General features: G+C 42.7%; 1 protein-coding gene and 1 non-coding gene across 2 annotated transcripts; both read right to left on the bottom strand.

Moving 5' to 3' along the window:
• Positions 1-46,966: 46,966 nt before the first annotated feature.
• OPRL1 (opioid related nociceptin receptor 1) lies at positions 46,967-113,089 on the bottom strand. Its single transcript, XM_070748773.1, has 3 exons — positions 112,869-113,089; positions 52,441-52,796; positions 46,967-47,490 (listed from the first exon to the last, which is right to left on the bottom strand). Exons 1-3 carry the CDS (start codon positions 113,087-113,089, stop codon positions 46,967-46,969), a joined length of 1,101 nt encoding a protein of 366 aa, XP_070604874.1.
• Positions 113,090-140,422: 27,333 nt separating this feature from the next.
• Positions 140,423-140,495, bottom strand: TRNAE-CUC (transfer RNA glutamic acid (anticodon CUC)). The gene has a single exon. It is a non-coding gene; the product is annotated as a tRNA-Glu (tRNA).
• Between the last annotated feature and the right edge of the window lie 3,684 nt (positions 140,496-144,179).

Here is a 144,179-nt window from a genome sequence, read left to right as displayed (position 1 = left end):
AAGAACACTCCCACAACCACCACCACCCCATTATGCCAGGCTTCACGTTACGAGCCCCAATTAAGTCAGAAAGGTAAATTCAAACACACATGCTGTTATAAAGTAAACAGAAACGTAGTTTATCCAAAATAAAGCTGTGCACACACCCTTTAAACTGAGCAAATTAGCTCACACAGAGAAAACTGTCCTTGAAAGCTGTGAGAGACAAAAAGAAACAGAGCAGATAAGAGCAGCTGTAAGAGGGTCACAGCCAAACCTCTTCGAGTGAGTCCACAAGATTTTATTTAGCTGTGAAATCCCAAAAAGTCTGTGAAAGTCCAGGAACAAAGCAAACATGACATATCCTTCTCCAAAAGGATAAACTACCACATGCGCTCTCTGCAACGCTGGTAATTTATTAGCAACCCCATTAGCCTAATTGCCTCAGGCACAGGTGTTCTCCCTTATCTCCAACGATACCTGTGCAGTTGGTCCCTTCTATCCATGAGCCTGTGCATTCTGGCATCTATTCACCGATCCTCCTCCTCCGAGTCCGATGACTCACTAATGGGGTCATTAACTAATGGGCTGGCTGCATCCATCTCTCTATCTGATTCTTCTTCTTCCCCAGCATCTGACCTTGGCAAGGAATCCTCACTGTCCGAAGCTGATGGCAGTAAGACAAGTCTCTGGGAACCTGAGGACTCTCCTAAGCCAACATCCAAATTCCCCGTTGCAGGAGCTGGCCCAGAGCCAACCACAACATCCCCCTTTTACACATGCTGCAGAATTCCCTATTATTCTCACCTGTGATCAAGACCTCCTCCTGCGTCTGTGCAACTGTTCTTGTCTCCCCCTAATCCTTTGCACATGCACATTGAGGATTGGATCATTAATCACCCCCTCCACATCTAATCCAGACAAGGCCCTAGCATTGCAGGGGCCTCCACCTCTATCTCTCCAGAACCTTCAGCTTCCATCTCTCCTTCTCCCTCACTGTCTGAATCCTCCAACAGCCACACAGGTCTCAAATGCTCGGACGGACCAGGCTCATCTGGCTCAAAATCCATAGAAACATAGAAGACTGACGGCAGAAAAAGACCTCATGGTCCATCTAGTCTGCCCTTATACTCTTTCCTGTATTTTTATCTTAGGGTGGATATATGTTTATCCCAGGCATGTTTAAATTCTGTTCCTGTGGATTTACCAATCACGTCTGCTGGAAGTTTGCTCCAAGCATCTACTAGTCTTTCAGTAAAATAATATTTTCTCATGTTGCTTTTGATCTTTCCCCCAACTAACTTCAGATTCTGTCCCCTTGTTCTTGTGTTCACTTTCCTATTGAAAACACTTCCCTCCTGGATCTTATTTAACCCTTTAACATATTTAAATGTTTTGATCATGTCCCCCCTTTTCCTTCTGTCCTCCAGACTATACAGATTGAGTCCATTAAGTCTTTCCTGATACGTTTTATGCTTGAGACCTTCCACCATTCTTGTAGCCCGTCTTTGTACCCTTCAATTTGATCAATATCTTTTTATAGGTGAGGTCTCCAGAACTGAACACAGTATTCCAAATGGGGTCTCACCAGTGGTCTATATAATGGGATCATAATCTCCCTCTTCCTGCTTGTTATACCTCTAGCTATGCAGCCAAGCATCCTACTTGCTTTCCCTACCACCTGACTGCACTGTTCACCCATTTTGAGACTGTTAGAAATCACTACCCCTAAATCCTTCTCTTCTGAAGTTTTCCATTACTAGAGGAGCTGGCTGTGATCCAACCACAACGCCATCCAAGAAGCTTCTTCACTTCTATTTTCAGTTCAGTTCTTCAGCTTTGAAACAAAAGGTGGACTCAGCCTTCCATCCTTCCGAGGTGGGTAAAATGAGGACCCGGATTGTGGGGGCAATAGCCTAGCTCTGTTAAAAAGTGCTATTGCTAACATGTTGTAAGCCGCCCTGAGTCTAAGGAGAAGGGCGGCATAAAAATAATAAATAAATAAATAAATAAATAAATAAATAAATAAATAAATAAATAAATAAATAAATAAATAAATAAATAAATAAATAAATAAATAAATAAATAAATAAATAAATAAATAAATAAATAAATAAATAAATAAATAAATAAATAAATAAATAAATAAATAAATAAATAAATAAATAAATAAATAAATAAATAAATAAATAAATAGCATTTCTTGAATGAGAAGGAAAATGTTTTTCAAAGGGGAAGAAAATCCAAAATAACTAATGATCTGATAGTCATTTTGAAAAATCCTTTCTTAGCAAGCATCTAGAAGCCAAGAGGAATCTACGTGCTAAGTTTCTTTACAGTTGTGGAAATTTTGTGATGAGTAAGTGGTATTTGGCTTTTATATATACTGTATGTTAAGGAGTAGGCAGAGTGACCCCTGAGTTATCAAGGATGCACACACAGAAAAGAAACATGGAGTTCCAGCAGATACTGTGGAGATATAAGTAACAGTTCATTCATTAAGAAACCCCACCCAGATACATTAAAGTGTATAAAATATTATTTACTTCAGCAAATATTGTAGTCAAGTTAAGCAGCTCAGTCATGCACATTTAAATAAGTCAATAACCCTCAATACATTAACAATACTACAAGTCTTATTTGTTTAGCTTACAAATACATAAACTATAATCGAACACACAGTTCTTACTACAGCAGTCACAATGAGTCAGCAATAGCAAACAGAGAAATAACAGAGAGAGAGAATCACGCTTCTGGCTCCCTCTTGTGGCAATCTGCAACACTAACTCTTAAAGCTACAGTGTTTCAATACATACAAACATTCATTGTTAGCTTGTTTATATACTGCTCAAAAAAAATAAAATAAAGGGAACACTCAAATAACACATCCTAGATCTCAATGAATGAAATATTCTCATTGAATACTTTGTTCTGTGCAAAGTTGAATGTGCACAACAACATGTGTAATTGATTGTCAGTGTTGCTTCCTAAGTGGACAGTAGATATATATATAACATTTGAAAATTAAGGGAGACTAGGATAGATCTATTTTGGCCTTATTTTGGCCTCATCAGCTAAGCCATACCCTCACTGGGACTTGAACCTGCAATCTTTGCCTTGTAAGGCAGAGAATTAACCTCTAGGCTACAGAATCCAATCCATTCAGCTCTGCACCAGGGAAGGGTTACATATTGATGGTCTTGGTATATTTGGGTTTCTTCCCGTGTAGGATTTGGAAATTTCTGGCGACGTTTCGACGAGGTCCCACTTGTCATCTTCAGGCTGGTGTTTCTGTCCTTGTTCTAGGGCAAACAAGGACAGAAACACCAGCCTGAAGATGACGAGTGGGACCTCGTCGAAACGTCGCCAGAAATTTCCAAATCCTACACGGGAAGAAACCCAAATATACCAAGACCATCATACCTGTACCTGTGAAAATCTATGAAAACACACACACACACACACACACACACACACACACACATATATATATATATATGTAGATTGTAGATTGTTCTGAGTTCGGGTTTTGCCCTGTGTAATATTTTGCATGTCTATGCGACGTTTCGGTGAAATCACATTCACCATCATCAGGCTGAAGTTTTAAGCTTCGTGTTGCTGTAAATATGGAATGTTTGTAACTGCCATTTCTTCCTTATATATAGCGTTGGGGGTGGAGATTTGGTTTGAATGTAGCAAATAGATTGGGTGACTATGTTTTAGTGATTTGATTGGTTCGTGGAATCACACTTACTTGAAAGATTGATATGGTGATTATTCTGATATGTTTTTTTGTTTAAGGCTGGTTTCCAAATCTCTGGTAGGCGGGACGTATCATCTCTTTTATTCATGCATAGGGGGCGTTTCTCAATCTCTATAGCTTCTCTAGTAATTCTTCTGTATAAATTTTCTGTTTTCCACCCAAAAACCCCAGCCATTGAGAGGATCCTAAAAAGAACTGAATTAGCCTTAATTAGAAATGAACTCCACAAAAAAAGATTCATACTTGATGAAATCAACAAAAGTCTACTCTCTCTTCACCTTAAACTCAGCAACCATATACACCCTATACTCTGGGATAAATTCAAACAAATATCAATCTGGAGAGCTGAAACAGAAACCCAATACAAGACAGACACACATAATAAAAAACTCCACAAACTAGAAATACAGCAGAAACCCAGCCCTCCACAACAACTTATGACAAAAACAGTACATAACATATCAGACAGGATACTCACCACTACAGAAACCAATATTCTTTCAAAAGGATTCAATTTTGCAATAACCCCCAAACGCATTCCAATTGAAAACATCATATGTGGAATTGAAACTACTCTAAATAAAATCAACCCAGATGAAGCCAACAAAATCAGACTTAAAGTCACTAATATTCTCTGCTCTAGTAAAGCACCTAGAAGCAACATACAAAAAGAGGAACGAGATGCACTTATCAATTTGAAGAAAGACAATGATATAATCATCCTCCCAGCAGATAAAGGAAATGCCACAGTAGTGATGAACACAGCAGACTACCAAGAAAAACTTTCCATCCTACTACAAAACCCTGCCTATAAACTTCTAAACACAGATCCTACCACCTACCTAGAAAAAACCACCAAATCCAAAATAAAGGCCTCTCCCATCAGTGAAGAAATCCAGCGAAGAATCATCCCCAGGGAAAAATCTTCCATATGTCCAAAACTCTATGGCCTTCCAAAAATACACAAAGAAGGAATACCTCTCAGGCCAATAGTTAGTTCCATAGGCTCCCCTCTACAAAATCTTGCCAAATTTTTAGCCAAATATCTTCAACCCTATACAGAGACTATCACCTCATATGTACAAAATTCATTCCACTTTATACAAATAATTAAGAAACAAAACCTACAACCTGGTGACCTACTTGTAAGTTTTGATGTCGTGTCCCTTTTCACACAAATACCTATTAAAGAAGCCTTAACAGCTATCCAAAACAAGCACAAGCCCCCCAAATATATCCTAGATCTAACCAACCACTGTCTGACTAATACATATTTCATCTATAATGAACAAAGATATAAACAGATAGAGGGAGCCCCCATGGGATCACCCCTCTCACCTGTCATCGCCAACCTCTATATGGAATATTTTGAAAATAATGCATTAGAGCAATCTAAACACAAACCTAAACTTTGGCTGAGATATGTTGATGATACTTTTGTAATCTGGCCACATGGAAGAGAAAAACTAGACAATTTCCTCACACATCTCAACAGCCTACACCCCAAAATACAATTTACTATGGAAACAGAAGTCAATGATCAACTTCCCTTTCTAGATGTACTAATCTATAAAAAACCCAATGGCACCCTAGGACACACCATCTACCAAAAGAAAACCCATACCAACCGTTATCTAAATGCACACTCACACCACCACCCCGCACAAATCACCTCAGTAGCCAAAACTCTCATCACCAGAACCAAACGCCTAGCTGACCAGCAGCACTTAAAAACTGAATTGAACAAACTCAAAGATGTATTAATTTCTAATGGATTCGAAAGGAAAACAATCACAACCCTAATCAAAAAAGAGACACCCCCCAAAAATCAAGATCAAGAACTGGACAATGGTACCACCCTTCTCCCTTACATCAAGGGCACCACTGACAAAATTAGTAAAATCCTGCACAAACATAATATTAAAACTTCATTTGTCACTAACCAAAAAATATCAAACATCCTAAGGAACCCAAAAGATAAAATCCGACTAGAACACCAAGGAATCTATGAAATCCCTTGCAAAACATGTGCAGCCACATACATTGGACAAACCAATCGAAGAGTGAGCCAACGCATTGCAGAACATGTGAATGCAGTTAAAAAAGAAGAAAAGACTTCCTCCCTTGTCCAGCACATTAAAAAAACAGGGCACGAAATTGACTTTGAAAAAACTAAATTACTTTCCAAAACAGAAAATTTATACAGAAGAATTACTAGAGAAGCTATAGAGATTGAGAAACGCCCCCTATGCATGAATAAAAGAGATGATACATCCCGCCTACCAGAGATTTGGAAACCAGCCTTAAACAAAAAAACATATCAGAATAATCACCATATCAATCTTTCAAGTAAGTGTGATTCCACCAACCAATCAAATCACTAAAACATAGTCACCCAATCTATTTGCTACATTCAAACCAAATCTCCACCCCAACACTATATATAAGGAAGAAATGGCAGTTACAAACATTCCATATTTACAGCAACACGAAGCTTAAAACTTCAGCCTGATGATGGTGAATGTGATTTCACCGAAACGTTGCATAGACATGCAAAATATTACACAGGGCAAAACCCGAACTCAGAACAATCTACATACATATACCCGTGAAAATCTATGAAAACAAATATATATATATACAATGTGTGTTCACAATGTGTGTTCTGAGTCTGGTTTCTATGGCAGCCATAGAAACCAGACTCAGAACACACATTGTAAAACAATCAAGTAGCCTACAAGTTCCAACTACTCAGGATATCACGCCTAATCTACAACCATTAACTAATCAGCATACCTCAGCTACATCAACGACCCCAATTGTTATCCCACTGACTCACCAGGAAGTTTCTACACAGCAGGCAATTGCTGAGCCATCAAACCACACCCAGCCACCAGTATTTATAGAAGGAATGCAGCTCAGGTCTCGCAGTGTTCGCCCTACAACAAGGACAGAAACACCAGCCTGAAGATGACGAGTAAGACCTCGTCGAAACGTCGCCAGAAATTTCCAAATCCTACACGGGAAGAAACCCGAATATACCAAGACCGTCATACCTGTACCCGTGAAAATCTACGAAAACACACATATATATACACACACACACACACACACAATATATATATATATCTATATGTGTGTGTGTATGTGTATGTATCACATGTTTTTGCTGATTTTTTTTTTTAATTAAGGGAAAAAAACCTATACATATATATTTCCCCTTTCTTGGTCACCAAAAAGGAACGGGGCTCATTTGCAATTGGAAGTGAATTCTCATGCAGTTGCCTTCTTTCTACGTTCCTCTTTGGAAATATGGACTGGAGACAGATGGATTTATGTCTCTCTCTCAAATACGTAAGTTGACCCTGTCCTCCATTTGCCTGGTGAATAACGGCCTAATATGGATCTGAAGGAATGTTTCTCTGGCCCTCCCCTCCTTCCCTCCCCCCCTCCTTTTTTTAACATGTTGGTAAAATAGACCTCTCTGTGAACAAATAAATCACATGTAAAATAGATATATTTGGCATCTGGAACACGGTGTTCTTGCTGCTTTGACCCAAATGCATCACTCCGAATGGATTTTTTTTTGTTAAAAAAAAGATGTATGGCGCCTGCTCTTCTTGTTTTCATTTTTAACCTGCCCTAAATAGAAACCTCCATTTTTTAATTTGGGGTAGACGTCAATACTACGTTGTGCTGCTATGACAGAGGCATCTATTTGGTCCTGCAGAATCATATATAGGTTCTCATCTATCGCCTTGACTTATGACTGCAGTCAAGCCCAGAAATTACTATTGGGAGTAATTGCAACAATTAACAGAATAATAGAAAAGTTGGAAGTCTTCTAATCCAACCCACAACTCAAGCAGCCACAACTTCTAGAAGCAAGCAGTTCCACTGGTTAATCGTTCTCAAAGTCAGGAAATTTTCCCTTAAGTTTTAGGTGGCTTCTCTCTTTGATTAGTTTCCATCTTATGCTTCTTGTTTTGCGTTTGGGTACTTTGGAGAAGAGGTTAGATGAGATGAACAGAGTTGGAAGGGACCTTGTTGGTCATCTAGTCTAACCCCCCACCAAGCAGGAGACTCGGAGTGGTGCAGTGGTTAGAGTGCAGCACTGCAGGCTGCTTCAGCTAACTGCTAGCTGTAGTTCAACAGTTCAAATCTCACCACCGGCTCAAGGTTGATTTAACCTTCCATCCTTCCAAGGTGGGTAAAATGAGGACCCAGATTGTTGAGGGCAATAGGCTGATTCGGTAAAGTACAGTAGTACCTCTAGATACGAGTTTAATTTGTTCCAGAACGGAGCTCGTATGTCGATCAACTCGTATCTGGAACAAATGGCTTTAGACTTTGTTTTTCCCCGCCGAGATAACCAGAAGCAAGGATTCTTGCGCCACCTAGTGGAAGCTCGGCTCGTATCCAGAATTTGAGCTTGGGTGTCAAACAGAAATTTCGCTCCCGTCGTGGCTCGTAACTTGGAATACTCGCATGTGGAGCAGCTCGTATCTAGAGGTACTACTGTACTTAGAGAGGGTTGTAAAAGCACTATGAAGTAGTATATAAGTCTAAATGTTATTGCTAAAACAACAACCAAGCTCAGAGAATACTATGGACTCACAGAAAGAGAAATCCAGATAAGCATGGATTGATACCAGACAAACAATCAAGCAAGCAGAAAGCTGTATTGTATTGTATTGTACTGTAACTGTACAAGAGCCGCGGTGGTGCAGTGGTTAGAATGCAGTACTGCAAGCTACTTCTGCTGGCTTCTGGCTGTCTGCAATTTGTCACTTCGAATCTCACTCAAGATTGACTCAGCCTTCCATCCTTCCCAGGTGGGTAAAACAAGGACCCAGATTGTTCGGAGCAAATATGCTGACTCTGTAAACCACTTAGAGAGGGCTATAAAAGCACTATGAAGTGGTATTTATTTATTTATTTATTTATTTATTTATTTATTTATTTATTTATTTATTTATTTATTTATTTATTTATTTACTTACTTACTTACTTACTTACTTACTTACTTACTTACTTATTTACTTACTTATTTACTTACTTACTTACTTACTTACTTACTTACTTACTGATTTGATTTGATTTGATTTGATTTGATTTGATTTGTATGCCGCCCTTCTCCAAAGACTCGGTGCAGCTAACAACAATGAAAAGACAATGAAAACAAATCTAATATTAAAAATAATCTTAAAAAACCCAATTTAAAGGACCACTTATACATACAAGCATACCATGTATAAATTCTATAAGCCTAGGGGGAAGGGAAATTTCAATTCCCCCATGCTTGATGACAGAGGTGGGTTTTAAAGAGCTTGCGAAAGGCAAGGAGGGTGGGGGCAACTCTGATATCTGGGGGGAGCTGGTTCCAGAGGGTCGTGGCCACCACAGAGAAAGCTCTTCTCCTGGGCCCTGGTATATAAGTCTAAATGCTATTGCTATTGTTATCCTACACCAGTGATAGCGAACCTTTTGGGCAACAAGTGCCCAAACTAGAACGAGTGTGCACAAACCCAAAGACCAGCTGGCTGGTTCATGCATGCCTGTTTCTCTGGCATTTGGGGGGCCTTTTTGGGCTGAAAACAGCCCCCCAAATGACCAAAAAGCAGCCCAATAAAGGCCTGAAAATTGCTCAGAAAACAGCCTGAAAAAGGCCCCGAAACAGCCTGAGTTTTGGCTGTTTTCAGGCTGTCTTCTGTGTCCCACCTAGTCCTTCTTTTCACTAAATTACACATCCCCAATTGCACAGGCATTAAATCAAGGATCCCCAAACTTGGCAGCTTTAAGACTTGTGGTCTTCAACTCCCAGAATTCTCCAGCCAGCTATTCTCCAAGCTATTCTTGGTGTTGAAGTCCACAAGTCTTAAAGCTGCCAAGTTAGAAGACCTTTGCATAAAATGAACACAGAGGTCATTACGTCAATCAATTTTGTCCCATGGGCATTTTTGCCAGAAAACAGAAATAAATGCTGGGGGGGGGATGGAATAAAAATTTGTTGTTACATCATCATGGAACACTGCAAAAAAACTGTAAGTCCCTTTTTGTCTGGTACAATTGTAACTTCAGCTGGTGTGTAAGCAACTGGTTCTTAAGCAGGCATTTTCTAATGGGAAAGACATCAACTCTACATTCTAGTTGTTCTGCCAGCATGTGCCACCCGCCCTTAATTACAGGTTAATTAATCCAAGCAGACACACACATACGATAGAATGCAAGTAAATGTTCTTTATCAACAAAAGAGAAGAAAAAACTTCTTTTTAAACTTCAAAGGGACTTCTTGTACAAACAAGGCACACTTTAAAGGCAATCCAAGAATGAAGTCTAGTAAAAATCCAATTACTAACCCGGTTCTCTGAACTACTCAAAATTTTCACTAATGGTTCTCCAGAAATAACAATAACAATAACAATAACAATAACAATAACAATAACAATAACAATAACAATAACAATAACAATAACAATAACAATAACAATAACAATAACAATAACAATAACAATAACAATAACAATAACAATAACAATAACAATAACAATAACAATAACAATAACAATAACAATAACAATAACAATAACAATAACAATAACAATAACAATAACAATAACAACAACAACAACAACAACAACAACAACAACAATAACAATAACAATATTATTATTATTTTATTAGATTTGTATGCCGCCCCTCTCCGGAGACTCAGAGCGGCTCACAACATTTCTCCAACACTTGGTGGCTTGCATTGGCTGCCGATCAGTTTCCAGTCACAATTCAAAGTGTTGGTTATGACCTATAAAGCCCTTCATGGCATCGGACCAGAATATCTCCGGGACCGCCTTCTGCCGCACGAATCCCAGCGACCGGTTAGGTCCCACAGAGTCGGCCTTCTCCGGGTCCCGTCAACTAAGCAATGTCGTTTGGCGGGACCCAGGGGAAGAGCCTTCTCTGTGGTGGCTCCAACCCTCTGGAACCAGCTCCTCCCCAGAGATTAGAATTGCCCCCACCCTCCTTGCCTTTCGGGAACTCCTTAAAACCCACCTCTGCCGTCAGGCATGGGGGAATTGAAACATCTCCCCCTTGCCCATGTAGTTTTTGTATATGATTCGACTGTGTGCTTGTTTTTTATATATTGGGGTTCTTTTGGATTTTTTAACTTTAAACTGTAATTTAGATTGCGAAATATTAGATTTGTTACTATGTTTTATTTACCATTGTTGTGAGCCGCCCCGAGTCTACAGAGAGGGGCAGCATATAAATCCAATAAATCTAATCTAATCTAATCATGGGCTTTCCTAAGTATGCCCATGTCACCCCAACACTACGCAGTCTGCCTTGGTTGCCGATCAGTTTCCGGTCACTATTCAAAGTGTTGGTTATGTCCTATAAAGCCCTTCATGGCACCAGACCAGGATATCTGCGAGACCACCTTCTGCCGCACGAATCCCAGTGGCCAGTTAGGTCCCACAAAGTTGGTCTTCTCCGGGCCCCGTCGACTAAACAATGTTGTTTGGCGGGACCCAGGGGAAGAGCCTTCTCTGTGGTGGCTCCAACCCTCTGGAATCAACTCCCCCCAGAGATTAGGACTGCCCCTACCCTCCTTGCCTTTCGTAAACTCCTTAAAACTCACCTCTGTCATTAGGCTTGGGGGAACTTAGACATCCCACCCTTTCCTATGTAGTTTTGTGCATGATATGACTGTGTGTATGTATTTTATCTATTGGTTTTTTTTTTCCTTTTTAGACTTTTTAATGTAAAACTGTTATTTTAGATTTTAGATTTGTTACCATGTATTGTTTTTTATCACTGTGTGAGCCGCCCCAAGTCTACGGAGAGGGGCGGCATACAAATCTAAATAATAATGATAATGATAATGATAATAATGATGATGATAATGATAATAATAATAATAATAATAATAATAATAATAATAATAATAATAATAATAATAATAATAGCTTTTCCATTGATTCCTATGGAAAACATTGTTTCGTCTTACAAACGTTTCAGTTTACAAACCTTGTCCCGGAACCAATTAAGTCCGTAAGATGAGGTATTACTGTATTATGTTTAATAATATAATAATAATAATAATTTATTAGATTTGTATGCTGCCCGTCTCTGCAGTTAAATCTTAACTTTCGGTATATATATTCTGTTATTATTATTGATGCTGTGAATTCAAGATTCCAGAAACCTCAAATATCAAATGCCAGTGAATATTTGAGTGAAAAAGCTTTCAGACTTCAGCTGTCTCAGGAAATTTGTTTGTTTGTGTTTCTATGCCACCCTACTCTGCAGACTCAGGGCGGCTTACAAAAATGGGAATAAAATACAATACGACCTAAGTGCCAAAGCCCACTGCAACAACAACGCCAAGAAGGCTTCAAGAGTAGTAAATCTAATCCTATGTAGCTTCTGCTTTGGAAATCTCACGCTACTTACCAGAGCATACAAAACTTTTGCCAGACCCATCCTCGAATACAGCTCATCTGTTTGGAACCCATATCGCATCTCAGACATTAACACCCTTGAAAATGTCCAAAGATACTTCACCAGAAGAGCCCTTCACTCCTCCACTCGACTAGACTTTCAATCCTGGGCCTAGAAAGCTTAGAACTAAGACGCCTTAAACAAGATCTAAGTATTGCCCACAAGATCATATGCTGCAATGTCCTGCCTGTCTACGACGACTTCAGCTTCAACCACAACAACACAAGAGCACACAACAGATTCAAGCTCAATATTAACCGCTCCAAACTTGACTGTAAAAAATATGACTTTAGTAATAGAGTAATAAGCGATGCACTTGGCTTTGTATACTATCTCCTTCAGAGTACAATGCCCCTTGCCTTTCCCGAAGAGAGCTTTACACAAACACACACACACACAAACACAAACACAAACACACTTTTCCTACAAAATGAAGCAACGAGTCATCATACGAAGTGCTCCTATCAAATCAATGCAGCTCTCTTCCCTGACGCAGCGCCCATTGCTACGCTACCAAACACCGGCAGTTCATTACACTCTTACTCATCCACTAGAGTTGATTGGAAAGGGAAATTGTGGTTTAATTATGTTTGTCAGTTTTGGCCCCGGCCAGATCGTTGTCCTTCACAGACCCTGCACGAAACTGTGGCTTTTGGTTTATGGTGGTTGCAAAGCTAGCAGAAAAGTTACTACATAGGGATTGATGGCTCTGTTCCGCCTGCAAGGTATTTATTTCCTCCCTTCCTCCCTCCCTCCCACCCACCCTCCCTCCCTCCTTCCTTCCTTCCTTCCTCCCTCCCTCCCTTCCTTCCTTCCTTCCTTCCTCCCTCCCTCCTTCCTCCCTCCCTCCCTCCTTCCTCCTTCCTTCCTCCTTCCTCCCTCCCTCCCTTCCTCCCACCCTCCCTCCCTCCCTCCTCCCTCCCTCCCTCCTCCCTCCTCCTTCCTTCCTTCCTTCCTCCCTCCTTCCTTCCTCTTTCCTTCCTTTCTCCCTCCTTCCTCCTTCCTTCCTCCCTTCCTCCTTCCTCCCTTCCTCCTTCCTCCTTTCCTTCCTTCCTCCTTCCTCCTTCCTCCCACCCTCCCTCCCTCCCTCCTCCCTCCCTCCTCCCTCCTTCTTCCTTCCTTCCTCCCTCCCTCCTTCCTTCCTTCCTCCCTCCTTCCTTCCTCTTTCCTTCCTTCCTTCCTCCCTCCTTCCTCCTTCCTCCTTCCTCCTTCCTTCCTTCCTCCTTCCTTCCTTCCTCCCTTCCTCCTTCCTCCTTTCCTTCCTTCCTCCTTCCTTCCTCCTTCCTCCCTCCCTTCCTTCCTCCCTTCCTCCTCCCTTCCTCCTCCCTTCCTTCCTTCCTTCTTCCCTCTCCCCTCTCCCCTCTCCCCTCTCCCCTCCCTCCTTCCTTCCTTCCTTCCTTCCTTCCTCCTTCCTTCCTCCCTCCCTCCCTCCTCCTTCCTTCCTTCCTTCCTTTCTTCTATGCAGCCCAACTCCCGAAGGACTCTGGGTGGCTTCCAATGAATAAGAACAGTACATTAAAAACCAGCATAAAAACAGTCCCAGGAACAGATAAATACAGCAAATAATTACTAGATTGTAGTAAGTGTCTTATCGTCAACTTATACAATTTGGCTGGAAGCCCGAAGCTCATCAAGAAAACCAAGAATGTGGTCCTCTTAAACGCAAGGTGGTACATTGCTCTACAGTAGTAACTCTGAGAGGGATCTTGGAGCCTTAGTGGACAACCATTTAAATCTGAGCCAGCCATGTGCAACAGCTGCCAAAAAAGCCAACACGGTTGCATTAATAGAGGGAGAGAATCAAGATCATGTGAAGTGTTAATGCCACTTTATAAGGCCTTGGTAAGGCCACACATGGAATACTGCATTCAGTTTTGGTCGCCACGATGCAAAAAGGATATTGAGACTCTAGAAAGAGTGCAGAGAAGAGCACCAAAGATAATTAGGGGACTGGAGGCTAAAACATATGAAGAACAGTTGCAGGAACTGGGTATGTCTAGATTAATGAAAAGAAGAACCAGGGGAGACATGATAGCAGTGTGCCAATATCTCAGGGGTTTCCACAAAGAAGAGGGAGTCAAGCTATTCTCCAAAGCACCTGAGGGCAGGACAAGAAGCAATGGGTGGAAACTAAATAAGGAGAGAAGTAACTTAGAACTAAGGAAAAAAATCCTGACAAAACAAATAATTAATTCGTGGAAAGAGCTTGCCTCCAGATGTTATGAATGCCCCAACACTGGAAGTTTTTAAGCAGAGGTTGGATAACCACCTGTCTGAAATAGTGTAGGGTTTCCTGTCTAAGCAGAGGGTTGGACTAGAAGACCTCCAAGGTCCCTTCCAACTCTGTTGTTGTTGTTGTTGTTGTTATTATTATGTCAGTACAACACAGCAAACAAGATCACTATGCTGGATTTCGTATTTCATCACCAGTCGGGCGCTTCCCAAGCACCTAGGACTTCATGATGTAGCGGCAAATTATGTTTGCCGATCCCAGTAAAGCCGCCTTTTGCAATTGACAGATGGAGATTTTGTCAATTCCAATGGTTTTCAAATGTCCACTGAGATCCTTTGGTACTGCGCCCAGCGTGCCAAGGACCACTGGGACCACTTTTACTGGCTTATGCCAGAGTCGTTGAAGGTCGATTTTTAGATCTTCGTATTTCACTAATTTCTCTAGCTGCTTGTCCTCAATTCTGCTGTCTCCTGGGATTGCGATGTCGATGATCCATACTTTCTTTTTCTCCACGATCACAATGCCTGATGTGTTATGCTTCAGAATTCGGTCAGTCTGATGTCGGAAGTCCCACAGTAGTTTTGCTTGCTCATTTTTGACCACTTTTTCAGGCTTATGATCCCACCAGTTCTTTGCCACTGGTAAATGGTAGTTCCGGCACAAGTTCCAGTGGATCATCTGTGCCACAGCATCATGTCTATGCTTGTAGTCAGTCTGTGTGATCTTTTTGCAGCAGCTGAGTATGTGATCGATTGTTTCATCTGTTTCTTTACAGAGTCTGCACTTTGGATCGTCTGTTGATTTTTCAATTCTGGCTTTGACAGCATTTGTTCTAATGGCCTGTTCTTGTGCCGCCAGTATTCATCCTTCTGTCTCCTTTTTGAGTGTTCCACTTGTATTATTATTATTATTATTATTATTATTATTATTATTATTATTATTATATCCCTCTCTCAATCGCTGCTACTGAGTGTGGTTTCATGTTTACTTTTAAACTAGACAGACCATTCTTATTTGGCTTTTTCAATCAAGCATCTTTTAGGTTTTAGCCTTCTCCCTAATTCAGCCCAAGGGTCTGACGTTTAACATCTTCTTCTGGGCTCATAGTAAACGTTGTGTAGCAGGACCCACTTGCCTGCCCATCCCTGAAAAACTCCGAACGTTCCCATTTGCAATGGTTCCAAAATGCATGTGGCTGCGTCATCAGTCCTCTGAGCTAGAGACCTATTGGGCTGAGCTCCAGCAGTCCAAAATTCCTCATTTATTGAGCATCTGTTGGATGTTATCAAGGCGTTCTGAAGGCTGCCTTGCTCCCAACAGTTTGCATTACAGAAAACTGAGCCGGTGAGAAAAACAAACGGATGCTTTGTTGCGGCTGCCTAGTCAGGGGTGCAGAAACACTGTTTTTTCCTTCCTGTCGTTCCAATGACAAATGTGGCTCACACAATTAGCAAGAAAACTAATTTGCCTCCACACTAGAAGGGAAGGCTAAGAAGAATTGATTTTTCAACTTTCAAGTCTCTGCAGTTTTCTTATTTATACATGTACATATACATATACATATACATATACATATACATATACATATACATATACATATACATATACATATACATATACATATACATATACATATACATATACATATACATATATATATATATATATATATATGTGTGTGTGTGTGTGTCAAATGGGTTTTTTTTAATCCTGTGATCCGCCCTGAGTCTTCAGAGAGGGGTGGCATACAAATCTAATAAATAATAATAATAACAACAACAACTATTATTATTATTATTATTATTATTATTATTATTATTATTATTATTATTATGTCAGTACAACACAGCAAACGAGATCACTATGCTGGATTTCGTATTTCATCACCAGTCGGGCGCTTCCCAAGCACCTAGGACTGTGTGATATAGTGGCGAATTATGTTTGCTGATCCCAGTAAAGCGGCCTTTTGCAATTGACAGATGGAGATTTTGTCAATTCCGATGGTTTTCAAATGTCCACTGAGATCCTTTGGCATTGCGCCCAGCGTGCCAAGTACCACTGAGACCACTTTCACGGGCTTATGCCAGAGTCGTTGCAGGCTCGATTTTTAGATCTTCGTATTTCACTAATTTCTCTAGCTGCTTCTCCTCAATTCTGCTTCCCTGGGATTGCGATGTCTGGAACCCATACCACATCTCAGACATCAACACCCTTGAAAATGTCCAAAGATATTTCACCAGAAGAGCCCTTCACTCCTCCACTTGAAGCAGAATATCCTACGAAAATAGACTAACAATCCTGGGCCTAGAAAGACTAGAACTACGGCGCCTAAAACACGATTTGAGTATTGCCCACAAGATCATATGCTGCAACGTCCTACCGGTCAATGACTACTTCAGCTTCAACTGCAACAACACAAGAGCACGCAACAGATTCAAACTTAATACGAACCGCTCCAAACTTGATTGTAAAAAATATGATTTCAACAATCGAGTTATCGAAGCGCAGAACTCATTACCGGACTCAATTGTGTCCCTAACCCCCAACAATTTTCCCTTAGACTCTCCACGATTGACCTCTCCAGGTTCCTAAGAGGCCAGTAAGGGGCGTACATAAGTGCACTGGTGTGCCTTTCGTCCCCTGTCCAATTGTCTTTCCTTTCTCTCACTTATCATATATATTCTCTTTCTTTCATATATCCTCTCCTCTAAGTTCACTTTACCCTTATATATATTACTACATGTCTATTTTTCTTCCTATGTATTTGTGTATTGGACAAATGAATAAATAAATGAATAAATGAATAAATAAATAAATCAACAAACAGAGAAGGCTCTTCCCCTAGGACCCACCAAGCGACATTGTCTAGTTGAATGGGGCCTGGAGAAGGGCCGACTCTGTGGGACCTAACCAGACGTTGGGACTCATAGGACGTAACCAACATTTTGAATTGGGTATCTGGAAACCAATTGGCAGCCAGTGCAGTCCGTGGAGTGCTGGAGAAACATGGTCCTCCAGCACTCCACGGACTGTCTCCCCTGGTCCTTCTTTTCATTAAACCAACCTGCAACTGTTTCCTCATATGTTTTAGCCTCCAGTCCCCCTCATCATCTTTGATTGATGATTGAAATCCTACAGATCAGATCTAAAGCCAGGGTTATCCAGAGGTTATGTAACGAAAGAAAAAGGCACCACTCATGTTTTATTTATTATTATTTTTAAATACTTTTTATTGGATATAAATATTAAAAATATATTTAGAACATTGATTAGACTTATACACACATAACATAACATAAATACATATAAACAGACATATAAACAAAGCAAAAAAGGGGGAAAAGAATGAGAAAAAAATGGAAAAAGAAAAAAACTCAACTTCTAAATCTCTTCTTTTTACAGTAAACTATACTGTTGTCATATTTCATATGGTTAAACTGTATTTCTTTTACAGTTTTTTTTACTTTCAATGTATTTCCTTATTAATATCAGTATTTCAATATCTACATTTTATATAATACAATCAACATGCAAACATTAAGATATTATTATTATCCATTCCCTGATTCTCTATCTCTATCAATATTTTTCTACAAATTTCTCCTGTTTACTCTACTCTCCTTGTTTCCTTTCTTTTCTCTATCCAGCTATAGAACATATTCCAACTTTCATGAAATTCTGTGTCTTCTTTGTTGTTCAATGTATATGTTAATTTGTCCAGTTCCGCACACTCTAATATTTTTTTAACAATAGTCCTATTGCTCAGTATTTTATTCTGTTTCCAATATTGTGCCATTACTATTCTTGTTGCTGTAAGAATGTGTTGAGTAAATATTTCTTCCCTAAGTCTTCATCAAATATTCCTAGTAGAAAGGTTTCTGGTTTCATATTAATCTTTTGTTTTATTATTTCTTCTAATCATTTATGTATTTTGATCCACAGTTTTTAAAGTTTAGGGCTTGACCATGTGGGCATCCCTCATGTTTTAAATAGTTGTGGGTTCAGTGATAGTCTGAAGATTTCAGTATCAAAGTTTCATTCAACTTTCATGATTTCTACATCTGGCCTAGTTTCTCTCTAATTTAAGAGATGAATCCTGAAGCGAGGTTGCCCCCTGCTGGGCAGAGCCTTCCCCGAAAATTTATTTTACCTCAGGGATGGCGAACCTTTTTTCCCTCGGGTGCCGAAAGAACATGAGTGTGCACTATTGCACATGCGCGAGTGCCCACACCCATAATTCAATGCCTGGGAAGGACAAAAACAGCTCCCCTCACCCTCTGGATGCCCTCTGGAGGCCAGAAATGGCTTGTTTCCTAATTTCTGGTGGGCCCAGTAGACTCGTGTTTCGCCCTCCCCAGGCTCCAAAGGCTTCCCTGGAGCTGGGGGAGTGTAAAAACGCCCTCCCCCATCCCCCCGGAGGCTCTCTGGAAGCCAAAAACGCCCTCCCCCATTCCCCCGGAGGCTCTCTGGAAGCCAAAAACGCCCTCCCCCACCCCCCGGAGGCTCTCTGGAAGCCAAAAATGCCCTCCCCCATCCCCCCCGGAGGCTCTCTGGAAGCCAAAAGCGCCCTCCCAGAGCCTCTGTGCAAGCCAAAAGTCAGCTGGCTGGCACACACATGCACATTGGAGCTGAGCTAAGGGAATGGCTCATGTGCCAGCAGATATGGCTCCGCGTGCCACCTGTGGCAGCCGTGCCATAGGTTTAACATCATTGCTCTACCTCAACCTGTTTTTCCCATTATAAAGCCGTAGTAAGAAGACCACACTTGGAATACTGCATTTAATTTTGGTTACCACATTTTTTAAAAGATGTTGAGACTTTGGGGAAAGGGGCAAGGAAGAAGAACCAAGATGGTTGGTGGACTGGAGACCAAAACATACAAAGAATTGTTGCAGGAATTTGGTATGGCTGCTCTAGAGAAAAGGAGGATTAGGGGCAGTGGAGGACTGCAAAACTTTTTACTACCATGCTGTGGGAATTACTTATTTTGTGGGTGTGGCTTGTCAGCCATGTGACCAGGTGGGAGTGGTTTGACGATCATGTGACTGGGGGTGGTTTAAAGCTTATGTGACTGGCTTAAAGGTGGCCAACTTGAGGTCACTCACGTCAAAGGTTAGGATGCCTGGCTCTCCTCGCCTCAAAGAGAGACAATTTTCTTATCTATTTACTATGATTGAACATCCAAAATATACTCTTTCATTCCATGTATATGTGCCATATATGTGCATACATATTACACACAGGCACACAAAAATATACATTATTTACTATATAAACTATATGTGTATATAAACTGTATGTACACACACAATGCACAGCTCTAAAAAAATAAAGCCAAGATGGTATCTGTGAGAGAAGACATTTTTAAAAACATGTATTACCCTTATTTGACCCCCTATGACAATCATTAAGTGTTGTACCTCTTGATTCTTGAAAAATATATTTTTCCTTCATGTACACTGAGAGCATATGGACCAAAGACAAATTGGTTATGTGGCCAATCACACTTGGCCAATAAATTATTCTATTCTATCCTATCCTATCCTATTCTATTCTATTCTATTCTATTCTATTCTATTTAAAACGAGTAGATGTCATTAATGCTGATGCTTCAAACATTGTAATAGCAACAAATGTCCACAAGGGGTCGCTCTGGTCCAACGTTTCAAAATTTCCTCTCTAGGGAGTTTTGTTTTTCGTTGATGATTTGGTTTAATCAGAGTTATTGTAAATTTGAGCCAAGCTCAGGAGCTAGTAACCCAGTGCTTCAAATAGCAGGGCGCGTCAGTGAGGTCCAGAGTGCCGCATGGGTAGGAACCCACTGATGATGCAAGTTTTGGCACTTTTTTTTACCATGTGGAAAAAGCTCTCAGCTGTGCTTTGGCCGAAGGGGGAAACAAATCGCCGAAAATTGCATCATCAGTGGGTGCCTATCGGTGTGGCGCTCTGGTCCACACTGATAGGAAGCCAACACTGGCCCGATCCCCGGGGGGCGGAGTGACGCCATGGAACATGCGTGGTCCCTCTCGATCGATTCCCCCGGACGGGGAGTGTTTTCCAGTTGCCCTCTGCTCCGAGCCTGGAAGAGGAGGCGTCCAGGCAGGGCCGGTCGGCTGCGTGGGTTCTTCTTCTCGGTGGGGATGGGGGCAGCCATGGATGGCATGGTGAACCTGCTGCTGGACAAAAAGGAGCATCCTCTACAGCTGGGCCAAAGCTTCGATCAATGGATGACCTTGAGAATCCAGAAGGAATTCACTCAAAATACAGAAAGACCTAGATAGATTATCACTGTGGGCCCAAACTAAGACAATGTTGTTCAACGTCGAGAAGAGCAAAGTCCTTCACCTAGGTTAAAAAGAAACCATAGACACGCATACAGTCTGGGAGAAACCCCACATAGCAGTGAAAGGGATATTGGAGTCTTGGTGGACAATCAACTAAATATGAGCCTACAATGTGCAGCAGCGGCTAAAAAGGCCAACACAATCTTAAACTGCATCAACAGGGGGAGCGCCATTTTTGCAATAAGCAGCGGCGTTTTCGGCCGATCTGGAGGCCGAAACAGAGGTGGGGAATCCCAATAGGGAATTCCATGGGCGGAGCTTTGACGTCACGAAGACGTCCTTCCTGGAGGCCACGTTCCGTCCAGGAAGGACGTCTTCGTGACGTAAAAGCTCCGCCCATGGAATTCCCTATTGTGATTCCCCACCTCCTTTCCTGCCTCCAGATCAGCCGAAAACGCCTCCGCTGATCGCAAAAATGGCGCTCCGCCCAGCGCCGCCGCCCCGTTGTAACCTTCTGAAACAGCCGGGCGCTTCTCGTCAGCCTCCGGAACCTGAATCTGAACCCGAACTTCCGGGTTCGGCATTCAGGAGAACGCTGAGAAGCCCCCCGGCTGTTTTAAAAGGTGACAGCCGGGCAGCAGCGCCCAGCAGAGTGCCTTTTTGCGATCTGCAGTGGGTTCGTAAGTCGGAAAAAGTTCGTATGAAGAGGCAAAAAATTTCCGAACCCCCGGTTTGTATCTCAAAATGTTCGTATCACGGGGGGTTCGTATCACGAGGTACCACTGTACTTGCTCAGGCGCGTCCCGTGAGAGATTGGGCTTCTGCACATGCTCAGGAGACCAAATCTCACCAGATTTGGGCTGGTTCCGCCGATATTGTTGCTTCCGCGCATGTGTGGAAGCAAAAAATAGTGAAAATTGATGAAATCTAGCGTGAGCAAGCAAGATTTCAGCAATTTTCGCCGGTATTTTTGCTCCTTGTTTGGGGGGGGGGAAAGCTGCTCATATCTGGATATGTATATGTTGACTGCTTAGCCTTGTTTATAAAAATAATGAAAGGCAGGATACAAATAAATAAAAATTTAAAATACATAGAAACATAGAAACATAGAAGACTGACGGCAGAAAAAGACCTCCTGGTCCATCTAGTCTGCCCTTATACTATTTTTTTGTATTTTATCTTAGGATGGATATATGTTTATCCCAGGCATGTTTAAATTCAGTTACTGTGGATTTATCTACCACGTCTGCTGGAAGTTTGTTCCAAGGATCTACTACTCTTTCAGTAAAATAATATTTTCTCATGTTGCTTTTGGTCTTTCCCCCAACTAACTTCAGATTGTGTCCCCTTGTTCTTGTGTTCACTTTCCTATTAAAAACACTTCCCTCCTGGACCTTATTTAACCCATATATTTAAATGTTTTGATCATGTCCCCCCTTTTCCTTCTGTCTTCCAGACTATGCAGATTGAGTTCATGAAGTCTTTCCTGATACGTTTTATGCTTAAGACCTTCCACCATTCTTGTAGCCCGTCTTTGGACCCGTTCAATTTTGTCAATATCTTTTTGTAGGTGATGTCTCCAGAACTGAACACAGTATTCCAAATGTGGTCTCACAAGCGCTCTATATAAGGGGATCACAATCTCCCTCTTCCTGCTTGTTATACCTCTAGCTATGCAGCCAAGCATCCTACTTGCTTTCCCTACCGCCTGACTGCACTGTTCACCCATTTTGAGACTGTCAGAAATCACTACCCCTAAATCCTTTTCTTCTGAAGTATTTGCTAACACAGAACTGCCAATACAATACTCAGATTGAGGATTCCTTTTTCCCAAGTGCATTATTTTACATTTGGAAACATTAAACTGCAGTTTCCATTGCTTTGACCATTTATCTAGTAAAGCTAAATCATTTACCATATTACAGACGCCTTTAGGAATATCAACCCTATTGATACAAATCAATAATGATTACTGCATTTTTTTAAAAAAAAATGCAGTATTTGATTGCTGAAGGCTTTATATTTAATGCATGAGGCATTAAATGAGGTATAAGGACTTTGTTTACAAAAATAATTAAAGGCAGGATACAAATAAACAAAAATTTAAGATACAAATCAATAGTGATGAATAGGTTTTTTTTTTTAAGAAATGCAATATTTGATTGCTGAAGGGTTTATATTTAATGCATGAGGCATTAAATGAGGTATAAGGATTTTGTTTATAAAAATAATTAAAGGCAGGTTACAAATAAATAAAAAATTTAAATACAAATCAATAGCGATTAATAGCTTTTAAAAAAATTGCAGTATTTGATTGCTGCAATGTCTCTTTTACCGGTTGTTGGAGGGTTTATATTTAATGCATGAGGCATTAAATGAGGTGCAAGGATTTTGCTTCTTTTGGAAAAGCAGCAGGCTGTCATTTGATTTTAAATTAAATAACACGGATGGAAAAGGGCAAAAAAAGAGAGAAAATTGTTCCCCTCCCCCTTCTGACCTGCAGGACAAGGAGGTGTTAATTTAAAAGGAAGTGTCAAACTGAATAAGAATTAATCCTGCAGAAATAAGCCTCTCTCTGACATTTGCCGGGTGTCACAGAAAAGCTGCAGAGAAAAGATCAAAGAAAGAAAGATAGGGGTTTCCTCCCCCCCCCCCTCCTTTCAGCACCATAATTTATCTCCCATTTTTGTAAAAAACCCAAAAAAACTAAAGAAGCTTGGGGGGAAAATTCCAGGCTGACAAACCACTGGTAAATCAGCATGCAGGATTTTGCAAAATGTTTCTGGCCTTTTTGAAATGTCTTGAGGAGGGGTCTGTGGAAAGCAAATTTATCAGGAAATGAGAGAGGGTGTTCTTATGGCCCCAGGATTTGAGGAAGTCACATAGCAGATGCTTTATTTCCCCCCACATTAAAGGAAATCTTTTATTTTAAAGGGCGCATTCACAAGACCCAGATGATTCCTAGGGCTCATTTCCCTCTGCCTCTCCCTCCCTCCCTTCCTCTTGTTCCTTCTTCCTTCCTTCCTACCCTCCTTCCTTCCTTCCTTCCCTTCTTCCTTCCCTTCTTCCTTCCCTCCCTCCTTCCTTCTCTCCTTCCTTTCCCCTTTCCTTCCCTCCTTCCTTCCCTCCCTCCTTCCTTCCCTTCCTCCTTCCTTCCCTCCCTCCTTCCTTCTCTCCTTCCTTTCCCCTTTCCTCCCTCCTTCCTTCTTTCCTTACCTCCTCCCTTCCTTCCTCCCTTTCTTCCTTCTGTATTCCTTCCCACCCTCTGTCATCTCATGACTTCCCTTCATTCCACACCCTTCCCTTCCCTTCTTCCTTCCCTTCTTCCTTCCCTCCCTCCTTCCCTCCCTCCTTCCTTCTCTCCTTCCTTTCCCCTTTCCTTCCCTCCTTCCTTCTTTCCTTCCCCTCCTCCCTTCCTTCCTCCCTTTCTTCCTTCTGTATTCCTTCCCACCCTCTGTCATCTCATGACTTCCCTTCATTCCACACCCTTTCCTTCCCTTCTTCCTTCCCTCCCTCCTTCCTTCTCTCCTTCCTTTCCCCTTTCCTTCCCTCCTTCCTTCCCTCCTTCCTTCCCTCCTTCCTTCCTTCTGTATTCCTTCTCACCATCTGTCATCCCGTGACTTCTCTTCATTCCACACCACCTCTCCTTCCTTCTCTCCTTCCTTTCCCCTTTCCTTCCCTCCTTCCTTCCTTCCCTCCTCCCTTCCTTCCTCCCTTTCTTCCTTCTGTATTCTTTCCCACCCTCTGTCATCTCATGACTTCCCTTCATTCCACACCCTTCCCTTCCCTTCTTCCTTCCCTTCTTCCTTCCCTCCCTCCTTCTCTCCTTCCTTTCCCCTTTCCTTCCCTCCTTCCTTCTTTCCTTCCCTCCTCCCTTCCCTCCCTCCTTCCTTCCTTCTGTATTCCTTCTAATCATCTGTCATCCCGTGACTTCCCTTCATTCCACACCCTTTCCTTCCCTTCTTCCTTCCCTTCTTCCTTCCCTTCTTCCTTCCCTTCTTTCTTCCCTCCCTCCTTCTCTCCTTCCTTTCCCCTTTCCTTCCCTCTTCCTTCTTTCCTTCCCTCCTCCCTTCCCTCCTCCTTCCTTCCTTCTGTATTCCTTCTAATCATCTGTCATCCCGTGACTTCCCTTCATTCCACACCCTTTCCTTCCCTTCTTCCTTCCTTCCCTCCCTCCTTCCTTCTCTCCTTCCTTTCCCCTTTCCTTCCCTCCTTCCTTCCTTCCCTCATTCCCTCCCTCCTTCCTTCCTTCTGTATTCCTTCTAATCATCTGTCATCCCGTGACTTCCCTTCATTCCACACCCTTTCCTTCCCTTCTTCCTTCCTTCCTTCCCTCCCTCCTTCCTTCTCTCCTTCCTTTCCCCTTTCCTTCCCTCCTTCCTTCCTTCCCTCATTCCCTCCCTCCTTCCTTCCTTCTGTATTCCTTCTAATCATCTGTCATCCCGTGACTTCTCTTCATTCCACACCACCTCTCCTTCCTTCCTTCCTTCCTTCCTTCCTTCCTTCCCTCAAACTTGAATGCCTGTCAATGATAACTTCAGCTTCAATCGCAACAACACAAGAGCACGCAACAGATTCAAACTTAATATTAACTGCTCCAAACTTGACTGTAAAAAATATGACTTCAGCAACCGAGTTGTCGAAGCGTGGAACTCATTACCGGACTCATTAGTGTCAACCTCCAACCCCCAACATTTTTCCTTAGACTATCCACGATTGACCTCTCCAGGTTTCTTAGAGGTCAGTAAAGGGCGAGCATAAGTGCACTAGTGTGCCTTCCGTCCCCTGTCCAATTGTCTTTCCTATATTTTATATATCTTTTCTTCCATTCATATATCCTTTCCTCTATTCTTCATATATTTTCTTCAATCCTTTCCCTGATATTTACTACTACGTGTTTTTATTCTCTTTAAATTTCAATTTGTAGTGGACAAAATAAATAAATAAATAAATAAAATAAATAAATTCTTTCCAGGAGATTCAAGTTCATCCTTTGTTCAGCACCAACCGGAAGTACATGGGAGGATCCTGGACATTGAGTGAACTGGAGTGGTCTGTGTGATGAACCTGTGGGTGTGAGGATGAGGGATGAACCTTAACCTGGGTGGAGAACTGTAGGGCAAGTTAGTATCAGGATGGCTACAGTTCAACCAACATGGCTCTGTTAATAAATTGGAACTTGGGTGAAGGCCAAGGTTTGCACTCTGATTTATTTCTCGGATGCTTTTTGGAACACTGACAATCTGTCTCAAATGGTATAGGGATTCCTGCTTGAGCAGGGGGGTTGGACTAGATGACCTGCAAGGTCCCTTCCAACTCCAATGGATGGATGGATGGAGGGATGGATGGAGGGATGGAGGGATGGAGGGACGGACGGACAGACAGACAGACAGACGGGTGGGTGGGTGGGTGGGTGGGTGGAGGAATGGAGGGAGGGACGGAGGGACGGAGGGACGGAGGGACGGATGGAGGGATGGATGGAGGGATGGATGGATGGATGGAGGGATGGATGGATGGATGGAGGGATGGTGGGAGGGATGGATGGACGGATGGACAGATGGACGGATGGACAGATGGACGGATGGACAGATGGATGGACGGACGGACAGAAAGAACCTAATTGTGGGAAGACTTCCAACTCTAATGGAGAGAGAGAGTGTGAGGCAGATAGATAGATAGATAGATAGATAGATAGATAGATAGATAGACAGACAGACAGACAGACAGACAGACAGAACCCAATTGTGAGGAAACTTCCATTGCTAATGAATGGATGGATGGATAGAAAGAGAGAGAGACAGAGACTGACAGAGACAGACAGATAGATAGAGATAGATGGATGATAGACAGACAGACAGACAGACAGACAGAAAGACCCTAATTCTGGGAAGACTAGTATAGGCATCAATTATCTCATGTTCTGCTTTGAAGCATTACCAAAACTTAGAGGGGGGAGGGAGGGTGAGAGCGGTTCTTCAGCAATTGTCACAAAAACCTCCTCCCTGTTGCATTCCATAATCCCTTGTGATATAACACAATGGGCGGCCATCGCAGCAATCCAGTTCCCAAAGCTGGGCTATTGTTATGCACGATAAGGCACGGGCAGGCTCTCCAATCCCCAGAAAGGACACCAAATAATGGATTAAAGTGACAGGAAAGGAGATCTGAGCTGCAGGGAGAGGAAAAACTTCCACCCTTCGGAGGAGTTCCGACAAAGAAACCGACGAGCAGAGAAGAATTGGGATGCTGTTGTTCCCTAGATGGGTCTGAAGTTCGAGCACATGTTGGAAAAGTGTCTTTCCAGGATTAATAGGTACTGTAGATGCTCTATCATTGATAGATCGATGGATAATTAATTGACAATAGTTAGATATTATAGAATAGCATTTAAATTTATTACTGCTTAGCAGTGCTTTACAGCCCTCTCTAAGTAGTTTACAGAGAGTGGGCATATATTGCCCCTCCAACAATCTGGATCCTCATTTTACCGACCTTGGAAGGACGGAAGGATGAGTCAACCTTGAGATTGGATCTGCCAAACTGCTGGCAGCCGGCAATCAGCAGAAGTAGCCCGCAGTACTGCACTCTAACCACTGCGCCACCGAGGCTCTGATATTGATAGACAGTTTGATTCACTGATTGATTCATTGATTGATAGACAGAAATAGGTGGCCGATATAGATGGAGGGCAGATACTCAAGAGAGAGGGAGGGAGAGGGCAGTATATACAGAAATAAATGAGAGAGAGAGAGAGAGAGAGAGAGAGAGAGAGATGAAAGATAATAGAGAGAAAAATGAGATATTGTAGAAATAAGAGACAGAAAGAGATTAGATAGATAGATAGATAGATAGATAGATAGATAGATAGATAGATAGATAGATAGATAGATAGATAGATAGAGTAAATAGACAGGCAGACAGACAGACAGATATAAAAATAGATGATAGAGAACAGAACAGAATAGAATAGAATAACATAGTTGGAGGACCTTGGAGGTCCTCTAGTCCAACCACCACTCAGGAAGGAAATCCTGGCCTATACCATTTCTAACAAATAATTATCCAACATCTTATCTTATCATTCAGATGTAGGATATTTTCTTTGAGTGTTCCCTTTATTTTTTGAGCAGTATATATATAGAGAGAAAATTTATATTGACAAAATGAGAAAGACAATTGATATTCTAGACAGATGGGCAGAGATGATAGAGGGACAGAGAGATGATAGAGACGGAGTGATGACAAAGAGAGGTGGAGAGAGAAAGAGAGACAGAGAGAGAGACAGAGACAGACAGAGAGAGACAGAGACAGAGAGAGACAGAGACGGGGAGAGAGAAAGAGAGACAGAAACAGAGAGCGAGACAGAGAGAGACAGACACACACACACAGAGACAGAGACAGAGACAGACACACACACACACAGAGAGAGACAGACAGAGAGAGACAGAGACAGAGAGAGACAGAGAGGGGGAGAAAGAGAGACAGAAACAGAGAGCGAGACAGAGAGAGACAGAGACAGACACACACAGAGAGAGACAGAGACAGACAGAGAGAGACAGAGAGGGGGAGAGAAAGAGAGAGACAGAGACACACAGAGAGACAGAGAGGGGGAGAAAGAAAGAGAGACAGAAACAGAGAGCGAGACAGAGAGAGACAGAGACAGACACACACAGAGAGAGACAGACAGAGAGAGACAGAGAGAGACAGAGACAGAGAGAGACAGAGAGAGACAGAGAGGTAAGCAGCCTCCTATTACCATTTCCCTCCCTCTCTTGATGCAGTTGGGGAAAAAAAAGAGAAAAAGTCAGAATTCCAGGTGTGATGCTACAGGCTCTCAAATGCCTCCTGTCAATCTCATGAAATATTATCCAGGAAATTAATCCACTCCGCTTTCCCCAGCCGTCTGGGGTGAATTCCCCCCATTCGTCTGGGCTCTCTCTTTAATCCTCTAGCGATCACTCGCAATCCGCTCGGCCCGTTTTACAAAAGCAGATCCCTTTGAACCTGGGGAGATTAGAGGAAGGCCAAGCCATTAGACAAATCGCTTTAATTCCCCCGAGAGGTGCGAGGGGGGGGGGAAGCTGAGCTTCTCATATAAAGACGAACGAGCTGCCAATCTGGAGCTTGCAACACGCCTGAAGATGAAATGAAATAAACTGGAGAGAAACCAACCGTGAAAAGAAAGAAAAATTCCAGCTGCGTGTTGAGCTTGCTTTGATTCTCTGGGCCATTTTTTCTCTCCTTTTTGCAAGATCTCTTAGCGAATAAGAACCGTAGATTTTTTTTTTTTTTAAAGTGTGCCGGATTTAATTAAATGTTCATTTGCAGGCAGTCCTCGACTTACGACGACAAATGAAGCCCCAACATTTTTGTGGCTGAGCAAGAAAGTCGTTTGGTGAAGATCGTCACCCCCTTTTTTTTTTGGCTATCTTCCTTGCCACGGTTGTTAAGTGAATCGTATTCGTTAAGTGAGGAACAGGGTTAATTAAGCGAATCTGACCTTACTTGTGAGATGGTCGCTGTTCTGTCGGGCTCTCTGGTAGACTCCTCCCAAAAATTCACAGGTACAAATTTCAGACACACACACGTTTGAAAATTCAAAACAATGTTCTTTATATCGAAAATCCAAATAAACTAAGCACTCTTTTTGTATAGCAAAGAGCACTCGTCTCCAAACAAACTGGTAATTTGTTCAAGTCCCTTATTAGTTCTGTGATACTTAGCTTGCAGCTGTGAGGCAATTCAAAGTCCTTCTTCTTTCACAAAGTGAAACACACTTTGCTCTGGTTTAGTTTCAAAGCGGGGGAAAATCAGCACACAAAAGGTCAAAGTCAGCAAAGCAGTCACGAAACACAAGGATCAGATAATCCTCCACAATGGCCAAACCCACAGGCTGCTATTTATAGCAGCCTCACTAATTACCACAGCCCCACCCAACCACAGGTGGCCTCATTTTCTTTGATAATAATCTCTCAGTTGTTGCTGCCTATGCATCGCTCTCCGCATGGGTGGCTGTATCATTAACTCTTGTTCCGAATCCAAGGAGGAGAGAGATAATTGATCTCCTTCTGAGCTGTCTGCCACACTCTCCTCCTCCCTGTCACTCATGTCTTCTTGGTCAGAGGAGCCTTCATCAGCAGATTCCACTGAGGGGGGAACAGGCCTGCAGCATGTGGATGCCTCCCCCACATCCACAGTCCTTGGGGCAGGAGCTGGACCAGAGCTAACCACAACAGTCGCAAAAGAGTATTTTGTGATACACACCCCCAGGACATGTGAAGGGGGTCGTTGTGCATGCTAACGCAACTGGGAGCCACAGGTAAGAGCTGAGCAGGGGTGGGCAGCAGGTAGGATGGGGTGGAACGCAGTTCCACCGGCGGAAATGAAGATGCGTGCACAGCTCCAGCTGATCGTCGGCTGTCACTTCCTGGATTACTGGTCTCGTCTCGGCTCTCCTTTCCCCCCCTGCTGCTGCTGTGTCTGCGCTCCTTGCTTTTTTCCTCTTTCCTCCTTCCTGGCCTCGGACGAGCTTCCCTCTCTCCTGCCCGGCTCCTCTCCAGCCTCACGTGGCTACCTCCCGCCTAGGGTGCAAACAGAAGGCGTGGGTGGAAGCGACACTGGCAGCATTTATGCTTCTGGCAGCACCCGTTTGCCTAGCTACCCAGCCTGAGATGGGGGGGGCGACCCAGGAAGGACAGCACAGGAAACGCGAATTAAATTGTCACCCCAGCAAGTGACACTGGTAAGGTTGTAAGTTGAGGACTTCACAGTTCACTTGAACGTTGATGATCGTTCAAGCCACTCCCACCTGATTACATGGCCGGCAAGCCACTCCTACCCAGTCATATGACCATTAAGCCACACCCATAAAATAAGGCAGTAAAAATTTTGGCTGCCCATTACTGGAGCTGAGTGACAGATGGGGACGAAAGGTGAACGAGTTGTCCTTGAAGCTGTCCTAAAATGGGCTGTCATAAAAGGACTCAACATATCCCACCAGAGATGCTATCTCCCCCTGAACACTCTATACACCTGACACCACCAGATGGATTCAAAACCAGAGGAATGCTGTCAATTTAATTTACTTGGTCTTCAGTAAAGCATTTGATAAAGTAGACCATAACCTACTACTAGATAAAGTTGAAAAATGTGGGATGGACAGCAACAGCACCAGATGGATTCAAAACTGGCTAACCAGCCACACTCAATGTGTAGCACTCAATGTGTAGCACTCAATGTGTAGCGCTCAATGGAACTACATCTACAGGGCTGTGCGTAGTGGAGTATCCCAAGGCTGTTTTAGGCAGAGTACTCTTTAACATCTTCATCAATGACTTGGACGAGGGGCCGATGGGGAGCTCATCAAATTTGTATATGACACCAAACTGGCAGGAATAGCCAACACCCCAGAAGATAGGCTCAAGATATAGAAGGGTCTTGACAGACTAGAAAATGGGTTGCTATCTAACAAAATAAAATTCAATGGTGAAAAAAAGGAAAATTCTACATTTAGGCAAAAAACCCAAAATGCACAGGTACAGTATAGGTGGTACATTTATTTATTTATTTATTATTTGGATTTGTATGCCGCCCCTCTCCAAAGACTCGGGGCGGCTCACAACAGTGAAAACAAATCAAAATAATCCAATTAATTAAAATATTTAAAGATTTAAAAAACCCCATATACTAACAGACACGCACACAAGCATACCATGTATAAATTAAACGTGCCCAGGGGGAGATGTTTAATTTCCCCATGCCTGACGGCAAAGGTGGGTTTTGAGGAGTTTACGGAAGGCAGGAAGAGTAGGGGCAGTTCTGATCTCCGGGGGGAGTTGGTTCCAGAGAGCCGGTGCCGCCACAGAGAAGGCTCTTCCCCTGGGGCCCGCCAACCGACATTGTTTAGTTGATGGGACCCGGAGAAGGCCAACTCTGTGGGACCTAACAGTAGTAACTATAAGAGGGATCTTGGAGTCTGAGTGGACAACCATTTAAATACGAGCCAGCCGTGTGCAGCAGCTGCCAAAAAAGCCAACACAGTTCTGGGCTGCATCAATAGAGGGATAGAATCAAGATCACGTGAAGTGTTAATATCACTTTATAATGTCTTGGTAAGGCCATACTTGGAATACTGCATTCAGTTTTGATCACCACGATGCAAAAAGGATGTTGATACTCTAGAAAGAATTGGTCCTGGTGAGTTGACTAAGTTGAATTGTCATATTTATTTTTTATTTTATTTATTTATTTGTCAAACAATTATAGGGTGATAATTTGTACAAATAAAACATTAGGTAAGTAATGATAAAAAGTAGAGAATAGGACAGGGATGGTAGGCACAATGGTGCGCTTATGTACGCCCCTTACAGACCTCTTAGAAAGGAGGAGAGGTCAATTGTAGATAGTCTAAGGTTAAAGGTTTTGGGGTTAGGAGTAGAAACCACAGAATCAGGTAGTGCATTCCAGGCATTGATTACTCTGTTGCTGAAGTCATATTTTTTTGCAGTGAAGTTTAGAGCGGTTGACATTTAGTTTAAATCGATTCCGTGCTCGTGTGTTGTTGCGGTTGAAGGTGAAGTAGTCATTATGAGGTAGGACATTTTGGTATATGATTTTATGAACTATAATTAAGTCGGAACGGAGACGACGGATCTGTAAGTTGTCTAAACCAAGAATTTCAAGTCTGGCGGAGTAAGGTATTTTGTTGTGATAAGAGGAATGAAGGACTCTTCTTGTGAAATATTTCTGGACTCTCTCAAGATTTTTTAATGGGACTTAAATTCCTTTTTTCTGATCATTGTTTTGATTGTGACTTTATATGAGATATTTTTCCCCCCGATGGTATAAAATGTGCCAAAGGTAAACTGCTTTGGGGTTACACTTTTATATGTAATATTTATTAAGAGTTTTATACAAAAGTTTGAAACTCCCCAGATAGGGATAACAGTTCTCAAAAGACTACTCTTTAGTGTTTCAATAGTATATTCCAGTAGTCTAAATTTGTAACACTCCTATATTTTATTTATTTATATTTTTTGTTTATTAGATTTGTATGCCGCCCCTCTCCGAAGACTCGGGGCGGCTCACAACAGCAATAAAAACAATATAGCAGTGGAACAAATCTAATATAAAAAACATATAAAACCCTATCATTATTTAAAAAACCAAACAGCACATTCATACCAAACATAAAACAAAGTATTAAAAAAAGCCTGGGGGAAAAGTGTCTCAACTCCCCCATGCCTGGCGGTATAAGTGAGTCTTGAGTAGCTTACGAAAGACAGGAAGGGTGGGGGCAGTTCTAATCTCCGGGGGGAGTTGGTTCCAGAGGGCCGGGGCCGCCACAGAGAAGGCTCTTCCCCTGGGCCCGCCAAACGACATTGTTTAGTCGACGGGACCCGGAGAAGGCCAACTCTATGGGACCTTATCGGTCGCTGGGATTCGTGCGGTAGCAGGCGGTTCCGGAGGTACTCTGGTCCAATCAATTTATATTGATGGTGAAAAAAATAAGTCTTAAACGAAGTCTTAAACAAAAAGAAGTCTTAAACTAGCTATGTGAGAATTGATTTCAGAGCTAAGCTCCAGCCCAATTTTTTCAGAGCCCAGAAATAGTACAGTGCTAAGAATAACTGGACACACTACGATGGATAATAATGTCACACAATGAGGCAAAGATACCCACCAGTTTTCCAAACACGGGATTTTATTTGACTCACAGCACAGTTTCTCTCAAGAAAACAGCCATTGGCACAGAGCAATAGTCATAAAAAGCTGGATCGTATCATATCAAAATCACAGATGTTTTAAATACATGATGAAAAACATTGCATTACAGAGCGATAAAGCTAGGTTTTCCCACCTCTGATGTATTGTAGCAGCTTCTGGAAAAGGGAGGAGAGAGGGGAGGAGGAGGAAGAGGAGGAGGAGGAGGAGAAGGAGAAGCAGAAGAGAAGGGATGAGGATGGGGAAGAAAAGGAGGAGGAGGAGGAGGAAGAAGAAGAAGAGGAGGAGGAAAAGCAGAAGAGAAGGGATGAGGATGGGGAAGAAAAGGAGGGGGAGGGGAGGAGGAAGAGGAGGAGGACAGAAGAGGAAGAAGGGGATGGAGAAGCAGAAGAATTTAGCTTAATTAAATTAAATGTATTACATTTATAGGCTGCCGAAGAGGAGGCAGAGAAGCAGGAGCAGAAGAGGAGCGGAGGAGGGGAAGAAGAGGAGGAGGAGGAGGGAGGGAAAGGAGAGTACAAATGCCTCTACTTACGAACTTTTCTAGATAAGAAACGGCTGTTCAAGATTTGTTTGCCTCTTCTCATGAACCATTTTCCACTTACAAACCTGAGCCTCCGAAACTGTAACCGGAAAAGGCGGGGAGAAGCCTCCATGGGGCCTCTCTAGGAATCTCTTGGGAGGAAACAAAGCCGGAAAAGGCAGGGAGAAGCCTTTGTGGGTCCTCTCTAGGAATCTCCTGGGAGGAAGCAGGGATGGAAAAGGCAGGGAGAAGCCACCGTGGGGCCTCTCTAGGAATCTCCTGGGAGGAAGCAGGGCCGGAAAAGGCAGGGAGAAGCCTCCATGGGGCCTCTCTAGGAATCTCCTGGGAGGAAGCAGGGCTGGAAAAGGCAGGGAGAAGCCACCGTGGGGCCTCTCTAGGAATCTCCTGGGAGGAAACAAAGCCGGAAAAGGCAGGGAGAAGCCTCTGTGGGTCCTCTCTAGGAATCTCCTGGGAGGAAGCAGGGCCGGAAAAGGCAGGGAGAAGCCACCGTGGGGCCTCTCTAGGAATCTCCTGGGAGGAAGCAGGGCCGGAAAAGGTGGGGAGAAGCCTCCGTGGGGCCTCTCTAGGAATCTCCTGGGAGGAAACAAAGCCGGAAAAGGCAGGGAGAAGCCTCTGTGGGGCCTCTCTAGCAATCTCCTGGGAGGAAACAGGGCCGGAAAAGGCAGGGGGAAGCCTCCGTGGGGCAAAACAGAAGGAGGGAAAGGAGAAGTACGGGGAGATGGAGAAGGAGAGAGAAGGAAGGGAAAGGGGGAGAAGAAAAGTCCAGTCTCAGAAAGCAAAACTTTCAACATGCCCCAGTAGAGATTTCCTAATGAGAAACAGCCTCCTAGGCACAAATGTTACTTACGACCTTGTTAAAATGCTTCCTGCCACCTCCAGACCTCTGCTTGTTTAATTTTCTTTGCAGAAGGTGGCTGGAATCTTTCTTGCTTCAGGACAGTGCTGTGAAATAAGTCAAACTAAAAGGTTCAACTTGGCCATGTTTCTCAACCTTGGTCAAGAGGGGTGGACTTCAATTCCTACGCTTCAACCAGCCAGCCTTCCTTCCTCATCTCTCTTCCCCTTTGCTTCCGTCTCCTTCTCTCTTTCGTTCCTTTCTCCCTCCTTCCCTTTCTTTCTTTCTCTCTTTCTTTCCTTCCTTCTTTTCAAACCTCTCTTTCTTTCCTCTTTCTTCCTTTCTTTCCTCACTCCCTTTTCTTTCTTTCTTTTTCCTTCCTTCCTTCCTTCTCTCCCTCTTCTTTCTTTCTTTCCTTCCTTCTCTCCCTGTTCTTTTTCTTTCCTTTCCTTCCTTCTTCATTTCCTCCCTCCCTTTTCTTTCTTTTTTCCTTCCTTCCTTTCTTTCCACCCTCCCTTTTCCTTATTTATTTGTTTGTTTGCTTATTTACTTATTTATTGGATTTGTACGCCGCCCCCTCTCCAAGGACTTGGGGCAGCTCACAACATATCAAAGGAACATAGCAAATACATCTAAAAATCCAATTAATATGATTAAAAAGACTTTTAAAAACTCCAGTACAGTGGTACCTCGAGATACGAGTTTAATTCGTTCCGGACCTGGGCTCTTAAGTCGAGCAGCTCTTATCTCGAACGACTTTTCCCCATAGGAATTAATGTAAATAATTTTAATTGGTTCCAGCCCTCAAAAAACTCACAAAGTTAGTCTAAATTATGCAGAAAGACATGTTTTTAATGAAGAAATGTACATGTACATATAAATGAATAATGAAGTTTCTTTCACTTAACTTGTAAACTTTCTTAAACTTTTAAATTTACATATGTTCAACTTCTCTGCCACCCAATCCTGTAGGACAGAGGTCCCCAACCCTTTTTGCACCAGGGACCGGCTTTAAGCGATCAAGAGAGGAATGGGTGAATGAATGGACGGAGGGTGGGAAGGAAGGAAGGAAAGAGGGAAGGGACAGGAACAGAGGAAGGAAGCAAGGAAACTTATGAAAGGGGAGAGTAAGAGAGGAATGAGTGAAGGGAGGGAGGGAGGGAAGAAGGTGGGAAGGAGAAAGAAAAGAAGAAATAGAGGAAGGGAAGGTAAAAGAGAAAAAGAAAAAGAGCAAGAAAGAAAGCTGCAAGCACCCCCCCCCCCGAGCCCCCCAGGCCGGCTGCAACCTTTTAAAACACGCGCGCCGCTTCGCAGCTGTCTCCTGAAGCCGAACGCGGAAGTTAGCGTTTGGCTTCAGGAGACAGCTCCTTGGCGCTTGTATCTCGAATTTGGGCTTGTAAGTAGAACAAAAATATCTCTCCCCTCCCAGCTCTTATCTCGAGCAGCTCTTAAGTAGAGCAGCTCTTATGTCGGGGTTCCACTGTATAGTTTAAAAGCATTCTTTTTCTTTCCTTCCTTCCTTTCCTTCCTCCCTTTTCTTTCTCTTTCTTTTTTTCTTCCTTCCTTTCCTCCCTCCCATTTTTATTCCTTCCTTCCCTTCCTTCCTCCCTTTTCTTTCTTTCTTTTTTCCTTCCTTCCTTCCTTTCCTCCCTCCCTTTTTCCTTCCTTCCTTCCTTCCTCCTTTTTCTTTCTCTTTCTTTTTTTATTCCTTCCTTTCCTCCCTCCCATTTTTATTCCTTCCTTTCCTTCTTCCTTTCCGTCCTCCCTTTTCTTTCTTTCTTTCTTTCTTTCTTTCTTTCTTCTTTCCTTCCTTTCCTCCCTTCCTTTTTCCTTCCTTCCCTCCTTCCTTCCCTTGCAAACATGTGACCAATCTTTGCTAACTGAACAAAATGGTATAGGGCAGTGATGGTGAACCTATATCACGGGTGCCACAGGTGGCACGTGGAGCCATATCTGCTGGCAGGCGAGCTGTTGCCCTAGCTTAGCTCCAACGTGCATGTGTGTGCTGGCCAGCTGATTTTTGGCTCACACAGAGGCTCTGGGAGGGTGCTTTTGGCTTACAGAGAGCCTCTGGAGGGATGGGGGGGCATTTTTGCCCTCCCCCGGCTCCAGGGAAGCCTTTGGAGCCTGGGGAGGGTGAAACACGAGCCTATTAGACCCATCAGAATTTGAGAAACAGGCCGTTTCCAGCTTCCAGAGGGCCTCCGGGAGGCAGGGGAAGCTTTTTTCGCCTTCCCCAGGGATTAAATTATGGGTGTGGGCACTCGCGTGTGTGATAACATGCACACGTACTCTTTTGGCACCTGAGGAAAAAAAGGTTCGCCATCACTGGTATAGGGTCTTGTGCACCAGCAGGAGGTTGGACTAGAACAGTGTTTCCCAACCTTGGCCACTTGAAGATATTTGGACTTCAACTCCCAGAATTCCCCAGCCAGCGAGGACTAGAAGACCCACGGAGTCCCTTCCAACACAAACTATCAATAAATAAAAGATGTTGACTTCCAGACAATCTGCCCTCAAATTTGCACCAGGTTCTTTCTCTAAGCTACTTTTTTGAATGTCTCCAGCCATCCCTAAGTTTCCCAAATACAATGTTCCCTCGATTTTCGCGGGGATGCGTTCCGAGACCGCCCACGAAAGTCGAATTTCCGCGAAGTAGAGATGCGGAAGTAAATACACTATTTTTGGCTATGAACGGTGTCACAAGCCTTCCCTTAACACTTTAAACCCCTAAATTGCAATTTCCCATTCCCTTAGAAACCATTTAGATTATTACTCACCATGTTTATTTATTTAAATTTATTTAAAAAAATATTTATTAAAGGCGGACGAAAGTTTGGCGATGACACATGATGTCATCGGGCAGGAAAAACTGTGTATAGGGGAAAAACCCGTGAAGTATTTTTTTAATTAACATTTTTGAAAAACCGTGGTATAGACCTTTCGTGAAGTTCGAACCCGTGATAATCGAGGGAACACTGTATATATACTGTACATATACAACTCTAATTAAATTGGTGAACAGGATTAAACTTTGTGCCCCTCCTCCTCCTTTTCTCTCTCTCTCTACATCAGTGTTTCCCAAGCTTGGCCACTTGAAGATATTTGGACTTCAACTCCCAGAATTCCCCAGCCAGCAAATGCTGGCTGGGGAATTCTGGAAGTTGAAGTCCAAATATCTTCAAGTGGCCAAGCTTGGGAAACACTGCTCTACATGAACACAGATATTCACCATCTCAAGAGAATATTCACCCGCAGATAAAGATCTGATTAGCAAGGACATCCTATGCAGGAAAGGTAATTTTTGCAATCATTTACGCTGGAATATGGCGGCGACATTAAGCACTTCTAAGAGCCCTGCTTCCTTGGCTGACTGGCAATTAGAACCTGCCCTCAATGTCTACTTAATAGCTGATATTAAGGCTATTCATCATTCCCCACCATTGCTCTAAACCAAAGCAATTTTTTTAAAAAAAAACTCTCCAGAAAGCGCAGCAGTGGTGGAAAATTACTCAGTGAGCATTGCATTCCGAGAAATAAGTCATTTAGAAGCGCTGCCAGCCTGGAGATCCTTAACTATTCAGTGAGTGCCATGGAAACGAGGAAAAGGTTGGTTGTGTTTAAAATCTGATTTCAGGCAGATGTGGGGCATATCCTTCCCCAGGAGTGAGGCGGGAATGGGGATTTTGCAGTATCCTTCCCCAGGAGTGAGGAGGGAATGGGGATTTTGCAGTATCCTTCCTCAGGAGTGAGGCGGGAATGGGGATTTTGCAGTATCCTTCCCCAGGAGTGAGGAGGGAATGGGGATTTTGTAGTATCCTTCCCCAAGAGTGGGGAGGGAATGGAGATTTTGCAGTATCCTTCCCCAGGAGTGAAGAGGGAATGGAGATTTTGCAGTATCCTTCCCCAGGAGTGAGGAGGGAATGGAGATTTTGCAGTATCCTTCCCCAGGAGTGAGGAGGGAACGGGGATTTTGCAGTATCCTTCCCTAGGAGTGAGGAGAGAATGGGGATTTTGCATTATCCTTCCCCAGGAGTGAGGAGGGAATGGGGATTTTGCAGTATCCTTCCCCAGGAGTGAGGAGGGAATGGGGATTTTGCAGTATCCTTCCCCAGGAGTGAGGAGGGAATGGGGATTTTGTAGTATCCTTCCCCAAGAGTGGGGAGGGAATGGAGATTTTGCAGTATCCTTCCCCAGGAGTGAAGAGGGAATGGAGATTTTGCAGTATCCTTCCCCAGGAGTGAGGAGGGAACGGGGATTTTGCAGTATCCTTCCCCAGGAGTGAGGAGGGAATGGGGATTTTGCAGTATCCTTCCCCAGGAGTGAGGAGGGAATGGGGATTTTGCAGTATCCTTCCCCAGGAGTGAGGAGGGAATGGGGATTTTGCAGTATCCTTCCCCAAGAGTGGGGAGGGAATGGGGATTTTGCCGTATCCTTCCCTAGGAGTGAGGAGAGAACAGGGATTTTGCAGTATCCTTCCCCAGGAGTGAGGAGGGAATGGGGATTTTGCAGTATCCTTCCCCAGGAGTGGGGAGAGGATGGGGATTTTGCAGTATCCTTCCCCAGGAGTGAGGAGGAAATGGAGATTTTTGCAGTATCCTTCCCCAGGAGTGGGGAGGGAATGGGGATTTTGCAGTATCCTTCCCCAGGAGTGAGGAGGGAATGGGGATTTTGCAGTATCCTTCCCCAGGAGTGAGGAGGGAATGGGGATTTTGCAGTATCCTTCCCCAAGAGTGAGGAGGGAATGGGGATTTTGCAGTATCCTTCCCCAGGAGTGAGGAGGGAATGGGGATTTTGCAGTATCCTTCCCCAGGAGTGAGGAGGGAATGGGGATTTTGCAGTATCCTTCCCCAAGAGTGGGGAGGGAATGGAGATTTTGCAGTATCCTTCCCCAGGAGTGAAGAGGGAATGGAGATTTTGCAGTATCCTTCCCCAGGAGTGAGGAGGGAATGGGGATTTTGCAGTATCCTTCCCCAGGAGTGAGGAGGGAATGGGGATTTTGCAGTATCCTTCCCCAGGAGTGAGGAGGGAATGGGGATTTTGCAGTATCCTTCCCCAGGAGTGAGGAGGGAATGGGGATTTTGCAGTATCCTTCCCCAAGAGTGGGGAGGGAATGGGGATTTTGCCGTATCCTTCCCTAGGAGTGAGGAGAGAACAGGGATTTTGCAGTATCCTTCCCCAGGAGTGAGGAGGGAATGGGGATTTTGCAGTATCCTTCCCCAGGAGTGAGGAGGGAATGGGGATTTTGCAGTATCCTTCCCCAGGAGTGGGGAGAGGATGGGGATTTTGCAGTATCCTTCCCCAGGAGTGAGGAGGAAATGGAGATTTTTGCAGTATCCTTCCCCAGGAGTGGGGAGGGAATGGGGATTTTGCAGTATCCTTCCCCAGGAGTGAGGAGGGAATGGAGATTTTGCAGTATCCTTTCCCAGGTATGAGGAGGAAATGTAAACTTTTACAGTATCCTTCCCCAGGAGTGGGGAGAGGATGGGGATTTTGCAGTATCCTTCCCCTGCCACACCCACCAAGCCTCGCCCCCAGAACCTGTAGTAAAAAAAAAATTGAATTCCACCACTGGGCATAACCCAATCCGCATCACACGCCAACACAAAAACCATTTTGGAAATATCTTTTGACCTGCTGATATCTCAATGCTGCCTCCTCTCGTCCCCATCCTCATCAATGAGATGGGGCCAAGCAATTATCTTCTGCATGTGTTGAAATAAAATTCCCCCTCCTTCGTCCACCCAAAGTATGTCAAATCTCTTCGGTTTAGGATAGAGTCAAATCAGAGCAGGAGAGGAAATTTACAGAATTGAAAACATCCTTGGGTCTAGCTTGTCTTTCCATCAAACTAGTTTCCTTTTCCATCAAACTTGCTTTTGAGAAGATCCAAGTTCACCTGAACTAGGGGGGGGGGGGCTCCATCAAACTAGCTTCTTTCTAGCTTCCTTCTCCATCAAACTAGCTTCCGTTTCCATCAAACTAGTTTCCTTTTCCATCAAACTTGCTTTTGAGAAGATCCAAGTTCACCTGAACTATCGGGGCTCCATCAAACTAGCTTCTTTCTAGCTTTCTTCTCCATCAAACTAGCTTCCCTTTCCATCAAACTTTCCTTTCCTTTTCAATCAAACTTGCTTTTGAGAAGATCCAAGTTCACCTGAACTAGGGGGGCGCCGTCAAACTAGCTTCTTTCTAGCTTCCTTCTCCATCAAATTAGCTTCTTTCTCCATCAAACTAGTTTTCTTCTCCATCAAACTAGCTTCCTTCTCCATCAAACTAGCTTTCTATGACTCTGGTAGGACATGGTAGGACTTCTATGGGCAAGCTGTGCCTTTTGCCTTCTGAGAAATGACCCTCTCTCACAACTCAAGTGTTGACCCTTCTTGAAACACGGGTCAAGAGGTTGATCTTCTGCTTTCTCTCCACCCACCACATTTCAGTCATGCCTGAAGTCGCTCCACATCTCATTCGCCTGCTCCTGAAGGCCCCTGGGAAAAAGTGGAGACCCACAAAACACAACAGCTGGCAATCCAAAGGGTGGAGAGGAAGTGTTGGGACTTCCAGCAAAACCGACATATTCAATGCATGTGCGTATGCATATATGTATATAAATACTTCAGATACTGTATATGTATACTGTATATGCGTGTGCGTATAAGTGTAACCATTAAACTTCTGGTTATAAGAAACATTTTCCATAAAAAAAAGAAATCTGTACAATCAGCAACAATCGGAGGAAAAAGAGACTTTGCTTTTGATTTGAAATCAAATCCGAAGAGCTGTTTCTTTCACTCGGTGAGGTTTCAGAGCCTTCATTCTTCACCAAGTTTTATTTAAAAAACAAAAAATTAAAGCCATCCTCCCCAGGCACCATAATGGGAGGGGGAAAAAGGCGAAATCTCGTTTTCTCAGGAGCACTAAGATCCCAGCTCTGCATTTCACACCAATCTTATTCACGAACATTCATTAGCTGCCTTTTGCAAAGGAATGTAGGCCGCTGGAGGAGAAATGGTGGTGTTGTCGTTTTTACAAAAAAATTTTTTAGGAAGAATAGTTTTGTTTTTTTGTGTTTTTTTGGTCCTGCCTTTCTGCTGAATCTCTTCCTGGGGAGAAGTGGACCTGGGTTCCACCTGGCATAATTGGTTTACTCCTTTTCTCTCCATTTTTCATGCTGTTTTGGGGGTTTTTTCAGGCCATTTTCAAGCAATTTTCTGACCTGGAAAAAGGTCTGAAAATGGCCCCCAACCAGGGCCTTTTGTGGCTGTTTTCCAGGCCATTTTCCAAGGCTGTTTTCAGGCCATTTACTGTGCCTTATTCAAGCCATTTTGGGCCATTTTTCACATTGTTTTAAGGCTGGTTTGGGGTCATTTTCAGGCCATTGTCAGGCAATTTTCTGGCCTGGACAAACAGGGCCTTTTTCTGACTGTTTTCCAGGCTATTTTCAGGCCATAATCAGGACATTTTGGGGCATTTTTCACAGTTTTTAGGTTTTTGGGGGGGCATTTTCAGACAATTTTCAGGCCTGGAATACAGCCTGAAAGCGCCCCAAAACCAGGGCCTTTTTCTGACTGTTTTCCAGGCCATTTTTCAGGTTGTTTTCAGGCCATTTTCTGAGGCCTAGTCAGGGTATTTGGGGCCATTTTCCACGCTGTTTTAGAGTCATTTTCAGGCCATTTTCGGGCATTTTTTCTGGCCTGGAATACAGCCTGAAAACGCCCCCAAACCAGGGCCTTTTTCTGACTGTTTCCCAGGCCATTTTTCAAGCTGTTTTCAGGCCATTTTTCTAGGCCATAATCAGGTCATTTTCCACACTGTTTTGGGGTCATTTTCAATTTCCAGGTGATTTTCCAGCCTGGAAAATAGCCTGAAAATGGCCACAAAACTAGGGCCTTTTCCAGGCTATTTTCCAGGCCATTTTTCGAGTTGTTTTCAGGCAATTTTCTGAGGCCTAGTCAGGCTACTTGGGGCCATTTTTCATGGTGTTTTAGTGCTGTTTTCAGGCCATTTTCAGGCATTTTTTTCTGGCCTGGAAAAAGGCCTGAAACTGTCCAAAAACCAAGGGCCTTTTTTGGGTTGTTTTCCAGGCCATTTTGGGGTGTTTTTCCGGACTGTTTTGGGGTCATTTTCAGGCCATTTTAGGCCTGGAAAATGGCCTGAAAACAGTAAAAAAAACCAGGGCCTTTTTCATGTTGTTTTCCAGGCCACATTGGGGGCCATTTTTTGGGCCATATTCAGGCCATTTTGGGGCTGTTTTCAAGCCATTTTTTTGGCTGTTATATACCTCCCAAAGCCATTCATTGCACAATTTAGCCTCTAGATCAGTGTTTCCCAACCTTGGCCACTTGAAGATATCTGGACTTCAACTCCCAGAATTCCCCAGCCAGCTGCTGGCTGGGGAATTCTGGGAGTTGAAGTCCAAATATCTTCAAGTAGCCAAGGTTGGGAAACACTGCTCTAGATCTCTCATAATTTTGGGCATTCTTCTCAACACTCTTTCTATGGCCTCCCCATTGGTTCCTGGCCCACTTTTTATTTTATTTTCTGTGTCTTTCTCCCCCTCTGTCCTCTTTGTTGCCTTCCTACTTTCCTTACAGCATTGAGTCATTTTAAATCGATTAACAGAGTTAAGGCAGGGACCTTGTAGGTCACCAAGTCCAGGAGTAGGCAAAGTTGGCCCTTCTATGACTTGTGGACTTCAACTCCCAGAATTCCTGAGCTAGCATGATTGGCTCAGGAATTCTGGGAGTTGAAGTCCACAAGTCATAGAAGAGCCGACTTTGCCTATCCTTGACCTAGACCAACCCTCCACCCACTCAAGCAGGAGACCCTACATCTTTTCTGACAGATGGAAGTCTAGTCTCTTCTTGAAAGCCTCCAGTGATGAAGCCCCCACAACTTCTGAATGCCCCTGTCAGCTGGTGATAAAGAAGTGATAAATTAATGGCTTGCCACACTATTTATAGAAGGCCTGACATTTACGGGAACTTGGAAGGGGTGGTTTTCAGCAGGGAACAGATGCAGCCACAAAGCATTCTTTTGAGCGGTTCAAGGACATCCTATGCTCATCCACCTGGGCGGAAGTGGAGGGAGGCCTGGCTACATTGGCACAACCTGAATGGTCAACGTGACATGTTTGTGGGTGGGAGACAAGGGATGTGAACTTTCAACTGAGTGGGAAAACTCAGATTCAGGGTTCCCAGCGTAGGTACCAGGATGGTTCCAGAAATAAATTGGAACTTTGAGGAGTAATTTGACTCGGACTGTGATTTAGTTCAGATGTTACCTGGAACCTTGATAGCAACTTCGGTTCCATGGGTTGATTGTTCTCACCGTCAGAAAATTTCTCCTTTCTTCTAGGTTGAATCTCTCCTTCATCAGTTTCCAATCCGTTCTTCCTTGTCTTTTTAGCAGCTGTGCTATCCTTGCGGCGGCCAAGAAACATCTGGAGAACTTCTCTTCTCCTTCGACCTGAAGTGACGTGGAGATGTCTCCACCCAGAAATCAGGTGGACTTCCTGTGAAAAAAATCCTCTGGGCCTTCTTTTCCTTGGCTGGAGGAAATAAGTTGCAGAAGGAAAGATCAACAAAAAGAAGATGGCCGGAACAAGGGGAATAGCATTCAGTGGAACTCATGGTGGTTAGCTATTTTGGATGGACGATCACAGGGAAGGATGTGATCTCTGGATTTTTCTGTTGAGTTGAAGGCTGTTAAGACTTAGCACAGGGGTCGGCAACTTTAAAACCCTCCAAGAGCCACAAAGGTCCGAACCAAAAGCCCTCCGTTCAATTCTGGAGCCAACCCGAAGTCCAGTTCCCCCACCATAGAGTCAAAATTGTGGTGCCGACCAGCAACAGGGAGCCACGGCAGTGTGATGACAGAGCCACATGCGGCTCCAGAGCCGTGGGTTGCTGTCTCCTGACTTAGCACAACCCCCAGAAAGACTACAAAGAATCAGGACCAACACACCTCTGCAAAACTGTTGAGGAGGCAGAAAGCTACATCTTTCCCAATGCAGTGACCTGCTGGATCTAAACATCCACCCGTGCAACCCTTCCATCCTTCTGCTCCGAACTGCTTTTCATTGTAGGAGGGAGGGAGAAGAAATAAAATCTTATTGGGCTTTTTCAGCACCTGCTTCTAAAACCCAGGGGGTTGAAAAAAGACCTTCCTAAACTCTTACTATGTCCAGTTATGTCTTTTTTTTTTAAAAAAAAAAAAAAGGGAAGAAAGAGAAAAAAGAAAGAAAATAAAAATGTAGATTATGAAAAAAAGGAATGGGCCTTTTTTTCTTTTTGTTGGGTGGATCTGCCCAAAACACAAAGGTATACAAGAATTTTCAACCATCAATCCAGAAAAATATATTGATCTCTGAAGACTTTCTTGAGGGGTGTGTGTGGAGAAGAAAAGAGCGACTCTTTTTTTCCATTGATATTGCAAAACATTGCAATACGCCCAGCTGCCACACGTAGATTTCTATAAACGAAACCTGGCAGGCCAGCTTTATAGAACTTCTACTTGCCCATTCCAAACCACGGTGCCTTAGAATAGGAGGACGATTTGCCTTCCCCCCCCCCTACACCCAATCCCCAAAGAAGCAGGGGGCTGAAAGCTGTTTAGAGAGGAATACTAAACAACTAAGGGTTGTTTTTCCTGATCTGATGCTTAGGAGTCAGCAAAGTTACTTTTAATTGTCCACTTCCAGCTCTTTGCCCTCAAAAAAAAAATAATAATAATAACCCTGGCCAAGTTTGTTCTTCTCTGCCTACTTGAAAACTGGCTCAATGCTTCATCTTAGATTTCTGCCAGAAAAACCCTGAATTTTAAAAAAAAACTCAAAAAATCAGGGTTCAGAAATGTTGTTCACCCAATGCCAAATTTTTAGTCCCTTAACCTTCTGGCCAGCATCAACCTATTGCAATTGTTCCACTTCTTCACATCAGATTAAGACGTGATTAAGATTAAGGGTCCCTTGCAATCCAGTGTTTAGGTTACCACCTGGGTGAAGAAATGCACACGAGTTTTTTTTGCAAAAAGCGGAGAAAGAACCATAAGGAATGACTTCCCCCAACTTGATCGCTGTACAGGATCCGCAGTCTGCAGCTGCCTAATGAACTTGTCTATCTGTGTTTGAAGAGTCACCGATTTCAAAATTGAAACTCTACTACAAAAGGACGTCGTTGCAGCTTACCCAACCACCAAAGATAGTTGTTTTAAAAAATTAAAGCCAATTCAACGCACGCACGAGAAATCCCTCTAGGCCTCCGCTGTTCGGAAAACAGCATTTAAAAACAAAACTTCCAAACACAAAAATGTCCTTCTCTGTTTTTCACTTCCTTTTGGCCTGAGGATTCCAGTGGAGAATTGGTTTCAAAAGTCTTTCTGGTGCTGCATACAATTTGCAAGGCTGTTGAAGCCGCCAAAGCCTGCAAACGTATATTGCCTTGGCTCATTCGGTTCCTTGCTGCTAAGTTGGCGACAAGGATTTCCAGTTTTTGCCGTGAAACTCTCGCCTTGGTTTTGATGTGTGCAAATCTTGCAGAAACTCGACGGCGTTAGCACAACGTTAACAACGATTCCAGACAAAGTGTTAATGGCGACGGCGGCCGAGTCTCATTTGTACACGTTGCCGTGGAGTCCAAAATATTCAGGTCATCTATCAGCACATTGGTTGCCTTTTCCCACTTCTTGAGTGTCTTTTCCCGACAGGCAGACAGGCACAAGCACACTTGATCAGCACACAAGCACACCCACAAACACACATACAGAGAGAGAGAGAGAGAGAGAGACGCACATTTCAGGAGGAGAAATCTGAACCATTGGACGTCTGTCGAACACAGGACTCCGGAAATTCGTCACCTGAATTCAGATTCTCAGATTTCGAACCCCGATGATACAATCGTAAAAGAAGAAGCGTTGAATTCTTGCTTCCCGCTCAACTCCGGTGGGAGCGAGGCTTTAAAATGTTCCGGCTCCCCATGGGTTTCCGATCCTGGGTCAAGACAAAGAGCCACCATCTTCAAAGAGCCGTGATCTGCGTTAGCTCCGACGTCGGCGTGGTTGGGCTCTGCTGACTGACAGGTACCATGGGGAGTTCCACGCCTAGTCATGCCGGGTTGTTAGTCCCGTCCGAGTTCTTGCAGGCGTAGGCCACGTCCTTGGCGATGCTGCACATGCGGTTGGACATCTGGAGCTCCTTCCGGAAGGACGACGGGAAGCAGAACTTCTTAAAGCACGTCTTGAAGTTCTCATCTAGGAAGGCATAGAGGACGGGATTCAGGCAGCTGTTGGCATAGCCCAAGGCGGTGCAGAAGTACAAGATGGATAAACTGAGTTCGTTATCGGTCTTGGCTCCCAGGCTTCGGACCAGGACGAAGATGTGGACGGGCGTCCAGCAGATAATGAAGACGGCCACCACCACGAGAACCAACCGAGCGATGCGCCGGAGGTTCCTGTCCTTCTCCTTCGATCCCGAGAGGACCCGGACGTTTTTCAGGCGCCTGATCATGAGGCTGTAGCAGATGGTGATGACCATCACTGGGATCATGAAGGAGAAAAGGAAAACGCAGATTCCAAAAATGGGTTCCCAGTAGTCCTCGGGTTCAGGAAGCCGAATGAGACAGTCGATTTCTGCAAGAACAAAGAAACACAAGTGAATAAGTTGGAAGCCTTGGTGCTATTTATTTTATACAATTTTGACTGGCAGACTGCGAGGAAGGACCTCCTGGTCCATCTAGTCTGCCCTTATACTATTTCCTGTATTTTAGAAACATAGAAACATAGAAACATAGAAGACTGACGGCAGAAAAGACCTCTTGGTCCATCTAGTCTGCCCTTTTACTATTTCCTGTATTTTATCTTAGGATGGATATATGTTTATCCCAGGCATGTTTAAATTCAGTTACTGTGGATTTCCCAACCACGTCTGCTGGAAGTTTGTTCCAAGGATCTACTACTCTTTCAGTAAAATAATATTTTCTCATGTTGCCTTTGATCTTTCCCCCAACTAACTTCAGATTGTGTCCCCTTGTTCTTGTGTTCACTTTCCTGTTAAAAACACTTCCCTCCTGAACCCTATTTAACCCTTTAACATATTTAAATGTTTCGATCATGTCCCCCCTTTTCCTTCTGTCTTCCAGACTATACAGATTGAGTTCATTCAGTCTTTCCTGATACGTTTTATACTTAAGACCTTCCACCATTCTTGTAGCCCGTCTTTGGACCCGTTCAATTTTGTCAATATCTTTTTGTAGGTGAGGTCTCCAGAACTGAACACAGTACTCCAAATGTGGTCTCACCAGCGCTCTATATAAGGGGATCACAATCTCCCTCTTCCTGCTTGTTATACCCCTAGCTATGCAGCCAAGCATCCTACTTGCCTTTCCTACCGCCCGGCCACACTGTTCACCCATTTTGAGACTGTCAGAAATCACTACCCCTAAATCCTTCTCTTCTGAAGTTTTTGCTAACACAGAACTGCCAATGAAATACTCAGATTTAGGATTCCTTTTCCCCAAGTGCATTATTTTACATTTGGAAACATTAAACTGCAGTTTCCATTGCTTTGTCCATTTATCTAGTAACGCTAAATCATTTACCATATTACAGACCCCTCCAGGAATATCAACCCTATTGCACACTTTAGAGTCATCGGCAAATAGGCAAACCTTCCCTACCAAACCTTCCCCTATGTCACTCACAAACATATTAAAAAGAATAGGACCCAGAACAGACCCTTGTGGCACACCGCTTGTAACCTGACTCTGCTCAGAATACTCGCCATTAACAATAACTCTCTGATGTCTATGCTTCAGCCAGCTTGAAATCCACTGAACTATCCAGGGATTAAGTCCAATCTTCACTAATTTATCTATCAGCTCTTTATGTGGAACCGTATCAAAGGCTTTGCTGAAGTCCAGATAGGCAATATCCACGGCACCACCTTGATCCAACATCTTTGTGACATAGTCAAAGAACTCAATGAGATTAGTCTGACACGATTTGCCTTCAGTAAAGCCATGCTGATTTGGGTCCAATAAGTTATTGTTTTTTAGATGCTGATTTATCCTCTTTTTGAGTAGAGTCTCCATCATTTTAACTACAACTGATGTCAAGCTAACTGGCCTGTAGTTACCAGCTTCATCTCTACTGCCCTTCTTGTGGATAGGCACAACACTGGCCATTCTCCAATCCTCAGGAACATCTCCTGTTAACAGGGATTTGTTAAACAAATCAGTCAGGGGGGTAGCAATGACAGATCTGAGTTCTTTAAGAACTCTGGGGTGGATGCCATCTGGACCCATTGCCTTATTTATCTTTAATCTTTCAAGTTCTTCTAAGACATCGGCTTCTAAGATCACTGGAGCTGAATCCGTACAGCTGGAAGCAATGCTATATCCCTCTATAGTATTATTATTTTGTAAGGTGTCTTTTGAGAAAACTGAACAGAAGTAGCTATTGAAATGGTCAGCGATCTCCTTATTCCCATCAATGTATGTATTATTCCCGGTACTAAGCTTTGTGATGCTGCAGTTTTTCTTCTTCCTATCACTAATATATCTGAAGAAGGTTTTATCCCCCTTCTTTACAGATTTTGCTATTTCTTCCTCTTTTGAGGCTTTAGCAGCATATATTATCTGTTTCGCCTCCTCCTGTCTCATTTTATACACCTCTCTATCAGCTATACTTCCAGACTCTTTATACCTCCTATAGGCAGCCTTTTTTTCATTGACTATAGCCCTTACATCATTGCTAAACCATAGCGGTTTCTTCTTCCTTTTACCTTTAGTTACTTGCTTTACATAAAGTCTTGTGGCTTTTAAGATGGCCTTTTTTAATACAGTCCACTGGGTGCTTGCTCCTGCCATTTTATCCCTCCCCTTTAATTCATTATTTAAATATTCTCCCATTGCATTAAAATTTGTTTTTCTGAAATCCAATACTTTGGTTGCAGTATAGGATTGCTCACCATCAGTTTTTACATCAAACCACAAACATAGATGGTCACTGCAACCTAAATTTTCTCCCACCTTGACCACTGAAACCCGATTCCCATTGGTAAAAACTAAATCTAGAATATTCTCCCCTCTAGTTGGTGTCTTAACTAGCTGTGCCATAGCTGCTCCTGTAAAGGCCTCTACTATATTCTTACTTTTGCATGTAAGGGCACTGGGGATATTCCAGTCAACATCAGGCATGTTGAAATCACCCATAACCACAATATCTCATTTTATCTTAGGATGGATATATGTGTATCCCAGGCATGTTTAAATTCAGTTCCTGTGGATTTACAAACCAGGTCTGCTGGATGTTTGTTCCAAGCATCTACTACTCTTTCAGTCAAATAATATTTTCTCGTGTTGCTTTGGATCTTTCCCCCAACTAACCTCAGATTTTGCCCCCTTGTTCTTGGGTTCACTTTCCTAATTAAAAACACTTCCCTCCTGAACCTTGTTGAACCCTTTAACATATTTTAAATGTTTCGATCATGTCCCCCCTTTCCCTTCTGTCCTCCAGACTATACAGATTGAGTTCATGAAGTCTTTCCTGATAAGTTTTATGCTTAAGACCTTCCACCACTTTTGTAGCCCGTCTGTTTGGACCTGTTCAATTTTATCAATATCTTTTTGTAGGTGACGTCTCCAGAACTGAACACAGTATTCCAAATGGGGTCTCACCGGTGCTCTATACAGCGGGATCACAATCTCCCTCTTTCTGCTTGTTATACCTCTAGCTATGCAGCCAAGCATTCTACTTGCTTTCCCTACCACCTGATCGCACTGTTCATCCATTTTGAGACTGTCAGAAATCACGACCCCTAAATTATTATTATTATTATTATTATTATCATTATTATTATCATTATTATTATCATTATTATTATTATTTATTAGATTTGTATGCCATCCCTCTCCGAAGACTCAGGGCGGCTTCTCTTCTGAAGTTTTTGCTAACACAAAACTGCCAATGCAATACTTACTCCCGGTTTGGCAAGCTGGGTGGTGGGGGGATTCCTACTGGTTCTTTAGTACCGATCCAAATTAGGAGCAACCCACCTCTGGTACAAAGGCAGGACACTGTTGCACAAATGTGTTGGGTATCTGTGGGGATTTCTATCGATGTGTCTGGGGCCTCCTGAGTCCTCCTCTTGAATGTAGGCAGATGAGGCTTAGCTAATATCTCAGCCAACGCTTAATCCTCCAAAGACTTTTTAAAAAATCTACCAAGCTTTGGGCTTTAGCGTTGATTTTCTCTCCCCCCTTCTGCAAATTGTCCTGGAAACCTAAATGATGCATCGAGGGTGCTGTTAAAACTGCAGGCAAACCCATGTAAGCCCAGGATTAGTCAGAGTTATTTCGCACTCGGCAGTTAGGAAAGGAATCATGGCTTCTCTGTTTTGGGGAGGAAGGCAGGCAGGAAATTGGAAGAAGGGAGGGAGGGAGGGAAAGGAGATGGAAGAAGGAAGGGAGGGAAAGGAGATGAGAGAAAGGAAATAAGAGGGAGAGAAGGAGGAAGGAGGGAAGGAGAGGGGAAGGAGGGAGAGAGGGAAAGGAGATGAATGGAAGAAAGGAAATAAGAGAGAGGGAGGGAGGAAGGAAGGAAGGAGATGAGCGGGAGATAGGAGATAGGAGTGAGGGAGAGAGGAGATGGAAGATGGAAGCAGCTGGGAAGCGTAGGAGGAAGAAGGAAAAGAAGGAGTGAAGGAGATGGGAAGAAGGCAGACGGAGGGAGGAGATGAGAAGAAGAAAGGAGATGAGAAGGAAGGAGGGAGGGAGGAGAAGGAAGAATTGAGAAAGAAGGGAAGGGAGAGAGGAAGGAAGGAAGGAATTTTCTTGGTCTGGAAAAAAATAACTCATATCTCAAAAAGGAATATTTTTAAATAATTTGCCATACGCTTATTGAGCTTTCTAAGTACCAGAAAGATGCTCCCAAGGAAGGAAGGAAGGAAGGAAGGAAGGAAGGAAGGAAGGAAGGAAGGAAGGAAGGAAGGAAGGAAGGAAGGAAGGAAGGAATAAGAGAAGGAGGGAGTTAGCCTTTTAACTGTGACTCTCATTTTTTCCATCTCACGACTGAGCCATGATTAAGGAACCTACATTCCAATAATAATAATAATAATAATAATAATAATAATAATAATAATAACAACAACAACAACAATAATAATAATAATAATAAAAACGACAACGACAACAACAATAATAATAACAATAACAACAACAATAATAATTATAACGACAATGACAACAACAACAAAACAACAACAACAACAACAACAACAACAACAACAACAACAACAATAATAATAATAATAATAATAATAATAATAATAATAATAATAATTTATTAGACTTGTATGCCGCCCCTCTCCGAAGACTCGGGGAGGCTCACAACAGCAATAAAACAGTACAATACAAATCTAATAGTTTGTATTGTACTTAACCTTAAATTAACCTCAGGTGTTTTAGGCCCAGCTGGGAGAAACCGGACCAGATGCCAGGTTAAAGTTCACCAGTTTTCAATCCCCATTAAAGGCAGGACTCCACCCCCCACCCAGCCTCCTCTGCCTCCCTCGTCCCTCACCGTCGTTTTCTCTCTCCGTGGAGCCCATCACCATGACTGGGATGCCGAAGACCGACGCCAGGGCCCAGATGCCCACGTTGACCACTTTGGCCTTGTGGGGGGTGCGGATGTCCAGGGCCTTGATGGGGTGGCAGATGGCGATGTAGCGGTCCACGCTCATCATGGTCAGGGTGAAGGTGCTGGTGAACATGTTGTAGTAATCGATGGAGATGGCGATTTTGCAGAGGGCGTTTCCAAAGGGCCAGGAGCCCAGGAAGGTGTCCGTGCCTTGGAACGGTAAGGTCATGAGGCACAAGGTGTCCGCTAAGGCCAGGTTGAAGATGTAGATGTTGGTGGCCGTCTTCATCTTGGTGAATCTGGAGAGCGAGAAAGAAAGTCAATGAAAAGGTGGGTCACTTCAACACAGAGGTTTTAAATACATCATTAAGAACATTGGAAATACATAGCAATAGAGATGGTTTTTTTTTTCCATCTCTGGTGTATTGTGGCAGCTTCAGGAAATGGGAGGAGGAGGAGGAAGGAGAAGAAGGAAAGAGAAGAAGGAAGAGGAGGAAGGAGGCATAAGAGAAAGAAGGAGGAAGGAGAAGGAGGAAGAGAAGGAGGAGGGGAGGGAAGGGGGAAGGAGGAGGAGGAGAAGGAGGAGGAGGAGAAAGAAGAAGGAGGAGGAGGAAGGAAGAGGAGAAGGAGGAGGAGAAGGAGGAGGAAGAGAAGGAAGGAGAAGGAAGGGGGAAGGAGAAGTGGGAGAAGAAGGAGGAGTAGGAGGAAAAAGGAGAAGGAGGAGAAGAAGAAGGAGGTGGTGGAGGAGAAGGAAGGAGAAGGAAGGGGAAAGTAGGAGGAAGGAGGAGGAGGGAGAAGGAGGAGGAGAAAGAAGGAGGAAAGAAGGAGGAGGAGGAGAAGGAGGAGGTAGGAGGAATGAGAAGGAGGAGGGAGAAGGAGGAGGAAAAAGGAGGAGGAAAGAGAAGGAGGAGGAGAAGGAGGAGGTAGGAGGAATGAGGAGGAGGAGGAAAAAGAAAAAGGAGGAGGAGGAAGAAAAAGGAGGATGAGAAGGAAGAAGGAGGAGGAAGGAGGAAGGAGGAGGAGGAGGAAGGGGGAGACAACTTGTATGCATTTGCAAATCCCACTCATTCAAAGCAGACCTCGTTTATGCCAGAATAACATGAGTTGGAAGGCCTTTGGGAGTCTTCTAGTTCTCTGAGCCTGGTTGTTTTCTTGCAGATGTTTCATTACCAAACTAAGTAACATCATCAGGGCTAGAAGAGAGTATGAGAAGTGGGGAGGAGGAGGAGGACTGTGGAATCCTTAGTGCTCTCTGAGTTTTAGTTGTTTTCTTGCAGATATTTCATGACCAAAACAGTTAATATCATCACTACTCCCTGTAGAAGGGTGGGAGGTTTGCTCTCTGCTTGTATACAAATAGTTTGCCCCTCTCGGTCTTGGTGGGACTGATTGATTGGTTGGTTGGTTGATTCTCTAACTGTCCACTTCACACATGTGATTTTTGGGTGACTTACGAGGTTAAAAGAGAGAGAGAAAAATTACCATTTAGAAATATTTTTGAGCCGGAACTGCAAGAAATAATAATACACGGCAGGATTGCTTTTTCCTTCCCCATAACATATTTTACGGACCACAGCATATAAATTTCTGCCAGTGGGAATAGATTTCCGTTTCCACCGAAAGCTTTCTTAATTGTCTAGAACATTTTGGCATAACGACACGTTTAAACAGAACATCTTAAATACAGCTTGGTGAAAACGGCAGCTCCTCACTTTGGCCAGGCTCTTTCCAAATGACTAACAAGCCACCACTAAACGTGAAAGGATGGAGGGGATACAGAGGGGACCATGACCAAGAGCCGGGGTGGTGCAGTGGTTAGAGAACTACAGCTAGCTAACTGCTAGCTGTAGTTCAGCGGTTCAAATCTCACCACCGGCTCAAGGTTGACTCAGCCTTCCATCCTTCCGAGGTGGGTCAAATGAGGACCCAGATTGTTGGGGGCAAGAGGCTGATTCTGTAAACTGCTTAGAGAGGGCTGTAAAAGCATTATGAAGCAGTATATAAGTCTAAATGCTAATGCTATGACCATACCCCAGTCCCCCTTTTCTGCCACCTACCCCCATATAATTAGATTAATATAGGAACATAGAAGATTGACGGCAGAAAAAGGCTTCATGGTCCATCTAATCTGCCATTATACTATTACTTGTATTTTATCTTAGGATGGATATATGTTTATCCCAGGCTGGAGAGGGGCGGCATACAAATCTAATAAATAATAGTAATAGTAATCATCATCATCATCATCATCATCATCATCATGGCTTGCATTGGCTGCCGATCAGTTTCCGGTCACAATTCAAAGTGTTGGTCATGACCTTTAAACCCCTACATGGCATTGGACCAGAGTACCTCCGGAACCGCCTGCTACCGCAGGAATCCCAGCGACCGATAAGGTCCCACAGAGTTGGCCTTCTCCGGGTCACATTGACTAAACAATGTCGTTTGGCAGGCCCCAGGGGAAAAGCCTTCTCTGTGGCAGCCCCAACCCTCTGGAACCAACTCCCCCTGGAGATTAGAACTGCCCCCACCCTTCCTGTCTTTCGTAAACTACTTACGACTCATTTATGCCGCCAGGCATGGGGGAGTTGAGACACTTTTTCCCCAGGCTATTTTATACTTTGTTTTATGTTTGGTATGAATGTTGCTGTTCGGTTTTTAAATAATGATAGGGTTTTATATGTTTTTAATATTAGATTTGTTCCACTGTTTATTGTTTTTTATTGTTGTTGTGAGCCACCCCGAGTCTTCGGAGAGGGGCGGCATACAAATCTAATTAATAAATAAATAAATCATCATCATCATCATCATCATCATTATTGTTCCAAATATCTACTACTCTCTCAGTAAAATAATATTTTCTCACGTTGCTTCTGATCTTTCCCCCAACTAACCTCAGATTGTGCCCCCTTGTTCTTGGGTTCACTTTCCTATTGAAAACACTTCCCTCCTGAAACATATTTAACCCTTGAACATATTTAAATGTTTCAATCCTGTCCCCCCTTTCCCTTCTGTCCTGCAGATTGAGTTCATGAAGTCTTTCCTGATAAGTTTTTGACCTTCCACCATTCTTGTAGCCCATCTTTGGATCAATTTTATCAATATCTTTTTGTAGGTGAGGTCTCCAGAACCTTTTTATTTTTTATTTATTCATTTGTCCAATACACAATAGACATGAATAATAATATTTATAAACATAATGTGTAAAAATAGAGGAGAAGATATATGAAAGGAAGAAAATATATATGATATATAAGATAAAGGAAAGTCAATTGGACAGGGGACGAAAGGCACACCAGTGCACTTATGTACGCCCCTTACTGACCTCTTAGGAACCTGGAGAGGTCAATTGTGGATAACTGAACACAGTATTCCCAGAGTGAATCTAAATTAACAAATGTAGAGAAAGCTTCCACTGAATCGAATCTTAAGGCTGGCAGGAACCTTGTCTAACCCCTTAGTCAAGGTAGGAGACCTTATGCCAACCTGGTCAAACAGCTATCCAATCTTTACTTGAACGTCTACAGTGATGGAGCAACCACAACTTCTGGAGGCAAGTTGTTCCACTGGTTATTTGTTCTCACTATCAGAAATTTCTCCTTAGTTCTAGGCTGCTTAGTTCTGAAGCTTATTTATTGTTGCCTGTTTCACATCACTCGGGAATTTCTTCCAACAACTGACACCCCACCCCGCCCCCAAGCTTCGCCATTCTCTTGTGGAACAATTATCTGGGATTCTCATTTATTGAAGCATGAAATGGTGGGAAACCTCTGAGTAATAGCTACTAAGTGTTATGATGAAGTGACAGTTCCCAGGGAAAACATATAATAAAATTCTAGCATCATGAGCAATTCTAGGTTTGAGGGAGGGGAGAGAGAGGAGAGAAAGAGAGAGAGGGAGGGAACAAAGGAAAGAGGGAGAGATGGAGAGAGGAGAAAAAGAGAGAGAGTGAGGGAACAAAGGAAGGAAGGAGGGAGGGAGGGAGAAAAGAAGGAAGGAAAGAAGGGAAGAAGGAAATAAAGAAGGAAGGAAGGAAGGAAGGAAGGAAGGAAGGAAGGAAGGAAGGAGATTAGCTAGCAGCTTAGAGCTACGTCGCCTTCGATCTGATCATTTTACTACCACCTCTTAGACATAGAAACATAGAAGATTGACGGCAGAAAAAGACCTCATGGTCCATCTAGTCTGCCCTTATACTATTTCCTGTATTTTATCTTACAATGGATCTATGTTTATCCCAGGCATATTTAAATTCAGTTACTGTGGATTTACCAACCATGTCTGCTGGAAGTTTGTTCCAAGCATCTACTACTCTTTCAGTCAAATAATATTTTCTCACGTTACTTCTGATCTTTACCCCAGCTAACCTCAGATTGTGCCCCCTTGTTCTTGTGTTCACTTTCACTTTCCTATTAAAAACACTTCTGTCCTGAACCTTATTTAACCCTTTAACATATTTAAATGTTTCGATCATGTCACATGTTTTGACAAATAAGATAGATAAATAGATAGACAGACAGAGAATAGAATAGAATATAATAGGATAGATAGATAGATAGATAGATAGATAGATAGATAGATAGATAGATAGATAGATAGATAGGATAGATAGGATAGGATAGTATGGTAGGTAGGTAGAGAGACAGAGAGAGACAGAGAGAGACAGAGAGAGACAGAGACAGAGATAAACAGATAGATAGATAGAGGGCAACAAGTATGATGAAGGAAATGGAGCTCCTCCCTTATGAAACCAGGTTGCAAGGGGTGACTTGATCGAAGTGTATAAAATCATGCACGGGATAGAAAAGGTGGATGGAGAAAAATTCTTTTCTCTATCACACCATACTAGGACAAGGGGGCCCTCCCTAATGCTCATAGGTAAGAAAGTGAGGACAAATCAAGGGAAATATTTCTTCACCCAGAGGGTCCTTGGTTTATGGAATTCCCTTCCAGAAGAGGTCGTGACAGCTGTCAGCCTTGATAGCTTCAAAGCAGGATTAGACAGATTCATGGATGCCAAGTGTATCGGTGGTTACTGAAACGGATGTCCATGTGCCGCCTCTATGTTGGTTGAGGCAGGGAGGATTCCCTTGAGTATCATTTGTTAGGGGTCGAGGGAAAGGGAGGGTCTTGCCTTCTCTTTCTGCTCAAGATCCCCATGGACAATTGGTGGGCGACTGTGGGACACAGAATGCTGGACTCGATGGGCTTTGGCCTGATTCAGCCTGGCTCCTCTTATGTTCTTATAGATAGAATAGAATAGAAAATCAAATAGAAAATTGAATAGAAAATTGAATAGAAAATGAAATAAAAAATAGAATAAAAAGTGAATAGAATAGAATAGAATAGTTAGTTAGCCAATTAATTAATTAATTTCTGCAAGGACGTGGCCTCTTGGATCTCAAACAGGCTTGTCCTGAGCCAATTCCCCAACCAGGACTGGGGTTTATTTCACCCAGAAATGAGAGCCACGCTCTGAGAATTATGTATGCCGTTGCCGTCTTGGAGTTGGCTGTTTTTCCTGAAACGGTTCCCCAGTTTATAATGACAGATGCTCAATGAATCCATAATAAGCCTCGGCTGGTTCATCTCTACACCAAACAGCAAGAACCAGATGAGTCATCAGCACACACACAAAAAAACCCCCAGCCCCACTGGCTGGACCAGGAAGATGGATGGAGCCCAGGACATATTTGGCACGTAGGAAGGGCCCCAAAAATCACCAGTTTGAGAGATTTCCAGGGAGGAGGGGGCGTAGCCTCGACACCCCACTCACCCAGTAATGGGCAGCCAAAATTTTTACTGCCACACTGTGGGTGTGACTTTATTTTGTGGGTGTGGCTTAATGGTCATGTGACTGTGTAGGAGTGATTGCCGGCCATGTGACCTGGTGGGAGTGGCTTGAATGATCAACATTGTTCAAGTGAACTGTTAAGTCCTTGATTTACAACCTCACCGGTGTTGCTCCCTGGGGTGACAATTTGCTTCGTGTTTCCCGCACTCTCCTTCCTGGGTCGCCCCCCCCCCCCGCCTCAGGCTGGGTAGCTAGGCGAACGGGTGCTGTTAGAAGCATAAATGCTGCCAGCGCCACTTCCACCCACACCTTCTGCTTGCACCTCAGGTGGGAGGTGGCCACGTGAGGCTGGAGGGGAGCTGGGCAGGAGAGAGGGAAGCTCGTCCGAGGCCAGGAAGGAGGAAAGAGGAAAAAAGCAAGGAGCGCTGATGCAGCAACAGTAAAAAAAAGGAGAGCCGAGACGAGACCAGTAATCCAGAAAGTGACAGCCGCCAATCAGCTAGAGCTGCACATAGAAACATAGAAGACTGACGGCAGAAAAAGACCTCATGGTGCATCTAGTCTGCCCTTATACTATTTTCTGTATTTTATCTTACAATGGATATATGTTTATCCCAGGCATGTTTAAATTCAGTTACTGTGGATTTACCAACCACGTCTGCTGGAAGTTTGTTCCAAGGATCTACTACTCTTTCAGTGAAATAATATTTTCTAACGTTGCTTTTGATCTTTCCCCCAACTAATTTCAGATTGTGTCCCCTTGTTCTTGTGTTCACTTTCCTATTAAAAACACTTCCCTCCTGAACCTTATTTAACCCTTTAACATATTTCAATGTTTCGATCATGTCCCCCCTTTTCCTTCTGTCCTCCAGACTATACAGATTGAGTTCATGAAGTCTTTCCTGATACGTTTTATGCTTGAGACCTTCCACCATTCTTGTAGCCCATCTTTGGACCCGTTCCATTTTGTCAATATCTTTTTGTAGGTGAGGTCTCCAGAACTGAACACAGCTTCATTTCCACCAGTGGAACTGCGTTCCACCCCGTCCTGCCTGATGCCCACCCCTGCACCCAAAAAAGCATATTGCAACCTTGGCACCCTTGCCAGGGTCACCCTCCTAGGTTTAGAAAGCTTAGAACTACATCGCCTTAAACACGACCTAAGCACAGCCCACAAAATCATCTGCTACAGCGTCCTTCCCATCAACAACTACTTCAGCTTCAACCGCAACAACACACGAGCACACCACAGATACAAACTTAAAGTAAACCGCTCTAAACTCGACTGCAGGAAATACGACTGAGTAACTGAGTAGTAACTGAGTAGTCAGGGGTGGGCTACTGCCTGGATTCGGGGGTGGGGGGAATGCAGTGGGGCAGCAAAAATGGAGCTCCACCCCCGAGCACCCAATTTGCACTGAAATATATTGAAAGAAAACTCAGGGTGTCCTGCATAAGCCACCCATGCAGTGTGGTAGTAATAAAATTGGTAGCCCTTCACTGTGAGTAGTTGATGCATGGAACTCACTACCTGACTCTGTAGTATCATCACTTAACCCCCCAAAACTTTACTCTTAAGACTCACCACTGTTGACCTCTCCCGATTCCTAAGAGGTCAGTAAGGGGCATGCATAAGTGCACCAGAGTGCCTTCCGTCCCCTGTCTTAATGTTTCATTTTTTTACTAGTATCATGTATACAAATATTATTATATCTTTGTATACCACCAATATGTACTTGACAAAAACAAACAAACAAACAAACAAACAAACAAACAAGTACTGATTTGTTTAACCAATCCCTGTTAACAGGAGATGTTCCTGAGGATTGGAGAATGGCCAGTGTTGTGCCTATCCACAGGAAGGGCAGTAGAGAAGAAGCTGGTAACTACAGGCCAGTTAGCTTGACATCAGTTGTAGTTAAAATGATGGAGACTCTACTGAAAAAGAGGATAAATCAACACCTAAAAAACAATAACTTATTGGACCCAAATCAGCATGGCTTTACTGAAGGCAAATCATGTCAGACTAATCTCATTGATTTCTTTGACTATGTCACAAAGGTGTTGGATCAAGGTGGTGCCGTGGATATTGCCTATCTGGACTTCAGCAAAGCCTTTGATACGGTTCCACATAAAGAGCTGATAGATAAATTAGTGAAGATTGGACTTAATCCCTGGATAGTTCAGTGGATTTCAAGCTGGCTGAAGCATAGACATCAGAGAGTTATTGTTAATGGCGAGTATTCTGAGCAGAGAAAGGTTACAAGCGGTGTGCCACAAGGGTCTGTTCTGGGTCCTATTCTTTTTAATATGTTTGTGAGTGACATAGGGGAAGGTTTGGTAGGGAAGGTTTGCCTATTTGCCGATGACTCTAAAGTGTGCAATAGGGTTGATATTCCTGGAGTGGTGTGTAATATGGTAAATCATGTCAGACTAATCTCATTGATTTCTTTGACTATGTCACAAAGGTGTTGGATGAAGATGGTGCCGTGGATATTGCCTACCTGGACTTCAGCAAAGCCTTTGATACGGTTCCACATAAAGAGCTGATAGATAAATTAGTGAAGATTGGACTTAATCCCTGGATAGTTCAATGGATTTGCAGCTTGCTGAAGCGTAGACATCAGAGAGTTATTGTTAACGGCGAGTATTCTGAGCAGAGTCAGGTTACAAGCGGTGTACCACAAGGGTCTGTTCTGGGTCCTATTCTTTTTAATATGTTTGTGAGTGACATAGGGGAAGGTTTGGTAGGGAAGGTTTGCCTATTTGCCGATGACTCTAAAGTGTGCAATAGGGATGATATTCCTGGAGGCGTCTGTAATATGGTAAATGATTTAGCTTTACTATATAAACGGTCAAAGCAATGGAAACTGCAGTTTAATGTTTCCAAATGTAAAATAATGCACTTGGGGAAAAGGAATCCTCAATCTGAGTATTGTATTGGCAGTTCTGTGTTAGCAAATACTACAGAAGAAAAGGATTTAGGGGTAGTGATTTCTGACAGTCTCAAAATGGGTGAACAGTGCAGTTAGGCGGTAGGGAAAGCAAGTAGGATGCTTGGCTGCATAGCTAGAGGTATAACAAGCAGGAAGAGGGAGATTATGATCCTGCTATATAGAATGCTGGTGAGACCACATTTGGAATACTGTGTTCAGTTCTGGAGACCTCACCTACAAAAAGATATTGACAAAATTGAACAGGTCCAAAGACGGGCTACAAGAATGGTGGAAGGTCTTAAACATAAAACGTATCAGGAAAGACTTCATGAACTCAATCTGGATAGTCTGGAAGACAGAAGGAAAAGGGGGGGGCATGATCAAAACATTTAAATATGTTAAAGAGTTAAATAAGGTTCAGGAGGGAAGTGTTTTTAATAGGAAAGTGAACACAAGAACAAGGGGACACAATCTGAAGTTAGTTGGGGGAAAGATCAAAAGCAACGTGAGAAAATATTATTTCACTGAAAGAGTAGTAGATCCTTGGAACAAACTTCCAGCAGACGTGGTTGGTACATCCACAGGAACTGAATTTAAACATGCCTGGGATAAACATAGATCCATCCTAAGCTAAAATACAGGTAATAGTATAAGGGCAGACTAGATGGACCAGGAGGTCTTTTTCTGCCATCAGTCTTCTATGTTGCTATGTTTCTAAGTAAACCCTTCTGGTTCTAAGCTCCCCGTTAACCAGCCACTTTGCTGCAGTGGAAAAAAAACAGCTGCCCCCAGGGAGCCTTGCTTGTGCTCGGTAGCAACTGCGATCTTGCCAGCAGAACGGTGTGGCCAAATTTCCCTTCCAACCAGCATATGTTGCCACCAGACCTGGCATCTGTATTTATATCAATTAATAGGCATGCCTCCCTGCCTTTTATAGCCCCGTGCCTTTCGGCAGGACATCTGTGCTCCCCAGGCTGCATCGCATTATTATTTTTTAATTTTAAGCTGTTGTTTTTTTCCCCATATTTGCAGAAGGGTTCGTATTCTGCATTTGGATCGTGGCTAGGCTCCTCGAGGCTTCGCTTAAGGAGGAAGGTGGGAAAATAAGCAAATCAATTAAAAATTAATAAAGGAGGGGAGAGGAGAGGGAAAGAAAGGAAAGGAAAGGTTAGGAGGAAGAAGGGAAGAGAACAGAAGTGGTAATGGAAATAATGGAAAAGAAAGGAGGGAAGGGAAAGGGAAAAGAGGAGAGGAAGGGAAGGGAAGGGAAGGAAGGAAAGGAAAGGAAGGAAAGGAAATTAAAGGAAAGGAAAGGTTAGGAGGAAGAAGGGAAGAGAACAGAAGTGGTAATGGAAATAATGGAAAAGAAAGGAGGGAAGGGAAAGGGAAAAGAGGAGAGGAAGGGAAGGGAAGGGAAGGAAGGGAAGGAAAGGAAGGAAAGGAAATTAAAGGAAAGGAAAGGTTAGGAGGAAGAAGGGAAGAGAACAGAAGTGGTAATGGAAATAATGGAAAAGAAAGGAGGGAAGGGAAAGGGAAAAGAGGAGAGGAAGGGAAGGGAAGGAAAAGAAAGGTTAGGAGGAAGAAGGGAAGAGAACAGAAGTGGTAATGGAAATAATGGAAAAGAAAGGAGGGAAGGGAAAGGCAAGAGAGAAGAGGAAGGGAAGGAAAGGAAAGGAAAGGAAGGGAAGAAAACCGAAATGCTAATGGAAATAATGGAAAAGAAAGGAGGGAAGGGAAGGGGAAAAGAGAAGAGGAAGGGAAGGGAAAGGAAGGGAAGGGAAGGAAGCAGCCCCGAGTCTTCGGAGAAGGGTGGCATACAAATCTAATTAATAATAATAATAATAATAATAATAATAATAATAATAATAATAATAGGAAAGGAAAGGAGGAAGAAGGGAAGGGAACAGAAATGATAATAGAAATAATGGAAAGGAAAGGAGGAAAGGAAAAGGGGAAGGGGAAGGGGAGGGGAGGGGAGAAGACTTCCGATTCCTGCAATCCAAAGATTATTCAACTCCTTTTTAAAGTTAAAAAGAGAGAGATGGGTCCTTAAAGACCATGATAACTTGCTGCATGGAAAACAATTAAAATTGACAGTCAAGCTGGTGGCAACAACTTATTGCCAGCAGTTTATGGATTGCACCCCAAAGTTCTGAACGAACTGGCAGATGAGATCTCAAAGCCACTGAACTATATCTTTCAAAGATCCCGGAGCACCGGGGAACTTCCAGAGGACTGGAAAAGAACTGATGTAGTTTCCAGCTTCAAGAAAGGGGAAGAAAACAGATCCAGGAAACACAGACCTATCAGCCTGACCTCAATACCAGGGATGATTATGGGAAAGATAATTAAGCAACGAGCCAACCTACACCTAGAAGCAAACAAAGTAATAACAAAAAGCCAACATGGGTTTGTCAAAAAAAGATCATGCCAGACTAATCTTGTTGCATTCTTTAACAAAGTGACAAAGTTAGTGAACCAGAGGAATGCTGTCGATTTAATTTACTTGGACTTTGGTAAGGCATTTGACAAAGTAGACCATAGCCTACTACTAGATCAAGTTGAAAAATGTGGGATGGACAGCAATACCACCAGATGGATTCATAACTGTCTAACCAACTGCACTCAAAGTGTAGTGCTCAATGGAACTGCATCTACCTAGAGGGAAGTATGCAATGGAGTACTGTTTTAGGCCCAGTACTCTTCAACATCTTCATCAAGGACTTGGACGAGGGGATAGATGGGGAACTTATTAAATTTGCAGATGACACCAAACTGGCAGGAATAGTCAACACTCCAGAAGATTGGTGCAAAATAGAGAAGGATCTTGATAAACTTGAACAATGGGCGCTATCTAACAAAATGAAATTCGGTGGTGAGAAAAGTCAGGTTCTACATTTAGGCAAGAAAAACAAAATGCACAGGTACAGTATACGTGGTACATTGCTCAACAGTAGTAACAGACAAGATCAACCCTGCTGGCTTTCTACTAATTGTTCCTTCCTTCCTTCCTTCCTTCCTTCCTTCTTTCCTTCCTTCCTTCCTTCCTCCTTTCCTTCCTTCCTTCCTTCCTTCCTCCTTTCCTTCCTTCCTTCCTTCCTTCCTTCCTTCATTCATATATTCATTCATTCATATTTATGTATGGTATGACTAAGTTGTATGGTTTTAATAATGGTTTTTTATGTGTTTTTAATATATTGGATTTGTGACTTTGTATTTTGTTGTGAGCCGTTCCGAGTCCTCGGAGAGGGGCGGCATACAAATCTAATTAATAATAATAATAATAATAATAATAATAATAATAATAATAATAATAATAATAATTAATTAAATAAATAAATAAATAAATCAGTGAAAGTGGTCCCAGTGGTACTTGGCACGCTGGGCACAGTGCCAAAGGATCTCAGCGGACATTTGAAAACCATTGGAATTGACAAAATCTCCATCAGTCAATTGCAAAAGGCCGCTTTACTGGGATCGGCAAACATAATTCGCCGCTACATCACGCAGTCCTAGGTGCCTGGGAAGCGCCCGACTGGTGATGAAATACAAAATCCAGCATAGTGATCTTGTTTGCTGTGTTGTATTGACAGAATAAGAAGAAGAAGAAGAAGAAGAATCCATCCATCCATCCATTGAATTTATATGCCGCCCCCTCTCCGAGGACTCAGTTGCCACCAATATGCTTTTGTGCTCATTATATTTCCATCAATTCTCTGCCTTATTCTGTCTGGGATGTGAGTTTAAAAAGAAGGATCAGCTTGCGAGGGTCTCCAGGCTTCTCATAAGGTATTTATCTTCTCTTCAATGCCAGTTTAATTGAATTTAATCCTTATATTGAGCTGCTTGCTAGCTCATTATCACTATTATTATTATTTTACGATTAGTTGGCCTTTCATTCCGGGGATTCTTGAAAGAATACTCATTTCATTCCTCTTCCTTCCTTCCTGCTTCTTATCACTGCAGCCTTTTTAAAATTTGCATAAAATAAAAAAAAACCCTGTGGCATAAAAGGGTGGGAGATGCAATTGATAGAGAAGAAGGAAGCCCTAATTTGGCACTTTCCACCATGTAAAGATGGCGGCCCATTAACTAAATGTTTAATGAAGCCAAATCTTTATTGAAAGGGGCACCGGCTCCTCTTCTTAATTACCTGCCCTGTTTCTATGAAAACTAAGACCTGAACATTTTGTACTGAACATATTACTAATAAACACACCACACACACCATATGCAAATCAGTTCACCTCTGCAATGCTGCTGTCTCACTCCTAACAAGGCTTTGATTAATGTCCCTTTATTACAATCATGATCACTGTCTCTACTTTCTGTATCTCAGTTTCATCATTATTGTTATTTCTTCTCCTCCTCCTTCTTTCCTCCTCTTCTTCTTCCTCTTCTTCCTTTTCTCTCCTCCTCCTCCTCCCTTCTTTTTTTCCCTTCTCTTCCCCTTCCCCTCCTCTTTCTCTTCCTCCTCCTCCTTCTTCCTTCTTTTTTCTTTTCTTCTCCTTCCCCTTCCCCTTCTTCCCTTTCCCCTTCTTCCCCTTCCAGTTCTTCTTCTTCTCCTTCTCCTCCTCCTCTTCCTCCTCCTCCCCTTCTCCTCCTCCTCCTCTTCCTTCTCCTCCTTCTCCTCCATGTTCTCTTATTATTATTTTTCTCCTCCTCCTCCTCTTCTTCTTCTTCTTCTTCTTTTCTCCTCCTCCTCCTCCTCCTTTTCTTCTTCTTCTTCTTCTTCTTCTTCTTCTTCTTCTTTTCTCCTCCTCTTCCTCCTCCTTCTCCTCCTCCTCCTTTTCTTCTTCTTCTTCTTCTTCTTCTTCTTCTTCTTCTTCTTCTTCTTCCGCTTCCTCCTCCTCCTCTCCTTCTCCTCCTCCTCCTCCTTCTCCTCCTCCTCCTCCTTTTCTTCTTCTTCTTCTTCTTCTTCTTCTTCTTCTTTTCTCCTCCTCTTCCTCCTCCTTCTCCTCCTCCTCCTCCTTTTCTTCTTCTTCTTCTTCTTCCGCTTCCTCCTCCTCCTCTCCTCCTCCTCCTCCTCGTCCCATCTTCCTCCTCTTATCCTCCTTCTTTTTATCCTCCTCTTCCTCTTACCCCTCCTCCTCTCATCTTTCTTCTCCTCCTCCTTCTCTTCTTCCTCTTCCTCTTCTTCCTCTTCTTCTCCTCCTACCTCCTATACTAGATGAAGGCAACACTGTTCAACTTTATATAAATGACATATAATTCAAAATAATATATATAAAACAACAAAGCCAACTCATTTTTTTGGAGCTGAATTAACATCCGAAATACTTTTTCTGCCAATTATACTGTGTGCCGCCCTTTAGAGGAAAAATATTACGCTCAGAACTGTGTTTTGCCATTAATTAGCTGAACAACCAGCCTCTTTCTTTAAAACACCACCGAAACATCCAGGCAATGAATAAATAATGATTTTCCATTGGATTAATGATCATTTTCAGTGTATAGAAAATTGACACGTAATGCCTGGCATTAAAATTACTGTACAAATAAAGATTTCAATTCTTTATTCCTGCCTCCTTCTAATCTGGGGAGAGTAAACAGCTATTATAAACAACCAGTTGCAAATATCTATTATAAGCATACAATGTGGTATTGAACATTTTAATTCCTTCAGCAGTATCAAGGGTTTTTGATAGTGTAGCCCATATCTAAGCGACGTGTTAGTATCATTTGGCTCTGCACAATTTTGGCAAAGGGTGTTTCTAATGCAGTTCTCCGTACAGCGGCGATAAAAGTCATGATCTGAGACGATTGATTGATTTTTAAGTAAATATTTCATGTTCTGTCAAGTTCTCCCCAAACCCGTTTGATTTGCCCAAGTCAAAACTGCCATCAGCCGAGAATATAATTTAGCATTCGATTAAAGAGAGCAGGTTGAAAGGAGATTAGATTAGATTAGATTTATTGGATTTATATGCCGCCCCTCTCTGTAGACTCGGGGCGGCTCACAACAATGATAAAAAACAATACATAGTAACAAATCTAATATTTAGCAATCTAAATTACAGTTTTAGGTTAAAAAATCCAAAAGAAACCCCGATATATAAAAAACAAGCACACAGTCGAATCATACACCAAAACTACATGGGCAAGGGGGAGATGTTTCGATTCCCTGATGCCTGACGGCAGAGGTGGGTTTTAAGGAGTTTCCGAAAGGCAAGGAGGGTGGGGGCAATCCTAATCTCTGGGGGGAGCTGGTTCCAGAGGGTCGGAGCCACCACAAAGAAGGCTCTTCCCCTGGGTCCCACCAGACGACATTGTTTAGTCGACGGGACCCGGAGAAGGCCCACTCTGTGGGACCTAACCGGTCCCTGGGATTCGTGCGGCAGAAGGCGGTCCCGGAGATATTCTGGTCCGATGCCATGTAGGGCTTTACAGGTCATAACCAACAGGAGGTTAAAAGCATTGGGCTAGAAACTAGGAGAGTGGGAATTATAGTTCTGCCTTTGGCATGAACATTTCAGGAAAAGAGTTTTATGTTTTAATCGTATATTTATGTACAGTATAGACATTGTATATGCGTATTTTAGGGTCCTCTAAGTCCTCCATTAAAGCCCTTGTAGACTTTAGTTCAGTATTCAACACCATCATACCCGACATTCTTCTAACTAAACTAAAGGACAATTCCATCTGTCCATCCATAACCCTGGGGGGGGGGGAATTACTGACCTTCTCAGAGAGGGTCCGCAACTTGGGCGTTCTCCTCGATCCACAGCTCACATTAGAGAACCATCTTTCAGCTGTGGTGAGGGGGACGTTTGCCCAGGTTCACCTGGTGCACCAGTTGCGGCCCTATCTGGACCGGGACTCATTACTTACAGTCACTCATGCCCTCATCACCTCGAGGCTCGACTACTGTAATGCTCTCTAAATGGGGCTACCCTTGAAAAGTGTTCGGAAACTTCAGATCGTGCAGAATGCAGCTGCGAGAGCAATCATGGGCTTCCCTAAGTATGCCCATGTCACTCCAACACTCCGCAGTCTGCATTGGTTGCCGATCAATTTCTGGCGGCCCTGGCTCTCTGGAACCAGCTCCCCCCGGAGCTTAGAACTGCCCCCCCATCCTCCTTGCCTTCCGTAAACTCCTTAAAACTCACCTTCTGCCATCAGGCATGGGGGAATTGAGGCATTCCCCCTCCCTCCCCCCGGGCCTATATAATTTATGTATGGTGTGTCTGTGTGTATGTCTGGTTTAATAAAGGGTTTTTTTAATGTTTTTAAATTTATTAGATTTGTTATGAATTGTCTTATTTTATGCTGTGAGCCGCCCTGAGTCTACGGAGAGGGGCGGCATACAAATATAATAAATAAATGAATGAATGAATGAATGAATGAATGAATGAATGAATGAATGAATAAACAAATAAACAAATAAATAAAATAAATAAAATAAATAAAATAAATAAAATAAATAAAATAAATAAAATAAATAAAATAAATAAAATAAATAAAATAATAAAATAAATAAAATAAATAAAATAAATAAAATAAATAAAATAAATAACATAAATAAAATAAATAAAATAAATAAAATAAATAACATAAATAAAATAAATAAAATAAATAAAATAAATAAAATAAATAAATAAATAAACGAATGAATGAATGAATGAATGAATGAATGAATAAATAAATAAATAAATAAATCATCTAGTGGTACTTGAACACACTTGTAAATGGATCACAAGCTTCCTAACAGACAGAAAACAGCAGGTGAAACTAGGCAAAATCACATCAGATACCTGTACAAATAGCACAGATGCCCCCAAGGCTGTGAACTGTCACTACCTCTCTTCTCTATACACCAATGACTGCATCACAAATGATCCATCTGTTAAACTACTGAAGTTTGCAGATGATACAACAGTGATTGGTCTCATTTGAGACAATGATGAAGCCGCATACAGACCTGAGATTGAACAACTAGCCTTGTGGTGCAACCAGAACAATCTGGTACTGAACACACTAAAAGCTGTAGAAATGGTGGTAGACTTTAGGAGAAACCCTTCCACCCTTCCACCTCTCACAATACTAGACAACACAGTATCAACAGTAGAGACCTTCAAATTTCTAGGCTCTATCATATCTCAAGACCTAAAATGGTCACCTAACATCAAAAACATCATAAAAAAAGCACAACAAAGAATGTTCTTTCTGCGCCAACTCAGGAAGCTCAAACTGCCCAAGGAGCTGCTGATCCAGTTCTACAGAGGAATCACTGAGTCTGTCATCTGCACCTCTATAACTGTCTGGTTTGTTTCTGCAACCCAACAAGACCAACACAAACTTCAAAGGAGAATCAGAATTGCAGAAAAAACAATACTTCCATTGAGGACCTGTATACTGCATGAGTCAAAAAGAAAGCTGTGAAAATATTTACTGATCCCTCGCATCGTGGACATAAATTGTTTCAACACCTACCCTCAAAACAACAATACAGAGCACTACACACTAGAACAACTAAACACAAGAACAGTTTTTTCCCCAAATGCCTTCACTCTGCTAAACAAATAATTCCCTCACCACTGTCAAACTATTCACTAAGGCTGCATTACTATTACTATTACTATTAGTCTTCTCATCATTCCTATCACCCATCTCCTCCGACAAATGACTGTAACTTATTGCTTGCATCCTTACGATTTATATTAATATTGTTTCCCAGTTGCTTATTTGTACCCTATGACGTTCCTTGTGTTGTACCTCATTATTCTTGATTAATGTATCTTTTATTTTATGTACACTGAGAGCATATGCACCAAAGACAAATTCCTTGTGTGCCCAATCACACTTGGCCAATAAAGAATTCTGTTCTGTTCTGTTCCGTTCTTTTCTGTTCTATTCCATTCCATTCTATATGCATGTACATTTAATTGCATATATGCATTTTTATGTTTTAATTGTATATATATTGTTCTGTCTGGCTCTCTGGTAGACTCCTCCCAAAAATTCACAGGTACAAATTTCAGACACACACACGTTTGAAAATTCAAAACAATGTTCTTTATAATGAAAATTCACTTAAACCAAGCCCTCTTTTGGTATAGCAAAGAACACTCGTCTCCAAACAAACTGGTAATTTGTACAAGTCCCTTATCAGTTCTGTGATACTTATCTTGCAGCTGTGAGGCAATTCACAGTCCTTCTTCTTTCACAAAGTGAAACACACTTTGCTCTGCTTTAGTTTCAAAGCGGGGAAAAATCAGCACACAAAAGGTCAAAGTCAGTAAAGCAGTCACGAAACACAATGATCAGATAATCCTCCACAATGGCCAAACCCACAGGCTGCTATTTATAGCAGCCTCACTAATGACCACAGCCCCACCCAACCACAGGTGGCCTCATTTTCTTTGATAATAATCTCTCAGTTGTTGTTGCCTATGCATCGCTCTCCGCATGGGTGGCTGTATCATTAACTCTTGTTCTGAATCCAAGGAGGAGCTAGATAATTGATCTCCTTCTGAGCTGTCTGCCACACTCTCCTCCTCCCTGTCACTCATGTCTTTTGGGTCAGAGGAGCCTTCATCATCAGATTCCACCGGGGGCAAAACAGGCCTGCAGCATGTGGATGTCTCCCCCACATCCACAGTCCTTGGGGCAGGAGCTGGGCCAGAGCTAACCACAACATATATAGACACATTTTTATGACTCTAAACTGCCCAGAGTTACTCTACAGTAAAATGGGTGGTCAATAAATTAAACAAACAAACAAACAAACAGTCAAAAGCAAGTCACTTCTGAAAAGTTTGCTAAGAAAACTGTAGAGACTCATCCAAGCTGTTACCAGCAGTCATGAGTGATTGGAAGGTACAGTAGATTCAGTTTTCTATTTTGTTCTGTTTTATTCTGTTCTATTCTGTTCTGTTCTATTCTACAATATGTCTATTCCATTCTATTCTATTTGTAACCTCCCGTCAAATATTGAAACAGTGCTATCATGTCACCAATTAAAATCAATCTATCCCAATCAACTAATGGATGTTGGAAAGCTTCAGAAAGAGAGAGGGGTTTTTGGTCAAAATGGGTCAACTGAGTGCTTGGTCTCAGCTTAATATGGAACTTCAAAAATCTAATGAGCAATTGAATGAGTGTTCTGTATTATTGATTGACATTTACAAATCTAATAAGGAAATGAACAGACATTTCATATTATTGATTTCTTCATCAATTTTATACCTATCTTGATTGCGACACTTTTTGTTGTCTGGGCATAATTAAACCTGTCCTGTAAAAGAGTATGATTAAAATAAAACGGAATTCAAAACAAAGACCTTTAAATAAACCGAGCAGTCTCAAATTTTACAACTTAGAATTGGCAGATTGTGGGAAAAAAAAGAAGCAAAGCTATGGTCCAAGGAAATCAAGAAATCAGTGCCGCCAGTTTGGTCAAGCGGTGAAGAAACCAGAGTAGAAACCAGAAGGCAACTAGGCATGAAAGCCGGCCAGGTGACTTGAGCCAATCACCAGGAGACCATGAGTTCTAGTCCTGCCTTAGGCATGAAAGCTGATTGGATGAGTCTGGAGCAATCATCAGAACACTGGGATTTGTAGTTCTGCCTGAGGCAAGAAAGCTGATTGGGTGACTTTGGGCCAATCATCAGGACACTGGGAATTCTAGTTCCAGAAATTAGAATAGATTAGAATAGAATTTTATTTATTTCATTTATTCATTTGTCCAATACACAAATACATAGGAAGAAAAATAGACATGTAGTAATATATATAAGGGTAAAGTGAACTTAGAGGAGAGGATATATGAAAGGAAGAGAATATATATGATAAGTGAGAGAAAGGAGGGACAATTGGACAGGGGACGAAAGGCACACCAGTGCACTTATGTACGCCCCTTACTGGCCTCCTAGGAACCTGGAGAGGTCAATTGTGGAGAGTCTAAGGGGAAAATGTTGGGGGTTAGGGGTGAACTCGGTTGCTAAAATCATATTTTTTACAGTCAAGTTTGGAGCAGTTCGTATTAAGTTTGAATCTGTTGCGTGCTCTTGTGTTGTTGCGGTTGAAGCTGAAGTAGTCATTGACCGGTAGGACGTTGCAGCATATGATCTTGTGGGCAATACTCAAATTGTGTTTTAGGCGCCGTAGTTCTAGGCTTTCTAGGCCCAGGATTGTTAGTCTATTTTCGTAGGATATTCTGTTTCGAGTGGAGGAGTGAAGGGCTCTTCGGATGAAATATCTTTGGACATTTTCAAGGGTGTTGATGTCTGAGATGTGAATAGAATAGAATAGAATAGAATAGAATAGAGGTCTTATAGTCTAACCCCCTGCTTAGGCAGGAAACCCTACACCACTTCAGACAAATGGTTATACAACTTCTTCTTAAAAACTTCCAGTGCTGGAGCATTCACAACTTCTGGAGGCAAGTAGTTCCACTGGTTAATTCTCCTAAGTTCTAAGTTACTTCTTCTTCAGCTTCCACCCATTGCTTCTTGTTCTACCCTCAGGTGCTTTGGAGAATAGGTTGACTCCTTCTTCTTTCTGGCAACCCCTGAAATATTGGAACACTGCTATCATGTCTCCCCTGGTCCTTCTTTTCATTAAACTAGCCATGCCCAGTTCCTGCAACCGTTCTTCATATGGTTTCGCCTCCAGTCCCCTAGTCCTCTTTGTTGCTCTACTCTGCACTCTTTCTAGAGTCTCAACGTCCTTTTTTGCATTGTGGTGACCAAAACTGAATGCCGTATTCCAAGCGTGGCTTTACCAAGGTCTTATAAAGTGGTATTAACACTTCACGTGATCTTGAGTCTCTCCCTCTGTTAATGCAGCCTAGAACTGTGTTGGCTTTTTTGGCAGCAGATGCACACAGCTGGCTCTTATTTCAATGGTTGTCTACTCCAGTGTTTCCCAACCTTGTTTCCTGGGAAGCCTTTGGAGCATGGGGAGGGTGAAACACGAGCCCACTAGACCCATCAGAATTTGGGAAACAGGCCGTTTCCAGCCTGCAGGGGGCCTCCAGAGGGCAGGGGAAGCTTTTTTCGCCTTCCCCAGGGATTAAATTATGGGTGTGGGCACTCGCGTGTGCGATAACGTGCACACATTCTCTTTTGGCACCCAAGGAAAAAAAGGTTCGCCATCACTGGTATAGGGTCTCGTGCACTAGCAAGAGGTTGGACTAGAACAATGTTTCCCAACCTTGGCCACTTGAAGATATCTGGACTTCAACTCCCAGAACACTGGTCTACTCTCACAGTTACTACTGTTAAGAGACTCCCCTTTGGATCCATTCAAGGACTCCCTTAATCTGCCCTTTTGCCTCTCACAACGGCCAGATCAGATGAGAATATTTATGATATTCCAAAGGCGCAAGCAACCAATGTATACAAATTGCTGATGCAGTCAGAAGGGGATACGATTGATGGATTGACTAAATGGTGGCAAAATGAGATACAAGTAGAGGTACAAGAGATGGAAAATATAGTAGAAAATATAAGGAAAATTAAAAATACAAGAATCAGGGAAATGAGAAGGAAAATATTACATAAGTGGTATTTTACTCCCGTTCAATTCGCACAGTTTCAGCAGAATGTCAGGGGGAATTGTTGGCATGGGTGTCAAGACAAAGGAGTGTTTATGCATATGTTTTGGGAATGCCCGACAGTGCAGGAATTTTGGCAAAAAGTGAAAGAGGATATCAATAGAATGCTAAATATACAATGGACAATCACTAAGGAAATGGCAGTACTAGTAAAAAGCAATGCGATGGGAGAATTTAGAGAAATAAAAAAGCAGCAATAGAAAGCGCTCAGGCAGTAATAGTTTTGGGTTGGAAGGATGCGACAAAATGGACAATGCAAAATTGGTATAGGTACATGGTGGACCATATTCAATTTGAAATTATGGAAAAAAGGATAAATTCGGATAATGAAACTGAGTTGGGACAACTGATGGGACAGTGGGACAAGGTAAGACGATATATGACAAGCAGAATCCGAGACCAAGCTACAAGAAATAAATTGGAATCACTCTATAATATGTAAACAGATATATTGCTCTTGGGTTAAGTGGACTATACAAGAAACACCCCCAATTTGGTGGTGGGGAATGTGTGTATGTCGGGGTGGTGGGCACAATTCACTATGCACTGTTTTATGTTGTGTGATATAAAAACTGTTAAAAATCAATAAAAATATTTTTTTTTAAAAAAAAGAATATTTATGATATTCTCAAAAGAAGGGGAGGGGGGCTGAGATAGCCCACTCCCACCTCCTACGGTTGCTCCTCTGCATTGGGTATTCCAAGGCCAGCTTCTCTTCAACCTTGAAGCAAGGGCTAAATCCTCAAATAGCTTTCAACCAGCCTGCCTCCTCTCCCCTTTAAAAGCCACACTAATTTAGTGGCTGCTTCTCCTTCTGGTGACATTGAATTAACCACAGGGTTCATTATATTCAGCATGGATGACCGTTCGCACGTCTCTTTTCCATCAGATGCATTGGACGAGCTACATTCTATTATTAAACAGGAAGACATAAAAATGATGATGGTGGTGGTGATGATGATTACCTTGTGGGGGGGGGAACTACTGACCCCCGCAGAGAGGGTTTGCAACTTGGGCGTCCTCCTCGATCCATAGCTGACATTGGAACATTATCTTTCGGCTGTGACGAGGGGGGCGTTTGCCCAGGTCCGCCTGGTGCACCAGTTGCGGCCCTATTTGGACAGGGAGTCACTGCTCACAGTCACTCCTGCCCTCATCACCTCGAGGTTCGATTACTGCGACGCTCTCTACATGGGGCTACCTTTGAAAAGTGTTCGGAAACACCAGATCGTGACGAACGCGGCTGCGAGAGCCATCGTGGGGCTTCCTAGATTCGCCCACGTTTCTGCAACACTCCGTGGCCTGCATTGGCTGCCGATCAGTTTCCGGTCACAATTCAAAGTGTTGGTTATGACCTTTAAAGCCCTGCATGGCATTGGACCAGAATACATCCAGAACCGCCTGCTGCCGCACGAATCCCAGCGACCAATAAGGTCCCACAGAGTTGGCCTTCTCCAGGTCCCGTCGACCAAACAATGTCGTTTGGTAGGCCCCAGGAAAAGAGCCTTCTCTGTAGCAGCCCCGGCCCTCTGGAATCAACTCCCCCCGGAGATTAGAACTGCCCCCACACTCATTGTCTTTCATAAATTACTCAAGACCCATCTATACCGCCAGGCATGGGGCAGTTGAGACACCTTTCCCGCAGGGATTTTTATATTTATGTTTGGGTATGTATATGTTGTTTGCTTTTTTAAATATGATAGGGTTTTATGTGCTTTTTAATATTAGATTTGTTTTTCGCTGGAATATTGTTTTTATTATTGTTGTGAGCCGCCCCGAGTCTTCGGAGAGGGGCGGCATACAAATCTAATAAATTGAATTGAATTGAATAGAATGATGATGATGATGATGATGATGATGATGATGATGATGATGATGATGATAGAGCAGCCTTGGTGGGGCAGTGGTTAGAATACAGCACTGTAAGCTGCTTCTGCTGACTGCTAGCTGTAGTTCAGCAGTTCAAATCTCACTACTGGCTCAAGGTTGACTCAGCCGTCCATCCTTCCGAGATGGGTAAAATGAAAAATGAAGACCCAGATTGTGGAGGGCAATAAGCGGATTCTGTAAACTGCTTAGAGAGGGCTACAAAAGCACTATGAAGTGGTATGGATGGATGGATGGATGGATGGATGGATGGATGGATTGATATTTGATTTGATTTGATTTGATTTGATTTGATTTGATTTGATTTGATTTGATTTGATTTGATTTGACTTGACTTGACTTGACTTGATTTGATTTGTATGCCGCCCCTCTTCGTAGACTCGGGGCGGCTAACAGCAATAATAAAAACAGCATATAACAAATCTAATATTTAAAATAACTAAAAAAAAACCTTTTTAAAAACCAAACAAGCACACACACAAACATACCATGTATAAATTGTATAGGCCTAGGGGGAAAGGATATCTCAGTTTCCCCATGCCTGACGACAGAGGTGGGTTTTAAGGAACTTACGAAAGGCGAGGAGGGTGGGGGCAGTTCTGATCTCTGGGGGAGCTGGTTCCAGAGGGCCGGGGCTGCCACAGAGAAGGCTTTTCCCCTGGGTCCCACCAATCGACATTGTTTTGTCGACGGGACCCGGAGAAGACCAACTCTGTGGGACCTAACTGGTCACTGGGATTCGTGCGGCAGAAGGCGGTCCCGGAGATATTCTGGTCCGATGCCATGAAGGGCTTTATAGGTCATAACCATGACCGGAAACTGATCGGCAACCAATGCAGACTGTGGAGTGTTGGTGTAACATGGGCATATTTAGAAAATACAGTGGTACCTCTATTTACAAACTTTTCTAGATAAGAACCAGGTGTTCGAGATTTTTTTGCCTCTTCTTAACAACCATTTTCTACTTAAGAACCAGAGCCCCGAAAAATTTCCCAGGAAATTGGAGAGCGGCACGAAGGCCCAGCCATTTTCCTGCCATTCCCCCTTTAGTCCAGGCCATCTCAGGCTTTTCTGGGCTACCAGAGGAGCCTTTAGGTGGTACTTAAGGAGGCTTTGGCAGTCCAGAGTAAACAAAGCATTTTCCTTTCTCTGGGCGCTTGGAGAGGGAATAAACCTTTGCCAGCACCCAGAGAAAAGAAACGCTCCCTTCACTGTCCTCCTCCTCCTCTACTTCCTCCTCCTCCCACCCAAATTCCAAGCTTTTATTTCTTTCCTAATGGATTTGCACGCATTATTTGCTTTTACATTGATTCCTATGGGAACTTTATTTTTTTTTGAGCAGTGTAGTTGTCCACTAGGACTCCAGGATCCCACTCACAGCCACTACTGTTAAACAATGTACCACATACACTGTAGCTGTGCATTTTGTTTTTCTTGCCTAATCATCTTTGTTGCTCTTCTCTGCACACTTTCTAGAGTCTCAACATCATTTTTCCGTCGTGGCGACCAAAACTGGTGCAGGATTCCAAGTGTGGCCTTATAAAGTGGTATTAACACTTTACATGATCTTGATTCTCCCTGTTCATTATTTCTGGACTTTCTCCACAAAGTTACACACTCCAGTTAAGGGTGAAGGGAAAGTAGCACTGCCTAGAACACTAAGAGTACCCACGGGAGATTATAAAAGCAACACCATGGGGAATTTAACTTCTCAGATGAGGGGATTGCAATGGGAAAAGGAAGGTTTTGGTGAAGGTCTATATTTTATTTTATTTATATTTATATTTATATTTATATTTATTTTATTTATTTTTATTTTATTTTATTTATTTTATTTATTTTATTTATTTTATTTATTTTATTTATTTTATTTATTTTATTTATTTTATTTATTTATTTTATTTTATTTTATTTATTTTATTTATTTTATTTATTTTATTTATTTTATTTATTTTATTTATTTTATTTATTTATTTATTTTATTTTATTTATTTTATTTATTTTATTTATTTTATTTATTTTATTTATTTTATTTATTTTATTTATTTTATTTATTTTATTTATTTTATTTATTTTATTTATTTATTTTGTCAAACAATTATAAGGTGATAATTTGTACAAATTAAACATTAGATAAGTAATGATAAAAAGTAGCAAAAGAAGACAATAAGACAGGGACGGTAGGCACAGTGGTGCGCTTATGCACGCCCCTTATAGACCTCTTGGAAAGGGGGAGAGGTCAATTGTAGATAGTCTAAGGTTAAAGGTTTTGGGGTTAGGAGTAGAAACCACAGAGTCAGGTAGTGCATTCCAGGCGTTGATTACTCTGTTGCTGAAGTCGTATTTTTTGCAGCCAAGTTTGGAGCGGTTGACATTTAGTTTAAATCGATTTCGTGCTCGTGTGTTGTTGCGGTTGAGGGTGAAGTAGTCGTTAACAGGTAGGACATTTTGGTATATGATTTTATGAACTATAATTAAGTTGGAACGGAGACGACGGAGTTGTAAGTTGTCTGAACCAAGAATTTCAAGTCTGACGGAGTAAGTTATTTTGTGGTGAGAAGAGGAGTGAAGGACTCTTCTTGTGAAATATTTCTGGACTCTCTCAATTGTGTTGATGTCAGATATGCAATGTGGGTTCCATACAGGCGAGCTGTATTCTAGGATTGGTCTGATGAATGTTTTGTAATCTCTTGTTAGCAGTTCAAAATTACCAGAGAAGAAGCTGCGAAGGATTAGGTTAACAACTCTTAAAGCCTTTTTTGCAATATTGTTGCAGTGGGCTCTAGGACTTAGGTCATTGGATTTGAGTACTCCAAGGTCTTTGACAGATTGAGGGTTATCAATAAGTTCAATTCCTCCAAGTTTTATTTATTTATTTATTTATTTATTGATTGATTGATTGATTGATTGATTGATTGATTGATTGGATTTGTATGCCGCCCCTCTCCGGAGACTCGGGGCAGCTAACAGCAACAATAAAACAGGGTACAGTAATAATCCAATACTAAAAATGATTAAAAACCCATTAATATATATATATAAAAAAACCCAAACATACATACAGACATACCATGCATAAAATTGTAAAGGCCTAGGGGGAAAGAGCATCTCAATTCCCCCATGCCTAGTGGCAGAGGTGGGTTTTAAGCAGCTTACGAAAGGCAAGAAGGGTGGGGACAATTCTAATCTCTGGGGGGAGTTGGTTCCAGAGGGCCGGGGCTGCCACAGAGAAGGCTCTTCCCCTGGGTCCCACCAAGCGGCATTGTTTAGTTGACGGGACCCGGAGAAGACCCACTCTGTGGGACCTAACTGGTCGCTGGGATTCGTGCAGCAGAAGGCGGTCCCTGAGGTAATCTGGTCCAGTGCCATGATTCTTTTTACCAATGTGTAAGACAGAGCATTTAGTATGGGGGTGTGAGAAGGAGAGGTGGGGCGGATTGGAAGAAGGAGAGCTGAGGCAAGCAGCCCCATTCCCCCCCCCCCATCCCAACCTGTCAAACTCAGAGGACAAAGAGAACAAAACAGAACAAGGCAAAAATAAAATAGAGAACGCGAAGCAGTTACTGTGGCTTCGAATCTAATTGGCCCATTCCATCCAATTAGATTCAATTCAATTCATAGAAACATAGAAGACTGACGGCAGAAAAAGACCCCACGGTCCATCTAGTCTGCCCTTTTACTATTTCCTGTATTTTATCTTACAATGGATATATGTTTATCCCAGGCATGTTTAAATTCGGTTACTGTGGATTTACCAACCACGTCTGCTGGAAGTTTGTTCCAAGGATCTACTACTCTTTCAGAATTCATTCAATTCTTATACTCTTTTGAAGTATGAAGAGTGAAATTATGTTTTTCTATATACCCTAACGTGAAACCAAAATTGTGATTATTTTTCAGTGGGTCTGCCTGTTTTTCTACCACCTACTGAACCCCCCCCCCCCCCCCAATTATTCATATTTTCAGAAGATCTAGAACAGAACATGAGTTCATATTCTCTTTTGGAAACAGCTGGCTTTTTCCTTAAAACATTTCTAAGATTTACTTCACCAGAAGAGCCCTTCACTCCTCCACTCGAAACAGAATAACCTACGAAAGCAGACTATCAATCCTAGGTCTTGAAAGCTTAGAACTACAACGCCTAAAACACAAGGTCATATGCTGCAACGTTCTACCTGTCAATGACGACTTCAGCTTCAATCACAACAACACAAGATAACTCAACAGATTCAAACTTAATACAGTGATACCTCGTCTTACAAACGCCTCGTCATACAAACTTTTCGAGATACAAACCCGGGATTTAAGATTTTTTTGCCTCTTCTTACAAACTATTTTCACCTTACAAACCCACCGCCACTGCTGGGATGCCCCGCCTCCGTACTTCTATTGCCAGTGAAGCACCCATTTTTGTGCTGCTGGGATTCCCCTGAGGTTCCCCTCCATGGGAAACCCCACCTCCGGCACTCTGTGTTTTTGTGATGCTGCAGGGGAATCCCAGCAGTGCAAAAACGGGTGCTTCGCTGGTAATGGAAGTCCGGAGGTGGGGTTTCCCAGTGAGGGGAGCCTCAGTGAAATCGCAGCATTGCAAAAACACAGAGGTCTGGAGGTGGGGTTTCGAGGACTTCGGTGTTTTTGCGATGCTGCGATTTCACTGATGCTCCCTTCGCTGGGAAACTCCACCTCTGGACTTCCGTTGCCAGCGTAGCGCTCGGTTTTGCGATGCTGGGATTCCCCTGCTGGGATTCCCCTGCAGCATCGCAAAAACACAGAAGTCCGGAGGTGGGGTTTCCCATGGAGGGGAGCCTCAGGGGAATACCAGCAGCGCAAAAACGGGAGCTTCGGCTGGCAAAAGGGGTGAATTTTGGGCTTGCACGCATTAATCACTTTTCCATTGATTCCTATGGGAAACTTTGTTTCGTCTTACAAACTTTTCACCTTAAGAACCTCATCCCGGAACCAATTAAGTTTGTAAGACAAGGTATCACTGTATTAACCGCTCCAAACTTGACTGTAAAAAATATGACTTTAGCAACCGAGTTGTCGAAGCGTGGAACTCATTACCTGACTCATTAGTGTCAACCCCTAACCCCCAACATTTTCCCCTTAGACTATCCACGATTGACCTCTCCAGGTTCCTTAGAGGTCAGTAAGGGGCGTGCATAAGTGCACCAGTGTGCCTTCCGTCCCCTGTCCAATTGTCTCTCCTTATCTCATTTATGTTTTCTTCCTTTCAAATATGTTCACCTATACTTTTATATCTTTTCTTCTATTCTTTTCTTTATTTATATTACCACATATCTATTCTCTTCAATGTGTATTATGCATTGGACTAAATAAATAAATAAAATAAAAAATTAGCTTCTTATTCTGGTAAATCTGATCACATTTGCTCCAAAATATTATCATTAAGCCATAAAGGTGATAGATTTAAAAAAACTGAATTGTATAAATGTAATGCCCACAGTCCAAGATAACTTAGACTTGGTATAACAAGAAGGAAGAGGGAGATTGTGATCCCGCTGTATAGAGCACTGGTGAGGCCCATTTGGAATACTGTGTTCAGTTCTGGAGACCTCACCTACAAAAAGATATGGATAAAATTGAACGGGTCCAAAGACGGGCTACAAAAATGGTGGAAGGTCTTAAGTATAAAAATTATCCAGAAAGACTCAATGAACTCAATCTGTATAGTCTGGAGGACAGAAGGGAAAGGGGGGACATGATCGAAACATTTAAATATGTTAAAGGGTTAAATAAAGTTCAGGAGGGAAGTGTTTTTAATAGGAAAGTGACCCCAAGAACAAGGGGACACAATCTGAGGTTAGTTGGGGGAAAGATCAGAAGCAACGTGAGAAAATATTATTTGACTGAAACAGGAGTAGATGCTTGGAACAAACTTCCCGCAGACGTGGTTGGTAAATCCACAGTCACTGAATTTAAACATGCCTGGGATAAACATAGATCCATCCTAAGATAAAATACAGGAAATAGCATAAGGGCAGACTACATGGACCAGGAGGTCTTTTTCTGCCGTCAATCTTCCATGTTTCTATGTTTCTAACTTAGTTAAATACTGACTGAGTAAAGTAGGGAAGGGAGGGAGGGAGGGAGAGAGGGAGGAGGAGGAAGAGGAGGAGGAGGAGGAAGAGGAGGAGGAGGAGGAGGAGGAGGAGGAGGAGGAGGAGGAGAAATAAAAATAGAAATAGTAGAGTGAGGAGGAGAAATAGGAGCCAGTCAAACTGAGGAATCCATTTGAATTGTCCCACTTAAGTGAAAACATTTATAATTGGCATATTTCTATGTTTTTATGAACACATTTAGAAATGGGAAAATGGAGGATGATTACATCTGCATTCAGCCTAATAGTCAAACAGTTTGTTTGGGAATGAAATGATTCCATCACTGCAAATTTAAGAATGATTGAGTTCTTAACAGCAAACACTTTTCAATAGTGAAAAACTACAAATTAAGCTCAGGGAGGTAAAATGATTTAACAGCTACACAGGTGTACATAAGTATCTGCTGTCTGGAACCCTCCTGCCTGGTGTGACTTCTAGACTTCCCAGCCAGTAACAAAAGGTGGAAATTTGGTGGAAAACCTGAGGTTTTAATTTGGGCCTATCCGGAGGCCACAGCTTCTGTAAAATGGAAACCAAAACTGTGGCAAGAAAAAGTAAGAAAACCATGAGGCAAAATTCGATGATGATGATGATGATGATGATGATTATTATTATTATTATTATTATTATTATTATTATTATTATTATTATTATCATTATTATTATTATTATCATTATTATTATTATTATTATTATTATTATTATTTTATTGGATTTGTATGCCGCCCCTCTTCGCAGACTCGGGGCGGCTAACAACAATGATAAAAAACAACATGTAACAATCCAATTTAATAAAACAACTAAAGACCCTTATTATAAAAACCAAACATACAGACAAACATACCATACATAACTTGTAATGGCCTAGTGCAGCGTTTCCCAACCGGTGTGAGACATGGCCAGGTGTGCCGCCAAGCTCCAGCTGGGCGGGGCGCTGCCGGTACTTCCGTCCTGGGGCTCCCGCTCGCAGCTGTCCCCCGGCTCCTGCTCGATGCCGCGGTTTTCGGCGCTCTCCTGCTGGGCCCCAAAGAAGGAAGGCAGGAAGGAAGAAGGAGAGCTCCATTCTTCACGCCTTTTTCCCGCCTTCCTTCTTTGGGGCCCAGCAGGAGAGCGCCGAAAACCGCGGCATCGTGCAGGAGCTGGTTGACAGCTGCGAGCGGGAGCCCCTGGACGGAAGTACCGGCAGCGCCCCGCCCAGCTGGAGCTTCTCTGGCATCGACGGCAAGTGTCCTTTGTGGCCCGGCGGGAGGGCACTGGCGATGGGAGCGGGGGGGGATGGCCGCAGCGGCCGCAGGCAGTCGCAGGGAGATGGTGGCGGCGAGAGGGAGCGCTCGCTCGCTCGCTCTCTCAGCTGACTGCAAGCGGGAGCCCTGACGGTGGCGGTTGGACGTGCTACTGGACGTCGTACATGCTGGCGCTGCGGGCCTGGCATATACGGTGTCCAGCAGCACGTCCAGCTGCCGCCGTCAGGGCCCCCGCTTGCAGTCAGCTGAGAGAGAGAGAGAAAGAAAGAGAGACATATAAGAGAGGCAGAGAGAGAGAGAAAGAGAGACATAGCAAGAGAGGCAGAGAAAGAGAGACGGAGCAAGAAAGAGAGGCAGAGAGAGAGATAGAGAAAGAGAGAGAGAAAGAGAGACATGGCAAGAGAGGCAGAGAGAGAGAAAAAGAAAGAGACATAGCAAGAGAGACAGAGAGAGAGAAAGAGAGAGAAAGAAAGAGAGATAGCAAGAGAGGCAAAGAGAAAGAAAGAGACATATAGCAAGACAGTGAAAGAGAGAGAGAGCAAGAGAGAGAGAAAAAAGCAAGAAAGAGATAGCAAGAGAGACAGAGAGAGAGAGAGAGCAAGGGAGAGAGAAAGACATAGAGGAAGGGAAGGAGGGAGAGAGAAAGAGAGCAAAAAAGAGAGGAAGAAAGAAAGAAAGAGGGATGGAGAGAGAGAAAGAAGGGAAGGAAGGAAAAGAGAGAAAGAGGGAGAAATAGAGCAAAAGGGAGGAAGAGAGAGGGTTTTTTTGTCCAAACTTTTCTTTAGCCCGCCCCCCCCCGCCCCGCCCCCCCTTTCAGTGTTCCCCAGGATTTTGAAAATATGAATAATGTGCCGCGGCTCAAAAAAGGTTGGGAAACACTGGCCTAGTGGAAGGAATATCCTAACTCCCCCATGCCTGGCGACAAAGGTGGGTCTTGAGTAATTTGCGAAAGACAAGGAGGGTGGGGGCCGTTCTAATCTCTGGGGGGAGTTGATTCCAGAGGGCCGGGGACGCCACAGAGAAGGCTCTTCCCCTGGGGCCTTTTTAATATAGATTAAAAACTATATTGGAAATTTGGGGCTGAATTGTCATTATAATTCAACCCTAACCCTAACATGTAGCCAGTGAAGGGCTGCAAAAATTTTTACTACCACACTGTGGGTGTGGCTTATTGTATGGGTGTGGCTTGATGGTCATGTGGCCAGGTAGGAATGGCTTGCCATCCATGTGACCAAGTGGGGAGTGGCTTGACAATCATGTGACTGGGGATGACTGAAAGGTCATGTGACTGGGTGGGAGGGGCTAACTGACCAAGATAAGTTTTCAAATAGATGCTTGGACTCTTTTTCATTTCATTAAGTCCCATTATTTGAATAGTTAGAAAAAGGACAAATGATAGACAACATTATTTGTTGAGGAGCACAGTCACATTTTAAGGTTTTGTCCTGAACCCCCAAGGTTCAGTAGGATAACAGATTAGGCAAGTAGCTCAATTTTTTTTCATCGCTATAAAAGTTCAGTTCTAGAGAATGATTAAAATGATTAAAGCGTTTATGGGTAAAAACCTACTATTTAATTATTTCCTATTTTAAAAGTCATTAAGGATCATACTAAGGCACTAGAGAAGGAAGAACAATTTTTAAAAAATCTATTAAATATTCAATAAATAGTACATAAAGTGACTACCCCCACTGTGTTTCCCGCTCTGTGGGGGCAGCAACCCATCACTGCCTATACCAGAATTCAATCCAATTCAATTCAATTTATTAGATTTGTATGCCGCCCCTCTCCGAAGACTCGGGGCGGCTCACAACAATAATAAAAACAATATTCCAGCGAAAACAAATCTAATAATAAAAAGCACATAAAACCCTATCATATTTTAAAAAGCAAACAACATATACATACCCAATAATAAATATAAAAAAAGCCTGGGAGAAAGGTGTCTCAACTCTCCCATGCCTGGCGGTATAGATGGGTCTTGAGTAATTTACGAAAGTCAAGGAGGGTGGGGGCAGTTCTAATCTCAGGGGGGAATTGATTCCAGAGGGCCGGGGCTGCCACAGAAAAGGCTCTTCCCCTGGGGCCCGCCAAACGACATTGTTTGGTGGATGGGACCTGGAGAAGGCCAACTCTGTGGGACCTTATCGGTCGCTGGGATTCGTGCAGTAGCAGGCGGTTCCGGAGATATTCTAGTCCGATGCCATGAAGGGCTTTAAAGGTCATAACCAACACTTTGAATTGTGACCGGAACTTGATCGGCAACCAATGCAGACTGCGGAGTGTTGCAGTAACATGGGCATATTTGGGAAAGCCCATGACTGCTCTCGCAGCTGCATTCTGCACGATCTGAAGTTTCCGAACACTTTTCAAAGGTAGCCCCATGTAGAGAGCGTTACAGTAGTCGAACCTCGAGGTGATGAGGGCATGAGTGACTGTGAGCAGTGAGTCCCGGTCCAGATAGGGCCGCAACTGGTGCACCAGGCGAACCTGGGCAAACGCCCCCCTTGCCACAGCTGAGCTGTGGATCAAGGAGGACGCCCAAGTTGCGGACCCTCTCTGAGGGGGTCAATCATTCCCCCCCCCAGGGTGATGGACGAACAGATGGAGGGAAGACTTCCAGAGTGGACCATCCAAGTAAAACAATCCTTGATCTAAAGCAGGGGTGTGGGCTGGATCCCGCCTCGGAAGCAGGAAAGACCTAGCAGTGGGTTCTAAAACCCGCTACTACCAGTTCGCTCATGTGCAGGCTCTCACAGCCTTGCACATGTGCAGAAGCGTCCCAGGCAGGTGGGTGGAGCCTTCCACTGCTGTTACTAGGTCACAGAACCAGGCTGAAATGGGAGCTGATTGGTCCGCTTGGATCTGCCTTAGGGGCGGGCTGCCATTACTGCCACTGCTGCTATAACTGCGTTGCCTACACAACTTCAGTTCTCTTGCGCATCCCAGGGTGTTTTGGCTTCTGCCCATGTGCCGGAAGCAAAAATGCACTGAAGTCCTGTACTAGTGCACCATCCTCTACTGCAGTGTTTCCCAACCTTGGCAACTTGAAGATATTTGGACTTCAACTCCCAGAATTCCCCAGCCAGCATTCGCTGGCTGGGGAATTCTGGGAGTTGAAGTCCAAATATCTTCAAGTTGCCAAGGTTGGGAAACACTGCTCTACTGTACTGGTAGCAACCTACTACTGATGTGCCTGCAAAAACAGAGTTCAGGTGGGCCACTTGTGAAGAAGGGAGGGAGGGAGGGAAGCGAAGGCAATCTCACTCTACTCCCAACACCCTACAAAGATTTTGCCAGACCCATCCTAGACTACTGCTCATCTGTCTGGAAACCATACCACATCTCAGACATCAACACCCTTGAAAATGTCCAAAGATATTTCACCAGAAGAGCCCTTCACTCCTCCACTCGAAACAGAATATCCTACGAAAATAGACTAACAATCCTGGGCCTAGAAAGCCTAGAATGACGGCACCTAAAATACGATTTGAGTATTGCCCACAAGATCATATGCTGCAACGTCCTACCAGTCAATGACTACTTCAGCTTCAACCGCAACAACACAAGAGCACGCAACAGATTCAAACTTAATACGAACCGGGCCAAACTTGACTGTAAAAAATATGATTTCAACAATCGAGTTATCGAAGCGTGGAACTCATTACCGGACTCAATTGTGTCAACCCCAAACCCCCAACACTTCTCCCTTAGACTCTCCACGATTGACCTCTCCAGGTTCCTAAGAGGCCAGTAAGGGGCGTACATAAGTGCACGGGTGTGCCTTTTGTCCCCTGTCCAACTGTCCTTCCTTTCTCTCATTTATCATATATATTTTCTTTCTTTCATATATCCTCTCCTCTAAGTTCACTTTCACCCTCTTTTATATTATCACATGTCTATTTTTCTTCCTATGTATCTGTGTATTGGACAAATGAATGAATGAATGAATGAATGAATGAATGAATGAATGAATGAATGAATGAATAAATAAATAAATAAATAAAAGGGAAGATGAATGGCATCATGCATGTCATGACATCATCCCCCCCTCCCCGTGGATATTATCCAGACTGCAAATGTCCCAACAGAGTTCCTGATCTCGCACAGATCACAAAGTTCTGCGGTGACTTTGCATAAGGCTTCAGATGCATAGTTTATTAATGACCTTTCGCTGAGCTCTTTTGTTCTCGCCACCTCCTCCTGCGCCCACTCTCCTTTCTCCCCCCCCCAGCACTGTCCTAGAATTACACGTACTTTTAAAAGCTCCCCGGGTAATTTGCTCCATTCCTGGGATGACCCTGGCTTGATCCAAAGCATCTTATGATACAATAAAATTGATTAGTTTGAAAGGTTCCAGGAATTTCTCTCCCTGGGTCAGTTTCTCTCTCTCTCTCTCTCTCTCTCTCTCTCTTCCTTGTTCTGCTCTCTTTTTAACCTTTCTCTTTTTCCCTCCTTTCCTCTCCCTCCTTCTCCCTCTCCTTTCAGTCCTTCCCTCCCTCTCCCTCCCTCTCCCTCCCTCGCTCTTTCCCTCCCCCCTTTCTTCTCCCTTTCATCCCTTCGATCCCTCTCTCTTCCTCTCTCTCTCTCCCTTTCCCTCCCTCTCCCTTTCCCTCCCTCTCCCTTTCACTCCTTCCCTCCCTCTCTCTCTTTTTCTCTCTCTCTCCCCCTTTCCCTCCCTCTGTCTTCTTTCATTCACTCCCTCTCCCTTTCCAATTCCCTCCCTCTTCTTTTCCCTCTCTCTCTCTCTCTTCCCTTTTCTCCCCCTCTCTCTCTTCTTCTCTCTCTCCCTCTCCCTTTCCATTTCCCTCCCTCCTTCTTCTTTTCCCTCTCCCTCTCCCTTTCCTTCCCTCCCTCTCTCTCTTCCCCTTTCTCCCCCCTCTCTCCCTCTCTCTCTTCTTCTATCTTTCTCTCCCTCTCCCTTTCCCTCTCTCCCTCCCCCTCTCTTCCTTCTCTCTCCCTCTCTCTTTCCCTCCCTCTCTCTCTCTCCCCCTTTCTCCATCTCCCTCCCTCTCTCTCTTCTTTTAACTCTCTCTCTCTTCCCTTTTCTCCCCCTCTCTCCCTCTCTCTCTTCTTCTCTCTCTCCCTCTCCCTTTCCATTTCCCTCCCTCCTTCTTCTTTTCCCTCTCCCTTCCTCTCCCTTTCCTTCCCTCCCTCTCTCTCTTCCCCTTTCTCCCCCCTCTCTCCCTCTCTCTCTTCTTCTATCTTTCTCTCCCTCTCCCTTTCCCTCTCTCCCTCCCCCTCTCTTCCTTCTCTCTCCCTCTCTCTTTCCCTCCCTCTCTCTCTCTCCCCCTTTCTCCATCTCCCTCCCTCTCTCTCTTCTTTTAACTCTCTCTCTCTTCCCTTTTCTCCCCCTCTCTCCCTCTCTCTCTTCTTCTCTCTCTCCCTCTCCCTTTCCATTTCCCTCCCTCCTTCTTCTTTTCCCTCTCCCTTCCTCTCCCTTTCCTTCCCTCCCTCTCTCTCTTCCCCTTTCTCCCCCCTCTCTCCCTCTCTCTCTTCTTCTATCTTTCTCTCCCTCTCCCTTTCCCTCTCTCCCTCCCCCTCTCTTCCTTCTCTCTCCCTCTCTCTTTCCCTCCCTCTCTCTCTCTCCCCCTTTCTCCATCTCCCTCCCTCTCTCTCTTCTTTTAACTCTCTCTCTCTCTCTTCCCTTTTCTCCCCCTCTCTCCCTCTCTCTCTTCTTCTCTCTCTCCCTCTCCCTTTCCATTTCCCTCCCTCCTTCTTCTTTTCCCTCTCCCTTCCTCTCCCTTTCCTTCCCTCCCTCTCTCTCTTCCCCTTTCTCCCCCCTCTCTCCCTCTCTCTTCCCTTTTCTCCCCCTCTCTCCCTCTCTCTCTTCTTCTCTCTCTCCCTCTCCCTTTCCTTCTTCTTCTTTTCCCTCTCCCTTTCCTTCCCTCCCTCTCTCTCTTCCCCTTTCTCCCCCTCTCTCCCTCTCTCTCTTCTTCTATCTTTCTCTCCCTCTCCCTTTCCCTCTCTCCCTCCCCCTCTCTTCCTTCTCTCTCCCTCTCTCTTTCCCTCCCTCTCTCTCTCTCCCCCTTTCTCCATCTCCCTCCCTCTCTCTCTTCTTTTAACTCTCTCTCTCTCTCTTCCCTTTTCTCCCCCTCTCTCCCTCTCTCTCTTCTTCTCTCTCTCTCTCTCCCTTTCCATTTCCCTCCCTCCTTCTTCTTTTCCCTCTCCCTTCCTCTCCCTTTCCTTCCCTCCCTCTCTCTCTTCCCCTTTCTCCCCCCTCTCTCCCTCTCTCTCTTCTTCTATCTTTCTCTCCCTCTCCCTTTCCCTCTCTCCCTCCCCCTCTCTTCCTTCTCTCTCCCTCTCTCTTTCCCTCCCTCTCTCTCTCCCCCTTTCTCCATCTCCCTCCCTCTCTCTCTTCTTTTAACTCTCTCTCCCTCTCTCGTCCCCTTTCCCTCCCTCCCTCTTCTTTTCCCCTTTCTCCCTCCTCTCTCCCTCTCTCTCTTCTTCTATCTCTCTCTCCCTCTCCCTTTCCCTCCCCCTTCCTTCTCCCTCTCCCTTTCCCTCCCCCTTTCTTCTCCCTCTTCCTTTCCCTCCCCCTTTCTTCTCCCTTTCATCCCTTCCCTCCCTCTCTCTTCCTCTCTCTCTCCCTCTCCCTCTCTCTCCCTTTCCCTCCCCCCTTTCTTCTCCCTCTCCCTTTCCCTCCCTCTCCCTCTCTCTCTTTTTCTCTCTCTCTCCCCCTTTCCCTCCCTCTGTCTTCTCTTTCTCCCTCTGTCTTCTTTCATTCACTCCCTCTCCCTTTCCATTTCCCTCCCTCTTCTTTCCCCCCCCCTCTCTCTCTTCCCTTTTCTCCCCCTCTCTCCCTCTCTTCTTCTCTCTCTCTCCCTCTCCCTTTCCATTTCCCTCCCTCCTTCTTCTTTTCCCTTTCCCTTCCTCTCCCTTTCCTTCCCTCCCTCTCTCTCTTCCCCTTTCTGCCCCCTCTCTCCCTCTCTCTCTTCTTCTATTTCTCTCTCCCTCTCCCTTTCCCTCTCTCCCTCCCCCTCTCTTCCTTCTCTCTCCCTCTCTCTTTCCCTCCCTCTCTCTCTCTTCTTCTATCTTTCTCTCCCTCTCCCTTTCCCTCTCTCCCTCCCCCTCTCTTCCTTCTCTCTCCCTCTCTCTTTCCCTCCCTCTCTCTCTCTCCCCCCTTTCTCCATCTCCCTCCCTCTCTCTCTTCTTCTATCTCTCTCTCCCTCTCTCGTCCCATTTCCCTCCCTCCCTCTTCTTTTCCTCTTTCTCCCTCCTCTCTCCCTCTCTCTCTTCTTCTATCTCTCTCTCCCTCTCCCTTTCCCTCCCTCTCTCTCCTCCCCTCTCTTCCTCTCTCCCTCCCCTCTCCCCCCTCTCTGTTTCTGAAGTGGACAGGAATCAAATCCTTGGTCCCTTTCATTTATTTTTAATTTCCACATTTTGCAACTGTTTGTTCCAGGCGCATTATTCCATGTGCAATTCGTTCTGCCCCGCACGCTCTCCATCCTGGCTTGCCTCGCTAAACCGCTGCCTGTTGAAAAGAACACAATGTGTGTACACACATTCCGAGCGATCTCGGTGTGACTGAGGATAATACAGAGCTGGTCCTCCACTTACGACCGCAATTGACTCCCAATTTTTTCTTGCTCAGGGAAAACATTTGTTAAGCAAATTTCACCCCATTTGGGAACATTGCATGCAACAATTGTTAAATTAGTCGCATGGTTGTTAAGTGAACCTGGTTTCCTTGGACCCGTTCAATTTTGTCAATATCTTTTTGTAGGTGAGGTCTCCAGAACTGTCTGGAGTACAGAAGGAAAGGGGGGGACATGATTGAAACATTTAAATATGTTAAAGGAGAAGGCCAACGCTGTGGGACCTTATCGGTCACTGGGATTTGTGCGGTAGCAGGCGGTTCTGGAGGTACTCTGATCCAATGCCATGCAGGGCTTTAAAGGTCATAACTTACACTTTGAATTGTGACCAGAAACTGATCGGCAGCCAATGCAGGCCACGGAGTGTTGCAGAAATGTGGGCGAATCTAGAAAACCTCACGATGGCTCTCACGGCCGCGTTCTGCACGATCTGAAGTTTCCGAACACTTTTCAGAGGTAGCCCCATGTAGAGAGCGTTGCAGTAGTCGAACCTCAAGGTGATAAGGGCACGAGCGACTGTGAGCAGTGACTCCCAGTCCAAATAGGGCCACAACTGGTGCACCAGGCGGACCTGCGCAAACGCCCCCCTCGCCACAGCCGAAAGATGATGTTCCAATGTCAGCTGTGGATCGAGGAGGACGCCCAAGTTGCGCACCCTCTCTGAGGGGATCAGTAGTTCCCCCCCCCCCAGGGTGATGGACAGACAGATGGAATTAAGTAACATTGTCAGTTGCTGGATCACCTCTAGCAACACCAAGGATCTCCCCACTCCCCAACAATTTAAGCTCAAAAGAGACAGAAAAGATAGAAAAAGGAAACCGTGAACACAAATCACCTCTTTCTTCTACTTCTCCAGCAATGGCACAGGAACAAATAGTTAATTCAATCTGGGTTTGCTATTGCAATTTGAATAGGTGATTCCAGGTGGATTTGCAATCTGCCTCAGTCTTCTTGAATCCTCTGCAAGCCTGACCTGATTTAATTTCGGGATCCCAAGTGGAGTCATTAGACTCCGAAGCCATCCGAGCTGCTTGGATTGATTCGGAGACCTCAAATCCAATCCGAGCATTTTGAGATGCACAAACAGGTTCCACTGGGGAGCCCAAATTGAGTTGGAGACAATCTTAAATCAAAACTGTGCATGGAATATTACCATCCCTCATTGGTAGCGCATAAACGCATTAGGCGTGCATCACTGAACTGGTTGTTAAAACCTCCTCGCCTTCCGCAAGAGTCTTAAGACTCATTTATACCGCCAGGCTTGGGGCTATTAGATTCTTGCCCCCTGGCCAATGAATGTGTTGGGAGAAAGTTGATTGAATGAAATGACTGTTTTATGGGCTTTCAGTTTTTCAATCTCAAATTTAATTAATTGGATTAAGATATTTCAATTAATTAAATTAAATTAAAAAGTCGAAGCTATGCTGGCTGGAGAATTCTGGGAGTTGAAATCCACAAATCTGAAAGTTGCCAACTTTGAAGATCTCTGCCTTAAAGCCAGGGCCACCATCAGGAATTTTGGGGCCCCATACAACCTAAGTGTCTGCCCCCCCCCGGCCCGGCCATTTTAAAACTACTGCCCCCCAAATCCCGTGCCATGCCCACCATGGCCACACACCCTGGGCAAGCCCTCCCCCGGCCCTCTGAGGTCAAACACAGCCCTGATGTGGCCCTCAATGAAATTGAGTTTGACACCCCTGGCCTAGAGGCTAAATCCTATGAACAAGGGCTAAGAGAATGAGTATGTTTAGCTCAATAAATAGAAAATTGAGGGGGAATATAATAGTAGTTTCCCAATCCTTAAAGGGCTGCCATAGAGCAGATGGCATCTATTTATTCTCCATGCCACCTGAAGGTAGTACAAGAAGCAATGGGCAGAACCTCACCAAGAAGAAATGCAATCTGGAAATAAGGAAAAACTTGGGACTGGGCGGCATAGAAATAATTAATAAATAAATAAATAAATAAATAAATAAATAAATAAATAAATAAATAAATAAATAAATAAATAAATAAATAAATAAATAAATAAATAAATAAATAAATAAATAAATAAATAAATAAATAAATAAATAAATAAATAATAAATAAATAAATAAATAAATAAATAAATCCCTTCTTTTTTATTAAAAGAAATTAATAGAAACATAGAAACATAGAAGACTGATGGCAGAAAAAGACCTCATGGCCCATCTAGTCTGCCCTTATACTATTTCCTGTATTTTATCTTAGGATGGATATATGTTTATCCCAGGCATGTTTAAATTCAGTTACTGTGGATTTACCAACCACGTCTGCTGGAAGTTTGTTCCAAGCATCTACTACTCTTTCAGTGAAATAATGTTTTCTCAGGTTGCTTTTGATCTTTCCTCCAACTAACTTCAGATTGTGTCCCCTTGTCCTTGTGTTCACTTTCCTATTAAAAACACTTCTCTCCTGGACCTTATTTAACCCTTTAACATATTTAAATGTTTCAATCATGTCCCCCCTTTTCCTTCTGTCCTCCAGACTATACAGATTGAGTTCATTAAGTCTTTCCTGATACGTTTTATGCTTAAGTCCTTCCACCATTCTTGTAGCCCGTCTTTGGACCCATTCAGTTTTGTCAATAATAATTTAAAACAACCAAAATCCATTACTATTAAAACTAAAACAACCAGCAAAACTATTAATAAAAACAGGTGAGGGCTGGGTTTTTTTCTCTGTTATTATTTAAGTGCTTTTACCATATGCTTTAAATCAAGAATCACTTCTCTCTCTGTTTCTCTCTCTTTTCTGTCATTATCTGCCTCAATCATTTTCTCATTTCTCTTTTTTTCTCCCCTTTTTTCTATCATTTCTCTCTCTCTTCCTTCCACTCTTCTCTCTCTCTCTTCCTCTCTTTCACTCTCTTCCTTCCTCTCTCATCTCTTTCTTTCTCTTTCTCTCTCTTGCTTTCTTTCTCTTTCTCTCACTCTCTTCCTTCCTCTCTCATCTCTTTCTTTCTTTCTTTCTTTCTCTATCTTGCTTTCTTCCTCTCTCTTCCTCTCTTCCTTCCTCTCTCATCTCTTTCTTTCTTTCCTTCTCTCTCTCTCTTTCTCTATCTTGCTTTCTTCCTCTCTCTCACTCTCTTCCTTCCTCTCTCATTTCTCTCCCTCTCTTTCTATCTCTCTCTCTCTTTCTCTCTCTTGCTTTCTTCCCCTCTCTCTCTTTCTTTCTTTCTCTCTCTCTCTTTCTCTATCTTGCTTTCTTCCTCTCTCTCACTCTCTTCCTTCCTCTCGCATCTCTCTCTCTCTCTTTCTCTCTCTCTCTCTTTCTCTCTCTTGCTTTCTTCCTCTCTCTCTCTCTTCCTTCCTCTCTCATCTCTTACTTTCTTTCTCTCTCTCTCTTTCTCTCTCCTGCTTTCTTCCTCTCTCTCACTCTTCCTTCCTGTCTGATCTCTCTCTCTTTTCTTTCTCTCTCTTTCTCTATCTCTCCCCCTCTTTCTCTCTCTCTCTTTTTCTCACTTTCCCTCTCTTGTTTTCTTTCTCTCTCTCTCTTGCTTTCTCTCTCACACTCTTTCTCTCTCTCATTCTCTTTCTCTTGCTATCTCTTTCTCTCCCCCTATTTCTCTCTCTCTCTCTCTCTCTCTCTCTCTCACTTTCTCTCTATCTTGTTCTGTCATCGCTCTCACTCTCTCTCGTTCTCCGGAGGCTGGCGAAAGTAATTTTCAATTACTTTCAATTGTAATTTTCAATTACAATCAACCTATCTCTCCTTCCTTCCTTTCCCCCTCCCTCTTTTCCTTTCCTTCCTTCCCTTCCCCTTTCTCCTTCTTTCCCTTCTTCCTTCATTCCAACCAACCTATCTCTTCTTCCTGTTTCCTTCTCCTCCCTCTTCCCCTTCCTTCCCCTCCGTCTTTCCCTTCCTTCCCTCCCTATTTTTCCTTCCTTCCTTCCCTTCTGTGTCCTCCTGGCCCTCTCTTCCCCTCCCCTCCCCTTCCTTTCCCCGACGAGGGCAGCCCGTAGAGTCACACCCATCCCGGGCCGAGTTGCAAGAGCCACAGCCGGGCGGGGAGCTCCCCACTCGCTTCGTTCCCGCGGCAGAGCTCGGTCGGGAGCCCGCTGGTCAGGGCTCGGTCGCCGCCACCAGGAATCCAGGAAACCGGGGTCAGGGGACGGCGCCTGGAATGTTGGGCGCGTGGGCTGACGCTCTCTCTCTCTCCATCCCCCTGCTGCCAGCCCAACCCGGAAAATTCAAAGTAAGAAAAACCTTCGCTCTTACTTTGAATGTTCCGGGCAGGCTAGCAGGGAGATGGAGAGAGAGCGCGTCAGCCCGCACGCCCGACATTGAAAATCGCCTTCGCCGGCTGGTGGCCCCCGCTGTAAGAATGCCTGCAGAGAAGAAAGAGAGGCAGAGCGGGCGGGCAGGCGGGCGAGGGCAGCGGCGAGTAGCCAGGGGGGCACGAGGGGGCTAGAGGCACGGGGGGGCCGGGGCAGCCGCGGCTTCGTGCGCGCCCTTGGAAAAGGGTGCACGGGGGGGCCTTTTGGGGGATGCTGGCGCACACGTGCGAAGCCTACAACTTGCGCTTGTGTTAAACTTTGTTTCTTTCCTAAGCAGCCTTCTGTGTAAAAAAAATCCATTTGGGAACGACTCGTTCCCAAATGGATTTTTTTACACAGAAGGCTGCTTAGGAAAGAAACAAAATTTAACACAAGCGCAACTAACACAAGCGCAACCAGCACCCCGAAGGGGCTCCTACCTTTGCTGCACGCTTTATTCTGGGACTGGAGGACCGCGCTGCCAAAGGCTCCATCGGGGCTTCGAGTCCTGCCTCGCGAGGGCCAGAGGGCCCGCCTTTTTCGTTGGTGAGGAGATTGGCGGGCAAAACCGGGGCCCCCTCATTGGTCAATTTCGCCGGGCCCGTGACGCCACTCCCAGTAGTGCCGCCCTATCAGCGGCCCTGCTTAAAGCATCAGGTGCCTCTGAAATGCATTTCCCCATATTAATGGGATAAACGTAGCCCTTGACTTATGACCACAACTGATGGCAACTGCATGCACACCTGGTTTCTGCACATGCTCAGAAGTAGTGTTGGGTGAACCAAACTCGCACAATTCGGGTCCGTACCGAATTTTGTGGTGTTCAGCATGCCGAACCCGAACCCAATTTTTTTTTAAAATCCATGCTCCGGTTCGGCGTTCGTGCCAAGCACCACGAAGCATCACCGCCCGGCTGTCAACTGCTGAGAAGAGGAGGAGGAGCCGGGAACCAGTGAACACCGGGGAGCTGTCAGCCGGAGAAAGGTGAACACCGGGGAGCTGTCGGCCGGTCGGGAGGCTGGGAGGGAGGCACAAAAGGAGCTGGGAATCCCATGAAGGGATTCCGGGGGCAGAGCTTTGACGTCACGTATACCGGCAGGTTGCTAAGCATGCCAAGGTGATCACTTCCTGGATTCCGGGGGCGGCACTAGAATAATGTAGGGAGGATGGAATCCAGGAAGTGATCACCTTGGCATGCTTAGCAACTTGCCGGAATACGTGATGTCAAAGTTCCACCCCCGACATCCCATCATTTTTTTTTTTACAGATTTTTTATTTTTATTTATTTTTATTTTTACGAAAAAGGACGCCGCAGCGGTGCCACAAGCAAAGGGAGGTCCTTTCATGTAAAAATTTAAAAAAATATTTTTACGTGAAAGGACCTCCCTCTGCTTGCGGTGCCGCTGCAGCATCCTTTTCGTAAAAATAAAAATAAATTAAAATAAAAATCTGTAAAAATAAAAAACGATGGGATTCCGGGGGCGGAGCTTTGATGCCATGGAGCGTTCGGAGTTCAGGCTTGGGTTCGGCTGAACTTTGGGTCAAGTTCATCCGAACTCGCCGAACCCAAACACCGTTGGGTTCGCCCATCACTACTCAGAAGAAAAAAAATCCAAAAACATTTTTTAAAAAATTCAAAAAAATAAAAAAAACCATAAAATTAAATTAAAAGGTCAAAAACAAGATGGTGACTGCATGCACAGAGTCGAAAACCTCGCTTCTGCTCATGCTCAGAAGGAAAGAAAATCCAAAAACATTTCAAAAAAATTCAAAAAAATAAAAAAACCCATAAAATTAAATTAAAAGGTCAAAAACAAGATGGTGACCGCATGCACAGTGTCGAAAACCTCGCTTCTGCTCATGCTCAGAAGGGAAAAAATCCAAAAACATTTCAAAAAAATTAAAAATTTTTTTAAAAATCCATAAAATTAAATTTAAAAGTCAAAAACAAGATGGCGACCACATCTAGAGTGTCGGAAACTCAGCTTCTGCACATGCTCAGAAGAAAATTATTTTTAAAAGATGGCGGCGTTCATGGATTGACACCGACCAAACTGGTTCCGTGCTGTCATCATGAATGTCATTAGCGGGTCGCTACTGGTTCAGGCAAACCTTTCTGAACCGGGCCGAACCCACCTCTGGTGTTAAGTGAGTTTTGCCCCATTTTACAATGTTTCTTGCCACGAATGTTAAGGGAATCACTGCGGTTCTTAAGTTACTAACACGGTTGTTAAGTGAAAATGGCTCTCCTCATTTACCATCCTAAATATGAGTTGGTCTGATTTTTGATCACGTGTCCTGGGCATGCTGCAACAATCATAAGAGTGATTGTTTGATTGTTCATATTGCAACAGCAGCTAGAATAGCATATGCACAAAATTGGAAGCTGAATAAAATTCCAGATGAAAGATTAGATTAGATTAGATTAGATTTATTGGATTTATATGCCCCCTCCTCCGCAAACTCGGGGCGGCTCACAACAATGGTAAAAACAGTACATAGTAACAAATCCAATACCCACCAATCCAATTACAATTTTAAGCTAAAGAATTCATAAAAAACAACCCCAGAATATTAAAAAAACAAGCACACAATCAACACCAAAACAACATGGGCAAGGGGGAGATGTTTCAGTTCCCCCATGCTTGAAGACAGAGGTGGGTTTTAAGGAGTTTGCAAAAGGCAAGGAGGGTGGGGGCAATCCTAATCTCAAGGGGGAGCTGGTTCCAGAGGGTCGGAGCCACCATAGAGAAGGCTCTTCCCCTGGGACCCGCCAGACGACATTGTTTAGTCGACGGGACCCGGAGAAGGCCAACACTGTGGGACCGAACCGGTCGCTGGGATTCGTGCGGCAGAAGGCGGTCTCGTAGATACCCTGGTCCGGTGCCATGAAGGGCTTTATAGGTCATAACCAACCCTTTGAATTGTGACCGGAAACTGACCGGCAACCAATGCAGACTGCAGAGTGTTGGAGTAATATGGGCATACTTAGAGAAGCCCATGATTGCTCTCGCAGCTGCATTCTGCACGATCTGAAGTTTCCGAACACTTTTCAAAGGTAGCCCCATGTAGAGAGCGTTACAGTAGTCGAGCCTCGAGGTGATGAGGGCAGGAGTGACTGTGAGCAATGACTCCCGGTCCAAATAGGGCCGCAACTGGCGCACCAGGCGAACCTGGGCAAACGCCCCCCTCGCCACAGCTGAAAGATTTTTCTCTAATGTGAGCTGTGGATCGAGGAGGATGCCCAAGTTGCGGACCCTCTCTGAGGGGGTCAATAATTCCCCCCCCAGGGTAATGGATGGACAGATAGAATTGTCCTTGGGAGGCAAGACCCACAGCCACTCCGTCTTGTCTGGATTGAGTTTGAGCTTGTTGACACCCATCCAGGCCCCAACAGCCTCCAGGCACCGGCACATCACTTCCACTGCTTCGTTGACTGGACATGGGGTGGAGATGTATAACTGGGTATCATCGGAAGAGAAAGAGAAATACTACGTAAGATTTTAGATTGCGCTGAAATGAATAAGCTTACTTTAAAACTTAAAGATAAACAAGAGTGTGGTTATTATAAGATCTGGGGAAAGTTTTATGAACGGTTGGAAATTAAAAATAATTGAGAAGTAATTTTCTTAATTTCTTTTGGAGGAATACATAATGATATAATTTTAATTTACTAAACACCCAGATGACGAAATAAGGATTGGGTGCAGCAATGGATAAGGCGTTAACACAGAGATGAAAGGATTAAATTAGATATTGGGTTAAGCGGTTTATTTTTTATTGTAGATAGAAAAAGGGAATATAAGGGAATAGATTTTATAATACAGTATTGCTATCTGTCGATGAAATATGTCTCACGTGTAGTTAATTTCAATTACTTTAGTAAAGAAGAGGATATAAAGTACATATTAAAAGCATTATTAGCATTTTTTCTCTGAATGTTAACGTATCAAAGAAATATCATTTATTATTATTATCATTTATAGACGTGGTTGGTAAATCCACAGTAACTGAATTTAAACATGCCTGGAATAAACATATATCCATCCTAAGATAAAATACAGAAAATAGTATAAGGGCAGACTAGATGGACCATGAGGTCTTTTTCTGCCGTCAGTCTTCTATGATTCTATGTTTCTATTATTTTAGTTACTGATTCTGTAGGTTTTTTTTACTGCTTATGTTGTTTTTACTGTATGTTGGGGAAAAAAATAAAGAACATTTTGTACATCTCCCCCCCTCCCAAAAAAGAGTGAAAAACAGTCATAAATCACTCTTTTCAGAAGAGAAGGATTTAGGGGTATTGATTTCTGACATTCTCAAAATGGGTGAGCGGTGTGGTCGGGCAGTAGGAAAAGCAAGTAGGATGTTTGGCTGCATAGCTAGAGGTATAACAAGCAGGAAGAGGGAGATTGTGATCCCCTTATATAGAGCACTGGTGAGACCACATTTGGAATACTGTGTTCAGTTCTGGAGACCTCACCTACAAAAAGATATTGACAAAATTGAACGGGTCCAAAGACGGGCTACAAGAATGGTGGAAGGTCTTAAGCATAAAACGTATCAGGAAAGACTTAATGAACTCAATCTGTATAGTCTGGAAGACAGAAGGAAAAGGGGGGACATGATCGAAACATTTAAATATGTTAAAGGGTTAAATAAGGTTCAGGAGGGAAGTGTTTTTAATAGGAAAGTGAACACAAGAACAAGGGGAGACAATCTGAAGTTAGTTGGGGGAAAGATCAGAAGCAACGTGAGAAAATATTATTTCACTGAAAGAGTAGTAGATGCTTGGAACAAACCTCCAGCAGACGTGGTTGGTAAATCCACAGTAACTGAATTTAAACATGCCTGGGATAAACATATATCCATTGTAAGATAAAATACAGGAAACAGTATAAGGGCAGACTAGATGGACCATGAGGTCTTTTTCTGCCGTCAGACTTCTATGTTTCTATGTTACTATTATTTTAGTTACTGATTCTGTGGGTTTTTTTACTGCTTATGTTGTTTTCTCTGTATGTTGGGGAAAAAAATAAAGAACATTTTGTACATCTCCCCCCCCCCTCCAAAAAAAGAGTGAAAAACAGTCACAAGTCACTCTTTTCAGTACCATTGTAACTTTAAACAATGACTAAACAAACTATTGTAAATCATGAACTGCCTGGACTTAAAAGGACAATATAATTCAGCCTAAAGTACAAAAACATTACAAATTTTCTACCAGGTTGTCCATCCAACTGTACCAGGCTGCCTTCATTTTCCACTTGAAAAAGAAGACTTGATCCTTCTCGTAAATTAAACTTCTACTTCTGACAATCATATTTATTTATTTTATTTATTTATTTTGTCCAATACACAATGAGGGTTTTAGTGGGTATATATCTATATACACATAATAAAATACATGATGAAGGTTATAGAGGAGATACTCATAGTAAAATATATCTAAGAAAGAATAGAAAATAAGGTATAGGAATAGAACATATCAATGAAAGAATAGAAGAAGAGATATAGGAATAGAAGAAAGGTATAGGAGATATAGGAGAGCAATAGGACAGGGGACGGAAGGCACTCTAGTGCACTTGTACTCGCCCCTTTATATGCCAACCAAGTCGCTGAGATTGTACAATTTGACCATCAGAAATCCCAGCCCTTTTTTCTCCCAAAATAAACATAATTTCTGCCTCTACATGATCACTTTGCAAACTCCCTATCTCTGGATGTAATGCTAGAGATTAACACAGGGATGGAAAGTGCATAAAATCTATTTGGTGGCTTGGATTTGTTGCATCGCGCCATCAAGGTTTAAACTATCTATTCCATGTTAAGCATGTCGCACAGTATGTTCTGACCCTGTTTTTAAGCCTGATTTGCACCCAAATACCACAGCAGATGTTATCTGTTCATGTTTTTATTCTGCTGTGGGGTTTATTTACCAATGGATCTTTTAAGGTTTTCCAGTGTTTTTATGTTGAAAACTATCATAAAAGTTATTGGATATGAAAGGTGCAGCAAATAAATTGGATAGATTGATAGATAGATAGATAGATAGATAGATAGATGGATGGATGGATGGATGGATGGATGGATGGATGGATGGAGGGATGGAGGGATGGATAGATTAGATAGATAGATTAGATAGATTAGATAGATAGATAGATAGATAGATAGATAGATAGATAGATAGATAGATAGATAGATAGATGATAGATAGATAGATAGAGATAGATAGATAGATAGATAGATAGATAGATAGATAGATAGATAGATAGATAGATAGATAGATAGATAGATAGATAAGTAGGTAGGTAGGTAGGTAGGTAGATAGGTAAGTAGATAGATTAGATAGATAGATAGATAGATAGATAGATAGATAGATAGATAGATAGATAGATAGATAGATAGATAGATAGAATCAGAGAATCAGAGAATCAGAGAATCAGAGAGAAAGAGATATGATTAAGAGATCAGCGTTTCCATGCTTTCAATTCTGCAATATAGTTATCTAGGATTTTTAAATTGCGTAAAACTTGGCATATAATATGGACAACAAGCATATAGAAAATATTTTTTTTGTGGGGAAACAACATTCAAGCCCAGGGATTTTTTTTTCTTTCGCTCCACTTTTTTTATTTAATCATAGCTTTAAGTTAGAGGGGGGAATGGCTTCCTTTGTGTTTAATGTGTTGGTAAGTGAGTCCAGTCACTTAGACATGTGATTTTTGACTTCAGCAGACTTGAGTATTGTTTTCATCCTGAACACCTGTCATTTACCAAATATACCATAGTAGATTTTTTTTAAAAAATTTATAGCCATGTGTAAACTGTAAAACAGAAGTCCTTCTGTGTCATGCATAGCTGGAGCAGCAAGAAACAGCAAATCTGGTTAAAATGCACAAAGGCTTTATAAGGAGACCGGAGAACATGTGTGCACCAATAAAAACACTAAGCCAAATTGGTGAATTCATGTGTGTGTAAGGTCAAATCCGTCCTGATTTGTCATTGTGTTTTGACTACCTGCATGCCAGAATGATTCATTTTAGGAAACAGAGTAGAGTAGAGTAGGGTAGGGTAGGGTAGGGTAGAGTAGAGTAGAATAGAGTAGAATAGGGTAGAGTGGGGTAGGGTAGGGTAGAGTAGAGTAGAATAGGGTAGAGTAGGGTAGAATAGGGTAGAGTAGGGTAGAGTAGAGCAGAGTAGAATAGGGTAGGGTAGAGTAGAGTAGAGTAAAGCAGAATAGGGTAGGGTAGGGTAGGATATGGTAGGGTAGGGTAGGGTAGGGTAGAGCAGAGCAGAGCAGAGTTGAATTGAGTAGAGTAGAGTAAAATAGAACAGAACAGAACAGAATAGAATAGAGAATACAGTAGAACAGAATGGAGACTAGATTAGACTGGATTGGATTGGACTGGAATGAACTTGGCTGGGCTGGGCTGGGCTGGGCTGGGCTGGGCTGGGCTGGGCTGGGCTGGGCTGGGCTGGGCTGGGCTGGGCTGGGCTGGGCTGGGCTGGGCCTGGCGGGGCTGGGCTGGGCTGGGCTGGGCTGGACTCGACTAGACTAGACTAGACTAAACTAGAACAGAATAGAACAGAATAGAATGGAATAGGGAAGACAGCAGAACAGAACAGAACAGAATGGAGAATAGACTGGCCTGGCCTGGCCTGGACTAGAACAGAACATAATAAAGAATACAGTAGAACAGAACAGAATAGGGACTAGACTACACTACATTAGACTAGACTAAGGAACAAAACAGAACAGAATAGAATGGAATAACAGAGTTGGAAGGGACCTTGGAGATCTTCTAGTCCAACCTCCTGCTTAGGCCAAAAAGAGGCTAAAAAAGATGCAGAGTGTGAGAAGTAAACATTATTCTTGTAAAAAAACAACAACAATGGCAATGCCATATTTAGCCCCTTAGTAACCTAAGGCATTTTACTGGATTATTAGGTAAGACATTAGGTAAGTCAAGATAAGAAGTTGTATAATATTTAGGGAAGCAATAACTTAATTAACCTTCCAGCTAGGTCACACTGATATTGGCAAGGAAAGAGCTATTGTTGTGAGGAAGATGAGGAAAAAAATCACAGGGCCTCCAGTCCAGGAAATCACCTGTTATGAAGCCAAAAACTTTACATAACTAGAAACATTAGAAACACCAAACTGCTAACCAGAGCATACAAAACATTTGTCAGGCCAATTCTAGAACACAACTCACCTGCATGGAACGCACATTGCATATCTCAAGACCTAAAATGGTCACCTAACATCAAAAACATCATCAAAAAAGCACAACAAAGAATGTTCTTTCTGCGCCAGCTCAGGAAGCTCAAACTGCCCAAGGAGCTGCTGATACAGTTCTACAGAGGAATCATTGAGTCTCTCATCTGCACCTCCATAACTGTCTGGTTCGGTGCTGCAACCCAACAGGACCGACACAGACTTCAGAGGATAATCAATACAGTACTGCAGAAAAAACAATTGCTGCCAACCTGCCTTCCATTGAGGACCTGTATACCGCACGAGTCAAAAAGAGGGCGGGGAAAATATTTACTGACCCCTCACATCCTGGACACAAATTGTTTCAACTCCTACCCTCAAAACGTCACTACAGAGCACTACACACCAAGACAACTAGACACAAGAACAGTTTATTTCCGAACGCCATCACTCTACTAAACAAATAATTCCCTCAACACTGTCAGACTTTCTACTAAATCTGCACTTCTATTCTACTAGTTTTTCTCATCATTCCTTTCACCCATTTCCTCCCATGTTGACTGTATGACTGTAACTTGTTGCTTATATCCTAAGATTTTTATTAATATTGCTTCTTCATTGCTTATTTGACCCCTATGACAATCATTAAGTGTTGTACCACATGATTCTTGACAAATGTATATTTTATTTTATGTAAGCTGAGAGCATATGCACCAAGACAAATTCCTTGTGTGTCCAATAACACTTGGCCAATAAAAATTCTATTCTATTCTATTCTATATCAGACATAAATACAATTGAGAGAGTCCAGAAATATTTCAGAGTCCTTCATTCCTCCTCTCACAACAAAATACCTGATTCCACCAGACTTGAAATGTTGCGATTAGCCACGTTGCCTCCGATCTGATCTAACTGCAGTTCATAAAATCATATACCAAAATGTCCTTCCTGTTAGTGACTACTTCACCTTCAACCACAACAACACACGAGCACATAATAGATACAAACTAAAGGTAAATCACTCCAAACTAGACTGCAGAAAATACTATTTCAGCAATAAAGTGGTCAACGACTGGATTTCACTACCTAACTCTGTGGTTTCTTCCCCAAACCCCAAAAACTTTAACCTTAGATTGTCTACAGTTGACCTCCCTCCTTTTCTAAGAGGTTTGTAAGGGATGTGCATCAGCGCACCATTGTGCCTTCCCACCCTGTCCTACTGTCCTATTGTCTTTTTAAAATCACTACTTTCTACTAATGTTATGTTTATACAAATTACTATCCTATACTTGTTCAACAAATAAAAAAATAAAAAATAAAATAAACTATGGACTGCAGAAGTAGATTGTGTAATAGAATAGAATGGAATGGAATGGAATGGATGGAATGGACAAGGGTCTGTTCTGGGTCCTCTTCTTTTTAATATGTTTCTGAGTGAGATAGGGGAAGGTTTGGTAGAGAAAGTTAGCCTATTTGCCGATGGCTATAAAGTGTGCAATAGGGTTGATATTCCTGCAGGCGTCTGTAATATGGTAAACGATTTAGCTTTACTGGATAAATGGTCAAAGCAATGGAAACTGCCGTTTAGTGTTTCCAAATGTAAAATAATGCACTTGGGGAAAAGGAATCCTCAATCTGAGTATTCTATTGTCAGTTCTTGTTAGCAAAAACTTCAGAAGAGAAGGATTTAGGGGTAGTGATTTCTGACAGTCTCAAAATGGGTGAGCAGTGTGGTTGGGCGGTAGGAAAAGCAAGTAGGATGCTTGGCTGCATAGCTAGAGGTATAATAAGCAGGAAGAGGGAGATTGTGATCCCGCTATATAGAGCACTGGTGAGACCACATTTGGAATACTGTGTTCAGTTCTGGAGACCTCACCTACAAAAAGATATTGACAAAATTGAACGGGTCCAAAGACAGGCTACAAAACTGGTGGAAGATCTTACTTAAGCGTAAAACGTATCAGGAAAGACTTAATGAACTCAATCTGTATAGTTTGGAGGACAGAAGGGAAAGGTGGAACATGATGGAAACATTGAAATATGTTAAAGGGTTAAATAAGGTTCAGGAGGGAAGTGTTTTTAATAGGAAAGTGAACCCAAGAACAAAGGGGCCCAATCTGTGGTGAGTTGGGGGAAAGATCAGAAGCAACTTGAGAAAATATTATTTTACTGAAAGAGTAGTAGATGCTTGGAACAAACTCCCCGCAGATGTGGCTGGTAAATCCACAGTAACTGAATTTTAACATGCCTGGGATAAACATATCCATCTTAAGATAAAATACAGAAAATACTATAAGGGCAGAACTGGGGGCTAAAACATTTGAAGAACAGCTGCAGGAACTAGACAGGGCTAGTCTAATGAAGAGAAGGACCAGGGGAGACAGGATAGCAGTCTTCCAATATTTGAGAGGCTGCCACAGACAGAAGAGGGGTCAAGCTACTGTATTTTAAATAATGATAGGGTTTTATATGTTTTTTAATATTAGATTTGTTCCACTACTATTTGTTTTTATTACTGTTGCGAGCTGCCCCGAGTCGTTGGAGAGGGGCGGCATACAAATCTAATTAATAATAATAATAATAATAATAATAATAATAATAATAATAATAATAATAATAATAATAATAATAATAATAATAGTAATTTTCCAAAGCACCTGAACGCCAGATAAGAAATAATGGATGGAAACTGAAGAAAGAAAGATTCAACCTTGAAATAAGGAGGAAATTTCTGACAGTGAGAACAAGCAACAGAAGTTGCCTTCAAAGATTGTGGGAGCTTCGTCAGAGACTGGACAGCCATCTGTCGGAAATGGTACAGGGCAGGGGTCTGCAACCTGCAGCTCCGGAGCCGCATGTGCCTCTTTCATCCCTCTGCCGCAGCTCCGTTGCTGAAAATGTGTGTCACAGCTGCCAATATGCAACACCTGTCAGCTTTTCAACCCATCTCTTTTTTTTAGTTCAAAATGTTTTTGTTGCATGCAGAAATAAAAAATGTGTGTTTGCTCTGCAGCAGGTCATTGATTTCATAAATGCAACACACAGTAGTGTAGAACGCTGGTGAGACCACATTTGGAGTACTGTGTTCAGTTTTGGAGACCTCAGCTAGAAAAGGATATTGATAAAATTGAACGGGTCCAAAGACGGGCTACAAGAATGGTGGAAGGTCTTAAGCATAAAACTTACCAGGAAAGACTTAATGAACTCAATGTGTATAGTCTGGAGGACAGAAGGGAAAGGGGGGACATGATCGAAACATTTAAATATGTTAAAGTGTTAAATATGGTTTAGGAGGGAAGTGTTTTTAATAGGAAAGTGAACACAAGAACAAGGGGGCACAATCTGGGGTTAGTTGGGGAAAAGATCAGAAGTAATGTGAGAAAATATTATTTTACTGAAAGAGTGGTAGAAACATAGAAACATAGAAGACTGACGGCAGAAAAAGACCTCATGGTCCATCTAGTCTGCCCTTATACTATTTCCTGTATTTTATCTTACAATGGATATACAGTATGTTTATCCCAGGCATGTTTAAATTCAGTTACTGTGGATTTACCAACCACGTCTGCTGGAAGTTTGTTCCAAGGATCTACTACTCTTTCAGTGAAATAATATTTTCTCACGTTGCTTTTGATCTTTCCCCCAACTAACTTCAGATTGTGTCCCCTTGTTCTTGTGTTCACTTTCCTATTAAAAACACTTCCCTCCTGAACCTTATTTAACCCTTTAACATATTTAAATGTTTCGATCATGTCCCCCCTTTTCCTTCTGTCCTCCAGACTATACAGATTGAGTTTATTAAGTCTTTCCTGATACGTTTTATGCTTAAGACCTTCCACCATTCTTGTAGCCCGTCTTTGGACCCGTTCAATTTTGTCAATATCTTTTTGTAGGTGAGGTCTCCAGAACTGAACACAGTATTCCAAATGTGGTCTCACCAGCGCTCTATATAAGGGGATCACAATCTCCCTCTTCTTGCTTGTTATACCTCTAGCTATGCAGCCAAGCATCCTACTTGCTTTTCCTACTGCCCGACCACACTGCTCACCCATTTTGAGACTGTCAGAAATCACTACCCCTAAATCCTTCTCTTCTGAAGTTTTTGCTAACACAGAACTGCCAATGCAATACTCAGATTGAGGATTCCTTTTCCCCAACTGCATTATTTTACATTTGGAAACATTAAACTGCAGTTTCAATTGCTTTGACCATTTATCTAGTAAAGCTAAATCATTTACCATATTACAGACCCCTCCAGGAATATCAACCCTATTGCACACTTTAGAGTCATCGGCAAATAGGCAAACCTTCCCTACCAAACCTTCCCCTATGTCACTGACAAACATATTAAAAAGAATAGGACCCAGAACAGACCCTTGTGGCACACCGCTTGTAACCTGACTCTGCTCAGAATACTCGCCATTAACAATACCTCTCTGATGTCTATGCTTCAGCCAGCTTGAAATCCACTGAACTATCCAGGGATTAAGTCCAATCTTCACTAATTTATCTATCAGCTCTTTATGTGGAACCGTATCAAAGGCTTTGCTGAAGTCCAGATAGGCAATATCCACGGCACCACCTTGATCCAACACCTTTGTGACATAGTCAAAGAAATCACTGAGATTAGTCTAACATTATTTGCCTTCAGTAAAGCCATGCTGATTTGGGTCCAATAAGTTATTGTTTTTTAGGTGCTGATTTATCCTCTTTTTAAGTAGAGTCTCCATCATTTTAACTATAACTGATGTCAAGCTAACTGGCCTGTAGTTACCAGCTTCTTCTCTACTGCCCTTCTTGTGAATAGGCACAACACTGGCCATTCTCCAATCCTCAGGAACATTTCCTGTTAACAGGGATTGGTTAAACAAATCAGTCAGGGGGGTAGCAATGACAGATCTGAGTTCTTTAAGAACTCTGGGGTGGATGCCATCTGGACCCATTGCCTTATTTATCTTTAATCTTTCAAGTTCTTCTAAGACATCGGCTTCTAAGATCACTGGAGCTGAATCTGTACAGCTGGAAGCAATGCTATATCCCTCTATAGTATTATTTTGTAAGGTGTCTTTTGAGAAAACTGAACAGAAGTAGCTATTGAAATGGTCAGCGATCTCCTTATTCCCATCAATGCATGTATTATTCCCAGTACTAAGCTTCGTGATGCTGCAGTTTTTCTTCTTCCTATCAATAATATATCTAAAGAAGGTTTTATCCCCCTTCTTTACAGATTTGGCAATTTCTTCCTCTTTTGAGGCTTTAGCAGCATATATTATCTGTTTCGCATCCTTCTGTCTCATTTTATACACCTCTCTATCAGCTATACTTCCAGACTCTTTATACCTCCTATAGGCAGCCTTTTTTTCATTGACTATAGCTCTTACATCATTGCTAAACCATAGCGGTTTCTTCTTCCTTTTACCTTTAGTTATTTGCCTTACATACAGTCCTGTGGCTTTTAAGATGGCCTTTTTTAATACAGTCCACTGGGTGCTCACTCCTGCCATTTTATCCCTCCCCTTTAATTCATTATTTAAATATTCTCCCATTGCATTAAAATTTGTTTTTCTGAAATCCAATGCTTTGGTTGCAGTATAGGATTGCTCACAATCAGTTTTTATATCAAACCATGCATCAGGTAGATGCTTGGAACAAACTTCTAGCAGACGTGGTTGGAAAACCACAGTAACTGAATTTAAACATGCCTGGGAAAACATACAGTATATCCATCCTAAAATAAAATACAGTAAATAGTATAAGGGCCATGAAGTCTTTTTCTGCCATTAATCTTCTATGTTTCTATGTTTTTTTTCCTCCCCTTTTTTCCTCTTCTGGGTTCTGGGTATGTTTTTCCTATCGCAGTAAATGAGGTGGAATGTGTATAATTTTAGAAGAGCTGTGCCTTTGTGTGTACATACACCTACAGTTTATATAGTAGATAATGTATATTTTTGTATACCTGTCTATAATATGTAGGTACACATATGGTGTACATATATAGAATTAAACAGCATATTTTGGATGTTCAGTAATAGAAAATAGAGAGGGAAATTGTATCCAGTCTCATTGGTTGCCGATCAATTTCCGGTCGCAATTCAAAGTGTTGATTATGACCTATAAAGCCCTTTATGGCATCGGACCAGAATATCTCCGGGACCGCCTTCTGCCACACGAATCCCAGCGACCGGTTAGGTCCCACAGAGTGGGCCTTCTCCGGGTCCCGTCAACTAAGCAATGTCGTTTGGCGGGACCCAGGAGAAGAGCCTTCTCTGTGGCGGCCCCGACCCTCTGGAACCAGCTCCCACCAGATATCAGAGTTGCTCCCACCCTCCTTGCCTTTCGCAAGCTCCTTAAAACCCAACTCTGTCATCAGGCATGGGGGAATTGAAATTTCCCTTCCCCCTAGGCTTATAGAATTTATACATGGTATGCTTGTATGTATGATTGGTTTTTTTAATTGGGGTTTTTAAGATTATTTTTAATATTAGATTTGTTTACATTGTCTTTTTATTGTTGTTAGCCGCCAGAGTCTTCGGAGAGGGGTGGCATACAAATAAATAAATAAATAAAAATACCAAAATATGAACAAGCGGGATAATACCTCCCGCCTACCAGACCTCTGGAAACCAGCCCTCAAACGTATCCCAGCCATAGAAACTGAAACCAGACTCAGAACACACATTGCAAAACAATCAAGTAGCCTGCAAGCTCCAACTACTCAGGATATCACGCCTAATCTACAACCATTAACTAATCAGCATACCTCAGTTACATTAACGACCCCAGGTGTTACCCCACTGAGTCACCAGGAAGTTTCTACACAGCAGGCAATTACTGAGCCATCAAACCACACCCAGCCACCAGTATTTATAGAAGGAAGGCAGCTCAGGTCTCGCTCTGTTCGTCCTAGAACAAGGACAGAAACACCAGCCTGAAGATGACGAGTGGGACCTCGTCGAAACATCGCCAGAAATTTCCAAATTCATTTATTTATTTATTTATTATTTAGATTTATATGCCGCCCCTCTCCGCAGACTCGCATATATATCACATGTTTGGTTTTTTTTGCTGAATTTGAAAATTAAGGGAGACTAGGATAGATCTATCCTTATTTTGGCCTCATCAGCTAGCCATACCATATATATATATACTGCTCAAAAAAAAATAAAGGGAACACTCAAATAACGTATCCTAGATCTGAATGAATAAAATATTCTCATTGAATACTTTATTCTGTACAAAGTTGAATGTGCACAACACCATGTGAAATTGATTTGTCAATCAGTGTTGCTTCCTATGTGGACAGTTTGATTTCATAGACATTTGATTGATTTGGAGTTATATTGTGTTGTTTAAGTGTTCCCTTTTTTTGAGCAGTGTTTATATCTATCTATCTATCTATCTATCTATCTATCTATCTATCTATCTATCTATCTATCTATCTATCTATCTATATATATATATATATATATATTATATATGAAAACAAACATATATATATATATATATATACACACACACACACACACACACACACACACACACACAACTGCCAAAGTGTCATCAGCAAATAGGCCAAATAAAGAATCTCTAAGCAGACAGGCAAGTCACCAGAATATAAACTGAGAGCAAATCCCACTCCCTTCTACGACTATTGTCTAGTTGGGTCATGAAACATCTACAAGAAAACAAGCCAATTCAAAGAGCCCCTTTTGTCAGCCCTGCCCTACAAATATTTTCCCTTATTGGTATTCATACCTCCCTTGATGCTCTGTTTCAGGAGTCATCAGGGGGATTACATTTTTTGAGACCATCTGGATAGAGACCGAGTGTTTATATCTCTACTAGCTCTCGCCAAGTCTCAGATTATTTCCATTGGGGTTGGAAACAAGCATTATTTTCTTGGGAAATCTCCCCAGCCAGCATTCGCCACCTCTGAATGCTCATGAGAGAAAGAGAACTTTGCACATGCCCCGAGATGCCTTTGTCTTTTCAATCGCTCTGCATGGAATACAAATTCTCCACCGCTGCTCCCCCCCAAAAAAACACACTCCCCAAGGCAAAAATGGTGCATAATCCTGGCTTTGAGAACACCTTCATGCTCACCCCTGACTTCATTCCACAGGTGTCAGCTCAGCTGATGATCACATACATAACCGAGCAGTCCACGGAGAGGAGCGGCATATAAGTCCAATGAATAAAATAGATAAAATAGATAAAATAGATAAAATAGATAAAATAAATGAAATAAATGAAATAAATAAAATAAATAAAATAAAAATAAATAAATGAAATAAATGAAATAAATAAAATAAATAAAATTAAAATAAATAAATGAAATAAATGAAATAAATAAAATAAATAAAATAAATAAAATAAATAAAATAAATAAAATAAATGAAATAAATAAAATAAATGAAATAAATGAAATAAATGAAATAAATGAAATAAATAAAATAAATAAAATAAATAAAATCAATAAAATCAATAAAATAAATAAAATAAATAAAATACATAAAATAAATAAAATACATAAAATACATAAAATACATAAAATAAATAAAATAAATAATAAAATAAATAATAAAATAAATAATAAAATAAATAATAAAATAAAATAAATAAAATAAATAAAATAAATAAAATAAATAAAATAAATAAAATAAATAAAATAAATAAAATACATAAAATAAATAAAATAAATAAAATAAATAAAATAAATAATAAAATAAATAAAATAAATAAAATAAATAAAATAAATAAAATAAATAAAATAAATAAAATAAATAAAATAAGTAAAATAAGTAAAATAAGTAAAATAAGTAAAATAAATAAAATAAATAAAATAAATAAAATAAATAAAATAAATAAAATAAATAAAATAAATAAAATAAATAAAATAAATATGGGAGGGAGCACACTGCTTCCTTTCTGCCTTTCAGCCCCACTCCAGGGGACTTGCAGATATACCGTATATAGATTGTTCTGAGTTCGGGTTTTGCCCCGTGTAATATTTTGCATGTCTATGCCACGTTTCGGTGAAATCACATTCACCATCATCAGGCTGAAGTTGTAAGCTTCGTGCTGCTGTAAATATAGTTTATATTTATATATATATGTTTTCGTAGATTTTGTTTTCGTAGATTTTATATTATACATTGATTAAGAAAGAAAGGGAAGCTTGCACAGATCTATTTCAAGCTAGTTAGCTCTCATCAGTTAGCCATACCCTTTAGCCATATATGATTTGGATGGATGGATGGATGGGTGGGTGGGTGGGTGGGTGGGTGGGTGGGTGGGTGGGTGGGTAGGTAGGTAGGTAGATAGATAGATAGATAGATAGATAGATAGATAGATAGATAGATAGATAGATAGATAGATAGATAGATGATAGATAGATAGATAGATAGATAGATAGATAGATGATAGATAGATGATAGATAGATAGATAGATAGATAGATAGATAGATAGATAGATGATAGATAGATAGATAGATAGATAGATAGATAGATAGATAGATAGATAGATAGATAGATAGATAGATAGATGATAGATAGATATGGAGATGGAAATAAGAGATATATTGTCTGTCAAGTCACCCATCAACCCAAATATTGGAGGGAGCAGACTGCTTCCTTTTTGCCATTCGGCCTTTCCAGGGGCCATTCGAGGCAGTTATTTTGAGAAGACCTTCCTGCTCACCCCTGACTTCATCCCACACAGGTGTGAGCTCACCTGATGATCACATACATGACCGAGCAGTTGCCCAGGAGTCCCACGATGCAGACGATGGAGTAGACGATCACAATGGTGACCTTGATCCTCATGGGGAGGAAGCCGTCCGTGGTTCGGTTGTGGAACCAGTCGTCCAAGCTGAAGTTCCAGAGGGATGAGTCATTCATCAACCTGGACATGTAAAGGACACCCCCGGCTTGAGTGTGGAAGAAGGGGTCCATCCTGAACCCAGACGGAGGGGTCCCGAGCTCTGCAGTTAGGAAGGAGAGAGAGGGGGGGAAGGAGGATGGAGAGACAGAAGTGGAGAAAGAGGGAAAGGAGGAGGAGGAAGAGGAGGAGGAGGAAGAAGAAGAAGAGGAGGAGGAGGAGAAGAAGAGGAAGAGGAAGAAGAAGAAGAGGAAGAAGAAGAGGAAGAAGAGGAGGAGGAGGAGGAAGAAGAATGTGAGGAGGAGGAGGAGGGGAGGAGGAGAAGAAGATGACGAAGAAGAAGACAAAGAAGAAGAAGATGATGAAGAAGAAGAAACGGAGGAAGAGGTAAAGGGAAAAGAAGAGGGGAAAGGGAAGAGAAGAGGGAAGATGAAGAGGAGGAGGAAGAAGAAGAAAAGGAAGGAGGAAGAGGAAAAGATAAAGGAGAAGGAAGAGGAAGAAATGGAAGAGGAGGAAGAGGTAGAAGGAGGAGGAAGAGAAGGAAGGTGAAAAGGACGAGGAGGAGGAAGAGGAAAAAGGATGAAGAGGAAAAGATAAAGGAGGAGGAAAAGGAAGGGAAGAGGAGGAAGGGGAAGAAATGGAAGAGGTAGAAGGAGGAGGAGGAGAAGGAGAAGGAGGAGGCAAAGAAGAAGAAGAAGAAGAAGAAGGAGAAGAAGAAGAAGAATTAAAACGCCTTGTGATACAACAAATCAATTTTCACACATCCTGACCCACTGAGAGCCAGATGTTAAACACACACTGACAAGCACACACACACACACACACACACACACACACACACACGTGGGATTCTTGCGCAAATCAGCAGCACACCCGGATTTTTTTTTCTCCTGCCCGCTTCACTGACCTGACCCCAAGGGAGAAGGCTTGCGTTGGCTGCCACCACCCAAAGGCGCCTTAGAAGCCTTCGGGGACCTTATGCCGTCACCACCACCACACAGCCCTCTGCACAAAGGATGAGAAGGCAAATATCTTGGGGAGGGGGTGGCTGGGAGGGGAGGGAGAGAAAGAGAGAGAGAGAGAAAGAGAGAGGGATGGAGGGAGAGAGAGAGAGAGAGACATACAGATGAGAGAGAGAGAGGAATGAGAGAGAGAGGGAGGGAAGGAGGGAGGGACGGGGGAAAGGGAGGCTTGGCAGCCCTCCGGAGCCTGCTCACCAGCCCACCCTCCTCCTTCCTCCCTTCCATCTGTCCATGTGTAGAATGCACCCCTCACTCCCCAACGCTGAGCCAACATCTTCCCATGCCAGCAGGTAAATTAGCCCACCATTGCAAATACCTAGCAAGGTACATGAGTAATAGCTATTTTTTGCTCTTTCTCTCTCTCTCTCTCTCTCTCTTTCTCTCTCTCCATCTCTCTCTTTGTCTGTCTGTCTGTCTGTCTGTCTCTCTCTCTCTCTCTCTCTCTCTTTCCCTCTCTCGCATGGCCTGAATTTGAGCATTTGCTGCAACCCAAAAATAATAATAACAACCCAAAAAACTGAGAGCATCCGGTCTGCTTTTCTGCAGCCAGCAAGCAAGCCAGAGGAAACTTCCAAAGAGCCAAGCCAGCTTCTGTCCTTACCTGGATGGAGCTTCTTTTCTTTCTTTCTCTTTCTTCCTTCCTTCCCTCCTTCCTTTTTTCTTTTCTTCCTTCTTTCCTCCTTTTCTTTTCTCTTTCTTTCTTTCCTTTTTTCTTTCCTCCCTTCTTTCCTCCTTTTCTTCTTTCTCTCCTTCCTTACTTCCTCCCTCCCTCCCTCCCTTCCTAGCTCCCTTCCTTTTTGCTTTTCTTCTTTCCTCCTTTTCTTTTCTTTCTTATTTCCTTCCTTCCTCCTTTTCTTCTTTCCTTCCTTCCTTCCTACCTCCCTTCCTACTTCCCTTTCTTTTCTTTCCTTCCTTCCTTTTTTCTTTCCTTCCTTCTTTCCTCCTTTTCTTCTTTCTTTCTTTCCTTCTTTCCTTCCTTCCTTCCTCCCTTCCTTTTTGCTTTTCTTCCTTCTTTCCTCCTTTTCTTCTTTCCTTCCTTCCTCCTTTTCTTCTTTTCTTCTTTCCTTCCTTCCTTCCTTCCTTCCTACCTCCCTTCCTTTTTTCTTTTCTTCCTTCTTTCCTCCTTTTCTTTTCCTTCCTTCCTTCCTTCTTTCCTCCTTTTCTTCTTTTCTTCTTTCCTTCCTTCCTACCTCCCTTCCTTTTTTTCTTTTCTTCCTTCTTTCCTCCTTTTCTTTTCTTTCTTTCTTTCCTTCTTTTTTTCTTTCCTCCTTTCCTTCTTTCTTTCTTTCTTTCTTTCTTTCTTTCTCCCCCACCCCCAAGCAGCCCAAAGACAAGCTCCCCCTCCGGCGGGGCGCCTCTTTTCCAGCAACGCCGCTTTCAGGGGGCGCACACGATGCCCGAAAGACAAAGCCGCGCGGGGGGTGCGGAGGAGGCTTTCGGCAGAACCGGCACGGTACCAATTCCCGTCCCTGCCTCTCGGCCGGGCCTCCGAGGATGCTTTTTTGATCGGCGAGCTTCGGAAGCGATGCGGAAGAAAAATCCGACTGGCAAAAAAGGAAGGGAGGGTTCTTGGGGAAGGATGCCGAGGAGGGGAGGGGAGAGCACGTGTGCACACACACACACACACAGCCTCGCGGGCTCTTTCACAGGCGCGTGCACGCGCTCTCTCTCACACACAAACACCCACACTCACTCGTTCACACACCTACCCAGACAGACAGACACTTCTGACCTAAGTGGGGCGAGGAAGGATGTGGTTAAAACGGCCTTGGGAAAACGCTGGGATCGCTAGCCAGCCCCCCCAAAACGGATTGGGCAGATCGCTGAAGAGTCGATCCGATCTGATCAAAGGGGCTTTCTCTCCCCCCCCCATCCCCAGCACAGAGGCAGTTTAGAAACATAGAAACATAAAAGATTGACGGGAGAAAAAGACCTCAGGGTCCATCTAGTCTGCCCTTATACTATTTCCTGTATTTTATCTTAGGATGGATATATGTTTATCCCAGGCATGTTTAAATTCAGTGACTGTGGATTTATCTACCACGTCTGCTGGAAGTTTGTTCCAAGCATCTACTACTCTTTCAGTCAAATAATATTTTCTCATGTTGCTTCTGATCTTTCCCTCAACTCACCTTAGATTGTGCCCCCTTGTTCTTTTCACTTTCCTATTAAAAGCACTTCCCTCCTGAACCTTATTTAACCCTTTAACATATTTCAATATTTTGATAATATTTAAATCTTTCAATCAATGGGGAAAAGGAATCCTCAATCTGAGTATTGTATCCGCAGTTCTGTGTTAGCTACTTCAGAAGAAAAGGATTTAGGGGTAGTGATTTCTGACAGTCTCAAAATGGGTGAACAGTGCAGTCAGGCCGTAGGGAAAGCAAGTAGGATGCTTGGCTGCATAGCTAGAGGTATAACAAGCAGGAAGAGGGAGATTATGATCCCGCTATACAGAATGCTGGTGAGACCACATTTGGAATACTGTGTTCAGTTCTGGAGACCTCACCTACAAAAAGATATTGACAAAATTGAACGGGTCCAAAGACGGGCTACAAGAATGGTGGAAGGTCTTAAGCATAAAACGTATCAGGAAAGACTTCATGAACTCAATCTGTATAGTCTGGAGGACAGAAAGAAAAGGGGGGACATGACCGAAACATTTAAATATATTAAAGGGTTAAATAAGGTCCAGGAGGAAAGTGTTTTTAATAGGAAAGTGAACACAAGGACAAGGGGGAAAGATCAAAAGCAACGTGAAAATATTATTTTACTGAAAGAGTAGTAGATCCTTGGAACAAACTTCCAGCAGACGTGGTAGATAAATCCACAGTAACTGAATTTAAACATGCCTGGGATAAACATATATCCATCCTAAGATAAAATACAGAAAATAGTATAGGGGAGACTAGATGGACCATGAGGTCTTTTTCTGCCGTCAGACTTCTATGTTTCTATATTTCTATCATGCCCCCCCCCCTTTTCCTTCTCTCCTCCAGACTATACAGATTGAGTTCATGAAGTCTTTCCTGATAAGTTTTATGCTTAAGACCTGCCACCATTCTTGTAGCCCGTCTTTACTAATACCATTCTACTACACCCTGGTCAGACCACACCTGGAGTACTGCATTCAGTTCTGGTCACCGCACTTCAAAAGAGACATTGAAACCCTGGAGCAGGTGCAGAAAAGAGCAACCAAAATGATTAAGGGACTAGAAACCAAGACTTACGAAGAGAGATTGTGGGACCTGGGCATGGATAGCCTAGAGAAAAGGAGGGACAGGGGGAACATGATAGCAGTCTACAGGTACTTGAGGGTTTGCCACAGAGAGGAGGGGGTCACGCTGTTTTCCAGGGCACCAGAGGGCCAGACAAGGAACAAAGGTTGGAAGCTGACCAAGGAGAGATTCAACCTGGAAATAAGGAAAAACTTCCTGACAGTCAGAGCAATCAACGAGTGGAACAGCCTGCCAGCGGAGGTTGTGAACTCCCCAACTCTGGACATTTTCAAGAGGAGATTGGACTGCCATTTGGCAGGGGGTTGGACTAGATGACCTGCATGGTCCCTTTCAACTCTAATAATAGATAGATAGATAGATAGATAGATAGATAGATAGATAGATAGATAGATAGATAGATAGATAGATTTTATTTGTTTGTTTGTTTGTTTGTCAAACAATTATAGGGTGATAATTTGTACATATAAAACATTAGATAAGTAATGATAAAAAGTTGACAATATGACAGGGACGGTAGGCACAATGGTGCGCTTATGCACGCCCCTTACAGACCTCTTAGAAAGGAGGAGTAACCATTGCATAACCGCAGGTATATGTTATCATAATGTTGTTAATCAAGATGTATCTCTCTCCCTTTGTATATAATTTTCTTTGTAAATTAATAAAAATTATTTTTCAAAAAAAAAGAAAAGAAAGGAGGAGATAGTCTAAGGTTAAAGGTTTTGGGGTTAGGAGTAGAAACCACAGAATCAGGTAGTGCATTCCAGGCATTGATTACTCTGTTGCTGAAGTCATATTTTTTGCAGTCAAGTTTGGAGTGGTTGACATTTAGTTTAAATCGATTTTGTGCTCGTGTGTTGTTGCGGTTGAAGGTGAAGTAGTCGTTAACAGGTAGGACATTTTGGTATATGATATTATGAACTATAATTAAGTCGGAACGGAGATGACGGAGTTGTAAGTTGTCTAAACCAAGAATTTCAAGTCTGGCGGAGTAAGGTATTTTTTTGTGAGATGAGGAGTGAAGGGCTCTTCTTGTGAAATATTTCTGGACTCTCTCCATTGTGTTGATGTCAGATAGGCAATGTGGGTTCCATACAGGCGAGCTGTATTCTAGGATTGGTCTGACAAATGTTTTGTAAGATCTTGTTAGCATATTATATAGATAGTTATTATATATTATATAGATAGCATAGATAGATAGATAGATAGATAGATAGATAGATAGATAGATAGATAGATAGATAGATAGATAGATAGATAGAGACAGACAGACAGACAGACAGACAGACAGACAGACAGACAGATATGAGAGATAGATGAGTGAGAGATAGATAGATAGATAGATAGATAGATAGATGATAGATAGACAATCAGACAGACAGACAGACAGATAAATAGATAGATAGATAGATAGATAGATAGCATAGATAGACAGATAGATAGAGAGATAGAGAGAGAGAGAGAGAGAGATGAGAGATAGATGAGTGAGAGATAGATAGATAGATAGAGAGAGAGAGACAGACAGACAGACAGACAGACAAACAAACAAACAAACTTGGCCTTGCCCTCTCGCAGGTCTTCCCCCTGCTTGCAAACCCTATGCTTCTAGTCCTCAGTGAAGTGCTTCTGCTGAGCTTCCTTCTGGGTCAGATCCAATTTGAACTGAGCCAGCTGTTTTATCTGCTCTTTCTGGTGGGGGCTGCTTAGCTCCAACAACTGCTTCATGTTAGGGCCCTAAGGAGCGAGAAGTGGCTGGGAAGGGAGGGGCAAATAGAGGCTGGCGAGGCACCCCCTTTTTTAGAAAAATATATTTTATTATTTTTTAATAATTACAAGAGGCTCAGGGATGCGTGCTCCCACCACCACCCAACATCATTCATTCAGACCCCTCCACGGAAATGAGGGTGTGATGATTTATATTATTTTAAACCAAAAACATTACCAAGTTTACCAATTGTTTATTTCTTATTTATGTATTCATTGGATTTCTATGCCGTCCCTCTCCGAGGACTCGGGGCAGCTCATAACATATAATGCACAGCATACAAAATCTTGAATCCGATTAATTAGAATCTAACAACCACACACACACACACACACACAAAAAGCATAAAAAACAATCATTCCATGCACTCAACCAATTATAAAGTGATTCCAGTTTATTCTTTAGAACTCGGTCTCAGATTCTACTAACCATAAAGCCTCTAACCCTGTTCCCCTCTTCCCATCAGTTTTTTCACTTTATTTTCATTAATCGTATTCATTTTTGTATCCATAATTTCAAACTGAATGTTTTCCATCATGTACCGGTACCAATTTTGTATGGTCCATTTGGTTGCATCCTTCCAAGGGCGAGGCACCCCTTGATGTGAATGACATCGAGTTGGCCACACTCAGCCAGTCACATGATCAGTTAGCCACACCCACCCAGCCAGTCATTACGTAGAATAGAATGGAATGGAGTGGAGTGGAGTGGAATGGAATGGAATGGAATGGAATGGAATGGAATGGAATAGAATAGAATAGAATAGAATGCGCCAAAGCAGCTGAGGGTAGAAGAAGAAGCAATGGGTGGAAACTAAACAAGGAGAGAAGTAACTTAGAACTAAGGAGAAATTTCCAGACAGTCAGAACGGTTGATCAGTGGAACAGAAGCTGCCTCCAAAAGTTGTGAATGTCCCAACACTGGAAGTTTTTAAGCAGATGTTGGATAACCATCTGTCTGAAGTAGTGTAGGGCTTCCTGTCTAAGCAGGGGGTTGGACTAGAAGACCTCCAAGGTCCTTTCCAACTCTGTTGTTGTTGTTGTTGTTGTTGTTGTTGTTGTTGTTGTTATGAATAGGATAGAATAGAAAATAGAAAATAGAAAATAATAGAAAATAATAGAAAATAATAGAAAATAATAGAAAATAATAGAAAATAATTGAAAATTGAAAATTGAAAATTGAAAATTGAAAATTGAAAATTGAAAATTGAAAATTGAAAATTGAAAATTGAAAATTGAAAATTGAAAATTGAAAATTGAAAATTGAAAATGGAACGGAACGGAACGGAATAGAACAGAATAGAATAGAATAGAATAGAATAGAATAGAATAGAATAGAATTCTTTATTGGCCAAGTGTGATTGGGCACACAAGGAAGAGGTAACTCGGGATAATGATGCGAACTCCATCCACGTCCAGCAACCCTGGTCTGCAAAAGCTGTAATGCATTGCTTCAAAGGCTGTTTCTTCTTCAGGCTTGTGGCTTCCAAAGGCATGTGGGTGTTCTCCTTCAGGTGAAAACTCCCGAGTTCTTGCCCTGTAGAAACGTAGTGCATCAAATGTCAGATGGTGAGGGCTTTTCGGAATCAGCCGAGTGGATTTCCAAGAAAGATCCTGGCAAACATTGATGTCCCACTGCAAACGAAGAAGAAAAAAACCTTCCCAGAAATGGGAATGCGTGGTAAGCAACAGCATCAGCCAGAATGACTGACTGATTGTCGTGTTCTTTTTTATTAATTTATTTGTTTGTTTGTTTGTTTGTTTGTTTGTTTGTTTGTTTGTTTGTTTGTTTGTTTGTTTTTCTGGATAACCTCAGAGCCTCAAAAAAATGCTCTGAGCTTATCTGCATTCATAAGATGCAAATTTATGCAGCTGATAAAATGCTGTTACAGAGGTGATTTATAGAATGGAATGGAATGGAATACGATAGAATAGAATAGACTAGGATAGGATAGAATGGAATGGAATGGAATGGAATAGAATTCAATTTATTAGATTTGTATGCCGCCCCTCTCCGAAGACTCGGGTGGCTCACAACAACGATAAAAACAATATTACAATGGCACAAATCTAATATTAAAAATAACTAAAAACCCTATCATAATTAAAAACCAAACAGCACATACGTACCAAACATAAATAATAATGAGCCTGGCGGTATAGGTGGGTCTTAAGTAGTTTACGAAAGGCAAGGAGGGTGGGGGCAGTTCTAATCTCCGGGGGGAGTTGATTCCAGAGGGCCGGGGCCGCCATAGAGAAGGCTCTTCCCTGGGGCCCGTCAGACGACATTGTTTAGTCGACGGGACCCAGAGAAGGCCAACTCTGTGGGACCTTATTGCCCGCTGGGATTCGTACGGTAGCAGGCGGTTCCGGAGGTACTCTGGTCCAATGCCATGTAGGGAATAGAATAGAATAGAATAGAATTCTTTATTGGCCAAGTGTGATTGGACACACAAGGAATTTGTCTTTGGTGCATATGCTCTCAGTGTACATCAGCAAATAGCAAAGGATCCTTAAGATTATCCCCATTCACAGACAGATAAGTCACCAGAATATAGCTGCCCAGAGTCCTTCAGGATTCAGCAGCATACACATTTAATAAATCAATCAATAAATTAATAATAAATACACTGAAAGCAAAAGTCATTCCTTATTGAAACTGATGATGTTAGCTAGTTGGATCATGAAAGGTCTGCAAAAAAACAACAATACAAAACCACACAAGCAAGCCCAGAGAGCAACAAGGACCTCGCAGTTCTCTTCCTCCTCCTCCTCCTCCTCCTCCTCCTCCTCCTCTTCTCCTTTCCTTCTACAGTAGCTCTGATGATGTTACCCAGTTGGTTAATGAAACATCTTCGAGACAATAAGGAAGCTCAGAGAGCCCCAAGGACCCAACAAATCACTGCTGTTGTTGTTGTCATCCTCCTCCACCTCCTCCTCATCTCCCCACTCCCTTCTACAGTAGCGCTGATGATGTTACCTAGTTGGCTAATGAAATATCTGCAAAAAAAGAAGCAAACTCGGAGCACACCTAGGACTTCTCTTGTTAACCCTGAGCTATAAAATTCCTCTGTGATTGGTAGCCTTTTATTTTTATAGCTGTTGAATCGTTTCGCTTTCTGTTCGGTGTTGCTACCTATTACCGGTGATGAGCTATGTTTTGCTGTTAGTTTATGATAGGGCCCCTCTGCAGCTTTCTAACCTAATTTGCTCGGAAAGCACAGCAGTTAGTGTCCGTTTTGGTTGAAGCCCTCTTGGTAATGGCAGATACAGCGGTACCTCTAGTTACGAACTTCATTCGTTCCGTGACCAGGTCCTAAAGTAGAAAAATTTGGAAGAAGAAGCAATTTTTCCCATAGGAATCAATGTAAACGCAAATGATGCGTGCAATTGGGGAAACCACAGGAAGGGTGGAGGCCCTGTTTCCTCCCAGGAGATTCCTAGAGAGGCCCCACCGAAGCTTCTCCCTGTCTTTTCTGGCCATGTTTCCTCCCAGGAGATTCCTAGAGAAGCCCCACGGAGGCTTCTCCCCCCTTTTTCTGGCCCTGTTTCCTCCTAGGAGATTCCTAGAGAGGCCACACAGAGGCTTCTCCCCACCTTTTCCAGCCCTATTTCCTCCCAGGAGATTCCTAGAGAGGCTCACAGAGGCTTCTCCCCGCTTTTTCCGGCCCTGTTTTCCCACAGCAGATTCCTAGAGGGGCCCCACGGAGGCTTCTCTCTGCCTTTTCCAGCCCTGTTTACTTCCAGGAGATTCCTATAGAGGCCACACAGAGGCTTCTCCCCGCCTTTTCCGGCCCTGTTTCCTCCCAGGAGATTCCTAGAGAGGCCCCACGGAGGCTTCTCCCTGCCTTTTCTGGTTACAGTTTCAGAGGCTTGTGGAAAGTGAAAAATGGTTCTTAAGAAGAGGCAAAAAAATCTTGAACACCCGGTTCTTAAATTAGTTTTTTTAATTTTTTAGCATTAGATTTGTATTTATATTGTATTGATGTTATGTTGTGAGCCGCCCCGAGTCTTTGGAGAGGGGCGGCATACAAATCTAATAAATTATTATTATTGTTGTTGTTGTTGTTATTATTATTATTATTATTATTATTATTATTATTATTATCTAGAAACGTTCATAAGTAGAGGCATTCTTAGGTAAAGGTATCACTGTATTTCTCTCTGGGCGCAAAGAAAAAAATCCGCTACAACTACAGGAAGGGCATCTGTCTAATAAATGCTCATCTTCATCCAGTTGCCTTGATTCTACCCCATGATTACCGGCAGGGGTGGACCGATTCGCCTGAGTCAGTAAAGGCCCACTGGTGATATCATGATGACATCACCAATCCGGATCGGTCGGTGCCAATCCATGGAACTGCCATTTTTAAAAAAATAATTGATTTTCCCCCAAATTGTTTAAATTTTTATTTTTCTTCTAAGCATGTGCAGAAGCCGAGTTTCTGGCATTGTGCATGTGGTTCCCCCCCCCTCCCAAATGTGATAACCCCCCCCCCCCCCAAGAATCAGATTTTGATTAGCCAGGTAGTGAATTACAACATCAAGCTAGTAACCTTTTCTTATTTTTTAGCGTTAATTGGATTATCTTTAGACTTCGGTGAACATGTCGCCCAAGCCTTTTTCTATCGCATTTAAAGTTCTTTGCTGAAATGTCTAATTAAGAGGATCAGGAGGGAATAAGTCATTTCCAAAGAATTTTTTTTCAAAAAAATTTTTTAATCCAGGTTGTAGAATTATCAAAACAATTTCTCGGGTATCAGAGACATTTTGAGAAAACAGACACCCTGCAAAGCCATACTACCTGCAGACAGACAGCCAATTATTGAATCGTCTAATTATAATTAAAACCAGAAAATTAGAGGTATAACAATCAGGAAGAGGGAGATTGTGATCCCGCTATATAGAGCGCAGGTGAGACCCCATTTGGAATACTGTGTTCAGTTCTGGAGACCTCACCTACAAAAAGATATTGACAAAATTGAACGGGTCCAAAGACGGGCTACAAGAATGGTGGAAAGTCTTAAGCATAAAACGTATCAGGAAAGACTTCATGAACTCAATCTGTATAGTCTGGAGGACAGAAGGAAAAGGGGGGACATGATCAAAACATTTAAATATGTCAAAGGGTTAAATAAGGTTCAGGAGGGAAGTGTTTTTAATAGGAAAGTGAACACAAGAACAAGGGGACACAATCTGAAGTTAGTTGGAGGAAAGATCAAAAGCAACGTGAGAAAATATTATTTTACTGAAAGAGTAGTAGATGCTTGGAACAAACTTCCAGCAGACGTGGTTGGTAAATCCACAGTAACTGAATTTAAACATGCCTGGGATAAACATATATCCATCCTAAAATAAAATACAAAAAATAGTATAAGGACAGAGTAGATGGACCGTGAGGTCTTTTTCTGCTGTCAGTCTTCTATGTTTCTATGTTTCTAAAACGCTGTACCTGTAACTTCAATGGGATTATGGGCATTTCTGATTATAATTTAGCTCCCGCTCTGTGTTTTTGCAGAGGAGATAAATCTGGGAGGGGGGGGGGGGCACACAATCAATTCCTTTTTTGCAGTAACGTAAGGAAAGAAGAAGGTTGGTTTGACTTGCTGTAATTCCATCACTTTGTTTTATGATATCAGTGGCAAGATGCAAAGGAAAAATATAAGGAATTATCCCAAATTAACATTCAGGTTGTTGTGTTGTCAATTTGTTATCTTGGTTCTTTTCAGGGGGGTTTTCATTTCAGGTCTAAATCAATTGTGCAGGCTTGAAAATGATCCGATTGGCTTCCTAGTTCCCTATCATGTTAATTTGAGGCATTTGATTCAATTTGATTTGATTTGATTTAAGGGCTCGATTTGATTCACAGAGTCTGTTTGGAGATTTAATTCAGAAACTGGAACAGGATCAGTGGAATGCATTAGAGTCCCACATCCGACATTTACATTTCCCTGCAATTGATATAGGTCAGTGATGGTGAACCAAAAAGGGTGGGGAAGGGCCATTTTTTGCTCTCCCCGGGCTTTAGGGCCAGAAGTCCGAAAATGGTCCGTTGCCACACTCTGGAGGGCCTCATGGGCGGGGGGCACTGTTCCCTCTAATTTTTTTTCGGTGTGGGCAGAAAAGTATAGTGTCTGAGCGGCAGTCCCTTTCGGACTGGGCGGCATAGAAGTATGTATGTATGTATGTATGTATGTATGTATGTATGTATGTATGTATGTATGCATGTATACCTTACGTAAGCAGACTATCAATCCTTGGTCTTGAAAGCTTAGAACTACTACGCCTAAAACACGACCTAAGTATTGCCCACAAGATCATATGCTGCAACGTCCTGCCTGTCAATGATAACTTCAGCTTCAATCGCAACAACACAAGAGCACGCAACAGATTCAAACTTAATATTAACTGCTCCAAACTTGACTGTAAAAAATATGACTTCAGCAACCGAGTTGTCGAAGCGTGGAACTCATTACCGGACTCATTAGTGTCAACCCCTAACCCCCAACATTTTTCCCTTAGACTATCCACGATTGACCTCTCCAGGTTCCTTAGAGGTCAGTAAGGGCCGTGCATAAGTGCACTAGTGTGCCTTCCGTCCCCTGTCCAATTGTCTCTCCTTATCTCATCTATCTTTTCCTCCTTTCAAATATGTTCACCTATACTTTTATATCTTTTCTTCTATTTTTTTCTTTATTTATATTACTACATATCTATTCTCTTCGATGTGTATTATGTATTGGACTAACTAACTAACTAACTAACTAACTAACTAACTAACTAAATAAATAAATAAATAAATAAATAAATAAAGCGTGTGTGTGCGTGCGTGCGTGCGTGCATGCATGCATGCATGCATGTATATATTTCATCCTCCCCAGGCTTTTAGAAAGGCTCTGGAGTTTGGGGAGAAAAAAATGAGCCTTCCAATCCAATCAGAAGTTGGCAAACGGGCCATTTTCTGCCCCCGGAGGGCCACAAGGGGTGGGGAAGGCCCACTTTTTGCTGTCCCCAGGCTTTATAGCCATTCTAGGAGGGTGAAAACAGCACACACACACACACAAGTCAGAAATGTCCCATTTCTTAATGTTTGCATGTTGATTGTATTATATAAAATGTAGATACTGAAATGCTAATATTAATAAGGAAATACATTGAAAGTAAAAAACTGTAAAAGAAATACAGTTTAACCGTATGAAAAATAGACAACAGTATAGTTTACTGTAAAAAGAAGAGATTTAGAAATTGAATTTTTCCCTTTTTCCTTCTTCTTTTTTCTTTTCTTTTTCCAATTTTTTCCCTCATTCTTTTTTTCTTTGTTTGCATGTCTGTTTATATGTATTTATGTTATGCTATGTGTGTATAAGTCTAATCAATGTTCTAAATGTATTTTTAGTATTTATATCCAATAAAAATTATTTTACAGACGGACAGACGGATGGACGGACAGACAGACAGACAGATCGATAGATGATAGATATGGATTAATGATAGATAGATAGATGGATGGATGGATGGATGCATGGATGGATGGATGGATGGATGGAATGGATGGACGGACGGACAGATAGAGAGATGATGGGTTGATAGATAGATAGATAGATAGATAGATAGATAGATAGATAGATAGATAGATAGATAGATAGATAGATGTGGGTGGGTGAGTGGATGGATGGATGGATGGGTGGATGGATGGATGGATGGATGGATAGATAGATAGATAGATAGATAGATAGATAGATAGATAGATAGATGGGTTGATAGATGATAGATAGACTGATAGACAGACAGACAGACAGACAGATAGATAGGAGGAGAGAGAGAGAGAGACAGGTAGGTAGGTGGATAGATGATACATACTGTAGATGATAGATAATCATAAGATAGCTAGACAGATGATTGTGGAAGCAAGAGTCGATATAAATAGATAAATAAGATGATAGATATATAGATGGATGGGTAGATATATACAGAAAGATAGAAATTAGATAGGTAGGTAGGTAGATAGATAGGGAGGGAAGTAGAGACAGACAGACAGAATATTTCCAGTTATGCAAATAATTGCTTTAGTCTGATAAGATTCTGGTGCCTGACAGCACATGGCTTCCCTAAATCTCTGGAGCCTGTGTGCTAATGCCAGCAGAATACCATACTCAGTGTTGGGTTTCTTGTACCTTCCATCAAAGGAGGACACAGAGAACCTCCCTTGTTTCCCACCCACTGCTTTCAAGCCCATCCGTTCCCTTTGGCTCTTGCTCAGACTCGTTCTCCTGGGAGGGAAGGGGAGAGGATGCAATCACCTAATGGATGTTCCAACAGCTGGGCCAGATGTCTGTTGGTTTTCCTCTGCCCTCGGCTTCCTCGTCCCCTTCCTGGCTGCAAACCACAGGCGGCTTTGCAAAAGCAGCACCCGCAGTTAGAAGAACACTAGGAGCAATTGATTGCAAAGGTACACGAGATCCCAAAGGATCAGCTTGGCGAGGCTGCTCCAACCTTCATTGATTCCTTTTTCTCGGGGTAGTAAATCAAGCAGGTCACTCGGCAGCTTCTGCCCGACAACTTCATCCCCGGAGTATCCCCTGTGGATTTCGGAGGGAGGGAAGGAAGAAGCACGTCGAGTTCATCCACAAAGATGGCAAGCAGTCTTGTGTTTGGAATTTAATCTTGTTCGGAGCTGGAGTAAAATGACCTTGTAGTGACACCTCCCTAGAAGGACCTCGTATTCTCAGAGGAGATCAGAAAAGGCAAAGGTTCCACCAAGGAACGGGACTCGAAGTTCCACTCCTTTTTATATATATATAAAAAGGTTTTTTTTATTTAAAACATTAGAATAGAATAGAATAGAATAGAATAGAATAGAGTAGAGTAGAGTAGAGTAGAGTAGAGTAGGGAATGGGATGGAATGGAATGGAATGGAATGGAATAGAGTAGAGTAGAGTAGAGTAGAGTAGGGAATGGAATGGAATGGAGTAGGGTATGGTATGGAATGGAATGGAATGGAATAGAGTAGAGTAGAGTAGAGTAGAGTAGAGTAGAGTAGAGTAGGGAATGGAATGGAATAGAATAGGCAGGGCAGGGCAGGGTAGACTAGAAAATAGAATAGAGTAGAGTAGAGTAGAATAGAATAGAATAGAATAGAATAGAATAGAATAGCAGGCTTGGAAGGTACCTTGGAGGTCGTCTAATCCAACCCCCTACACTACTTCAGGAAACCCTACACTATTTCATTGATTTTGGTTATCCAAAAACTTCTTAAAAACTTCCAGTGTTGGAGCATTCACAACTTCTGGAGGCAACCTGTTCCACGGATCAATTGTTCTGGCTGTCAGGAAATTCCTTCTTAGTTCTAGGTTGCTTCTCTCCTTGTTTAGTTTCCACCCATTGCTTCTTGTTCTACTCCCAGGTGCTTTGGAGAATAGGTTGACTCCCTCTTCTTTAGAAGCTTAAAAATGTCCTCCCAGAGCCTCTGTGTGAGCCAAAAACCACCTGGCTGGCACAAACATTCGAGTTGAAGCTGATTGTGTGCCAGTAGATATGGCTTCACATGCCACATTTGGCATCCATGCCACAGGTTCGCCGTCGCTGCTTTAGATGTTTGGGGGTAAAAGTTTTTTAAAAAGATTATTTTTCTCCCCACTCTCAGTCTAATAGGTCGAGCTTTGAAGCAGCAACTAAATAATTCACTTCCTTTTCCAGTACAGAAAGTCCTTCTCTACCGCGATTGAATAAGATATTTTATGGATTAACCCCCCCTGTTTTATTGTTTTATTTTTATTTTTCCATTTCAAATGTGTAGCCAAGAGGCGGCCCTCGTTTTCTGCTTTGCTGCAAAGCTCAAGGATGATTAATTCAGGCCATGCTGGAAATATATTGATGCTTTGTGTAGTACATGTTGGCTGGGGAGTTCTGGAAGTCGAAATCCTTGCATCTGAAAATGGCTGAGGTTGAGAAAATTGCCCAGGATTTAGTAAAGGCAACTCCTTGACTCACGGCTGCCATTGAAGTCCCAAATTCCTGTCACTAAGCGAGACAGTTGTTAAGCCCTGTTCTGTCGGGCTCTATGGTGGAATCCTCCCCAAAATTCACAGGTACAAATTTCAGGCACACACACGTTTGAAAATTCAAAACAATGTTCTTTATACTGAAAATTCACTTAAACCAAGCCCTCTTTTGGGATAGCAAAGAGCACTGGTCTCCAAACAAACTGGTAATTTGTACAAGTCCCTTATCAGTTCTGTGATACTTAGCTTGCAGCTGTGCGGCAATTCACAGTACTTCTTCTTTCACAAAGTGAAACACACTCTGCTCTGCTTTAGTTTCAAAGCGAGGAAAAAACAACACACAAAAGATAAAAATCAGTAAAGCAGTCACGAAACACCACGATCAGATAATCCTCCACAATGGCCAAACCCACAGGTTGCTATTTATAGCAGCCTCACTAATGACCACAGCCCCACCCAACCATGGTGGCCTCATTTTCTTTGATAATAATCTCTCAGTTGTTTGTTGCCTATGCATCGTTCTCCGCATGCGTGGCTGTATCATTAACTCTTGTTCTGAATCCAAGGAGGAGCTAGATAATTGATCTCCTTCTGAGCTGTCTGCCACACTCTCCTCCTCCCTGTCCCTCATGTCTTCTTGGTCAGAGGAGCCTTCATCAGCAGATTCCACCGGGAACAAAACAGGCCCTCAGCATGTGGATGTCTCCCCCACATCCACAGTCCTTGGGGCAGGAGCAGGGCCAGAGCTAACCACAACAAGCCCCAGCGGCCAGTCAGGTCCCAAAGAGTCGGCCTTCTCCGGGTCCCGTCAACTAGACAATGTCGCTTGGCAGGGCCTAGGGCGGTAATGACGAACCTTTTTTTCCTCGGGTGCTGAAAGAGCATGGGCGTGCCCTATCACATATGTGCAAGTGCCCACACCCATAATTCAATGACTGGGGAGGACGAAAACAGCTTCCCCCGCCCCCTGGAGGCCCTCTGGAGGCTGGAAATGGTCTGTTTCCCAGCTTCTGGTTATTATTATTATTATTATTATTATTATTATTATTATTATTATTTATTGGATTTGTATGCCGCCCCTCTCCGTAGACTCGGGGCGTCTAACAACAGTGATAAAAAACAGCATGTTGGCCCAGTAAGTTTGTGTTTCACCCTCCCAAGGCTCCAAAGACTTTCCTGGAGCCACGAAGAGCGTAAAAACGCCCTCTTCCATTTCCCCGGAATCTCTCTGGAAGACAAAAACTCCCTTCCAGAGTCTCCGTGTGAGCCAAAAATCAGCTGGCCAGCGCACACATGCACGTTGGATCTGAGCTCGGGTGCCAGCAGATATGGCTCTGCGTGCCACCTGTGTCCCCCGTGCCATAGGTTTGCCAACACTGGCCTAGGGGAAGAGCCTTCTCTGTGGGGGCCCCGGCCATCTGGGATCAGCTGCCCCCCCCGAGATTTGTATTGCCCCCACCTTCCTTGCCTTTTGCAAGAATTTGAAGACGCACTTGTGCCGACAAGCTTGCGGATACTAATATTTACAACTCCCTGTGAACGAATGTATGCTGAATGGGAAGTATATTGGTGGACTGAATATGACTGGGGTTTTTTTAGATTAAATTGGGGTTTTTAGTTTTATTGGATTTCAGAACTGTATTTTTTCGTATGTTCTAAGCCGTCCCAAATCCTTGGAGATTGATTGATTGATTGATTGATTGATAGATAGATAGATAGATAGATAAATAAATAAATAAATAAAAATAATAAATAATAAATAAATACATTTTTTAAAAAAAGTATGCATGCATGCATGCATGTATGTATGTATGTATGTATGTATGTATGTATGTATGTATGCATGTATATATTTCATCCTCCCCAGGCTTTTAGAAAGGCTCTGGAGTTTGGGGAGAAAAAATGAGCCTTCCAATCCAATCAGAAGTTGGCAAACGGGCCATTTTCTGCCCCCGGAGGGCCACCAGGGGTGGGGAAGGCCCATTTTTTGTTGTCCCCAGGCTTTATAGCCATTCTAGGAGGGTGAAAACAGCACACACACACACACACAAGTCAGAAATGTCCAATTTCTTAATGTTTGCATGTTGATTGTATTATATAAAATGTAGATACTGAAATGCTAATATTAATAAGGAAATACATTGAAAGTAAAAAACTGTAAAAGAAATACAGTTTAACCGTATGAAAAATAGACAACAGTATAGTTTACTGTAAAAAGAAGAGATTTAGAAGTTGATATTTTTCTTTTTGCTTCTTTTTTCTTTTCTTTTTCCAAATTTTTTCTTCATTCTTTTTTTCTTTGTTTGTATGTCTGTTTAAATAGATAGATAGATAGATAGATAGATAGATAGATAGATAGATAGATAGATAGATGATAGATAGATAGATGATAGATAGATAGATAGATAGATAGATAGATAGATGATAAGTAGGTAGGTAGGTAGGTAGGTAGATAGATAGATAGATAGATAGATAGATAGATAGATAGATAGATAGATAGATAGATAGATAGATAGATGATAAGTAGGTAGGTAGATAGATAGATAGATAGATAGATAGATAGATAGATAGATAGATAGATGATAGATAGATAGATAGATCGATAGATAGATAGATGATAAGTAGGTAGGTAGATAGATAGATAGATAGATAGATAGATAGATAGATAGATAGATGATAAGTAGGTAGGTAGATAGATAGATAGATAGATAGATAGATAGATAGATAGATAGATAGATGATAGATAGATACATAGATAGATAGATAGATAGATAGATAGATAGATAGATAGATAGATAGATAGATGATAAGTAGGTAGGTAGATAGATAGATAGATAGATAGATAGATAGATAGATAGATAGATGATAAGTAGGTAGGTAGATAGATAGATAGATAGATAGATAGATAGATAGATAGATAGATAGATGATAAGTAGGTAGGTAGGTAGGTAGATAGATAGATAGATAGATAGATAGATAGATAGATGATAAGTAGGTAGGTAGATAGATAGATAGATAGATAGATAGATAGATAGATAGATGATAAGTAGGTAGGTAGATAGATAGATAGATAGATAGATAGATAGATAGATAGATAGATGATAAGTAGGTAGGTAGATAGATAGATAGATAGATAGATAGATAGATAGATAGATAGATAGATAGATGATAAGTAGGTATGTAGATAGATAGATAGATAGATAGATAGATAGATAGATAGATAGATAGATAGATGATAGATAGATAGATGATAGATAGATAGATAGATGATAGATAGATAGATAGATAGATAGATAGATAGATAGATAGATAGATAGATAGATAGATAGATAGATAGATGATAAGTAGGTAGGTAGGTAGGTAGATAGATAGATAGATAGATAGATAGATAGATAGATAGATAGATGATAGATAGATAGATGATAGATAGATAGATGATAGATAGATAGATAGATAGATAGATAGATAGATAGATAGATAGATAGATAGATAGATGATAAGTAGGTAGGTAGGTAGGTAGGTAGATAGATAGATAGATAGATAGATAGATAGATAGATAGATAGATAGATGATAGATAGATAGATGATAGATAGATAGATAGATAGATAGATAGATGATAGATAGATAGATAGATGATAGATAGATAGATAGATAGATGATAGATAGATAGATAGATAGATAGATAGATAGATAGATAGATAGATGATAGATAGATAGATGATAGATAGATAGATAGATAGATAGATAGATGATAGATAGATAGATGATAGATGATAGATGATAGATAGATAGATAGATAGATAGATAGATAGATAGATAGATGATAAGTAGGTAGGTAGGTAGGTAGGTAGATAGATAGATAGATAGATAGATAGATAGATAGATAGATGATAGATAGATAGATGATAGATAGATAGATAGATAGATAGATAGATAGATAGATAGATAGATAGATAGATGATAGATAGATAGATAGATAGATAGATAGATAGATAGATAGATGATAGATAGATAGATGATAGATAGATAGATGATAGATAGATAGATAGATAGATAGATGATAGATAGATAGATAGATAGATAGATAGATAGATAGATAGATAGACAGATAGACAGATAGATAGATGATAGATAGATGATAGATAGATGATAGATAGATGATAGATAGATAGATGATAGATAGATAGATAGATAGATAGACAGATAGACAGATAGACAGATAGATAGATGATAGATAGATAGACAGACAGACAGACAGACAGACAGACAGACAGACAGATAGATGATAGGTAGGTAGATAGATAGATAGATAGATAGATAGATAGATAGATAGATAGATAGATAGATAGATAGATAGATAGATAGATAAACCTTGCAACCTTCTTGCGACAGTGGTTAAGCGAACCATTGCAGTGGCTAAGTTTGCAACACAGTTGTTAAAAGAATCTGCCTTCTCCATTGACTGGTCTCATCTGAAAGTTGCTAAAGGAGATCACATGACCCTGGACAAGGCAACCATCAACAACTTGCACAGAGTTCTACTTTGTACTCACCAAACAGGTAAGGGAATTGCATGTGTAATGCGCATATGTAATTCGCACGATTTTCACCTCTTTCCAGCTAGTCCCTGTGATTCAGCCAACTCAATCCTGATAAATTTATCTTTCCGCACGCTACCTGCAGACGGTGGGCGTGATGAGTTTATTACAGACTGTGGATCACAGCCATTTATCTCAACAAAAGCACTCTCAAAGGAGAGAGAACCAAGTATTTTGATCCTTTTCACGCAGTCCTTAGCATGCAATCTCAACTTAGGCCCTATCGGGATCGGGAGTCACTGCTCTCAGTCACTCATGCCCTCATCACCTCGAGGCTCAACTACTGTAACGCTCTCTACATGGGGCTACCTTTGAAGAATGTCCGGAAACTTCAGATTGTGCAGAATGCAGCTAAGAGAGCAATCATGGGCTTCCCCAAATATGCCCATGTTACTCCAACACTCCGCAGTCTGCACTGTTTGCCAATCAGTTTCCGGTCACAATTCAAAGTGTTGGTTATGACCTATAAAGCCCTACATGGCATCGGACCAGAATATCTCCGGGACCGCCTTCTGCCGCACGAATCCCAGCGACCAGTTAGGTCCCACAGAGTGGGCCTTCTCCGGGTCCCGTCGACTAAACAATGTCATCTGGCAAGACCCAGGGGAAGAGCCTTCTCTGTGGTGGCTCTGACCCTCTGGAACCAGCTCGCCCCAGAGATTAGGATTGCCCCCACCCTCCTTGCCTTTCGGAAACTCCTTAAAACCCACCTCTGCCATCAGGCATGGGGGAATTGAAACATCTCCCCCTTGCCCATGTAGTTTCTCTGCATGATTCGATTGTGTGCTTGTTTTTTATATATATTGGGGTTTCTTTTGGATTTTTTAACCTAAAACTGTAATTTAGATTGCTAAATATTAGATTTGTTATTATGTATTGTTTTTTACCATTGTTGTGAGCCGCCCCGAGTCTACGGAGAGGGGCGGCATATAAATCCAATAAATCTAATCTAATCTTTAGGGCCACAATTTGTTTATTTGTTGGTTTGTTTCATCAAAGTTGTATCAGATAACCAATATAAGTATATACATGAAATGGATACAAATAAAAATTAGGATTGCAACTTTTTCCCAAGAACTGTTGCAGGATTTGCTAGTGCAGAGAAAACAAGATGAAAAAGGATATTGTGGATATTTCTGATGCAAAAAGGATATTGACAATTTAGAAAAAGTGCAGAGAAGAGCAACAAAGATGATTAGGGGACTGGAGCCTAAAACATATAAAGAACGGTTGCAGGAACTGGGCATGGCTAGTTTAATGAAAAGAAGGACCAGGGGAGAAATGATAGCAGTGTGCCAATATCTTGCCACAAAGAAAAGGGAGTCAAGCTATTCTCCAAATCAGGGTAGAACAAGAATCAATGGGTGGAAACTAAACAAGGAGAGAAGTAACTTAGAATGAAGGAGAAATTTCCTGACAGCTAGAACAATTAATCAGTGGAAGAACTCGCCTCCTGAAGTTGTGAATGCTCCAACCCTGGAATTTTTATGAACATGTTGGATAACCATCTGTCTGAAGTAGTGTAGGGTTTCCTGCCTAAGCAGGAGGTTGGACTAGTAGACCTCCAAAGTCCCTTCCAACTCTGTTGCTGTTGCTGTTGTTATTGTTGTTGTTGTTGTCATTATCGTTATCATTATCATTATCATTATAACTGGAGGGGACATGATAACAATAACAATAACAATAATAATAACTTATTCAATTTGTATGCTGCCCCTCTCCAAGGACTGGGTGTCCCTCGTATTTTTCTCTTTCTCACTCTCCACCTACTCTCACCGTCTCTCCTGTCTACCTTCCTTCCCCTCTCTTTACCCTTCCTTCTTTCTTCTCTCCACCCTCCTGCCACCTTCTCAGAAACTACTTCCTCTTTAAAATCACGGTTTTAAGTTGAGGGGGCTACCCATGTTGTGTCCCCCTCCCACTTATTCACTGCCATCCCCTCTATAACCGACAGAGTTGGGTGCCTTCTGCTGATGTTTGTCCTCCCTGGCTGTGGCTATATTATCAGGATGACCCCCTCGATGAACCACTGACAATACATCTACAAATCCAATATTAAAAAACAATTTTAAAAACCCCTTATAAAAACAATCATACAATCCAGACAAACCATACATAAATCATAACAGCTAGGGGTATGTCAATTTCCCCATGCCTGGCGACATAGGTGGGTCTTCAGCATTTTACAGAAGGCAAGGAGGGTGGGGGCTATTCGAATCTGTGGAGGGAGTTGATTCCAGAGGGCCGGGGCTGCCACAAAGAAGGCTCTTCCCCTGGGTCCCGCCAGACAACATTGTTTCGTCAACGGGACCCGGAGAAGGCCAACTCTGTGGGACCTAACCAGTCACTGGGATTCATGCGGCAGAAGGCGGTCCCGAAAGTATTCTGGTCCGGTGCCATGAAGGGCTTTATAGGTCATAACCAACAGTTTGAATTGTGACCAGAAACTGATCGGCAACCAATGCAGACTGCGGAGTGTTGGTGTGACATGGGCATATCTGAGAAAGCCCATGATTGCTCTCGCAGCTGCATTCTGCATGATCTGTCTCGCTTAGCAACATAAATTTTGGGCTCAGTTGTGGTCGTAAGCCAAGGACTACCCATATATCTCTGTTGCTTTCCATTTGCAGCAAGGGGCTTATTTCGCAAGCCTGGATTGACGACAGAAGGAAGGCGAGGCAAAGAGGTACGTTAAAAGTCGACCAGAGTCATTTCTATAACACCAAATGCCCATAAATCAACGTCTTGTTTTTCGAAAGAGATTGACGCTCCCCCCCCCCACACACACACACTAATTTTACAGTCCCTGCTACGGGCTGATGAGTCATTGTCATTAGTCACAATTTTTTGGCTGCCGTTGAAATCTCCAGTGTTTTCATCCCCTGCTGTAGATATGAAGACGTGCGCTTATATCTCTGAAAGGCTGTCACTTTAGTCTCCGTTTGTCTTCAACTCCGTTTAACCACTTTACAATTTAGCCAATGATGGTTTAATTTTTTCGTGACATCATGCAGCAACATCTTCCTTACGGTCAGATCTCTGATGGGTTTGCATTAGCCCTTGTACTAAATTATTTGTTTGCTGATAGATTTGTTTACATGTAAATGACCGCTGCTCTCACCATAAGGGTAATTCTGGAATAAAACATGATCAAAACATTTAAATGTGTTAAAGGGTTAAATAAGGTTCAGGAGGGAAGTGTTTTTAATAGGAAAGTGAACACAAGAACAAGGGGGCACAATCTGAGGTTAGTTGGGGGAAAGATCGGAAACGTGAGAAAATATTATTTGACTGAAAGTACAGTGATCCCCCGGGTATTGCGACCCCAATCATTGCGAAACGGCTATATGGCGATTTTTCAACCCGGAAGTACAAACACCATCTGCGCATGCGCGCCCTTTTTTTCTATGGGCACGCATGCGTAGATGGCGCCGGGCAGATCAGCTGCTGGGCGGCTTCCCTGGGTCTCCTCTTGCTGGCGGGAGGGCGAGAAGCCCCCCCCAGCACCCGCTCGCCCGCCGTTCGCCCGGCCACCCGCCGTTCGCTCGCTGCTCGCCCGCCGTTCGCCCGCCCTTTGCCCGGCCACCCGCCGTTCGCTCGCTGCTCACCCGCCGTTCGCCGCTCGCCTGCCCTTCGCCCGGCCACCCGCCGTTCGCTCGCTGCTCGCCCGGCCACCCGGGTTCGTTTGGCTTCGGGACATGCCGGCAGCGACGTTTTAAAACAGCCGTGCGGCTTCCCAACTGAGTCCCGAAGACAAACGCGAAAGTTCGCTTCAGGACTCAGCTGGGAAGCAGCGGCGTGGGCGGGCGAAGGGCGGGCGAGCGGCAGCGAGGAGTTTGCGTGGGCGGTGGGGAAACCCCAGCGCCGCTTCCCAGCTGAGTCCCCTTCCCAGGAACCCCAATCTTCGGCTCCTCGCTAGCGCATGCGCAGATGGTGTTTTTACTTCCGCAGCGCTACTTCGTGAAAAACCGATCATTGCGGGGGGTCCTGGAACGGAACCCTCGCAATGATCGGGGGATCACTGTAGTAGTAGATGCTTGGAACAAACATCCAGCAGACCTGGTTGGTAAATCCTCAAAGGGGGCAGCATACAAATCTAATAAATTATAATAATAAATAAATCCACAGTAACTGGATTTAAACATGCCTGGGATAAACATATATCCATCCTAAGATAAAATACAGGAAATAGACTAGATGGACCAGGAGGTCTTTTTCTGCCGTCAATCTTCTAAGTTTCTATGTTTTTAAAACAGCAGAGAGAGAGAGAGCCAAACCAGATTGGGGAAGGGAGCAAAATGACATTTTTTGCATGGATATTTCAACAAAAATTAGAAGGCCTGATATTTAAACTAGAAAATGCATAGTTATGCTAAATAATGTCCCCTCACACAGTTTGCTATGTAAAAGAGGAGGAACTTTATCGGTTGGGAAATTATTTAATCCATTCTTTACAAAATAATGTTTATTAATTTTTTCAAGTTTTTTTAAAATGACATTTCAATGATTTAATACAGATTTAAGCCCGATATCTTATATTTGTTACATTTCTTATATTCCCTCTTTATAGATAGATATACAGTGATCCCTCTATTATCGCGAGGGTTCCGTTCCAAGACCCCTCGCGATAATCGATTTTTCGCGATGTAGGGTTGCGGAAGTAAAAACACCATCTGCGCATGCGCGCCCTTTTTTCTATGGCCGCGCATGCGTAGATGGTGGAGTTTGCGTTCCCCGCCGCCCACGCAAAGGGGAAACCCCGATTCGGCTCCTCGCTGCTGCTGCGCTACCGAGCAGATCAGCTGCTGGGCGGCCGAAGGAACCTTCCCTGGGTCTTCCCCCTCTTGCTGGTGGGCGGGCGAGCGGCGGGCATCAGCAAGGAGCCGGGGTTTCCCCTTTGCGTGGGCGGCCGGGAAGACCCAAGTTCGGGGTTCGGCATGGGAAGCCCCCCAGGCTGGCTGCGACCTTTTAAAACAGCCGCGCCGCATCCCAGCTGAGTCCTGAAGCCAAACGCGGAAGTTTGCCTTTGATGTTTGGCTTCAGGACTCAGCTGGGAAGTGGCGCGGCTGTTTTAAAAGGTTGCAGCCGGCCTGTGGGGCTTCCCAGCACCCCCCGAACCCTGGTTGGGGGTTCGGGGGGTGCTGGGAAGCCCCCCAGGCCGGCTGCGACCTTTTAAAACAGCCGCGCCACTTCCCAGCTGACTCCCGAAGCCAAACCCGGAAGTGGTTTTTTTTTAATTAATTTTTTTTTTAAATCGCGATATAGCGTTTCGCGAAGATCGAGATCGTGAAACTCGAGGGATCACTGTATTACACTACATGTTTTTATATTCCTTTTTATACATCTTTTCACATTTTATTCCTGTCTTTACTTTTGTTACCAATTCAATCATAACATTTTTTCCAGATCTCATAATAGTGTTTAATCTGTGGACATTCTCGCTTGATGCTTCAACAATAGTCAGCCCATCCTATGTACACCTCATCTACCTTGATCCGTGCCTCCATGACTTTCAAATCTTGGTGGAGTCGCTCACCCTGCACATCACTGACTGCACCAAGATTTTTCGGGAAGTTAGCAAGAGGGCTATGTAAAAAAATGCAATTTGATGCTCATGCTGCAACCTCATAAGATCATAAGGTGTAGAGAAAAAACTTGACTTGATAGACGAAAACTAACTACAGTTTTGAAACCAGCCTGCCTTATTAACTATAAAAAAGCTCAAAAAATCAAACTCAACAGAAATTGTGTTACAAATTGTTCCCCAGTGTTATTATTAATACTTCCCTATATGACTTTCCTATATGCTAGCCAGGTGTTTCCCCAAAAAGATATATTTATTTTATTCATTTATTTTGTCCAATACACAATAATACTGTTGTGGTTGGCTCTGGCTCTGGCCCAGCTCCTGCCCCAAGGAATGTGGGGGTGGATGCAGGGGAAACATCAACATGTCATAGGCCTGTTTTATTGCCGACAGAGACAGGTAGTGCAATTTCCTTGGACAAAGAAGAAGGTGGGGATGACTTGGAAGAGGGGGGCTTGGCACACAGCCCAGGAAGCCAATCTCCATTATCTTCGGTCGATTCGGATGCGGAAGTCTTGGACCCACACAGGCGCAGAGTTATGCGTAGAAGAGACCAATTGAGGAAATATTACAGGAGATAAGAGAGGCCACCTGTGTTTGGGTGAAACTCTAGTAATTAGAGCTGCTGATACAAATAGCAGCGTGTTGGTTTGGCCATTGTGGAAGATTATCTGATCGCAGTTCTTCAGGACCATGTTTTACTGTTTTCTGGACTTTGTTGATTTTTCACGCCTTTGAAACCAAAGCAGAGCAAAGTGTGTGTGTGTCTCACTTCGTTGGAAGAAGGAGGGCTGTGACGTTTCTTCACAGCTCCTAGCTAAGTACTTAAGCACTGATTAAGGGGATTGTACAGCCTACAAGGTTGTTTTGGGACGAGTGCTCTTTGCAATACAAAAAGGGTGCTTTGTTTTCTTTTGAATTTTGTGATAAAGAATATTGTTTTGAATTTTCAAACATGTGTGTGTCTGAAATTTGTACCCTTGAATTTTCGGGAGGCTCCTATCAGAGAGCCTGGCAGAAAAAAATACACAATGAAGGTTATAGAGGATATAGTAGAGAATAAATACGAGATATAGGAGATACTATAGGACAGGGGACAGAAGGCACTCTAGTGCGCTTATGTACGCCCCTTTAAAAGGATTTGTGATCGCGTTGTGCCTTTTTGCCCTGTAGGTGGAAACTAGTAAAATTTACATTCCCTGACTGGGAATCGAACCCCGGGCCGCGGCGGTGAGAGCGCCGAATCCTAACCACTAGACCACCAGGGAAGGTAGTGGCATATAATGTTATTTATTTTCCTCTCAAGTTTGCCGATGTGCTGAGCACAAGCTCAATCAATGTAAAGCTATAGTAAGTAGGGAAAGATTCAAATGGATCGTTCATAATGAAGGAGATTCGATCGACTCTACCGTTGGAATCTCCAAATCAATTAGAGGCACCAATCTGAGTGATGTGCACTTGAATTACTTTGAACAGGGTTATGGAATGTGAAGATTTAGTAGACTATCTAAACCGAAATGTCATTTATTGTTGCTTTCCCTCTGTATATGGGCAAGGCTTAGCTGCTACTGAGAGTGATCTGTATACAGTGATGGGCTCCTATGAATATGGTCAGGTACGCAGTACCAACAGCAAAACTTTGGTCAGCTAGAATAGAATAGAATAGAATAGAATAGAATTTTATTGGCCAAGTGTGATTGGACACACAAGGAATTTGTCTTGGTGCATATGCTCTCAGTGTACATAAAATAAAATATACATTTGTCAAGAATCGTGTGGTACGACACTCAATGATTGTCATAGGGGTCAAATAAGCAATGAAGAAGCAATATTAATAAAAATCTTAGGATATAAGCAACAAGTTACAGTCATACAGTCAACATGGGAGGAAATGGGTGAAAAGAATGATGAGAAAAACTAGTAGAATAGAAGTGCAGATTTAGTAGAAAGTCTGACAGTGTTGAGGGAATTATTTGTTTAGTAGAGTGATGGTGTTCGGGAAAAAACTGTTCTTGTGTCTAGTTGTCTTGATGTGCAGTGCTCTGTAGCGACGTTTTGAGGGTAGGAGTTGAAACAGTTTGTGTCCAGGATGCGAGGGGTCAGTCAATATTTTCCCCGCCCTCTTTTTGACTCGTGCAGTATACAGGTCCTCAATGGAAGGCAGGTTGGCAGCAATTGCTTTATCTGCAGTTCTATGCAGTACCAGTAGCAAAACTTTGAATTATTTTCTTTGTTTCCCTTCTGGGCTCTGGATATGTTTTTCCTATCACAGTAAAGCCCTACATGGCATCGGACCAGAATACCTCTGGGACCACCTGCTGCCGCACGAATCCCAGCGACTGATTAGGTCCCACAGAGTGGGCCTTCTCCAGGTCCCGCCGACGAAACAATGCTGTCTGGTGGGACCCAGGGGAAGAGCCTTCTCTGTGGTGGCCCCGGCCCTCTGGAATCAGCTCCCCCCGGAGATTAGGACTGCCCCCACCCTCCTTTTGAAAACTCATCTATGTCGCCAGGCATGGAGGAATTGATATATCCTTAGCTGCCTTTGATTTTATGGATGGTGTGTTTGGGCTGTATGACTGTTTTTAATAGGGTGTTTTTAAAGAATGTTTTAACATTGGATTTGTATATGATGTTTTATTGTTATGAGCCGCTACAAGTCCTCTAATCTAATAAATAATAATAATAATAATAATAATTATTATTATTATTATTATTATTATTATTATTATTATTATTATTATTAAATGAGATTGATGGAAGGCTTGAGTCAAAAAAATTATTTGTAGTTTTCGGAAAAAATTAAAATTAAATTAAAATGAGATTGAATGTATATAATTGTAGAAGAGCTGTGCGTGCCTGTGTGTGTGTACATACACATACAGTTTATATAGTAGATAATGTATATTTTTGTGTTCCTTGGTGTAATATATATGTACACATATGGCATATATACATAGAATTAAAGAGTATAATTTGGATCTTCAATCATAGTAAATAGAGAGGGAAATTGTATCCCTGTGAGGCAAGGAGAGGCCAGGCACTCTAACCCTTGACGTGAGTGACGTCAAGTTGGCCACCTTTAAGCCAGTCACATGACCTTTAAGCCACCCCCCCCCCCAATAGATTTCAATAAGTATAGATTCAGTAGATGCCAAGGGTAAAATCCGGACGCACAAAGATTGAATGTTTATTTATTTATTTATTTTTATTTATTATTTGGATTTGTATGCCGCCCCTCTCCGAAGACTCGGGGCGGCTCACAACAAGTGAAAAGACAATCCAATACAATCCAATTAATTAAAATATTATGAGTTTAAGAAAATCCCCTATACTAACATACACACATACAGGTATACCATATATAACTTCAACGTGCCCAGGGGAGATGTTTAGTTTCCCCATGCCTGACGGCAAAGGTGGGTTTTGAGGAGTTTACGGAAGGCAGGAAGAGTAGGGGCAGTTCTGATCTCCGGGGGGAGTTGGTTCCAGAGGGCCGGTGCCGCCACAGAGAAGGCTCTCCCCCTGGGGCCCGCCAACCGGCATTGTTTAGTTGACGGGACCCGGAGGAGGCCCACTCTGTGGGACCGAATCGGTCGCTGGGATTCGTGCGGCAGAAGGCGGTCTCGGAGATATTCTGGTCCAGTGCCATGAAGGGCTTTAAAGGTCATAACCAACACTTTGAATTGTGACCGGAAACTGATCGGCAGCCAATGCAGACTGCGGAGTGATGGTGAAACATGGGCATACCTGGGTAAGCCCATGACTGCTCTCGCAGCTGCATTCTGCACGATCTGAAGTTTCCGAACACTTTTCAAAGGTAGCCCCATGTAGAGAGCATTACAGTAGTCGAACCTCGAGGTGATGAGGGCATGAGTGACTGTGAGTAATGAGTCCCGGTCCACATAGGGCCGCAACTGGTGCACCAGGCGAACCTGGGCAAACGCCCCCCTCGCCACAGCTGAAAGGTGGTTCTCTAATGTGAGCTGTGGATCGAGGAGGACGCCCAAGTTGCGGACCCTCTCTGAGGGGGTCAATGATTCCCCCCCCAGGGTAATGGACGGACAGATGGGATTGTCCTTGGGAGGCAAAACCCACAGCCACTCCGTCTTATCCGGGTTGAGCTTGAGTCTGTTGACACCCATCCAGGCCCCAACAGCCTCCAGGCACCGGCACATCACTTCCACCGCTTCGTTGACTGGGCATGGGGTGGAGATGTAAAGCTGGGTATCATTGGCATATTGATGATACCTCACCCCATGTCCTTGGATGATCTCACCCAGCGGTTTCATGTAGATGTTAAATAGCAAGGGGGAGAGGACCGACCCCTGAGGCACCCCACAAGGGAGAGACCTCGGAGTCGACCTCTGACCCCCCACTAACACCGACTGCAACCGGCCAGAGAGGTAGGAGGAGAACCACTGAAGCACAGTGCCTCCCACCCCCAACCCCTCCAACCGGTGCAGAAGGATACCATGGTCGATGGTATCGAAAGCCGCTGAGAGATCGAGGAGCACCAGGACAGAGGATAAACCCCTGTCCCGGGCCCGCCAGAGATCATCCATCAATGCGACCAAAGCGGTTTCCGTGCTGTAACCGGGCCTGAAGCCCGACTGCTGGGGACCTAGATAATCGGCTTCTTCCAAGGACCGCTGGAGCTGGAGTGCCACCACCTTCTCGACAACCTTCCCCATGAAGGGAAGGTTGGAGACTGGACGGTAGTTGTTGAGTACTGCTGGGTCCAGGGAAGGCTTCTTGAGGAGGGGGCGCACAAGCGCTTCTTTATAGAGTGATGGAAAAACTCCCCTCCCCAAGGAAGCGTTGGTAATCTCCTGGGCCCAGCTCCGTGTCACCTCCCTGCTGGCCGAGACCAACCAGGAGGGACACGGATCCAGTAAACAGGTGGCGGAACTCACAGCTCCAATGGCCTTGTCCACTTCATCAGGTGTCAC

The sequence above is a fragment of the Erythrolamprus reginae genome, chromosome 3 (assembly GCF_031021105.1).
Source record: "Erythrolamprus reginae isolate rEryReg1 chromosome 3, rEryReg1.hap1, whole genome shotgun sequence".
Classification (NCBI taxonomy): domain Eukaryota; kingdom Metazoa; phylum Chordata; class Lepidosauria; order Squamata; family Dipsadidae; genus Erythrolamprus; species Erythrolamprus reginae.
The sequence above is the reverse complement of the archived record's forward strand: the minus strand, read 5'-3'. Positions and strand labels throughout refer to the sequence as shown.

What these genes read in the sequence shown, in the direction of transcription:
- OPRL1 (XM_070748773.1), bottom strand. Translation starts at nt 113,089, where the DNA reads ATGGACCCCTTCTTCCACACTCAAGCCGGGGGTGTCCTTTACATGTCC. An exon ending in GTCATGTATGTGATCATCAG is followed by an intron (nt 52,797 to 112,868) that starts GTGAGCTCACAC and finishes CTCGCTCTCCAG; the next exon opens with ATTCACCAAGATGAAGACGG. An exon ending in CACGGAGAGAGAAAACGACG is followed by an intron (nt 47,491 to 52,440) that starts GTGAGGGACGAG and finishes TTGTTCTTGCAG; the next exon opens with AAATCGACTGTCTCATTCGG.